The following is a 144,179-nucleotide window of genomic DNA, read 5'->3' on the forward strand; positions in this document are numbered from 1 at the left end:
TTTGACTTTAAGCATTATTAAAATCACTGCTCCTGAAAAAACGTCCGTTTTTAAAACTTTTTTTTGCATTGATCCATGTCCCCTGGGGCAGGACCCAGGTCCCCAAACACTTTTTATGACAATAACTTGCATATAAGCCTTTAAAATTAGCACTTTTGATTATTCATGTTCGTGTCCCATAGACGTTAACGGTGTTCGTGTGTTTGAATGAACTTTTTTCCTGTTCGCATGTTCTGGTGCGAACCGAACAGGGGGGTTTTCGGCTCATCCCTATTGTTGATACCATATAGTTTTTACTGACCCTCTTTTCCACTTACAGAGCTAGTTTACTGTTTTCCTTTGAAATAAATATTCAAAAACATTATTGGTATCTATTTTTATTTTTGAAATTTACCGGTAGCAGCTGCATTTCCCACCCTAGGCTTATACTTGAGTCAAAAAGTTTTTCCATTTTTTTGTGGTAAAATTAGGTGCCTCGGCTTATATTCAGGTCAACCTATACTCGAGTATATACGGTACTGGGTTTAGTAACACTTTAAAGCACAGGTGATGTTGCAGAAATAGATATGTAGTAAGACAGACTTTGTACTAACAACTCCAAGTTTTGTTAATCTTATCTCAACTTTCCCGCTATAACAGATGTACAGGGTGTCCAAATATGACTGTGCAGTCCGAAAGGCACCAGAGTTAAACTCAGTGAACTTATTCATCAGCACTTAAAGTGGTAGTAAACACTGTATCTTAACTTGTACCTATAGGTAAGCTTACAATCAGGCTTACCTGTAGGTACAATGAATACCTCTTAAATGTGAACTGTTTGGGAGATATTCACATAATAACAATAATGGTAATAACCAATTAAGTCACCCACACATGCGCAGTTATGCTCTGCACAGTATGCTGTGGAATGCACAGTGCTGTACCGCAGCTCACGTGCGCATGCGTGGGAGTGACGTCTTTGCGGTTCCTGCCAGTCAAGCAGCCGGAGCCCGCAAACCCAGAAAGAAGACCGGGTGAAGATGGAAGCCACAACAGCAGTAACAGCACGGTGCTGGAGGGCTTTGTTTAAAAGGTAAGTATGTCATAATGTGCTAGTACGCCATGTATACTAGCACAATATGTCATAAACCTGCAGAAGACCAGCCAAAATGTTTCAACAAGCCTGTGTATGAAAATTCAACTAATAGATCAACTTCTCATGAATGGGAATGGCAATACATGGTTCAATAGGTACTGGTCAAATTCTGATCCATGTATGGCCAGCATTAGCAAAGGATTTCATCTGACACACCCCCTCCCCTTCTCTGCAACAAAAGTTTATGTGAGTACACTTGTGATGCATGGTATGGCTGTTTTTTTTGAGAACAGCATTTTCACTGGCAGAAAGGGGTATGTAAATGCATTTAGAAGCAACAAATCATAACATATAGGGTACAGTACTAAAAGGAAAATAGCAGGTGTGAAACTTCACACGTCCATATTACCTCTCTATACAATGCTTTCACCATCTTTTCTCTTCAGAATGGAAAAACATATTTTTGAGTATTATGCAGAATCAGTACCTACTTCCTTGTTTGAGATACTGGCTCTTAGATGAAACCTACTCCTTTGCGGTTCTTGGCTGTGTTTCAAATGTCTGACACAGATCAACCCCTGCTGCTCACCTTGTGACTTGCTACAGATTTATTATGTTGCAGTGTGATCACCTTGCATAGAGAAGATTTGGCTGAAGCTCAAGGCTGTTCTTTAATTATAAGAGATACAACTTGTTTTAAAAATTATGTTGTCACTGTATTGTGTCAGGCATTAATTTATTCAGACTTGTACAGTTTCTGAAAAATCCACTTTGAATATCTGTAGCTGTATAGGCAGCACTGAAGAATGTGTTCATACTCCTCTCCTGGTGCCAAACTCCCTTTGTAAAAAACAAGGCACAACCTTAGGACATTTGAGACCCAGTTAATTGTGTAGTTTAATGATAGGTAGGTAAAACCTTTTATACATTGAGGTTGAAGAAACTGGGTATTACATCAATGCTGCTCTGAATTCCTTACACTGATTTTACTGTTACTGGGATGTTTTTATGGTAATATGCGCAGTGGGGACCATTTCCCATGTTTGAATGTTGTGGCAGGGTGGGCCTGTGCCACTGTGTGATAGGGCCATTTAGGCCAGATTCTGTAGGAAGCAGGCACACTAATGAATAATGCAGGTGTGTGCTGCATTCATCTTTGAGCCAAAGTTAGAGCTCAGAGCTCCACCATCCCAAAGGGGTCAGTGTGTGAAAGGAGCAATAAGAGGTGCTTGATTGCAGGACAGGACAGATCAAGGCCTGAGCCTGAGAAAGTGTCCATGAGGGACAGAGCAGCTGGAAAGCTGCAAGGAAAGACACAGATCTGAGGTACAGTGTCTGTGCATGAACACTGGGACGTGTTTGATGGTCAGGAGCAGGGCTGCTGATAGAAATCGTGGGGCCCTGTACAGACTACCTGACAGGGCCCACCCCAAGAAAATATTAAAGCTACATTTCGCTAAAAGTACAATAAAACTATTAGCAGACACAAATACAATATAACTCACAGAATTCCTGTTAAATCTAATAGATAAAACTGAGTTTAATAAATAAAAATGAAGATGAGATGAAAAAAATATACAGGCTCCAGGATCAGAGGGACAGAGAGAGAGAAAAAAGTTAGTCTCTATGCACACCGGGCTTAAAAAAATTCCAGTTCACTTGGCAGAAAAAAATGCTCATAAAGAACTTTTTTTGTACAAAGTTTAGGACACGTTTAGGAGAGTTTTACATTTTTTCTGCCAGTAAGCTCCAATCAGACACACAAACCCGAAGGGTTTTTCACTCCTGACTCTAAACATTGAGCTCAAAAAATGCGTGTAATCATCCTAATGTGCATGGACACATAGGATAACATTGTGTAGCTTCTGCTGGCAGAACACAAAACTCCTGTAGAAGCAGCGATTTTTAAGCCAATGTGCATGGAGTCTAAGTTAGAGAGATAAACTCAGGGGCAGGGCTAACCTTAGAGCCAGTGCTGAAAGGGGGGGGGCACACAGGGAGGGGGATTACTGAGAGATGACTGTCTCTTTCTTAGCAGATAAAAGCTGGAAGCAGGGAGAGGAGAGAAGAGTAGGATGAGCAGAACACCATTCTCGCATGTTCGCATGTTCACATGTTCGCACCAGAACATGTGAAGAGGCAAAAAATTTGTACGAACCAGCGAACACCATTAAAGTCTATGGGACACAAACATAAAAAATCAAAAATGCTAATTTTAAAGGCTTATATGCAAGTTATTGCCATAAAAAGTTTGGGGACCTGGGTCCTGCCCCACGGGATATGTATCAATGAAAAAAAGTTTTTAAAACGGCGGTTTATTTCAGGAGCAGTGATTTAAATAATGCTTAAAGTGAAACAATAAAAATGAAATTATACTTTAAATATCATGCCTGGGGGTTGTCCTTAGTATGCCTGTAAAGTAGCGCATTTTTCCCGTGTTTAGAACAATACCACAGCAAAATAAAATTTCTAAAGGACAAAAAGTATTTTAAAACTGATCGCGGCTGTAATGTATTGTCGGATCCCGGCAATATAGAAAAAATTCATTGAAAAAAACGGCATGGGTAAAGGCTTATATACGTATGGGGACCTGGGTCCTGCCCAAGGGGACATGTATCAGTGCAGGTCCCCTGGGGAAGGGCCACCCGGTGATGTAAACGGGTGACCCCGCCCCCCTCTGATGCCACAAGATGTCAGAGGAAGGCAGGGTCACCCGTTTACGTCAGTGGGTGGCCCCGCCCTCAGCTATATAACAGCTGACATCAGGAAGAAGCGTCAGTCAGCGGGAGCCTCCCATGGAGGCGGAGTTGTTGTGTTTTTTCCTTTTTTCGGTCTGTCGGGCGCTGTCATCAAAGATAAGTTTACATTGTGGGACATTTTTATTTTTTAATAAAGCACTTGTCCCAAAGTGTCTCCTGTCATTTTTACAATTTTTTACACTTTTTTTTGCTGAATAGGGGGTCTGTGATCTGGGGGTTTCCTCGTTAAAGGTGGCTTCCAGATCCTGATAAGCTCCCCACCTGCAGACCCCCACAACCATCGGGCAAGGGTTGTGGGGATGAGGCCCTTGTCCCCATCAACACAGGGACAAGATGTTTTGGGGGACCCCAAAACATCCTCCCCATGTTGCGAGCATGTGGCCTGGTACGGTTCAGGATGGGGGATGCTCTCTCATCCCCCCTCTTTTCCTGTGGTCTGCCAGGTTGTGTGCTCGGATAAGGGTCTGGTATGGATTTTGGGGGGGACCCCCTACACCATATAACAGCTGTCATCAGGAAGAAGCGTCAGTCAGTGGGAGCCTCCCATGGAGGCGGAGTTGTGTTTTTTTTTCTTTTTTCGGTCTGTCAGGCGCTGTCATCAAAGATAAGTTTACATTGTGGGACATTTTTATTTTTTAATAAAGCACTTGTCCCAAAGTGTCTCCTGTCATTTTGACAATTTTTTACACTTTTTTTGCTGAACAGGGGGGTCCGTGATCTGGGGGTTCCCTCGTTAAAGGTGGATTCCAGATCCTGATAAGCTCCCCACCTGCAGACCCCCACAACCACCGGGCAAGGGTTGTGGGGATGGGGCCCTTGTCCCCATCAACATGGGGACAAGATGTTTTGGGGGACTCCAAAACATCCTCCCCATGCTGAGGGCATGTGGCCTGGTATGGTTCAAGATGGGGGATGCTCTCTCATCCCCCCTCTTTTCCTGTGGTCTGCCAGGTTACGTGCTCGGATAAGGGTCTGGTATGGATTTTGGGGGGGACCCCTACACCATTTTTTTAAAAATTTTGGTGCAGGGTTCCCTTTAAAATCCATACCAGACCTGAAGGGCAGGCCTGGTATGGATTTTGGGGGGGACCCCAACACATTTTTTTTTTTTTTTTAATTTTTATTACTTTTTTTACTTTAGAAATGTTATTTTGCTGTGGTATTTTTATTGCTTCACTTTAAGCATTATTAAAATCACAGCTCCTGAAAAAAACGGCAATTTTAGAAACTTTTTTTGCATTGATACATATCCCCTGGGGCAGGACCCAGGTCCCATACACTTTTTATGGCAATATCTTGCATATAAGCCTTTAAAATGAGCACTTTTGGTTTTTCATGTTAGTGTCCCATAGACTTTAGCAGGGTTCCGCAGCTTTTCAAATTTGCCGTGAACACAACATATTGTTCGCTGTTTGGCGAACAGGCGAACGCCCAATGTTCGAGTCGAACTTACGTTCGACTCGAACATCGCACCCATCCCTAGAGAAGAGCAGCTTTTAGCTGCTGGAGAAAAAGAGACACAATTGTCATCTGTCACTAATCCCCCTCCCTGTGTGGGCCCCCCTGTGTGCTTGGCCCCATACAAGAGGATCGATGGTCTCCACCTATCAGCAGCCCTGGTCAGAAGGACCAAAGGGTTCTATTGGTCAGGATGACCCAGAGGTACTAATTGGAGCAGTAAAGCTGCCAAGCGAGCCAGGAGGCTGAATGGTATGTTTGGTTCGTATTAAGGGTGAGAACCCCCTGCATGGGAAGACATACCTGTATAAACTTTTGACGTTCTTTTAAATAAAAGTGGGCAGGAAAGCCCTGAAAACTATTTCTGGTGTGGAGTAAACTCATTATTTTGGAACTACCACTGAGCTACAAAACTCCAACTTGTCACAATGTGTAAGCAAGCAAGCACAAAAGCTTCCAAGTGATGTTTTAGGCATCACAAGTGTCTGACTTCCTATGACCTATTTTCATTATGTTGCCATACCCACTTATTTTTTTTCTTTACCCTATGCAGCACCAAACTTTTTTGCTGATGTCCAGGGCGGGTACGGATGGTGGCTGCTGCTGTCCCTCGGGATGGGGGTGGCTGGCAACTGCTGGCTGTTCCACTGGGCAGGTATGGCTGGCAACTGCTGGCTGTCCCCCAGGGTGGGTATGGCTGGTGGCTGCTGCTGACTGTCGCCCAGAGTTGGTATGGCTGGCAGCTGCTGCTGACTGTCCCCCAGGGTGGGTATGGCTGGTGGGTGCTGCTGGCTGTCCCCTAGGGTGGGTATCAAATGTTTTTTTTACATTTTACCAGCATGGGAATGAGTATTTATTGCACAATAGTCTGTAACCTGAGTTTTCATTGCTTTCAGTAAATCAGGATGAGTATGTGCAGTCAGGAATTCAACAGGTCAGCAACTTCAGATGACCTCTGGCACTCAAAAACCTCAACAATAGCAGCTCCTATATTTTATCTAGACAGTTTTTTTTTTTAAAGCAGAGTTTAGGCATTAAATGAAATAATATATATATACTGTAGTTGGAGCATTACATGAAATAATATATCTCTAAATTAAATTGTTGGTGCCCCAGAAACCTCCTAAATTAATTACAATATTTACACATTTCCCACAATAGTCTAATTATTTAATTTGAAATATAAAGTTTACCTATTGTAGTAAGATAATAAAAATATAAAAATATATACAGTATGTATCACACTTTGTGAATAAACTACTCTCACTTATATTATATCAGATAAACACAACATTGCCTAAAAACATAAATATTTATGGGTATGATAATTATAATGTTTTAAATACCATCCAAACTAGTATAAAAGAACAGTGGTGTTGTAAGTAACAGATCAAAATGTTTCTATGACACATACCCATGTTTATATCTTTGCTACATATCTAGTGTACTGTGATCAGTTTAAAAAAGTCATGTTGGAAACAGCCACAAAAATCTGAGGAATCAAAGATTACAAGAATTATTATGTTTTCTTATTTCACTTTGATTATAAAATGAACATTTAACTAATACATGTAATTAATACTTAATGATAAAATAAAACAGAGGGCTCAATTACCTGATGCTTTATAAAATATTTAGTACAACAACAAATATTTGCACTTTCAAGAGGTTGTTGTGATTTTGAAACATTGTAGAGTTATCTAACATTGACATGATAAAGTGTTTAATCTATTCATATTGTATATAATGAGTACTTAGGATTCCATAACTCCCTTGTAGCTGAGGGAATGGAGTAAATTTACCATTGCAATACAGAAGATGTTGCAGCCCAATGAGACCTCTTTTATGCCACACTGAAAATACAAAGGAATCCTTACCTTGGGGGAAGATAGCTGGGGATTCTAAGAGGGTCAGAGGGGATAGTACTCCTGGAGCTTTTTATAGTGTATGAGTTTCTCTCCATGTTATTAGTATATCCCTCGAAAACTAGTTTTGTTTAAGATGAGGAGGTCACAAGCAGAGTGGGACATGCAAGATTGTGTTTAATTCACTATCTGTGAATTAAACATAGTATTAGGGCTCTTATTAAAAAAAAAATAGCCTTCATGGGGACTCATGAGCATAGATTATATTTTATGGAATTGGAAGGCTATGCTTCCCAGTTTAGCTTCTCAACCTCCCTAAAGTTTGATAACTGCAAAGTTCAAATGTTGTACGGGTGGGGGGGGGGGGGGACAGGGTGAAGCCATGCATGCGAGGGTGCTCCACGATCAACCTTCATTTCAACAGTCTGAGGACAGCCGATGATGCATCAAAAGGAACAGTCAAACAGTGAAAAAACTAGAGCTAACAATAAAAAGAAAACAGTAGAAGGTAATCTTCAAAATTTGCAAAGCCTTTTCCCTTTTTTCTGATGGGTAAGCATGCCACTTGAAAATCAAGTGCTGAACAGTTGCAAAGCTTTTGCTGACAATAGTCTAACAACACCCCGAGTATGAAAGGAGTTAAAGTTGTTTAAGACATTCCATTTCCGATCACAAAGGCAGCCAACGAACACTTCAATCAGCCGAACAAGGAACCCATACAAATAATTCTCCCCCAAATACGAGACAAGGCTCTGTCTTGAGGTTCAAGCAGGCATGAATCTTTTTTCAAACACATGTTATACAGATCCCACTTCAAAATGCTTCCCTCCACCCTTGGAAAACAGGGCAGGTTAAACTGTCCAATGACAATGGACACACAGGTCAGGTGTGTTTAACTTCTCATCAGTAAACAGGGGGCTGCTGGAGAAATCCCCTTTCCCTCCATAGAGATAAACACCCCATAATCCAAGGCAGACAGACACAATAGAACATTGGAATAAAGCCACACCCCAAACTAGCACAGCAAATAGTACACAACATGATGAGACAGCACACATTATATATACATATATACAGCATTGAGTCTGACTAGCACAGATCATAGTGGGGTTCTCATTCACCTTGTGCCCCTATTAGTGACTCTCGTCACAATGGCATATCCAGGGTCCCCAGAGTCTTTGTGTCTTGGGGGACATGGACCTGAATCTAAAGTAACACCACCTCCAGGGTCCCCAGGCATACAGCTCACCTACATCGAGCACCGTTCCCCCAAATGCCAGGGCCCATAATTGGTGAGCAAGAGGCCAGCACTCAGTCCCCTCCAAAAGCCTCCGCTGCGGCTAGGTCCATCACAAATAGCATCATAGGTGCCAGACAATTTGTCCTGTGGTCTTCTGTCCCACCCGTGTGTACTTCCCTGAGGCCTGCAGAGTGTTAAAAATATATACACAAAAACGTAGATTAAAAGCATTAACTAAAACAATTTCCAGCCTGAGAAAAGTTTGAATCAAACAACTACCGAGTGCAGTGATCCATAGATATCGAGTAAGAAGCAACCAGGGCACCAAGTAGTCCTTATAGTGCAAAGAACTGTTGCCTCACTGCCTAATATCAGCTAGGCAGATAGTATCTTGGAGAAAATGTCAGTGCCTGCTCAGGGGATGTAAAGGTATTCACTGCTCCATCAAATTTTATGTACTTATGTGTATTAATCATTAACAGACTTCATTGATAGCTTTTCTGCACTTCTTCAGCTCCATTGAGTAATCATAACATAACACCTCATGGCTTACCACCACCAGATTGTATTGTATCCTATATATCCTCAATATTTGCATTCTGTCTGCAAAGTTTAAAAATGAACTATGACAGGGCATGGAGAGGTGGAATTTTGGCGTGGGGGCCCTAAACCATGGGCTCATCCCACTGCATGTATGCCAAAAGTCTTGTGGGATCATGGTACAGAACTTGTGAAACTTGGGGGGGGTAGTCTGACTTAGTGGGACAGTAAAACACAGCTGGGACGTAGTAGAAGTTTTCCCATGTGTTCTTCATCTTCCGTGTCTCAAACCAGCACTACACCATTATCAATATATATATATATATATCTGTTCACTGTGTCCATCTATATCAGTTTGCAGAGTGCTCAGTTCATGTTTATTGGCTTCAGATAAAATGGCAGGCAGGTCAGCTTTAATATGAGAAGACAGCTCAGCTGCCAGTTCTTTATAATTTATAGCCATCCCAGAAAAGGGAGACTTGCCCTCCAAATTGTCCTTAGCAGTGTAAGCAAAGACATTAGCTTCCTCAATTTGGATGGTGGTTTTCTCTGATCTTTGCTGCTGATGGAATTCTCTTGGCTGACAATGGTTTGTAACAAATTTGTAAATGGCAGTACTTGTTGTCAGTGTAGATATTTGGGAAGCCTGGTTGAGAAGATAAGTGCCTGGAGGAGGGTATTAGGTTATCAGTAGGACAGAGTCCTTTGGGTGCTAGAACTGAAAGTCCCCAAATACTCTTTTTCTATTAAACACTTTATTCTACACAAATGTGGAGGCAATCCATATTTTCAAGTTTTATTTTGAAAAAATGCTATGCATGTCTGGATTGACTAAACATAACTTAAAAGGAAGTGCTTAAAGCGGAGTTCCACCCACCCCTTTGAAAAATTAAAAGTCAGCAGCTACACATACTGTAGCTGCTGACTTTTAACATTAGGACACTTACCTGTTATGGAGTCCAGCGATGTTGGCACTGCAGCCTGTACCGAAAGGTGCCAAATGTAACATCTGAGGGGGGATGAATCAGATAAGCAGAAGTTCCAATTTTGGGTGGAAATCTGCTTTAACAATAGGCCAAATATAAATATTGTTTCCTGCATACATTTTAGCAGTCATGTGATACATAACTGCAAATACCTTTTTTGACCCTTCTCTATGCAGTCACTTGACTGCAAAGCAGAGCTGGTAGATGCAGAAACCTTGTTGGCAGAATGATTGCAGTTATAAAAATGTAGCGTATACATTAGGCATCCGGTGTCTGTCCAAAAAAACAAACAAACAAAAAACAATGTTAAGCAGACTAAGCATTTAAAGAAAAACTCTCATAAAACATTTTTTTACATTTTTTGCTTTATTTCCCCCGGGGACCAAGTGCATACAGCACTTGGTCCCATTCTGATCGGTGGCCGTGTTGTCCCCCAAACACATTTTCTAATGCTGGCTGTTGCTCCACCCTATTTTGAAGCCCAAATTATGGGCATTCCTGTGGGAAGAGATACAGCCAGCACAAATCCCCTTTCTAAGTGATCTGTAACTTATGAATGAACAATCAGGTCTGCTTGTTAATTTATAATAGTAAAAGATCACTCAGAGCTGCAGCTCTGTGTAATGCATCTGTGATTTCCCAGTATATGTACAAGAAGCCACAGGCAGATCACACAGAGCCACAGTTCTGATTGATCTTTTACTATGAATGACTAGACAACAATCATTGTTCATTTATAATAGTGACAGTCACTCAGCTCTGTGGCTCTGTGTGTATATCTGCTGGCTAATTAAAACATACATGGCCTCAGGTGACGGATCACACAGTGCCACAACAGGCTGTCTGACCAAGCTGCTTAGTAACAATGGAAAGGATTTAATCGGGACAAGTGCTATATGCACTTGATTCCCTGGGGGAATAATTAATATTTAAATGCTGTAATGAGACTGCTTCTTTAAAGAACAAAAACTAGCACCTCTGCCACTTTGTTTTTCTATCTATTAATTTATTAAGATGGATTAGCTCAGCAGCAGAATGTGCTTGACTCCCAGCATAAGTTGATAATACTTTTATCAGTAGTTCTTGGAAAAGCACATGCAATTTATTTACAAAGACTGCATTCGTAATGTACAGGAAAAAATGGTAAAACAAAGTAAACATCAAAATAAATCCTTGCCACTAGCATAGCTCCCAACTGTCCCTGATTTGGAGGGACTGTGCCTCATTTGGAACAAAGTCCCTCTGTCCCTCTTTCCTCCTAATTTTCCCTCATTTCAGTCTGATCTATGTAGTTGTATATAAATTGCACTACTTATCTATCAAAAAGTGTTTCCCAGTGCTAAACATTTCAAAAGCCAGTATAAAGGAAAAGAACTTGTGGGTCTAACAAATCTTTCATTTTGTATACTTCTCCTTTAAGGGGCCATGGTAGGGGGTGTGTTCAAGGTCTACGTACTTTTGCAAACAGGTGTCCCTCGTTTCCATCAAAAAAGTTGGGAGGTTTGCACTAGGTGGTTTATAGGGATGAGCTTTGAAATCGAGTCGAGTGTGAGTTCGACTCGAACATCGCCTGTTCGATCGTTCGTTGAAGATCGAACATTATGGTCTGTTCGCGCCAAATTCGAGCGGTGCGTCACGGCCCATAATGCACTGCGTCATCGCAGTGGTTTGCTGGCTGATGATTGGCCAAGCATGCACTATGACCCGCAAGCTTTGGCCAATCACAGCACCATAAGCAAACAAATCCATAATTGGCCAAAGGCAGGGTGCCTTTGGCCAATTATGGCTCAGGGGGTTAAGTACATGCCCCACACTATATAAGGCCACCTGCACGTCGGCCCTGTGTAGTGTGTTGCTGGCGTTATAGAGAGATAGATAGAGAGAGAGAGTGTGTCATTTCATTTACTTTGAGCAGGTAGTTTATTCAGTTAGGTAGATCTCACTGCAGACTGTTCATGCTGTACTGTTTCTAATCTACTACAGGCAGGCAGTCGATCCAGTTTAGCTAGATCTCACTGCAGTCCTTTCCTGCTGTACTATTTCTAATCTACTTCAGGCAGGCATTTGATCCAGTTTAACTAGATCTCACTGCAGACCATTCATGCTGTACTGTTTCTAATCTACTTCAGGCAGGCAGTTGATCCAGTTTAGCTAGATCTCACTGCAGACTGTTCCTGCTGTACTATTTCTAATCTACTTCAGGCAGGCATTTGATCCAGTTTAGTTAGATCTCACTGCAGACCGTTCATGCTGTACTGTTTCTAATCTACTTCGGGCAGGCAGTTGATCCAGTTTAGCTAGATCTCACTGCAGACCATTCCTGCTGTACTATTTGTAATCTACTTCAGGCAGGCAGTTGATCCAGTTTAGCTAGATCTCACTGCAGACCATTCCTGTTGTTCTGTTTCTAATATACTACAGGCAGGCAGTTAATTTAGTTAGCTGTAGTATATTCAGTACTGTATCATGTGCAGCTAGATCTCGCTGCAGACCATTCCTGTTATTCTGTTCCTAATATACTACAGGCAGGCAGTTCATTCAGTTAGCTGCAGTATATTTAGTACTGTATCCTGTGCAGCTAGATCTCGCTGCAGACCGTTCCTGTTGTTCTGTTCCTAATATACTACAGGCCGGCAGTTCATTCAGTTAGCTGCAGTATATATTGAGTACTGTATCCTGTGCAGCTAGATCTCACTGCCGACCATTCCTGTTGTTCTGTTCCTAATATGCTACAGGCAGGCAGTTCATTCAGTTAGCTGCAGTATATTCAGCACTTTATCCTGTGCAGCTAGATCTCGCTGCCGACCGTTCCTGTTGTTTTGTTCCTAATATACTACAGGCAGGCAGTTCAATCAGTTAGCTGCAGTATATTCAGTATACTGTATACAGTTTAGCTAGATCTCGCTGCAGACTGTTCCTGTTGTTCTATTCCTAATATACTACAGGCAGGCAGTTCATTCAGTTAGCTGCAGTATATTCAGTACTGTATCCTGTGCAGCTAGATCTCTCTGCAGACCATTCCTGTTGTTCTGTTTCTAATATACTACAGGCAGGCAGTTAATTTAGTTAGCTGTAGTATATTCAGTACTGTATCATGTGCAGCTAGATCTCGCTGCAGACCGTTCCTGTTGTTCTGTTTCTAATATACTACAGGACGGCAATTCATTCAGTTAGCTGCAGTATATTTAGTACTGTATCCTGTGCAGCTAGATCTCGCTGCAGACCGTTCCTGTTGTTCTGTTCCTAATATACTACAGACAGGCAGTTCATTCAGTTAGCTGCAGTATATTCAGTACTTTATCCTGTGCAGCTAGATCTCGCTGCCGACCGTTCCTGTTGTTTTGTTCCTAATATACTACAGGCAGGCAGTTCAATCAGTTAGCTGCAGTATATTCAGTATACTGTATACAGTTTAGCTAGATCTCGCTGCAGACTGTTCCTGTTGTTCTATTCCTAATATACTACAGGCAGGCAGTTCATTCAGTTAGCTGCAGTATATTCAGTACTGTATCCTGTGCAGCTAGATCTCGCTGCAGACCATTCCTGTTGTTCTGTTCCTAATATACTACAGGCAGGCAGTTCATTCAGTTAGCTGCAGTATATTCAGTACTGTATCCTGTGCAGCTAGATCTCGCTGCAGACCGTTCCTGTTGTTCTGTTCCTAATATACTACAGGCAGTTCATTCAGTTAGCTGCAGTATATTCAGTACTGTATCCTGTGCAGCTAGATCTCGCTGCAGACTGTTCCTGTTGTTCTGTTCCTAATATACTACAGGCAGGCAGTTCATTCAGTTAGCTGTAGTATATTCAGTACTGTATCCTGTGCAGCTAGATTTCGCTGCAGACCATTCCTGTTGTTCTGTTTCTAATATACTACAGGCAGGCAGTTAATTTAGTTAGCTGTAATATATTCAGTACTGTATCATGTGCAGCTAGATCTCGCTGCAGACCGTTCCTGTTGTTCTGTTTCTAATATACTACAGGCAGGCAATTCATTCAGTTAGCTGCAGTATATTTAGTACTGTATCCTGTGCAGCTAGATCTCGCTGCAGACCGTTCCTGTTGTTCTGTTCCTAATATACTACAGGCAGGCAGTTAATTCAGTTAGCTGCAGTATATTCAGAATCAATATATATACATCCCAGCTTTGTGCAGCTACATCTCACTGCAGGCCATTCCTGGTGTACCTTTTCAAATACATTACAAATAAATCAACAAGGAGAGGCAGATGCTCACAGGCCACAAAAAGAGGGCAAGCAGGCTAATACACTACAGGCAGGCAGTTCATTCAGTTAGCCGTAGTATATATTGAGTACTGTATCCTGTGCAGCTAGATCTCACTGCACACCGTTCCTGTTGTTCTGTTCCTAATATACTACAGGCAGGCTGTTCATTCAGTTAGCTGCAGTATATTTAGGACTGTATCCTGTGCAGCTAGATCTCGCTGCAGACCATTCCTGTTGTTCTGTTCCTAATATACTACAGGCAGGCAGTTCATTCAGTTAGCTGCAGTATATTCAGTATACTGTATCCAGTTTAGTTAGATCTCGCTGCAGACCGTTCCTGTTGTTCTGTTCCTAATATACTTCAGGCAGGCAGTTCATTCATTTAGTTGTAGTATATTCAGTACTGTATCCTGTGCAGCTAGATCTCACTGCAGACCGTTCCTGTTGTTCTGTTCCTAATATACTACAGGCAGGCAGTTCATTCAGTTAGCTGCAGTATATTCAGTATACTGTATCCAGTTTAGCTAGATCTCACTGCAGACCGTTCCTGTTGTTCTGTTCCTAATATACTACAGGCAGGCAGTTCATTCAGTTAGATGCAGTTTATTCAGTACTGTATCCTGTGCAGCTAGATCTCGCTGCAGATCGCGCGTGTTGTTCTGTTCCTAATATACTACAAGCAGGCAGTTCATTCAGTTAGCTGCAGTATATTTAGTACTGTATCCTGTGCAGCTAGATCTCGCAGCAGACCATTCCTGTTGTTCTGTTCCTAATATACTACATTCAGGCAGTTCATTCAGTTAGCTGTAGTATATTCAGTACTGTATAATGTGCAGCTAGATCTCTCTGCAGACCGTTCCTGTTGTTCTGTTCCTAATATACTCCAGGCAGGCAGTTCAATCAGTTAGCTGCAGTATATTCAGTATACTGTATCCAGTTTAGTTAGATCTCGCTGCAGACCGTTCCTGTTGTTCTGTTCCTAATATACTACAGGCAGGCAGTTCATTCAGTTAGTTGTAGTATATTCAGTACTGTATCCTGTGCAGCTATATCTCACTGCAGACCGTTCCTGTTGTTCTGTTCCTAATATACTACAGGCAGGCAGTTCATTCAGTTAGCTGCAGTATATTCAGTATACTGTATCCAGTTTAGCTAGATCTCACTGCAGACCGTTCCTGTTGTTCTGTTCCTAATATACTACAGGCAGGCAGTTCATTCAGTTAGATGCAGTATATTCAGTACTGTATCCTGTGCAGCTAGATCTTGCTGCAGACCGTTCCTGTTGTTCTGTTCCTAATATACTACAGACAGGCAGTTGATTCAGTTAGCTGCAGTATACTCAGAATCAGTATATATACATCCCAGCTTTGTGCAGCTACATCTCACTGCAGGCCATTCCTGGTGTACCTATTCAAATACATTACAAATAAATCAAATACAGTATGTTTGGAAGGCCAACAAGGAGAGGCAGATGCAAATAGGCCACTAAAAGAGGGCAAGCAGGCTCTGTGTCTGCAGCCAACATTGCTGGTCATGGACACGGTGCATCCTCAGCACGTGGCCATGGGGCACGCTTGTCCTTTTTTTGGCAGCTGGCCGTGTTGCGCCACAACATGCAGAAGGGTTGGTAGAGTGGATGACCAAGACGTCCTCATCCTCCTCATCCTCTGTCACCCAGGCTCAGAGTACTTTGGCTGGCGATTCCAGATCTCTACCGGCATGTGGAAGGCAATGTCTTGGCCTCGCTGAACAGGGCGGTCAGCGGTAAGGTGCATATTACTGCTGACTCATGGTCCAGCAGGCATGGACAGGGACATTACCTATCTTTCACGGTGCAATGGGTAACCCTGCTGGCAGCTGGGAAGGATGCAGGACAGGGTGTAGTATTGTTGGAGCTTGTTCCTCCACCATGCCTCCAAAATGCTACTAGTGGTGATTCTGACACACCTCTCTCCTCCACCCCCTCCTCTTCTTCTTCCTCCATGGCCTCTTCCTCAATAGATTTGTCCTCGGAACCAGCGGTGCTCCGTAGGTGTTCAAGGGGCTACGCAAGCACTCAGGCAAATAGATGCCATGCGGTGCTTGAGCTAGTGTGCTTATGGGACAGGAGCCACACTGGGGCAGAGATTCTGTCAGCTCTGAAGGGGCAGGCGCAGAGGTGATTGATGCCACACCAGCTTCAGGCAGGAATGGTGGTTTGCGACAATGGCACCAACCTCCTCTCCGCCCTCCGACAGGGACACTTCACCCATGTTCCCTGTTTAGCTCATGTCCTTAATTTGGTGGTGCAATGGTACTTGTGCAGGTACCCGGGCTTACAGGATCTCCTGAGGCAGGCTAGGAAAGTCTGTGCGCATTTCTGCTGGTCATATAATGCCAGTGCTCGGCTGGCTGACCTCCAAAAGGAATACAACCTGCCCAAGAACCGCCTAATTTGTGACATGCCCACCAGATGGACCTCAACGTTGGCCATGCTGCAGCGGCTGCACACGCACCAGAGGGCCATCAATGAGTACCTGTGTGACTATGGCACCAGGACAGGGTCAGGGGAGCTTGGCTTTTTTTCGCCACGCCAGACAACAGGAGGTGAGAGGAAATCTACCCCTAGGAAGGGAAATTCTCTCCTGTAAGAGTTAGTATGGGAAAAAGGTGTCTCCTCCACTGATGCTTTATCACCAATCCTTGTTTCCCTAAAAACCCCAAATTTTCAAAATCCAATTGTCATTGGGACAGAAAGTGAGGTGAAATCTTCTGAATAGGGGCACAGACAGCAAAACAAATGTTACAGGGGTGATGATAACCCTTCCCTCTGTTTTCCAAAAAGCTTAAAAATAGATTTTTTGGCTGGAGCTGTACACTTACAAAATGTACCTGTTCCAAATTACAAACAGATTCAACTTAAGAACAAACCTACAGTCCCTGTCTTTCTTGGGACCGCCTGTATACTGCTGTTCAGAGTATATAGAGCTTTCTTTTTTTAATTTGGGTGTGAGGTTCCCCTTAATATCCATACAAGACCCAAACGGCCTGGTAATGGACTGGGGGGTTACTCATGCTGTTTTTCTCAATAATTTTCATCCATATTGCCGGGACCCGACATTACATTACAGCCGCAAGCAGTTTTAAATGACTTTTTTTCCTTTAGAAATGTCGTTTTGTGCAGGGATTGTTCTAAACACGGGAAACACGCGCCACTTTACAGGCATACTAGAGACACCCCCCAGGTATGATATTTAAAGGAATATTTCACTTTTATTTTTTTCACTTTAAGCATCATTAAAATCACTGCTCCTGAAAAAACTGACATTTTTAAAACTTTTTTTTGCATTGAGACATGTCCCCTGGGGCAGGACCCAGGTCCCCAAACCCTTTTCAGGACAATAACTTGCATATTAGCCTTAAAAATTTTCACTTTTGATTTCTCACGTTCGAGTCCCATAGACTTTAACGGTGTTCGAAAGTCTGTTCGCATGTTCTGGACGCGAACCGAACCGGGGAGTGTTTGGCTCATCCCTAGTGACTTACCAACACACAGGGTCCCCAGCTAACAGGCCTGGAGAAACCTACCGCTTTTCAAATGCCTAATTTTGACACATTTGCTCTGTCTCACCAAACATAAGCTGTATTTCAGTGCATAGGTAATTTAGTGTCCCCTAGGCTAACATGCACACAACTTTCCAGCATGGTGTGAAATCACTAAGCAGGGAATTTTAAAGAACCCAGAAAAACGAGATTGGTTTCAAGCTTGACATGTTATCTAATCAGCCAGCCCAACAACCACAGCTTTCTCACTTAATCAAAGAAAATATTTTTTTTAGTAAATTATATGAATCTGGGACAGATATACTTGCTTCCTGGATACGAATAGAGATGGGAAGGACGTTTTTTCCATTATTTTCAAAGCTGTTTTTTGTTTTTTTTCCCCAAAAAATTAGAAAAAAAAGAAGTGTGGAATATGTTTTACAATGATAAATAATATATCTGTGACATTGTTGTCAAACTATATACCATGAAGACCTTAAAGTTATTGTAAAGTGTCTTTTTTTTTCAATAAAAATAACAAGCATGTCATACTTACCTGGACAGAGCAACCTGGATACTCCTCTTCTTGGGTCCCTCTTCTGTCCTCCTGGCCCCTCCCACCTGTCAAGTGCCCCCATAGCAAGCAGCTTGCCTCTACACCGGTCATATGATTGCACAATTGACCTTCAACCTGGTGCCATACCCCCTCGTGACCGGGTTTACCCTTTGTCTGTCTCGGAGGACAATGCCATGGAGGAATATGTTGCATACTCACTTTCTCAACGATTCATCCGCAAATCCTCATCTCCTGCTGGCGCTGGCTTCTTCTTTGTGAAGAAGAATAGTGGTGAACTGAGACCTTGTATCGATTATAGGGGTCTCAATCATTTCACGATTAAGAATGCTTATCCGATTCCTACAGATTTACTTGACCGCCTCAAGGGAGCAATGGTTTTCACTAAGCTTGATTTGAGAGGGGCACACAATCTTGTGAGGATCAAGGAGGGTGACAAATGGAAAACTGCGTTTAATACCAGAACAGGGGATTACGAGTACCTCGTAATGCCGTTTGGCCTTTGCAACGCTCTGGCAGTTTTTCAGGAATTTATCAACAATGTCCTCTGAGATTTTTTGCAGCTATGTGTGGCGGTATATCTCAATGATATCCTCATATTTTCCAATTCCCTAGAAAGCCACCACACAGATGTCTGTCGTGTGCTTCAGAACAGAGAACATCCTCTATTGTAAACTGGAGAAGTGCGATTTCCATCGTGAACAGGTTAAATTCCTGGGTTATGTAATTTCCACTGCTGGTTTTTCGATGGACCCAGAGATACTTTCAGCAGTTCTACAGTGGCCCCGACCCATGGGTTTAGTCCTCTGCAGCATTTCCTGGGATTTTCCAACTATTATCGGAAGTTTGATTCATAACTTCTCGTATCTGGTCAAGCCCCTGACTGATATGACCAGAAAGGACGGTAACCCACAGAATTGGTCTCTGGATTCCATTAATGCCTTTGAGAGTCTCAAGACTGCCTTTGTTTCTGCTCGGTGGGCCTCCTACAACCCATACCCAATGGAGAAGCCCTGGACCCACCTGTCTATGGATTTCATTGTGCAGTTACCCAACTCCCAGGGCAATGCAGTTATCCTTATGGTGGTTGACCGGTTCTCAAAGATGTGTCATTGTATTCCACTTAAGAAGTTGCCCACTTCTAAGCAACTGGCTTCCATTTTTGCTCGGGAGATCTTTCACTTACATGGGCTACCCAAGGTAATTGTCTCAGACAGGGGTAGTCAGTTTGTGTCCTAGGTCTGGCGAGCCTTTTGTGTACAGTTGGGAATTCAGCTTGCTTTCTCCTCTGCGTGTCACCCGCAGTCTAATGGGGCCGCAGAATGAGCCAATCGGTCCTTGGAGCAATTCCTACTGGTCAGACTTATTACCGTAGGTCGAGTTTGCTCACAATAGTGCCATTAATTCCACCGCCTGATTGTCCCCATTTATGGCGAATTATGGTTTCCAACCAACCATGTTGCCTGACTTATTTGTTCTTCTGAGCATTCCTGCGCTAGAGGAGCATCTCTGTGGTCTTTGTTCCACTTGGGTACAGGTCCAAAAGTCCTTGCGACATGCCAATGATAAGTACAGTCTCCATGCTGATCGCAGACGCCTACCTGCGCCTTCCTACCAGGTTGGGGAGAGGGTCTGGCTGTCATCTCGCAACCTCTGACCGTGTTCTCTCACTGAAATTGGCACCTCGGTTTATTGGGCCTTATTCTCCACAGGATTAATCCAGTGGCTTACACTTTAGACCTTCCTTCTAATATGCGTATCTCTAATGTATTCCATGTCTCCTAATTAAAATCTTTGGCGTGCAACTGCTTCACCACCTCGGTGCCACGTCCTCACCCAGTACAGGTTGAGAACCATGAGGAGTATGAATTACAATTCATCATTGACTCCTGTACGTTTTGTGGGCGCACACAGTACCTGGTTCAATGGAAAGGGTACAGTCTGGAGGAGCGCTGATCTTCAGACGTGCATGTCCCTGTCCTCCTCCATGGTTTCCATAGACATTTTCCCCTTAAACCTGGTGGCCCTCCGAGGGGGAGGGGTCATTGAGGAGAGGGTACTGTCAGGGCTGGGCTCAGCCCTCCCCTCTCAGAGCTCAGGGTGCTCAGCTGTCGGTTAATTGCCAGTACTCATCATTCCAGTGTGACTCACCTAGTGATCATATCCTGCTCGTTAACAAACCCTGCTGGCTATTTAAGCTGCCTGGATTAGATCTCCTGTGTCTTCACCTTGGTCAACATATCTAGAGATTCTCTGCTGTGTTCCTCTTGAAGTCTTGCCTGGCTGACGTCCCTTCTGGTTCCTGATCCTGTCTGCTGCTCTAACTCTGGCTCCCTGATTTCCTGGTTGGTTCTGACTACCCGATTTGGTTACCGAACCCTGGCTATGTTTTGACTACGTTTACTATTTGTACCATTTTTACCACTATATTAAATGGTGTGATTTTTACTGCATTTTCTGTCTTCGTCTGATTCATGGTTCCTGACACTCTCCTGATTGGCTGACTGACTTTGATTGACAGCAGTGGGAGCCAATGGTGCTACTGCTGTGTATCAGCCATTTAGGAGGGAGAGTCTTGGATGGCTGAGACACTCGTGGAAATCTCTGAACAGAGATAGGGCTCAGGTAAGTATTGGGGGGGGGTGAGGGGGGCTGCTGCACACAGAAGGCTTTTGATCTTAATGCATAGAATGCATTAAGATTGTTGAGATACAGTAGATGAAATTTTCTGTCCTCTCAGGCCTTAATTGACAGGTAAGAGAGTTGATTTGTCTAACAAATTAGTATATCTTTAAAACCTTTAAATGATTTATATTAATGCCCTTCACATCACAGCATAATGTTTACTTATAGTCTGGTCAGTAAATTTATTTTTCTTTTCCTCCTCTAGAGTTTAGGAAACATTTCCACAGTGCAATTTCTGCTGAGAGCAAAAGCTGCAATTAGCAAATATTGTGAGAAGAAATGTTCTTTTCCAAATGATACAAGGATAACAAAATACATCCTGGCATGCCAGAGATGCCCTAAAAAAACTTGAAAAAACAAGTCTGATCCATGTAGGCCCCACTTCGCATCTTACAGGACTTAAAGGATCTGTTATTGATGACTTGGTGCCAGATAATTCAGAGGTCTAGTGACATCCATGCCGTGATGGGTCAGGGCAGTTTTGATAACAAAAGGGGCTGTTTTGGTGGCAACAAGGAGACTTATGCAATATTGGGTGGGTCATCATTAGTGTCATGGTGGATGGGTGTATCTAGTATATTCTGTATATCGGGTTTTTTGCTATACAGAAACCTGGGATTTACCTATTCTTTTGAATTCAAGGACAGCTCCTTTAAAGTGTCAATCCAGCCAAAACATTTTTCAACAACTTACTGTTTGGGTGACAATGCTTTAACCAGACAGAAAGTAAGGGGAAACAAACAACAGCAACACAAATGGGGAGTTTAAGTTTTTTTATAATAAAGTAGGGGAAACCCCTGTCAGATTTTTCTTCTGTCTGTGCCACTGTTTCAAGTATTCCCTCACTTTGTGTCTGGTGAAACGGTGGACACCATGTTTCACCATGCTTCAGTACGTGAAGAGAAATTTATCTAACAGAGCCTTGAATAGTAAAAAACAGACAGGTGTTCTAATCCTTCCCTACTCTATTCAAAACTTAAAAAAAAGAAAGTTTTAGCTGGAAGTACTCTTTAAACTAAACTTAAAGTTTTTGTTGATAAATGTATTTAAACATTCAAATGATGTATGCTTTTTACAAACTTTATAAGTTTAATCAAATGCTCCATGTTGACTAAATTGTTTTGAATGTATGTAGTTGTAGTTAATAATATATTATTGTAGATTCTAAATGAGAAAAAAAAAGATTCAGTGCAGAACTTAAAAGATCAAGTAGTTAATTCTCAGACTGAGATTTGGGTTTCTAACAGCAGCCAGTTGAATGATCTATATTAGAGACAAGGACTAGAGACATTTGTAGACAGCAGGACACCAAGACAAATACTGAGCAATAAACATGTCTAACTTCTTTGTTTTCCTCATATTGTATAAACCTTTAAATAAGGCATACAGCACATAGTTTATTATCCCTTCCTAAGCTGCTTCAAGTGAAACATTAAAATGTGCTGTATAACATTCTCTGAGGGTACATTAATATTTCTGAACTCGTCAACACAGTTTAAAATGCTCCAAGCAAGACTTTTTCAGTTCAGTGCAAAACATAATAAAATCTTTTCCGTTGGTAATAAAAATCATGTTGCAGCCTAAATGGTACAACTTGTAGAAACAAGGTTATGTAAGTGCTGTGATCCTTTATATGTAACTAGGGGAAAATATAGACTATTACTGAACATTTTTAGCTACAGCATATAGTTGGTCACGCATGTTGTCATGCATCAACAATCTAAATAAGGTGAAAAGCTTTATATAATACAAATTGAATACAAAGAATGGACTACAAAATGATCACCACACATTCATCCTATATACCTTTATTTATTCTGAGGCTACTAACCTTATTTATACATTGCACTAGGACAGTAGAACTCTGCTAATGGTACAGACTTTAATCCAAATTATTAAAGGCTTGTTTCTTTCTTTAAAGCTACCCATTCCATTGTTTTTCTTATCATATCTAACTCTAGAGTGCACAGAGGCTTTCAGGCAAGTGCAGTCTACTTTTTCCACTACAGGTGGCTCTCTCCCACAGTGGCACTGCAGTTGGAGAGGAAGTCAAGAGGAACATGGTTCTTTTATGGTTACCTGGGTCACTGGGGAAGTTATCCTATTAGATGCTGCTGCCCCATGTGACTCTAGCAGCCATCTTGGATCAGGCAGAGCTTTTTTAAGGCCCTAGCTCCCAGGATTAGTGCACCGAGCCAGGCTGTGTGCATTCATAGACCCTCACTCTCTCCTCACTGGATTTGACTGACAGCAGCAGGGGCCAATGATTCCCACTGCTATTAGAGCCTCCAAAGAATATAGGAAGAGGAGAGAAGAGCTGAAAGAGACAGGTACAGTGCTGAATTGAGAATGGACTCAGGTAAGTATAAGGAGGAAGGGCTGGGGGTAGCTGCTATTGAAGGATTTTTTTACCTTATAGGCTAAGTACAACTAAAGGTACCTGGACGACAAACTAAACAAATCTCAAATCCACGTACTGTGTGTTATGAAAGCCAAGTTCCCAGTCTTTCAAGTATACTGTACATTATATGGACATCTCCCCTTGCAGAAACAAAGATCCCTTGTAATGGGAGGTTAACACAAGTGTAAGAACACTCAAAAACACCTATTGTTCTGGGAATGTTTCTTGCACAAGCTTATAAGTCTAGTAAATTAGTACAGATAGAAAAGTACATCCAAAAATGTGCAACACGTTTACGCTACAATAATATAACCAATAAAATCAACACATTGTATATTTTTCAGAAAGGAAACCCTTATGCCGCGTACACACGAGCGGACTTTCCGGCAAACTTGGTCCGGCGGACTGGACTCCGTCGGATCGGACTCCGTCGGACAATTCGATCGTGTGCGGGCTCCAGCGGACTTTTTTTTCCCAAAAATCCGACGGACTTACAAATAAAACATGTTTCAAATCTTTCCGATGGACTCAAGTCTGGTTGAAAAATTCGCTCGTCTGTATGCTAGTCCGACGGACTAAAACCGACGCTAGGGCAGCTTTGGGTACTGGCTATCAACTATTTTATTTTAGTCCGGTCGTACGTCATCACTTACGAATCCGTCAGACTTTGGTGTGATCATGTGTAGGCAAGTCCGTTCGTTAGGAAAGTCCGCCGAAAGTCCGTCGGATAGAGCGTCGGACCAGTCCGGTCGAAAAGTCCGCTTGTGTGTACACGGCATAAATCTTAATTCCGAGCAGATGTCCAAATAGGTGTGGAATATCAAAAGCTTGATAAGAATTTAAATATCCAAAAATAGTAGAGGGGAGGTTAAAATGTATTTAGGCAGCATAGTATGCATCCAGAAATGTTTGGCAAGTGGATGCTTTGCACAAAATGACAAATAGAGTTTATCTTAAAAAAGGGTAAAACTCTTGCATAGGCCATTATGATTTTGATTTCCCATTGCATAAAATTATTATCCCTCATTAAGTTCATTTCCTGTACTTTACCTGCAAGGATTTTGTACTCATTCATTAAACTGAAGAGCCATTTTGCTTTACCTGTAGTTCTCAAAAGGAACCATTGAAAACAAAAGGTTAGATCCAAACTGGTGTCACATAAACTAAGTCCCTGAACAAAGAGGCATCCAATACGAAGACAGAACATATTGCGCTCACAAGTTTACATAGCATGCTGTTTTCCAAGGTAGGCAGGTGCAGGCAGAATGGAGCTCATTCATACTCCCCATAGAAGGCAAAATCATAAAGATCAGCTGCACACTGATGCATACATTTTTTTTTCCAGATGTACACACTGGAAGCCCCTTTGGGACCTCTAGTCTCTGAAGTGTCTCACCCTAGAGGCAGGCTTAGCCATAGAGATTGGCATCCAACTTTGGCAGCAGGAGTAGTCCTCAAAAATTTGTTTTAGGGCTTTAACTGCATTATTGACATCATGGCTCTATCTCTCACTCACAGGAAACCTTTACAATAATCTGTTTCAATCTTCTCTTTTCATCGGGGAGATGATGGTCTGGAAGCTTGACTGTGCTTATCTTGGAGACTAGAGATGAGCCGAACACCCCCCTGTTCGATTCGCACCAGAACATGCGAACAGGCTAAAAAATTTGTTTGAACGCGCGAACACCGTTAAAGTCTACGGGACACGAACATGAATAATCAAAAGTGCTAATTTTAAAGGCTTATATGCAAGTTATTGTCATAAAAAGTGTTTGGGGACCTGGGTCCTGCCCCAGGGGACATGTATCAATGCAAAAAAAAGTTTTAAAAACGGCAGTTTTTTCGGGAGCAGTGATTTTAATAATGCTTAAAGTGAAACAATAAAAGTGTAATATCCCTTTAAATTTCATACGTGGGGGGTGTCTATAGTATGCCTGTAAAGGGGCGCATGTTTCCCGTGTTTAGAACAGTCTGACAGCAAAATGACATTTCAAAGGAAAAAAAGTAATTTAAAACTACTCTCGGCTATTAATGCATTGCTGGTCCGACAATACACATAGAAGTTCATTGATAAAAACGGCATGGGAATTCCCCACAGGGGAACCCCGAACCAAAATTTTTAAAAAAATGACGTGGGGGTCCCCCTAATTTCCATACCAGGCCCTTCAGGTCTGGTATGGATATTAAGGGGAACCCCGGCCAAAATTTAAAAAAAAATGACGTGGGGGGTGCCCCAAATTCCATACCAGGTCCTTCAGGTCTGGTATGGATATTAGGGGAACCCCTGCCAAAATTTTTTAAAAAATGGCGTGGGGTCCCCCTCAAAATCTATACCAGATCCTTCAGGTATCCCCTTTGACCCGGTTGTTTTTATCACGGACCGGAAGTCTCGTACTAGGTGACGGCGGTATGGTCACTTTCCTTGCATTACCCTGTACAATGCTTTTCTTTTATTTTATTTTAATAAACTCTATTTATCTACTACACTATTGGAGGCCCTTCTCTTTCCCGTTTTTTCTATTTGTTATGGCCATCTGGATCCTGATGTAAGCTTGATGCGGCTCCACTTCACACATCTATCCACCTGATGTTACCCACTGCCATCCAACAGCATCTACTACAGCCATCCTGATCGCCATCCAGCATTTTCTACTACTAAGGCCTTTATCCAAGTCCTTTGAGGTAAGGGCATTGTGAGCACATTTCTACACTAGGACCATCCACGTTTGCCCTCTTCAACCACTTCAGCCATTTAAGAATATTTATGAACAATATCCACCAGTGGCGCGAACTCACTGATGTTAAATTGATTCCCTTTTAATGAACTTTTGTTGTTTGTTATTTGTATACACTCACTACACATGTTATTTTCATTCTCATCTGTATTTTATTATATATTTTTTTACTATTCCCTTGGGATCACCTGGACCCCTCATCTAGATTCTCACACTAGTGACCTAGTGTATATTTTGCACATGTTATTACTGTGAAGTGGTATTGCTCTTAGTGCTCTGTGCGAAATCACTTTATTGTCACACAGCGGGAGCCTCCCTTCATGCCATCATGGATGCGGAGTGGCCCGAGGAGAAGAAGGGAAGAAGACGCCGATGCCGCGGAGGAGATGCTGGACGAGAACACCGGAGGAAGAACCAGAAGAACCAGAAGAAGAGGATGGAGGAAGAAACCGAAGGAAGATAGAAGAAAGAAGAAAGAAGAAAGAAGAAAGAAGAAAGAAGAAGGAAGAAAGAATAAAGAAGAAGCATTTAAATAAAGGAGTTATCAAAAACGCTCTTGTCATTTTTAACATTTTTGACAGTTTTTTAGTGAAATGGTAGGGGTACTTTTGTACCCCCTTACCATTTCACTCACGGGGAGGGCCGGGCTCTGGGGGTCCCCTTGTTAAAGGGGGCTTCCAGATTCCGATAAGCCCGCCGCCCGCAGACCCCCACAACCACTGGCCAGGGTTGTGGGGATGAGGCCCTTGTCCTCATCAACATGGGGACAAAGTGTTTTGGGGGGCTACCCCAAAGCACCCTCCCAATGTTGAGGGCATGTGGCCTGTTACGGTTCAGGAGGGGGGGCGCTCTCTTGTCCCTCCTTCTTTTCCTGCGGCCTGCCAGGTTGCGTGCTCGGATAAGGGTCTGATATGGATTTTGGGGGGACCCCACGCTGTTTTTTTTTTAAATTTTGGTGCGGGGTTCCCCTTAAAATCCATACCAGACCTGAAGGGCCTGGTATGGAATTTAGGGGGACCCCCCACGTCATTTTTTTTTTTATTTTGGCTGGGGTTCCCCTTAATATCCATACCAGACCAGAAGGGCCTGGTATGGAATTTAGGGGGACCTCCACATCATTTTTTTAAAATTTTGGTTCGGGGTTACCCTGTGGGGAATTCCCATGCCGTTTTTATCAATGAACTTCTATGTGTATTGTCGAACCGGCAATGCATTAATAGCCGCGAGTAGTTTTAAATGACTTTTTTTCCTTTAAAATGTAATTTTGCTGTCAGACTGTTCTAAACACGGGAAACATGCGCCCCTTTACAGACATACTATAGACACCCCCCAGGTATGACATTTAAAGGGATATTACACATTTATTGTTTCACTTTAAGCATTATTAAAATCACTGCTCCCGAAAAAATGTCCGTTTTTAAAACTTTTTTTTGCATTCATCCATGTCCCCTGGGGCAGGACCCAGGTCCCCAAACACTTTTTATGACAATACCATGAATATAAGCCTTTAAAATTAGCACTTTTGATTTCTCCCATAGACTTTTAAAGGGTGTTCTGCGGCATTCGAACTTGCGAACAGCCGATGTTCGAGTCGAACATGAGTTCGACTCGAACTCGAAGCTCATCCCTATTGGAGACCATCTGCAGCTTTTAAGATTTTAATTTCAATAATTTTTATTGGTATGAGAACAATAAGGAAGTTACATACACCTTTATCATGTAGACAATGTATACATATATTAATATGTCATAGGTACAGTATGCACGTGTTACAATCAGCTGAGTTTGTGCATTTGGTGCGCAACTTAATGTAACTATTTCTAGGACAGGCTGTCCCGCTATTGAGTATTTTTACCTTATTTAAATAACAAGAAAATAATATAGAAACTGTGAGCTAAAGAAACTAAGCTCTAAAATAAATAATCAATAATCAAATAAAGAGGTAAGGATATTAAAAATAAAAAGTGTAACATAGTGTGCAGCAGTTTTACATCTTGTATTATCCAGCATGTGTATAATTAAGGAATCGGTTTCCTGCTTTTATATTCATATGAGTACCATGCAATCCACTTGTGCCACCTTACGTTTACTTTGTGATAATTACCTTGAGCTGCAGCAAACATCAGCTCATAGGTAGCATGTGTGTTGGTCATTTCAACTATTTCTTTAAATGAGGGAGGTGATGCGTCTTTTCATTTCTTTAATATTGTCAATCTCATACTCATTAATATGTGGGTGACTATGGATCTAGTATTGATTGGAATATTTTCTATCCCTATTGATAAGACTGCTAAAGCTGCATCTGGAGTTACTACTGAGCATGTGAGATCTGATATTAGGTTAAATACTTTTTTCCAAATTGCATGTAGAACCTGGCATTCCCATAGTATGTGATGTAATGTACCTCTACTTCCACAGTTTCTCCAGCACAGAGGAGAAGCCTGCTTCGCAAATTTGGATATCCGATGTGGGGTTAGGTACCATCGGAGTGTTATTTTATGTGTTGTCTCCCATAGTTTGACGCATTTAGTTGCAATAAAAGTATTACGGAGTGCTTTTTGCCATTGCTCATCTGTAAATGATATGCCCAGATCTCTTTCCCACGCCACTATGTTATTAGTTTTTTTGAACTCTTGTTTGTTGTTAAGTATGTTGTAAAAAAGTGAGATACCTTTTATGTTGGTATGAGGGTTGGTGAGATAAAGATACACCCTCCACGGAACCTTTATTGATGTTACTGGAATTCTATGAAGATAATGCTTTATTTGAAGGTATCTATAGTGGTCAGTGTCATCCAAACCATATTGCACTTGTAAAGTCTCAAATGACTTGAATGAGGAACCAACTCTGAGGTCTTCTAGTGTTAAAATACCTTTGGTTATCCAGTGTGATATATTTAAGTGTGGAATGTTTAGTTGGAGGCTAGATGTGGCGATCGGTATGGACTTAGTCGTCTGACTAGAAAAGTCTGATGTTGAGAAGGACCTCCATATTGTTAGTGTAGCTATCATTGTGGGAGACAGATGTGAGTGTACGTATGGTCGGGCACTATAGGTCAGTAGGGTGTCAGCTAGGTTGCCTCTTGGGATCTGTGCTTCTTCCAATTCTACCCATCTGTGGGACTGGTCTGGGTTTAACCAAAATTTTGCTTGTGATAAAATTGTTGCCGTATGGTAATCTTTTAATATGACATGACCAATTCCTCCCGCGTCTCTGGCACTAGTTAGTTTCTTAAAGGCACATCTGGCCCTTTTCCCTTGCCACAGATACCTATTTATCATATTTTGGGCTTTAGAGAAAAAAGTGTTGGGAACAGGGACTGGCAACGTCCTGAATAGATAGAGAAGCTGTGGCAGGATGATCATCTTAAACGCTGCCAGTCTACCTGTCCACGAAAGTTCCATTTTGTCTATATCTAGAAGTTTTTTATTCAATGATCCCAGGAATGTAGTGTAGTTGGCTGCTACTAAGTCACTTGTCAATGCTGTGAGTGTTATCCCTAGATATTTTATCCCTTCATTTTTCCATGTGTATGGAAATCTTTCACTCAATTTCTTTTGAAGGGATACGTCAATGCCTATTCCCATGATATAGGATTTGCTCTCATTCACTTTATAGTAGGATAGCTTATGAAACATGTCTAATGCCTTATGTACCGAAGCCAGGGAAGATTCCACATTGGTTAAAATCATGATTATGTCGTCAGCAAATAGGCTGATCTTGTGTACTGAGTTATTTATACGGAAACCGGTAATATTAGGGTTCGATCGAATGTATATAGCTAAGGGCTCCATTAGTAGGTTGAAGATTAGAGGGGATAAAGGACACCCCTGTCTAGTTCCGTTCGTGATGCTGAATGGTTTAGACAATGTTCCAGATGTGAGCACTTGAGCAGAAGGTTTAGAATATAATGCAAGTATTGCAGAGAGTATAGTACCAGAAAAACCAAACCTTCTCAACACTTGGGCGAGGTATTGCCAGTGGATGCGGTCAAAGGCCTTCTCTGCGTCCAGAGCCAGAAGCAGAGAAGGCCTTTTATGTTCTCTCGCCAAGTGTATAATATTTGTCAGTCTACGGGTAGCGTCGGATGTCTGACGTCCCTTGGTAAATCCTGTTTGATCAGGGTGAATGAGAAGTGGGAGGATATTTAATAATCGGGATGCTATCATTTTTGCGTAAATTTTCAGATCTATGTTGAGGAGTGAGATCGGTCTGAAGTTAGGGGGTATGTTGGGTTCCTTCCCTGGCTTAGGCAGTGTTACTATTATTGCATTTAACATTTCTGGAGGAAAAGAGGCGGAGGCAGCAGCAGCATCAAAAGTGCGTTGTAGATATGGGCTTAGTATATGTTTGAAGGTTTTATAATAGTCTCCTGAAAATCCATCAGGACCTGGAGATTTGTTACTTGGTAGGGAGTCGATAGCAGTATGTATTTCTTCTATGCTAAATGTTTGGTTTAGAGTTTGAAGTTGTTCTTGTGACAATGAAGGAATGTCTAGTTGTTGTAGAAATGCATTAATTTCATCAGTAGTGGGTTGGGGGGTGTCAATGTCATCTTTCAGATTGTATAGGTTACTGTAATATTTACTGAAGGTGTCTGCTATATCCTGTGGATGGTATAATTTGTGTTTGGAGAGAGGGTGTAGAATGTATGGAATTTTTGTTTTGTATCTAATGCCCTTAATCCTATAAGCTAAGATTTTACCTGCTTTGTTACCTGTGGCGTAGTATGTCATTTTAAGCTTTTTTGAGGTCTTTTCAAAATTTTCTAGTAATAACAATCTCAATTCATATCTTAGTTGTGTAAGTTGCTGTGAGGTTGAGTAGGAGGTATTTTGTTTGTTGCTGGATTCTAGCAGGGAAATTTTATCTGTCAACTCTTTTATGTGCCGCTGCCTCTGCCTTTTAACCCTCGCTCCCAGTTGAATAAGGACACCTCTTACATATGCCTTATGAGCATTCCACAAGGTAAAATGGTTTTGCACGGAAGGTGTATTGATGCTAAAGTACTCTTTCATCTGATCTTCTATATTTTTCCTGAAGTCCGGTTGTTGTATTAGGTAGGAGTTTGATCTCCACAAGTAGGATGCAGTACATGCGACATCTTCTTTTATATATATAGTGATGGACGCATGGTCTGACCAAGTAATGGTATTGATATCTGTGGATATTACATGGGCTAGTGTACTTTGATCAACCAGAAAAAGGTCAATACGGGAGTAGGAGTTGTGAGGGGAAGAGAAGAAGGTATAGTCCCTCTCTCCTGCATGCATGCACCTCCATACGTCAAAAAGTTCCTGTTTATGAAGAATATGCATGAGGGATGGGTTTGAACGTCTTGTTCCGGAAGATGAGTCCAGATGTGGGATTGGGGTTGCGTTAAAGTCTCCACATATGATCAATCTCCCCCTCTGGTGGGTCTTCACTTTTTGGAGCGTTTTGTTAAGGAATCTTATTTGGTGTTTGTTGGGGGCATAAATGTTAGCGATGGTATAAGTGATAGAATTAATGTCACATATTAATAGAAGGTACCTTCCTTTTGGGTCTTTGATTTCTTTGTGAAGCGTGAAAGCCACAGAGTCTCTTATTGCTGTTAGTACCCCTTTGGTTTTGTTATGGGAGTTAGCAGAAAAAATGAAAGGAAAGCTCCTATGGGTACAAGAGGGTGCTGCTGTGACAGAAAAGTGTGTTTCCTGCACACAGACCACATCTGACTTGTGGGTGATTGCCTCTGACCACATAGATTTCCTTTTGGCAGGATGATTCAAGCCTTTGGCATTAATTGAAATAATTTTTATACCCATGGTTGTAGGGAAAGTATGTTAGAGCATTTGGAGACGAGGGGATATTTTTGAGGTCTTGCTGCCCTCATGTGGTGCTTTCTGGTATAGCAGAGAAAAGCTTCCTTCATGAAATAAGACAGAAGTACTCACGTATGCTGCTGAGGTAGTTTTCATTTTGGAGTGACAGGAAGGTTGTGCTGTTCCGGCTGCGTCTTTGTGTGTCCAACTGCTGCAACTTCAAAAACGTTGAAGAGAAAACATAAAAAACAAAATGAACTGTTAACATTGCAGAATCTTATTTTAACAAACAGTGAACTGGTATACAGCAGTCTGCTGTTTGAGGTTAGGTGGGGAAGAAAGTTCGGGCTTATGAGCTCCTGATCAGTGCACTGAGACTAGAAAAAGTAAGAAAAGTAAAAAAAAAGAAGATGTACCATCTGGGTTTAATTATGCGATTTAGCATTTTTTGTGGTGACTGTTTTCCACATTGGATCCACAGGTTTTGGGGATTTATCACTTGCTGGATCTTGAGCAGGTAAGATATTCCACTCTTCCAAAAGAGAAAGGCCTTTCTCTAGGGAGTTCACCACGTGGGTGCGTCCCTCTCTTGTGACGGACAGTTTGGTGGGATATCCCCATCTATAAGTGATATTGTGGTTTCTCAATACTTTGGTGATGGTGTTCAAATTTTTTCTTTTTTGTAGTGTGTATTGAGAGAGATCTGCATAAAACTGCAGGTGCTGGTATTGAGCAGGAATGTGTTCCTTCTTTCGCATGATCATCATTAGTTGTTCCTTAGCTTGATAAAAATGTAATCTCAGGATTACATCTCTGGGGATATGTTCTGATAAGTAAGAGGGTTTTGGAAGGCGGTGAATCCTGTCAATCGTAATCTCCAGGTCAGAGAGATCAGGAAGGAGAGATTTAAATAAAGAGGAGACATAGGTACACAGGTCCGCTTGTTGTACAGTTTCAGGGATCCCCCTTATCTTTAAATTGTTTCTCCTGTTTCTGTCTTCGATGTCTGCGATTTTCTCCTTAATCCATTCAGTATCTCCCTCTCTTTCCTCATGTGAATCTACCAGATCATTGATAGTGGTAGCATATTCCCCCATTTTTTGCTCTATGTGCTCAACCCTGGTCTCAACAGCCTGCAGATTGTTGTTAAATTTATGCATGCATTTCATTAAGTCAGATTGCAGCGAGCTCCTTAGGGATAATAACATGTCTTTTAAGACAGTATCGATCACAGGCTGGTGTGAGGTAGGAAAAGTTTCTATGGAGTCAGGTAATTCCCGTGTATCATCCCCTGAATCACTCACGTGGCTAGCTGTGTCAGTGAATCCCCCGCCATCCATCCTGGGTTTTGCCTTGACTGGGCTGCCTGAGGGTGGGGAGGGAGAGTATTGCTGTGGGCTTTTATGGATGCCTGTATGGTGGTTGTGTCTGCTTGCCATAGGGAGGATGTTAGTGGATTTGTTTGCTGGGGTGGATGATGACCCAGCGCCATCTTGCCTACCGTCATGCTGCTTCTTTTCATAGAAGTCCGTCAGGCACTGAGGCTTCCTCTGTTCTTTTCGTTTTCTGGACATGATTTCAGATCCTTCCCTGAGGTATTCTGCCTCTGCGGGTGTAGAAAACGGGACCCGATGGGATGTTTTGTGCCGCTATTTCTTAGATCAGTACCGGAGCTCCGGAATTATGCTGCCATTCAGATTGCTCGCAAGCCACGCCCCCAGCTTTTAAGATTTTAATGGTTGACTGGTAATGTACTTTAGACATATAGATGCAACAATTATGGAATTCTGGCAACCACAAAATTTCTATACACATTTAAAATTAAAATAAAGCATATAGGTATATATAGTGCATATATAGTATTATTACTATTATTATATTATTATTATACAGGATTTATATAGCTCCAACAGTTTGTGCAGCGCTTTACAATGTAGGGAGATGCTACACCAACAGTACAATTCAAAATAAGAGAGTTGGAGGAGCCCTGCTCCTGCGAGCTTACAATCTAAGAGGGAAGGGCTGGTGAAACAAAAGGTAGGGACTGTGAGGGATAAACTGATAAGGGGAGTAGAAGATTTGGTTGTTAGCTGTGTCAGTGAAATTTGGCTGTACACAGAGCACACAGCCAAATCTTCTGTTTCTAATAATAATAACATTTTTGTCTAATTATATAAATGCATCTTACCTAAAATCTCACGCATCCGGGTAATCAGACATCACCACCATTTCTCACCTTACCAGCTCAGCCTCGGTCAGCATCTCGGACCTCTCCCTAGCTGGCAGGCTCTTTTATTAACACAAAAGTTTTCACAAACAGGAAGTGATGGTTCCAAAAGCCAATCACTTCTTACATGGCAAGTGACATCACAGGATATGACCATATAAGGATTTAACAACACAGGAAAATGCAACAACCAATGAACAATGACTACAGGAGTCTTATGGGTGTGTCTGAGCAGAAACAGGGTGCATGCATGTTTTTAGAAGCCATATGGCTTTCAAACATTGACTCTGTCTTCAACCAGAACAACCCAAAAGACTCCCGTATTTTCGTTGATAGAAATCCCTATTATACATTGTTCCAGAGAACAATGTATACCTGGATTATTCTACTGTCTTTGTGGATGAGAGATTATCGGCAGGCGTACACTCATTGGGCCACAAATTTGTTGATCAGGCACACAGGGGCAACATGAGCGCACACTCATTAAACCGACAATGTCTTTGCAGAGCGAACACACCCCCACCAGATGACCGTTCTGTGCCCTTAGCTGGCGAACATGTCCCCACTCCACAAACATTTCTCTACATCCCCAAAGAGCTTTTCACTACCAAACGGATCTCAACCAGTGTCAGTCTGCCCCAGTCAGCTCTTTAGAATGCGAGAGAACGAACACTGGGAGACTTATGACAATACTTTAAAATACATCTTCATAAAATTTTCCACAACAGTCCCTCCTCTTGTCATATGATCCCATGTGTCCCTTGATAAATCCTGATCTTCTTCTTAGTACTCTGTTCTTCAGGAGAGACAACATGGCGAGCTGTAGTAGTCGCCGGTCGGTTTGGGATCCTCTGTGTCTTGTACATGGGTTGGGCTTCAGGGCATCTCATCAGGGAAGATGTGGTCATCTGCTCAGGCTCTGGTCACGCGTCCAATCAGGCAACAGGAGCACCTCATCACGGCATATAGAAGGAATAGAAACAAAAACAACATGAGTATATATACCCCTACTTCCTTCAACTACGATCCGCTGCAAAATAAAAAAAAATAAATCCCCAATGATTCCCAATCCCTTAAAAGGATTCCAACCTTAACTAGTTATAGCTCTGGCTTTGCTTTGTAGGGATCTAGGCCTTATCCATATGGGCCTGAACTTTGTCTCTACTATCCCCGATTCAGATATAACAATCTTTACTTATGAATTCCCAGAAGCCCCCCTTGGACTGTGGGAACGTCTTTGTAGCTTCAACAGGTACATGAAAACATCCCATTCTCAATGGATGAGAAATTGTTCAATCATTTCATAAGCTTAAGCCCCCACAGTTTACAAGCAATTCCCTTCCAGCTGTCCCTGCCATTCTTACCTTCTCCCGCACCATCAGATCCTCACAATCGGCCACGACATAAGATGCTGGGACGAGTTTCACCAGCACACATGAACCTCTTGCCTTAGGGGAATTACCTTATAAGCTGTAGATCCGCATTAATACAAAACTACAGTTGAAGCACACTTGTGGGCTACCTAGTTATCCTGATACCACAGCTGGCAAGAACCAGAGCTATTGTTAAAATTATAACTAAGTTTACCCTCTAGAAATGTTTTGTTAAGTTCTATTGACAAGTGTCTGTTTGGATTTTACTAGTTTGGCAAAACTCCTTACACCAATATGAACTTCACATATAGCATGTACCGCCGTCATCGCTGGGGCACAAGTAGACCCAACTATGTGTCCTGTTCTCTTTTTTAGCTAGTTGGGATGCTTTTCATTGTTACCCTTGCTAAAATGTACTAAACAAAAAAATATAAATAAACGAAGATACTCCTCTATTCTTAGTGGTTGAGCCGCTTCTTGCAGTGGCTGGCAAGGTCTCATCCCTCAAGCTTCTTTACAATGACAGTCAACTGGTTGGAAAGAATGTAAACTGATTATTGTGTCAGGGTCCAGGAGGGACTTGTGAACCCTGTAGTGGACCTTTTGAAGTTCATGTTACAGTGATTGCACTTACCCCATCAGCTGAGAATGTAGGTGATAGCTAATGAGGAAAGTACAACTCTGTTTTTGGTTGACATCCAAACAAACCTCATATGACAATAACCCAGACCTCGGGACTGTGGTCACTGCATAACCTGTGCGTGGCTTACCATCTGGGGTGTAATACGTGGAACCATTGACAAAAAAAGGTTCTTAGCATCTGGGATGGGAGCCTACTTCACCAGACTGCTGCTTGCTGATTCAAATTTCATCAAAGAAAGACAGTCTTGGCACAAACTTGGTTAGGATTAGAGTGGTTAGTATTATTGTTTTGAAAATGTGTCATTCTCACCACTCTCATCCCCCCTTTTCTTCCTCCTCATTACAAACTGGAGGAAAACATGCAGGGTTTAGAAGGGTGCAGAAAAAAAAACTGTGAAGCCTATGACACTTTTACTCCTGCTTTCTATGTACATAAACTCCTTGGACCTGAAAAGATACTTATAAACAAAGGTTAATACTCTATCCTTCAAAGAAAAGTAAACAATACAACATTCGTGTACATTAGTAAATTGTCAATGACATTCCACAAAACCGATAATAACTAAACCCTCTGTAACTCTTCACGTTCTTACTAAAATACAACACACGCGACACGTAAGAGGGCTGTCGCGGTAGGTTCAAACATCTTGTTACCACATACAAATATGAGACAAACATTTAGATACAAATGTGGGGGAGATATTTTATAGTTCCCAAAAATGAAAATGAAAAAAATAAAAACGACCAGATGGAATGCTGCCTTCATTCTTTTAGCGATAGAAAAAAGAATACAATTTGAAAAGCACGAGAGCATCTCGAAATCTTTGCATAGACCAGCCACACAAAGTTCAAAAACAGGCCTGTATATTTTTAATCACACAAACAAACGTGAACTACGCATACATCAACTCACTCAACATTACAGATTTCTGAAGCTGCAGTCGCGCTATATCAACTCCAGAGGGATACCCAAAAGAGTATCCTTGGACCACCTATGTCAATCTTTCTGGGGTTTAATGGCCTTTTCCTCAGAACTAGACTCCATGCTCTGTGCATCCGTCTGACTGTGGGAAGCTTCGCTTTCCTTCCCTTGCACGGACTGCCATTGCCCATGGTGATTCAAATCGGCTTATCGTCTTACCCCTGCATACAGAGAAACCCTTGCACCCATTTCGGAGAGCACCGCCCAGTGTCTTCTTTCATGGTGGATTGACGGACTACAACCACTATTAGTCCCCCAACTAGAAACTCTAAAACGAGGCATCAACTCTATGGCTTGTTGTCCCAACACTTCAACAACCAACTATTAACTATGTCAAATGATTCGCCAACAACCACAGATCAACCCCTGAATTATGTCTCTACCCCTCACAGTGTATGCATACACAAACGCATTGCACTGTACTACCATACACTGCGTCACCAGACGAATCTACACAGAGCATTTATGCCCGCTTTCTTTTACAAAACACTGCGGCTTCTCTCTGTACCTCGATATTACAACACTAACTTGGATGCCTCCTGTTTGCTCTCTACCCAAAACTGTATTACAATATAAAACTAAAAAGACAACTGGAATTAAATTTAAAACACTTTCAAACGCCAGTATTTTCCCATTGTCCTTTCGAGCACAAATCTCATTTGCTTGTGTCCTAGGACCCCAAGCTCCCCCCACCAACTTCCTGTGGATACATAAAATGCTGAGAAGAACTTCCTGTTGCATGCCCAGCTCTAAAAACCCCTCAAACTGGTTTATTTACATATCAATGTACAGGAAAAGGGAGGGGAGGGTAATCCTAGCTTCATATACTGCAGGCTATACAAAAAAGTACAAAAACTCACAGTTAAAGCTAGTCTTGTTATCCATTGAAATTCAGTGCAAAGTAGAGGATTCACACAAAACCAATATTCAATACAGAAAATGCAATAGCCTCCTTGAAAAGTATGTAAAAATTACAAAAATAGGATTCAATTAAAAGGAAATGGTGCCTAGAGAGAAGGTGGCAGCCCAAACCACATGGCTACACACACACAAAGGAAATTGGAGCAGCTTCCCCTGTAGGATGACCCACAGGACCTCAAAATAGCCGCCGATCATGGCCACATGGTGACTACAACAAAAGCCAGACCACAACAAAATGGTGCATTTTCCCACCAAAACTGAAATCCAATACAAAGATGGCCACTCTTCTACTGCAAAGTTAACAAAAAGTACAAACACAGCTCACCTAAAATATCTTACATTCGCTTAAAAGAAAACAGAAATGATGCCTAGAAACAAGATGGTGGCTCATGTCACATGGTTTTACACACAAAGGAATTGAAAATGGCTGAATGTAGCCACATGGCAGACAACAACAAAAGAAAATGGCGCATTTTCCCGCCAAAACCAAAATTTCTCCCCACAAAATTACACATTTGAGATACTAAATGAACACTTACAAACATTTAAAAGTGTTAGAAGTTACGAAAAAGCACAACTTAAAACAAAATGGTAGATGAAATCTGGACCACAGCAAGATGGTCGATGACAAAAAGACCACACTAAAACACAAGCACATGAAATGCAATTGTTGAACACTTAAAGCATAATACATACACTTTAGGAACAGTTCTACTGAAAAGCATGTAATCTCACCGCACAATTGAGAATGCACACTTAAGAACACATGCTATCCAATGAAACAACAAAGCCTCATAAAACACAATCACACGGCTGAAACATACCCTCTTTTCTCAAACAAAGTTCACATCAGCTTTCACAGGAACAGGACATTGAGAAATACAGACAGTGAATGCTTGCATGTCTGCTCAGAACATTAAAGCTCCCTTCCCACAGGGCGTAGCCCTTTCAACACAAAAACAACAATGCCTGCCTCTCCACCAGTAAAACTCATGGCATCTTTACAAACAGATTCAGCTACTTACAAAACTGTTCAGAACACACACACATCCCATGTTGCAAATAATCCCATATCATACATTTCTATTTCTCATATACTTATTACACAACATACAGTTACCTACACATACACACACACACGCAGGCACACACAGGCGCACACACACACACACACCAGACATACGATCAAACATCCAGCATTATTTCAAAAAGATGAAAAATCAGCTCTTTCGCAGAGCAGAGGCTCCCCAACACATCAGAAAGATGTCCTGGACTGGGATCCGTTCTCCCCCCTTTCTTGCCAGTGTGGAGGGGGATCTGTCTGCTCCATAAGGACCTGGCTCGCCATCTGTCAGCGAAATTTGGCTGTACGCAGAGCACACAGCCAAATCTCCTGTTTCTAATAATAATAACATTTTCGTCTAATGATATAAATGCATCTTACCTAAAATCTCAGGGGCAACATGAGCACACACTCGTTAAACTGACAATGTCTTTGCAGAGCGAACACACCCCCACCAGACGACCGTTCTGTGCCCTTAGCTGGCGAACATGTCCCCACTCCACAAACATTTCTCTACATCTCCAAAGAGCTTTTCACTACCAAACGGATCTCAACCAGTGTCAGTCTGCCCCAGTCAGCTCTTTAGAGAGAACGAACACTGGGAGACTTATAACAATACTTTAAAATACGTCTTCATAAAATTTTCCACAACAGCTGGAGGCAGGATAGGCCTCCCTGAAGAGATGAGTTTTCAGGGATCACCTAAAAGTGGACAGAGTAGGAGATAACTAGACAGATTGGGGTAGTATCCTCCAGAGGATGGGAGAGGCTCTCGAGAAGTCCTGGAGAAGAGCATGGGAGGAGGAGACTAGGAAGCTAGAGAACAGAAGGTCTTGGGAGTAGCAGAGAGGACGGTTTGGGTGATATTTGGAGATAAGATTGGTGATGTAGTTCAGGGCAGAATTGTGAATGGCTTCGTATGTTATTTAGTAGGTGTATGGGGTAAATCCACGCAATGAATTGAATGTTTTAGTTATGGATATGGCTGCTGCCTCTACACATACAATACCACCTAAGTGGAAAGTATTAGAAAATGGTAAAAAAGCAGGAGTAGTATGGTGCTGCCCTTATGGAGACAAAAATGTTTTTTCTTCTTTGTAGTGAATGTATTGCCTAGTGTCCTTATAGAATTGCTTCTAAAACCTGTATGTGTTCAAAAGTTGAATAAAACTGTGACTGGTGGTGAATATTGCTATTAAAAATGAAAATACAACAACTGGTGCTCCAATTGTTCAACAAAGATGTGTAGTGTCCTTTAAATTAGGTAATAAAGTAGTTGTGGATATGGATACAATATCATCTAGGTGGAAAGTGTTAAAAACAATACAATACCACCTAAGTGGAAAGTATTAGAAAATGGTAAAAAAGCAGGAGTAGTATGGCGCTGCCCTTATGGAGACAAAAAGATATTTTCTTCTTTGTAGTGAATGTATTGCCTAGTGTCCTTATAGAATTGCTTCTAAAACCTGTATGTGTTCAAAAATTGAATAAAACTGTGACTGGTGGCGAATATTGGTGCTCCAATTGTTCAACAAAGGTGCATTGTGCCCTTTAAATTAGGTAATAAAGTAGTTATGGATATGGATACAATATCATCTAGGTGGAAAGTGTTAAAAAGAAAAAAAGAAAAAAGAAAAAAAGAAAAAAAGGAAAAAGGAAAAAAATGAAAAAAAAGGAAAACAAGAATAATATGGCGCTGCCCTTATGGAGACAAAAAAAAAACAAAAAAAAAACTCTCTTTATAATGACTTTATAATTCCTAAAGTGTGTGTGCCAAAAATGAATAAATATGTGACTGATGCCAAGTCCTTACTGTTAAAAGTACAATTGCAACCTAAGGTGCTTCAATTATTCAACAAAAGTGCATAGTGCAGCATCACTAAAGTGACCAGTGTTAAATCATACAAATCCATACAACATTGTGCAAATTATCCATCATAAATAGTGACTCTTGTTCTGTGACCAGTATTAGTTGGATAGGAAAAGTTCAGTTTATGAAAAAACAAGTTATTTTTGGAGTATTTTGTAGTGTTCAATCTTTGAGGGTCAAATATCTGTAGGAAAGCTTCTTATCCAGGTGCTGGTTTCTTTAATTAGTGCCTTGTCTGCATGCTCTGACAATGCTTGCACTCACCGGATTCTCCTTTCCCCTGCAGGGGTATGGATGGTCACAGTGTCTGCCACTGTGTAGCAATCAAGGATATCCCCCAAACTTTACTTGCGTATTGTGGTGTAGTAATTACATGTAAAGGAAAGAAGGTATGCCCATCGCGTAAAACCATAGGAGAACTTTTATTAAAACTTAATAGACAAATGTACTCACATTTCAAATGAACAAATCAAGCATGGCAAAAGTTAGCGAATTCCCTTTGTTAGAGGTGCTGCAAGACGTTCGTAACCCGCCCTACGCACGTTTCGTCGTCAGACTTCTACTGGGGCGCGCCTTTGTTGAACAATTGGAGCACCAGTTGTTTGTATTTTCATTTTTAATAGAAATTATCACCACCAGTCACAGTTTTGTTCAACTTTTGAACACATACAGGTTTTAGAAGCAATTCTATAAGGACACTAGGAAATACATTCACTACAAAGAAGAAAAAAATTTTTTGTCTCCATAAGGGCAGCACCATACTACGCCTGCTTTTTTACCATTTGAGTATGTTATTGTTAGTGTTTTGAATTTTATTCATTGGGCAATGGGTATCCAGTGGGGGGGTTGGCAGAGAGGAGTGGCGGATACTGAACAGTTGGTAAGGTGGATGAGTCTGGCAGCGGCATTCATGATAGACTGAAGAGGAGATTGCTTGCGGAGAGGTAGGCCAATAAGGAGGGAGTTACAATAGTCAAGGCGAGAGATAACGAGGGAGTGAATAAGTTGCTTAGTGGTCTCAATGGTTATAAAGGGGCATATTTTGGAGATGTTTCGGAGGCAAAGTCTGGACAATTTGGATAGTGATAGTTCCTGAGAACTGAGTGAGAAGGGTGTTGTATTGTATTTGAGCAGAGGAGAAGAGATATTGTCATTGTGTGTGTTAATAGATTCAATAAACAAACGACTTTCCAAACTACGAATAATTATTACGAATCAATATACATAAATATCGAATTTCAACTAATATGAAAGAAATTATAGTGGATATAACAAATGAATTTGACATGATTCGGTAATTCGTTAAAGATCTAATGAAACAAAAGATTAACTCAAAGTAAATCTTACAGTCCAATCAGCTGATTAATTTTGTGCTGGAGGTTGGATTACTGGCAAAGTGCATTCCTGAGAACTGAGTGAGAAGGGTGTTGTATTGTATTTGAGCAGAGGAGGAGATATTGTCATTGTGTGTTAATAGATTCAATAAACAAACGACTTTCCAAACTACGAATCATTATCACGAATATATATACATACATAAATATCGAATTTCAACTAATACGAAAGAAATTATAGCGAATATGATGAATGAATTCGACATGAGATTCAGTATAATGAATATGGACACTCTACGAATAATAACGAATTATCCGAAAACAAATTAACTTAACATAACGAATATAACAGAACGAAATTATGTATTTTACAAATGACAATGAACCGAAACTAAACAAAATTTCCTGTTGTGCACAAGTCTAGCAAACAGAATATTGGCATGCGTTAAAAAGGGGATTAACTCCAAAGATAAAACAATCATTCTCCCACTCTACAAGACTTTGGTCCGTCCTCACCTAGAGTATGCTGTCCAGTTCTGGGCACCAGTCCTCAGGAAGGATGTAATGGAAATGGAGCGAGTACAAAGTAGGGCAATAAAGCTAATAAAGGGTCTGGAGGATATTAGTTATGAAGAAAGGTTGCGAGCACTGAACTTAATCTCTCTGGAGAAGAGACGCTTGAGAGGATGATATGATTTCAATTTACAAATACCATACTGGTGACCCCACAATATGGATAAAACTTTTTTGTGGAAGGGAGTTTTATAAGACACGTGGCCACTCATTAAAATTAGAAGAAAAGAGGTTTAACCTTAAACTATGTAGAGGGTTCTTTACTGTAAGAGCTGCAAGGATGTGGAATTCCCTTCTACAGGAGGTGGTATCAGCGGGGGGCATCGATAGTTTAAAAAAACTATTAGATAAGTAACTAAATGACCGCAACATACAGGGATATACAATTAAATACTGACATATAATCACACACATAGGTTGGACTTAATGGACTTGTGTCTTTTTTCAACCTCACCTACTATGTAACTATGTAACCATGTAACATCAATAGTTATATTTTTCATCAAGGAATATCTCAGCAATTTTCCATTAAACCCAATCTCCTTCCTAACTATGGCACTCAGAACCGCCACTCATACTTTTGCGTCACCCAAGACCCAAGGAAGGGTATGCATTTTCACAAAGTAGGATCTAGATCTGCTCTTAGGGGGGTTAATTAACCTCTCCTATGACACTCATTTGGATTACAGTGGGCTTCAAAGAAACAATTAAGGACCCTCAGTTCAAGGTTAATTCTGAGGTGGTCCCAGGTAAAAACTTCATAAGTTCCCATTCTCTAAGAATTAATGACGATATCCAAACAAACTCTCCCACCAAGAAACCTCTGCACCCTCCCCAAGAGTATGTGATATCTGTAGATAGGGATTACTTTGACCATGAGTAAGGCATGTAGTTGCTTGTTTTTCAGTAGCTTTTAATGTATTTAAAATCTTATCCTTACCAGTCTAATAACCAGATTATTCACCTAAAGGACCTATGGGAATATTCTGAAAACATACAGGGGTATTAGACTTGATTTCTACCCTTTTTTCTGGAGTGACAGGGGTGCACCCCTACATTTCAGTAGACATGTGCACACTGAAATATTTAGTTTCGGAATTTTGTTTTCGTCCAAAAAATAAATTTATTTAGTTACTCCCGAAATTTGTTTTTATTTATTTTGGTTTTCGTTAAAAATTGCATTCGTCCTAAAATCCAAATTAAGGTCAAATCTGTCATTGAAGGCTTATGGTGTCTGTCGAATGTTCAAAGAAGATTCAACGGAGCAGCTAAACTGTACGACGCCGTATAGTTTACCTGCTCCTTCAAATCTTCTTAGAACTTTCAACAGACACCATAAGCCAAAGTACGTGTGTACTTAGTTCTAGCTATTTTACTGCTCCTCCTCTTTGGTTACAATCAGCCAATAACATTTATCATCATCATTATTTTTATTTATCTTTTCTCCCCTACGTCGAATCTTTTCTCCCCTACGTCAAATCTTTTCTCTCTATGTCAAATCTTTTCTCTTTATGTAGAATAATCTTGGACTAATAGAGTTAAGGTTAGGCACATTCGACCACAGGTTTGATGGACACAGATTGTTATTGTCATCATCATGTCGAATCTCCTATCTATATCAAACTGTTGTAACAACGAAAATGAAAATAAAGCATTTGTTTATGTCAGATCTTTCGTTTTTCGGATTCTGCACTTTCGTTATCGTTTGTTAAAACAATAACGAAAATACCTGAAATTCGAACGAAAATGCATTCGGACGAAAACAAATGCGCATGTTTACATTTCAGCTACATCCATAAGGTGAGAGTTAAGACACAATAAACCCTACAAGGTAAAGTACCCTTTTAAATACTATTGAAGTCATACACAAAGAATGTTGTGTCATTGGTCCCCTAATACCAACAACAAAAACCTTGTCCAATATATTTGAAACAGTTTGATGGTAAATCATGTGTATCCATCAAACATGAGTCTGCATTATTCCAGCACTGCTCTCTTATGATTTTGCCTTGTGTGTAAACTAGGGATGAGCTTCGAGTTCGAGTCGAACTCATGTTCGACTCGAACATTGGCTGTTCGCAAGTTCACCGAACAGCGAACAATTTGGGGTGTTCGCGGCAAATTCGAATGCCGCGGAACACCCTTTAAAAGTCTATGGGAGAAATCAAAAGTGCTAATTTTAAAGGCTAATATGCAAGTTATTGTCATAAAAAGTGTTTGGGGACCTGGGTCCTGCCCCAGGGGACATGGATCAATGCAAAAAAAAGTTTTAAAAACGGCCGTTTTTTCAGGAGCAGTGATTTTAATAATGCTTAAAGTCAATCAATAAAAGTGTAATATCCCTTTAAATTTCGTACCTGGGGGGTGTCTATAGTGTGCCTGTAAAGGGGCGCATGTTTCCTGTGTTTAGAACAGTCTGACAGCAAAATGACATTTTGAAGGAAAAAAACTCATTTAAAACTACTCGCGGCTATTGCATTGCCGACAATACACATAGAAGTTCATTGATAAAAACGGCATGGGAATTCCCCAAAGGGGAACCCCGAACCAAAATTAAAAAAAAAAAATGACGTGGGAGTCCCCCTAAATTCCATACCAGGCCCTTCAGGTCTGGTATGGATATTAAGGGGAACCCCGGCCAAAATTTAAAAAAAAAAATGACGTGGGGTTCCCCCTAAATTCCATACCAGACCCTTCAGGTCTGGTATGGATTTTAAGGGGAACCCCGCGCCAAAAAAAAAAAAAAAAACGGCGTGGGGTCCCCCCAAAAATCCATACCAGACCCTTATTCGAGCACGCAACCTGGCAGGCCGCAGGAAAGAAGAGGGGGGGGCGAGAGTGCGGCCCCCCCTCCCTCCTGAACCGTACCAGGCCACATGCCCTCAACATTGGGAGGGTGCTTTGGGGTAGCCCCCCAAAACACCTTGTCCCCATGTTGATGAGGACAAGGGCCTCATCCCCACAACCCTGGCCGGTGGTTGTAGGGGGTCTGCGGGCGGAGGGCTTATCGGAATCTGGAAGCCCCTTTAACAAGGTGACCCCCAGATCCCGGCCCCCCCCTGTGTGAAATGGTAAGGGGGTACATAAGTACCCCTACCATTTCACGAAAAAAGTGTCAAAAATGTTAAAAATGACAAGAGACAGTTTTTGACAATTCCTTTATTTAAATGCTTCTTCTTTCTTCTATCTTCCTTCATCTTCTGGTTCTTCTGGCTCTTCTGGTTCTTCCTCCGGCGTTCTCGTCCAGCATCTCCTCCGCGGCGTCTTCTATCTTCTTCTCCTCGGGCCGCTCCGCACCCATGGCATGGGGGGGGAGGCTCCCGCTCTTGTCTTCTTCTTTTCTTCTCTTCTTCTCTTCTTCTTTTCTTCTTTTCTTCTCCGGGCCACTCCGCAATCCATGCTGGCATGGAGGGAGGCTCCCGCTGTGTGACGGCGCTCCTCGTCTGACAGTTCTTAAATAACGGGGGGGCGGGGCCACCCGGTGACCCCGCCCCCCTTCTGACGCACGGTGACTTGACGGGACTTCCCTGTGACGTCACGGGGAATGCCACAGGGAAGTCCCGTCAAGTCACCGTGCGTCAGAGGGAGGCGTGGTCACCGGGTGGCCCCGCCCCCCCCGTTATTTAAGAACTGTCAGACGAGGAGCGCCGTCACACAGCGGGAGCCTCCCTCCATGCCAGCATGGATTGCGGAGCGGCCCGGAGAAGAAAATGAAGAAGAGAAGAAGAGAAGAAAAGAAGAAGAGAAGAGCGGGAGCCTCCCCCCATGCCATGGGTGCGGAGCGGCCCGAGGAGAAGAAGACAGAAGACGCCGCGGAGGAGATGCTGGACGAGAACGCCGGAGGAAGAACCAGAAGAGCCAGAAGAACCAGAAGAACCAGAAGATGAAGGAAGATAGAAGAAAGAAGAAGCATTTAAATAAAGGAATTGTCAAAAACTGTCTCTTGTCATTTTTAACATTTTTGACACTTTCTTCGTGAAATGGTAGGGGTACTTATGTACCCCCTTACCATTTCACACGGGGGGGGGCCGGGATCTGGGGGTCACCTTGTTAAAGGGGGCTTCCAGATTCCGATAAGCCCCCCGCCCGCAGACCCCCAAAACCACCGGCCAGGGTTGTGGGGATGAGGCCCTTGTCCTCATCAACATGGGGACAAGGTGTTTTGGGGGGCTACCCCAAAGCACCCTCCCAATGTTGAGGGCATGTGGCCTGGTACAGTTCAGGAGGGAGGGGGGCCGCACTCTCGTCCCCCCCTCTTTTCCTGCGGCCTGCCAGGTTGCGTGCGCGGATAAGGGTCTGGTATGGATTTTTGGGGGGACCCCACGCCTTTTTTTTTTTTTTTTTTTTTGGCGCGGGGTTCCCCTTAAAATCCATACCAGACCTGAAGGGCCTGTTATGGAATTTAGGAGGACTCCCACGTCATTTTTTTTTTTTAATTTTGGTTCGGGGTTCCCCTTTGGGGAATTCCCATGCCGTTTTTATCAATGAACTTCTATGTGTATTGTCGGCAATGCAATAGCCGCGAGTAGTTTTAAATGAGTTTTTTCCTTCAAAATGTAATTTTGCTGTCAGACTGTTCTAAACACAGGAAACGTGCGCCCCTTTACAGGCATACTATAGACACCCCCCAGGTACGAAATTTAAAGGGATATTACACTTTTATTGTTTGACTTTAAGCATTATTAAAATCACTGCTCCTGAAAAAACGGCCGTTTTTAAAACTTTTTTTTGCATTGATCCATGTCCCCTGGGGCAGGACCCAGGTCCCCAAACACTTTTTATGAAAATAACTTTCATATAAGCCTTTAAAATTAGCACTTTTGATTATTCATGTTCGTGTCCCATAGACTTTAACGGTGTTCGCATGTTCGAACGAACTTTTTTCCTGTTCGCATGTTCTGGTGCGAACCGAACAGGGGGGTGTTCGGCTCATCCCTAGTGTAAACTGCTCAAGGTGATCCATACACTCAAGCTGTAAGTTATCCTGTTCCATTCCAGGGGTGCTAGTTGGCTCCCCAGCCATATTATCACACAAACTTCAGACGGAAAAGCTGCACTCTCCTTAGGTTTGTTGCACAATGTTGAATAAAAACATAATCACAAAGTGGGGATCAGCAAAGCAAGAAGATTAATGTGTTTCACGCTATGCCAGTGCTTAGTTGACTAAGCGCTGGCATAGTAGAAACATGTTAATTTGCCTGCCTTGCTGATCCCCACTATGTGATGTGTTTATTCAACATTATGCAATAGACCTAAGGAAGGTGACGTTTTTCCGTCTAAAATTTGTATGGTTTTGTCTTGTTTTCCTTGACATATCAAAGCACTTTTCCTTCTCCAGTACTTATTAGAATCTAACATCTGAGACTGTTCTGAGTCATAAACACTTAATGTAGCAGAAATCAGATACAATGGATCCGCGCAGAAATTTTTAAGTAAAACTGTCAAAACCAGTCAAACATCATGCTTACAATTATTAGAGGGTCAGTGGTTCAGTCCAAAGGCCCCACGCATAGATTCTCTGCTCTCCATGGCCTTCAGCAGAGCTTGAAGAGCAGGCATGGAGAGCTGTCAAAAGTCTGATAGAGGGAGTGTGATAATGTTGGAAGGGGTACTGCCAATGGGAGTAGTTCTCAGCATGCATGCTTCAGTTGAGCTAAGAGAGAGTTAATTTTGGGTAATGGAGTGTTGTGTGTAGCAGTTAGGCAACGTGTGCCTTCTTTGACAAGTGATGTTTTGACAAAGGTGTCACACTCTAAAATGTATTGCCTAGGAACTACACATGCCATACAGTTACCTGGAAGGTTGTCTCCTAATGCAAGGATGCTGAGACTTAGTAGCCATCAGCAGTACGTGTGATGTCTGACCGGTTATGACAGTCCCATCTAAATACTTTCTGCACTGATCCATTGCACCATGTTTCTGCTACATTTTGTGTTTGTGTCATAAGGAGACTTATGCTGTTCTTCTTCTAAGCCCTTGGCTCCAGGGTTAGTATTTCTCCTTGATCTCCTTTTTAACCTCTTCATAGCTTGAAGCTCGAAAGTGTACTGTTTCTTTTTGTTCTGTCAGGGTGGAAGCTTGGATGTAACACGACATTGTGTGACAATATGGAACTTACATTGATTGCAGAGTAGGAACTATGTTCAATCCCTGAGACAGGAACTAAAAAAGAAACTGTACAAGTTAAATTGGAGCAGTCATGAAACTATATTGACCACCATTTTACATGACTCATAACAAACCTTGGCACCACCTTGCTGGCCTGTTTCTTCAGCTTAGGTGGGAATTGTCCTGCACAAAGGGATGTAATCATTATAGTATTTTACTAGATTTGTTAGCTGTGGCTTGGTATTGCATGCTATAGCCAAGTCTGTGATCTACAAGCACCCCCAGATCTTTTTCCATCACATAAAATCCATTTTGCATGAGTATTTTGGCACCCTAGAACATAACTTTACATTTCTAAATATTCAACCCCATCTGCCATGTAATGATGATATATCCTGTGTCAAAATGATTCCCTTGCATAATTTAGTATAATCAGTTAGCACTGAAATTGAGCTCTTAATTACAATAACTATATCAATATTATAAATTTGAACAGCATTGGACCCAGGACAAAACTAGAGCACAACACTCACAACTTGAGACCATGCAGAGAATGAGTCATTTATGCTGCTCTCTGGACCCATTCATGTAAACAGTTTTTTATCTCTTTTTGATGGTTTTGGGGGTTTTGCTCAATGGTAGTGCTTGGCAGTGAGTTGAGTCTACTCCAGAAGTGCTGTTTAAGTGCTTGTTGGCTCACTTTTATTAATAAAACAGAAAAGTTCACACAGAAAATCAGTTTCTCGTGCAGGGGTTTCCACCATTAACACAAACATAAACAACTTCAGCCTCTTGGCTATTTCTAAAAGCGCTGCTCTGCTGCTCAGGCCTGTTGCCTTGGTCTTTTAGACCATCAAATACAGCACCTCAGTGGTCCTGTACACCCTCTGTATCTCAGTTCTCTTCCAGCTCCTTGCTGCTCTGTACTGTCTGCTCCGGCACTGTGCAGACATACACACTCTAACTGTCCTGAGCAGCCTTTCTGACTCCTAGGGAAGGATTGAGGTCCTCCTGACCCAAACACAGAGATGTTTTGTCTCTTGAGTGCAGCCCTGAGCTATTGTCTGGTCCTAGACTATTAAGGCTGTGAACAACTTCACACTCAGCCTGGTGGTCACTGGCAAGTCCCAGACACTGGGTTGTAGACCTCTCCCAAAGTCCTCTCCGAGCTCCAGCCCAAAACCAGGAGAAAGATCAGAAACCACCTTTCTCCACTGAAAACTGACATTCTAGAGCCCTGCACCCTGCATATGTTTGAACCATGTGTCACTTTCTCCTACATTTTCACAGTGGCAGGGCCTTGCACTGCCACACCATATACATACATATTCAACAACTCCAACAATATTTTATAAGTAAAATGTTTATGAAGTGTAGTCGGGTACTCGGTTAGATGAGACTATGTGGTGGAGCACTGGAACTCCCGTGTATTCTGTGTGGATGCAGGTTTTTCTCATCTGCCGTCCCCCCACCCAGAGTTGTCTGCAGTGGATGACTAGATGATGCAGCTGCATGGAACCCTGAGAAATGTAGTTCACGAGGAGAGCTGCAATGTGGAGGTGAATAAAACTGAACCACAAGAGACAGAAAACTCAGCAAAAAGGAGGAGGAGGAGGAAAGAGTGGTTTCCTAGGCTCTGAGAGAAAGGAAGGGGGTCTTGCTGTGTGGGGATCAGAGCTGGAAAGACCTGTGTGCTGTGCATGCAAATACCAGAGACAGCCGCTGAGGACTGGAGTGCTGGGACTGAGCTTTTGAAGTACAAAAACTCATCTACTGAGGATTGGGTTTCTGAGATCCAGAGACAGATGAGTGTCTAGGACAAGGTTTTCTGGGTGCCAGGACTGGTGAGCAATTGCAGCTGTGCTCAATTTACTACTGTTTGGCAGCTGAGGACAGCAGGGGAAAGCCTGTTTGCCTAGTAGCCCCAAAATCAAATCACTGCATGCAGATTTAAGGGAATGGTAATAAAGTGCACCACCGTGCAGATGTGGTCCCACTGTTAGCCAGTTGAATTTTCCCAGGAGTACCCCTTTCAGGAAATATATACATATCTACACTGACTGAGGGGGATGTTCATAGAGTGCACTCTGAGAAACCCGTTGGTCATCTATTGCAGAGGAGTTACCGTGAGACTTTTTATTACTGTTTATACTGTTCACAGTTTATATGGTTCACTGATCATACAGTTTATTACTAGTTCTGCTGTTACTAGGTTAAACTTCCTTAATACCACAATAATCTATATTAACTGCTATGTTATAGCCTAGCATTTACATCAGTTATCTTACTGCATGCAAACAGATACTTTTGCCTGTTCATTATTGTTTGATTATTTCCATTTATTGTGCCTTATGACAATATATTTAATTTTTACTATTAAGTTGTCGAGTGCCTATTTCCTGTATGCTAATATATTTGTGGGTAGTAAACAAATACTTGAGCTAATAGGCATATGCAGCATCTCATTACCTAACCAGGTGTGTCAAAGGGGAAGAATCAGTTCTCAGGGTTGTGGCAAAGAACAGAGAAACTGTCATAACCAAGCGGTTCCTCCTAGGGTAAGTGCTGCAAAGGTACAGTATCAAATGCTTTATCAAAGCCAGGGTAAACTGGACTTCCACCATCCAAATTCTTGCTTAGGCTAGGTTCACATCTATGTATGTGCCGTTGATACGTTTTTGAGGCCTGTGTTTTCAGGCATGTTTTGATGTATTTGAATGCATTTTGCATTTTTTGGATGTGTTAATATTGCTAGGGGGAGGTATCTGTTGTCATGCAGGAAAATGTACCAAAAATGCATGTACATACATTTTTCATGCATTTTTGATACAATTCCATTGAAATCTATGGAGCCAAAAACCAATAGGTGTGAACCTAGTCTTGAATTTTGGTATAGTAGATAACTGCGCCAACTCCAAATTAGTATTTGTGACAATATACACTGTGTGCTACCATCAGTGACATGTCATGCATTGAATTAACACATGAAGTGAACAACAATGGATAAATATATAAAAATGTATAAAGGAAAAAAGTCCCAGTGCTGCACCTTTTCACAGGTAATTTAACCCTTGTGCTCAAAAATACGTGCTTGTATATTCCACCAATTCGTGATTCACCACCAGCTTCCAAAGTTTGCACTCACCAGAAAGCAATGATCAAAACACCTCAATAATATGCCTGGATTGATTTTCCTTTCGTAGGAATTTACCACATATTTCCCAGCAGTTATCACAATGTTCCTTCCATGTATTTCCACCTTTCAGTGATCTCCAAATCTTATGGAAAACAAACGGCCATCATTGAGCAACATTTCTTACTTTATTGTATATTTAAAAGCATACATTAATGTACACTCACATGGTATTGTGCCTATGAGACAGGCACAAGTCTATCCAGCGTTCCGAGTGGAGCTTGCCGTTCCGTCTCCAGGAACAGGTGTGCGGTGCAAGCCTCATTTTCGTGTGGGTCAGGGACAGGAAGGAAGCTGGTGGCGCCATTTTACTTTAAGTATTTATGCCCTTTTTTCATTTTGTTTAACCAATCTGGTTACCAGAGGTCTGCTGTCTGCCATTTTGGTTACTGGTACTAGTTGCCCATATTCTGCATGTTAACCTCCTATTTTCTCCTTGCTTAATTTAATCCAAAAACCGAAGTACTGGTTCCCTTTGGTCATTGTTTATTCACTACCTTTTAAATGACATGTTCAGGCCAGAGGGAATGACTGGACATTCTTGGTAATTTAGACTTTATTTTAAACTCTGTTTAAAAACTTCTATGCAAAACCCCCCTTCACAATATGCTACCATTATATATATTAACTTGAAAATGTTGTCATAGCTGCAGAATACCCCAAAAAAAAGAAAAGTCAATACAAAATAGAAAAAATATATAAAAATGAAAAAAAAAATATATTGAATAGAGATTTTAAAAAAATAAAAATAAATACAATTAAAAGAATAATAAAGTTAATAATAGAATACAAATAAAAATAAAGATAAAAAATCTTCAGCACTATCCCATACTATTTCAACACTATGCCCTACTACCAAGTGGGAAACTTATAACTGCAGCAGATCCTACACTTACACACATTTTTTTGAGTTATATATATTGTTGATTTGCGCCAGGTACACCATTCACACAGTGAACCTAGTCTTACTGAACAATAACAGGTTGGTCTGACAAGAACAGTTTTACATAAATCCCTGCTGGTTGTCACTTATAAAACAATTATCGCAGGGAAATTTCTGTATAGAGTACCTTACTATTCCCTCCAATACCTTATATTATTGATGTTAGGCTGACTAGTTCTGTCATTTCCTGGTATACATCTCAGTCCTTTTTGGTACCTCATTTGCTCTATGCCACTCTGGTTCACTTTAAGTCAGTAAGGTGTCTTTAAAAATTAGAAATAGTGGCTTGAAAATAATTGCAATAAGTTCCCTAAGGAACTTAAGGAACTTAGGTGTACAGTATGTTTTGTGAATGTGGTGATGTGTTCACATTTAGTCTTTTTTGTACTCGGTTTTCAGTCAACCACAGAAGTTTGTTTGGTAAAACATCATGAATATCAGTGTTAAGTCTATATAGCATTTGTAACATGTTCACGATAACCATCATAGTTTATACCTGATTTAGCATGAACATGAACAAACCTATGAAAGAGCAAAACATATTGAGTGAGTAGCTCTCCCTACCTACATTCTATTGTATGGATCTGTGAAGGACTGCAACCTTCAGATTCATGAAAGGTGTGATACCAGGAAATCTTTCTCTCCAATTTTACTTCTTATAGGTGTGGTCAAAAACACCTGTATGGGACCATCAAACCCTCCTTTATTCCTTTATTTTTAAACTTCTTAACTACTACCCATTATTCTGGCTGTAGGAAGTATGATGCAGTCTCAGAATTGCAATCTGGAATAGAGGAGAAAACTTGAACATACAATTTAGTGGGCTGTTTTAAATTTTCAACTTCATTTCTTGTGAAAAGATCAGTCCCGTCAAAGGGGCTCTACCAAACAGTATCTCAAAGGGAAACAGTTTCTCTGGACCCTTGGTGGTGTGTCTAATAGACTTTAACACAAGGGGGAAGGGTCTGTACCCATGTGAGATGTGTCTGCTCACACGTTTAAGCTAAATATTTTTTCTTTGCCCCATTGCATCTTTCAGGCTGGGTTTACACCTCAGCATGGAGTGGCTCACAGCAGGGGTCCGCTGCTTCCCTGTTCACCGTTTCAGGTCCAATTTCAGCACAAATTTTTGGCTGAATTCAGACCTGAAATGGACCAGAAGACATACAGGACTCCTGTGCAATTTGCATCAAAGCCGCTCCGAAAATGTGTGAACTGGCTCCATAGAGAGCCGGTCACAATCTCCTGACAAGCAAATTGGATGCGGGAAAATCCGCATCCAATTCACAGTAGTGTAAACCCAACCTTAACCTTTCCTGAAGCTTGGTGATGATACAATATAGTGTGGAAACTTTTGTTCATTATAGATGCCTTCCATAACCCCAGTCATAGCTTAGCCCTTTTAATGACTCCAGCAGTCGGACACTAGTGATTCCAACAGGCCATACCTGCCGACAATTCCCTGCACCATTTTGTAGTGTTAACTGAAGCAGTGGCATTGGCAACAGGCCCAGCTTCTACGTGTCAAGAGAACATGTCTACACACATGGGAACAGATTGACATTGTTGGCATTTTGATAACTCAATGTAATCAATTTGTAACTTTTAAAAAGGATACAAGGCTTTAGGCAAATATCTGAAAGGAATTTCTTCCGGGGTTATGCACGTCACACCTCTGACAGAACTGTTCTGCAATAGTTGTGAACCTTGAGGCTACCCAGTGTGGGCTAAATGCTAAGAATATGGTGCTTTTTGGACAAATTATATAGGCCATGCGATGCATCAGCTAGAAATACATACAATGTGGGAGGAGCACAGAATCTACCATTACCCAAATTTCATTTTTTTTCTTGATTCCCTCCTTATTTCTGTTTTATTAGTTTACAATTGCAATTTCTTTAGGACTGAGTCTATATGATCAGGTTCATCAGGAGAGGAAATAGGCGCAAAGATTTCTGCAGGCTCCACACTGTTTATTGTAGCTAATTTAGCGTCAGCATCAACTTTCTAATTCCCAGTTGATATTTCATCAGTGTCTTTAGTATGGGCTTCACGTTTTTACCTGCTACTTCATTTGGAAGCCAAAGTGCCCCAAGGTGTTTCTAAAAAAGTGCACAATGCTTTATAGACCTTCTACTAGTTGTTATAAAGACTGTTGACTTCCACAATTGAACAAGTCTTTCTTTTTGCCTGTTATGCAAACCTGCATCAGAGGCATTAGCTCACTCATTAGCTTTCTGATTTCTAGTAGTGATGAGCCAAACATACCATTTGGTTCAAGCAGGATTCGGGCGAATATGAGCACAGTTCAGGTGCTAAATCTAAGCCCTATTGAAATTACTTGGGAGCCAAGTGATTGAAATTAGTTCTGCCCATTTTCTGGGCTAATAACCTGGGGGGATGCCTTGACCCTACCTTTGAATTCAAACACCAGTGCCTTGTATCTAAGCTACTACAACAACACTGACATTTGCAAAAAAAAAAGGGTGCTTAACTACTTCAGCCCCGGAAGGATTTGCCCCCTTCCTGACCAGGCCATTTTTTGCGATACTGCACTGTGTTGCTTTAACTGACAATTGCACGGTCGTGTGATGTTGTACCTAAACAAGATTGAGCTTTCTTTTGGTGGTATTTGATCACCTCTGCGGTTTTTATTTTTTGCGCTATAAGCAAAAAAAGAGCGACAATTTTGAAAAAAAGCACAATATTTTGTACTTGCTATAATAAATATTAAAAAAACAAATTTCTTCATCAGCTTAGGCCAATATGTATTCTTCTACATATTTTTGGTAAAAAAATCACAATAAGCGTATCTTGATTGGTTTGCGCAAAAGCTGTAGCATCTACAAAATAGGGGATAGATTTATGGCATTTTTATTATAATTTTTTTTTTTACTAGTAATGGCGGTGATCAGCGATTTTTATCATGACAGCGACATTGCAGCAGACAGATCGGACACTTTTGACACTTTTTTGGGACCAGTGAGGTTTATACAGCGATCAGAACTAAAAATAGCCACTGATTACTGTATAAATGTCATTGGCAGGGAAGGGGTTAACACTAGGGGGTGATAAAGGGGTTAACTGTGTTCCCTAGGTGTGTTCTAACTGTGGGGGGGTGAGACTGACTAGGGGAGGCGACCGATTGGTGCTCCTACTTAGTAAGAGCACGCGATCTGTCTCCTGTCCCCTGAGAGAACCAGAATGTGTGTGTTTACACACACAGATCCCGGTTCTCGCTCTGCCATGAGTGATCGTGGGTGCCTTGCGGTCATGGCGCCTGCAGGGCATGTTTATTGGCTCCAGGGACACGCTGCGGGCATGCGTGCCTGCTAAAGCGTCTTAAAGAGCCGTCATAAAGAGCCGACGTACAGCTACGATGGCTTGTGCAAGGGAGCCAACCTGCCGCAGTATAACTGCGGCGGCTGGTCGGGAAGGGGTTAAATTGCTGACAAAATTGCAGCTTCCAGCTGCTTCATTCTGTTTGTAAACAAAAGACCAGGGATTTGATTCTTTTATACCAGACCCTTATTGTAGATAAGTATGAAAAGAGAAAGGAAAGAGTTTGGGAATTTAAATGAGGTGTAGGATGTGTAAGTCCAATGCCTCCATCCCTATTGGTATGAAGAAACAAGGTTTTTTTGGGACTTTAGATGAAGCATGCAAAAAGGATGCAAATAAGCATTGTTTGTCTGTAGTGTTTATTCATATAACAATACAGATAGAGTACACACACACTTCAAGTCTAGAAATATAAATAAGTAAATACTGTAAATTCATGTATATACATAGGGTCACATGGCATAAAGATACAAACGGCATCATGCCCAATACTGGCATCTGTGTTCACATGATATAGAATCGTATTAGGTTGTACAATAGCAGCATTATCAGACATGATTAATAATGAGTAAATAGCATTCCGTGATGTAGTGTAGCTGTGGCATAAACAAAGGTCGACACGTTTCATAGATGTATCCACTCATCAGGAGCAGATACGACAGAAATTCAAACAAGGATAATGAGTGCAGCATGTGGTGGACACAAAGTGAGCATCATTTGTCATGGAAGCTGAGGTGGCAATATATCATAACGCAACACCGGACAGTGTTAAGAGATAAGTGAGTCTGGGAATGTAATCCCCATGTAACAAGCAGTGATGATGTGTGACTCATCAGTCATCAGTCAGGGACATCTGGGAACAAATAATGAATATGTGTATGAATATAACAATAATACATTGTATATCATTTGTAAATAATAATGGACCCAGTGTAACTCCTAAAAAAGTGATAAAGTGAAAGATGAAAAGGCGAAGTTGATAAGCCTCTATCTAAAAAGTAGTTAGAGAATCTAAATGTATGTATACACCAGAGTGATGAAAAAATATACTCTAAATAAAGAGGGAAATAATGTGGGTGATTAGGTTGAAACTAAACCACCGAAGTAGAAATGAATCCAGAAAAAAGCTTACCACAATGTTACATTCATGCAACACCAGCAAGACACAAGTCCAGCTAGTGTGCAGAAACCCCAGAAGGAATGAGCCATGTAAACAGCTCACTCCAACTGGGAGGTATATGTACCACCAACGCCACGCTAGTAAACCAATAGAGGGCAGGCGTCCACACCTGAGCGGTATAACCACTCAGTAGGCGGCGCCAAAACTCCCTCAAAGAGAACGCTGATGTACTACACTAAACGTCACCGCAATGATGTCAAGGCTGACATCACATTCATGGCATAGGGGGCGTGGCATCGATGTGCAGAGGGGTGTCTGCCCGAGCCTCCCAGACATCATTGGTGCGAGAGGAAGAGGGGGAGGACCAATGGTGCACATTGCAGCTCCCGTAACAAAGAAAGACCACAGCGCAGTCCACGTGACCAACCAAACCACACAGATATATAACCTTAACTAGGTAGTAAGTGTGTATTGTACAGGCAGATATAAATAGTAAAAAGCACTGGAACAGTGCCGGAAATGTTGTCTGTAAGTAATCACATGTCCAAACCTCATATTAACAAGTATAGAAAAAATAAGTATAGAAAAAACAGTCCTGACACATAGTATCGTGTATCAGTGTATGCTGACCATAGTTGCATTCTTCCATCCCTGGATTTGTATGAAAAGAGAAAGGAAAAAGTAAATAGATATAGCAGATAAGAGTCTGCTATAGATGTTTGTGTTATAGACACACACAAAAAGAGCAAAATTTCCCCTTTATCTGGGATTCCCGACCCTGCAAGTGAATAGGGGGCCAGTGGATATCACTGATTGTTAAGGACATTATGATGAACCCACCAGTGTCCTTAACAACCATGGACACTGGGAAGCTTTCATATATAATAGTGGAAGTAATGTTATATATCAGCCTTTCTCAACCAGTGTGCCGCGGCACAATGGTGTGCCACCAGAGGTCCTCAGGTGTGCCGTGGGATCATGGGAGAGAGTGACTGTCAGCTGAGTCAGATAGCCAGATCTCTCGATCCCCTGCCGAACTGTACATCGGAACTGTGAGGGAGCTTCTTTCAGCCTCAAAAATGAAAGTAAATAGAGGGGAAGCGTGCTGTGCTCTCTGCTCCTCCCTACAGTGCAGCACTCGGCTGAATGAGAAAAGGTACTGTGCCAGAAAGGGCTGTGTGTGTGTGCATGTGTGTATACATGTGTGTACGTGTGTGTGTGTACAAATGTCTGTGAGCATGTGTGTGTGTGTGTATAAGTGTGTGTGTGTGCATGTGTGTGCCTGTGTGTGTGCCTCTTCTTGCTATAGGCTGCCATTTTGCTGAAGCCCAAAGCCCCTGAATAGCAGTAAATCTTTAGGCTTTAAGCAGATCAGCCTTTGCAAATTTGGCACAGTGCCTAAAAATAGAAAGCAACTGAGCATGTGTAGAGCAGGGTCTGCCAGTGTGTTACTGGATTTTAATTATTAATAATAATAATAATAATAAACAACTTTATTTTATATAGTGCCTTTAAAGGTATCTTCTCAAAGCACTTTACAAAGAAAACACAAGAAAAACACAGGATAAAACAAAGGAAAAAAGGGGCAATTATGTGAAAGCCTGTCTAAAGAAAAACGTTTTTAGATTTGATTTGAAAGGAGTTTAGAGAAGAAGACTCCCTGATGTTCTTAAGCAGTGAATAGGGATGAGCTTCGAGTTCGAGTTGAGCATGAGTTCGACTCGAACATTGGCTGTTCACAAGTTCGCCGAACAGCGAACAATTTGGGGTGTTCGCGGCAAATTCGAATGCCGCGGAACACCCTTTAAAAGTCTATGGGAGAAATCAAAAGTGCTAATTTTAAAGGCTTATATGCAAGTTATTGTCATAAAAAGTGTTTGGGGACCTGGGTCCTGCCCCAGGGGACATGGATCAATGCAAAAAAAAGTTTTAAAAACGGCCGTTTTTTCAGGAGCAGTGATTTTAATAATGCTTAAAGTCAAACAATAAAAGTGTAATATCCCTTTAAATTTCGTAGCTGGGGGGGTGTCTATAGTATGCCTGTAAAGGGGCGCATGTTTCCCGTGTTTAGAACAGTCTGACAGCAAAATGACATTTCGAAGGAAAAAAGCCATTTAAAACTACTCGCGGCTATTGCATTGCCGGTCCGACAATACACAAAGTTCATTGATAAAAACGGCATGGGAATTCCCTACAGGGGAACCCCGAACCAAAGTTTTAAAAAAAATGACGTGGGGGTCCCCCTAAATTTCATACCAGGCCCTTCAGGTCTGGTATGGATATTAAGGGCAACCCCGGCCAAAATTTAAAAAAAAATGATGTGGGGGTCCCCCTAAATTCCATACAAGATCCTTCAGGTCTGGTATGGATTTTAAGGTGAACCCCGAACCAAAATTTAAAAAAAAAATGACGTGGGGGTCCCCCTAAATTCCATACCAGGCCCTTCAGGTCTGGTATGGATACTAAGGGCAACCCCAGCCAAAATTTTAAAAAAAACGGCGTGGGGTCCCCCCAAAAATCCATACCAGACCCTTATCCGAGCACGCAACCTGGCAGGCCGCAGGAAAAGAGGGGGGATGAGAGAGAGCCCCCCCTCCTGAACTGTACCAGGCCACATGCTCTCAACATTGGGAGGGTGCTTTGGGGTAGCCCCTCAAAACACCTTGTCCCCATGTTGATGAGGACAAGGGCCTCATCCCCACAACCCTGGCCGGTGGTTGTGGGGGTCTGCGGGCGGGGGGCTTATCGGAATCTGGAAGCCTCCTTTAACAAGGGGACCTCCAGATCCCGGCCCCCCTCCTGCGTGAAATTGTAAGGGGGTACAAAAGTACCCCTACCATTTCACGAAAAAACTGTCAAAAATGTTAAAAATGACAAGAGACAGTTTTTGACAATTCCTTTATTTAAATGCTTCTTCTTTCTTCTTTCTTCTATCTTCCTTCATCTTCTTCTTCTGGTTCTTCTGGCTTCCACCGTGTGTGCAGACACACAAACAGCACGCTAAGATACTCAAAGTGGCTTAAGAGTTTTGAGTTCACAGAGTTCCTCCTTAAATTAGAGGACAGGGATCACCCCTGGAGAATCAGAGGACAGGGATCACTGCTGAAGAATCAGAGGACAGGGATCACCCCTGGAGAATCAGAGGTCAGGGACCCCTGGCAAGTCATTTGGCAGAGCTCCTTTCCCATTCCAGCACTGTAAACAGCTCCCCCCCACAAAACACAGGGCTGAAATCACATTCCTTTACACACAGTCCATCAGCCTTCACAGGTTATATCTGGCTTTTATGTTGCCGTTCTGACCTGTGAAATTCTCTGGTAGGAACGGCAGTGTAGTTGCAGTAGGCAAATACACCCTATGCAGATCATGGCTGACTGGCTGTGTTGTAAAGAAATGTGATTTCAGCCCTGCAGAGGAGGAACAGTATAGAGTGCTGTACTGGGAAAGAAGCTCAGCAGCGGGCATGGCATCCAGGGTGGAGGTGGTGGTCAGGGGGCTTTGGGGGGGTGAAACTTAGATCTGGGGGGGGGAAGCCATTTGACATGAAATCTGTAGCCTGTAGCCCCTCAAGGGCCCCTTAGGAGGTGTTAAGGGATTTGTTTTAGCAATTTCTGAAGGTTTCTCTGTCAGTGTTAAGAGGTGTTGGGGGAAGGTCACCTCCAGGAGGTGTGTGTCTTTTCCGCAGTTTTCAGGAAAGTGGGGTAAGCAGACATCCCCGGGTGGCGGGGGGTACAGAGAATCCCAGCTAGTGACTAGAAGACACTGAGTGGTGTCTTACCTCACCAGTGACATTGGTCCCATCATGGCTACAGGATGGCACTCTTCTCCTCTTATCTCTCTGAGCTTGGTTACCATTCCATGTTGCCAGCACACAGCACAGACACTTCCCCATCCTGGGCTGTTCTCACCCCATACACCTCTCCATCCAGGAAATGGCTCACAGCTTCTCCCCAGCTGGTGAGAACAGAGGGGTGTGGACTGTGGAAGGCAAAGTGGAGGCCCAGTACTGGAGAGTGGCTGTGGGGCCCTAGAGCAGATCGGAGCTGGACTTTGTGGGGGATATCATAATATGACAGGGAGGCTGCAGGGGCCCCCTGGAGCTAGGGGCAGGGTTGCGACTGTGACCCCTGCAACCCCTTAGCTACACCTAAGGGCTGTGTGTTGAGTTATTTTGAGGGGACAGCAAATTTACACTATTATACAAGCTGTACACTCACTACTTTACATTGTAGCAAAGTGTCATTTCTTCAGTGTTGTCACATGAAAAGATATAATAAAATATTTACAAAAATGTAAGGGGTGTACTCACTTTTGTGAGATACTGTAGCTATACCTGCAAAAGGGGCCAACCTGAAGAAATCTTAATTTTCTGACTAAAGTTCCACTTAGTTAAGGGAAAAAAACACTCTTGTTTTCATTATTTTCTTAAACATACTGTTATGTAGAAGCTTTATTGAGACACTACTGTGTGTTTGTCCTGAAAAGGTCTATTTGGACAAATGGGCTATTTCAGGATATGAGTTAATAGATAAAATAGTTTTTCTTTATTTAGTTTTTATTGATAATGAGAAGAAATGTTACTTAATAATGTACTAAATAATGTGTGTAAGTGGGTAACTGTTGTTAGTAACCTCAGACATAATAATTGGTGTTTGATTTCTAAGGTAGACAAAAATAATTAAAAGGGCTAGAATAATAGAGTTAATAAGCAAAGCTAAGAAATCTGCTGCATACTTGCACAGATTTTACTTTCTGTTTACAAGTCTGTGTAAATATTCATAGTTACATAGTTAGTCAGATTGAAAAAAGACACAAGTTTATCTAGTTCAGCCAAAAGAAGGGAGAAACTTCCTTAAGGGAGTTTGAATAGAGTGATGTATGCCTAAAGCCATTTATTTATTTATTTATTTTTTAACACTTTAGATAGAGAAGGGAATTGTTAAAGCCATCTGTTTTCTAGTGGGGACAACACTAGACCATGCCTGCTTAATGTGGACTGAAACAAAAAGTGCCTAAACAAAGACTTTAATTGCTGGATCACCAAGTATTACTTATATTAAACCACAAGTTAAAAAATAAAATGAAAATTGCTTATGAAATTGTAGTTAACACTTTAACTAATACGGCAATAACTAATCTACCAAAATAGTAAATTCAGTTTGGGGTAAGCAGGCAAGCAACCTCCCTCCTGCATCATACCAGGCCACATTCCCTCAACATTGGGAGGGTACCTTTGCAAAGAAAGGGGCAGTGTATCTACACCACATGCAAGGCACATTATCATCATGTTGAGTGGAACAAGGGCCTTATCCCTGTATCCTGTGTATCAAATGGCATGTGGGGGTCTGGGGGTAGATTAGGAATTTGGAAGCCAAGATAACAACATTTTTCCAGCACACTTAGCAGCTAAAAAGCTAACAAATTATGGTGTCCAACAATTTGCTTTAAAAACAGATGTTTTATTTGTATCACATTTGCAAATATATGTGGAAACCACACTACCTTGTCAAGGCCCTCTGTGAGATGTAGTCCCTAGATCTACTCTACAAAAGACTCCATGTGGAACCATATATAGCAATGGATACATAAAAGGCAGGTATGCCTACAGATACCCAATTACTCCTATGTAGAAAAACAACAGAAGCTCAGTACAGCACAATGGCAGCTGAAGACATCCAATGAGTTGTACCAATTCTAGCAACTTAAACAGAGTTGAAAATCTCCCAATTTTATAACTAGCCTAGTAACTTTTTAGGTTTTTCATTTAAAAAAAAAAGCACTGTTTACCTATAGGTAACATACATGCATGTGAGTTTACTCCCACTTTCACCTGTGTAGTGCAATGCAGCATGCCTCATGTTGGAACACAAACATAAATTGTTGACATTAAAATGTGAAGGTTTAGCCCATTATAAACTGTGCGTACAGAGCAACAAATTATAATATGAAACTACAAGAGCTTTATACATCTAATGCAATTTAAAAACATAAGGTGCAAGTAGGAAGGTTTAAAATAATATTAATTTTAATAGGAGCTTTCTGAGGTTTTCAATCCTGCCCTAGAAGTATTTTGGTTGATTGTTTTTATTTATATGCTGTTGCTGTCCCTTGCCTTGACCAACCCTATCTCTAAGACTAAGCTCAATCAGGATAAAAACACGCCTTGGAGCTATAGCTACAGGTGGGGAAGCTGGATGGAATAAAACATTTTCACATGGAGTGATATGATCAGTGTGTGCCCTTTCTTGTATTATTACTGTCGTCCTTAACCACTTGACCACCCCCTTAATAACCAGACCAATTTTCAGCTTTTGGTGCTCTCACATTTTGAATGACAATTACTCAGTCATGCAACACTGTATCTATATCAAATTTTTGTCCTTTTTTCCACACAAATAGAGCTTTCTTTTGGTGGTATTTAATCACCGCTGGGTTCTTTATTTTTATTCTTATTTTTATTATAAAAGAAAAAAGACAGAAAAATCTGTAAAAAAATGCATTTTTCTTTGTTTCTGTTATAAAATTTAGAAAATTAGTAATTTTCTTCATATGTATTGGCCAAAATGTATACCGCTACATATCTTTGGTAAAAATAACCCAAATCGGTGGATATTATTTGGTCTTTGTGAAAGTTATAGAGTCCACAAGCTATGGTGCCAATATCTGAAAATTGATCACACCTGAAGTACTGACGGCCTATCTCATTTCTTGAGACCCTAACATGCCAGAAAAGTACAAATACCCCCAAATGACCCCTTTTTGGAAAGAAGACATTCCAAGGTATTTAGAAAGATGCATGGTGAGTTTTTTGAAGTTGTCATTTTTTCCCCACAATTCTTTGCAAAATCAAGTTTGTTTTTTTTCTTTTTTTTTTTTTCACAAAATTGTCATATTAGCAGGTTATTTCTCACACACCGCATATGCATACCACAAATTACACCCCAAAACACATTCTGCTATTACTCCCGAGTACGGCGATACCACATGTGTGAGACTTTTACACAGCATGGCCACATACAGAGGCCCAACATGCAGGGGAGCACCTTCACGCGTTCTGGAGCACCCAGGCCAATTCTGACATTTCTCTCCTACATGTAAAAATCATCATTTATTTGCTAGAAAATTACATAGAACCCCAAAACATTATATATGTTTTTTTAGCAAAGACCCTAGAGAATACAATAGCGGTCATTGCAACTTTTTATCTCGCACGATATTTGCGCAGCAATTTTTCAAACGCTTTTTTTGGAAAAAAAACAGTTTTGTGCTTAAAAAAAAACAAAACAGTAAGGTTAGCCCAATGTTTTTACATAATATGAAAGATGAAGTTACGCCGAGTAAATAGATACCTAACATGTCACCTTTCAAAATGGCGGCAAACTTCGCTACTTAAAAATCTCCATAGGCGACGCTTTAAAATTTTTTACTGGTTACAAATTTTGAGTTACAGAGGAGGTCTAGGGCCAAAATTATTGCTCTCGCTCTACCAATTGTAGCGATACCTCACATGTGTGTTTTGAACACCGTTTTCATATGTGGGCGGGACTTCGCTTCTGCATGCGAGCACACGGACAGGGGCGCTTTAAAAAATTTTTTTTTATTGTTCATTTTACTTTATTTATTTTAGTTTGACACTTTTTTCCAAAAAAAATTTTTTTTGATCACTTTTATTCCTATTACAAGGAATGTAAACATCCCTTGTAATAGGAATATGGCATGACAGGTCCTCTTTACAGTGAGATATGGGGTCAATAAGACCCCACATCTCACCTCTAAAAAAAAAAAAACGATCCTGGCTTCGATCGTAGCGGTGAGTCGGTAGAAGCACCGGAGGGCGGCGGGAGGGGGGGTGTCCACTCTCGCCACCCATAAGAACGATCAAGCAGTGTAACAGCCGCTATGATCATTCTTATGGTGTAGGGAATCGCCAGCTGAAAAAGCTGATATCTGAATGATGCCTGTAGCTGCACCCATCATTCAGATATCCCCACACAAATTCAAGGACGTCATATGACGGCAGGCGGGAAGTGGTTAAAACGCTTTTTTTTTTTTAACACAAAGTTGTCCGTTTATACAATATTTCTAACACATAGCATGTACATACCAAAAATGACACCCCAAAATAGATTCTCCTACTCCTCCTGAGTACGGCGATACCACATGTGTGAGACTTCCACAGCCTGGCCACATACAGAGACCGAGTATGGCTGAGCATGGCCGAGCATGGCTGAGCATGACCGAGTATGGCCGAGTATGGCTGAGCATGGCCGAGTATGGCTGAGTATGGCCGAGTATGGCTGAGCATGGCCGAGTATGGCCAAGTATGACTGAGCATGGCCGAGTATGGCTGAGCATGGCTGGGTATTGCAGAGTATCGCTGAGTATGACTGGGTATGGCAGAGTATGGCTGGGTATGGCAGAGTATGGCTGGGTATCACCGAGTATTGCAGAGTATGGCTGGGTATTGCGGGGTATTGCAGAGTATGGCTGGATATGGCAGAGTAATGTGGGTTATGGCAGAGTATTGCAGATTTTTGTGGGGTATTGCTGAGTATGGCTGGGCATGGCTGGTTATGGCAGAGTATGGCTGGGTATCACCGAGTATTGCAGAGTATGGCTGGGTATTGCGGGGTATTGCAGAGTATTGCGGGGTATTTTGGGGTATTGCAGGGTATGGCAGAGTATTGCGGGGTATTTCTGGGTATTGCAGGGTATGGCAAAGTATTTCGGCGTGTTGCAGAGTATTGCAGGGTATTGCGGGGTATTTCAGGGTATTGCAGGGTATGGCAGAGTATTGCGGGGTATTGCAGAGTATTTCGGGGTATTGCAGGGTATGGCAGAATATTGCGGGGTATTTCTGGGTATTGCAGGGTATGGCAAAGTATTGCGGGGTATTGCAGAGTATTGCGGGGTATTGCAGAGTATTGGGGGGTATTTCGGGGTATTGCGGGGTATGCAGGGCCGATCCTAGGGTCACAGACGCCTGGGTGCAGAAATATTTCTGGCGCCCCCATATGGGCGTGGTCATGTTACAAACTCCTCCCCTTTACACATGTTTCTATGGCAACGACTCAAACACAGAGATGCTCCCCTAAGAAGTCTTCTAGGATCCTCCCATGGTCTTCTAACAATAAAAAATACAGGACGAGCTTACACTAATGAGTCTCTCTGATGCACACAGAGAGGGCTTCTGTTAGAAAGAGCCCCCAGACATAGTACAGGAGACGGTCAGAGACTGCAGACATGATACAAGAGACGGTCAGAGACAGCAGACATACTACAGGAGATGGTCAGAGACTGCAGACATATTACCTGAGATGGTCAGAGACTGCAGACAGGAGGCGGTCAGAGAGTGCAGATATAATACAGGAGATGGTCAAAAGACTGCAGACATACTACAGGAGATAATGGCCGATCGGCCCTCTCACCTGACTCAGCAACAACGGTTCCTCTGATCAGGAGTCTGCTCACTCTGAATTGCCCTTGGCGACTCTGCTGGGTAGAGCCCAGATCTACATTCAGGCAATGACTCCATTCCTTTCTCCGCAGGGCAGCGGGGTTCTCTCTCTGATGGTGTTCCCTCAGCACTGTCCTCTCCCTCTGGAGTCCTGGGTGTACTTCCCTGAAAGCTTTCCCGGGCTCCTGGCTCTCTCTCTATCCCATTCAGCTGAGCATGCTGTGTGGGCTGCAGTTTCCATGTTACAGTGGGGCTGCCAGTCCTCAGGACTACATATCCCACAATCCTCTTCTCTGATTATATTTTTATTCTATTTCTTCCCTGGCCAATATGAAGGCTGGGGAAGAAACATAGTGGGGCAGCTGTGCTGGCAAGCGCTGCTCACTAGTACAGCAGCGCGAGGAGAGGGAGAGGGAGAGGGAGGGGAGGGGAGGGAGAGGAGGAGGGAGGGGGGAAAGAAGAGCCCACGGCTGCAGTGATGTCACTATGGTTGGTGTCATCCAGTGTGGAAAAACCTGGTGTCACCCCCCTCTCCACCAGCTATAGTCGCCCCTCAGTACAGACTCCCTCCATTAAGTATAGACCCCCTCCGTCAGTGCAGACGCCCCACTAAGTATAAACCCCTCCCTCAGTACAGACCCCCCTTCATTAGTACAGACCCCCGACAAACCACCCCCCTCCATTAGTACAGACCCCCCATAAACCACCCCCCATTTGTACAGACCCCCCTCAGGGCAAACTACCCCGCCTCCATTAGTACAGACCCCCCTCCATTAGTACAGACCCCCTTCAGGGCAAACTACCCCCCCTCCATTAGTACAGACCCCCCACAAACCACCCCCCATTAGTACAGACCCCCACACAAACCACACCCCTCCATTAGTACAGACTCCCCCCATAAACCACCCCCCTCCCTTAGTACAGACCACCCTCCATTAGTAAAGACCCCCCTCAGGACAAACTACCCCCCTCCATTAGTACAGACCCCCCACACAAACCACACCCCTCCATTAGTACAGACTCCCCCCATAAACCACCCCCCTCCCTTAGTACAGACCACCCCCCATTAGTACAGACCCCCCTCAGGACAAACTACCCCCCTCCATCAGTACAGACTCCCCACACAAACCACCCCCCCTCCATTAGTACAGACCCCCCCTCAGGACAAACCTCCCCCCTCCATTAGTACAGACCTCCCGACAAACCACCCCCCATTAGTACAGACCCCCCCTCAGGACAAACCTCCCCCCTCCATTAGTACAGAGTAGACCCCCCCACAAACCACCCCCCTCCATTAGTACAGATCCCCCCTCCATTAGTACAGACTCCCCCCCACAAACCCCCCCTCCATAAGTACAGACCCCCCTCAGGACAAACCCCCCTTCCATTAGTACAGACCCCCGATAAACTAACCCCCCCATTAGTACAGACCCCCTTCAGGACAAACTACCCCCCCTCCATTAGTACAGACTCCCCCCCACAAACCCCCCCACTCCATTAGTACAGACTCCCCCCCACAAACACCCCTCCCCTATTAGTACAGACTCCCGAATCCCCCCCTCAGGACAAACCCCACCCGGGCGGCAGCTGGAGAAGACAGTGTGCAGCGCGCCACCCGGGTGGAGAAGATCATGACCAAGAGGAGAAAAATAAATGACAGGCACTGTACGCCGCGCGACACAGACCGCCCCGCCCCCAAACGACGTCATTGTGCGGGTCGCTCTCCGAACAGAGACAGCCGCTCCGATCTCCTCTGACAGGAGGATGGAGCGGGCGGGGACGGACTTAGCAGGAAACACAGCGGCTGCGGAGAGAGCGGCCTGTGGACACCAACAAGGAGAGGAGGAGGAGGGAGGGGAGCACTCTGGCGCTTTAGCGCCCCCACCTCTGTGGTGCCTGGGTGAACTGCACCCCGTGCACCCTCCTAGGATCGGCCCTGGGGGTATGGCAGAGTATTGCGGGGTATTGCAGGGTATTGCGGGGTATTTCGGGGTATTGCAGGGTATGGCAGAGTATTGCGGGGTATTTCAGGGTATTGGAGAGTATTGTGGGGCATTGCAGAGTATTGTGGGGCATTGCAGAGTATTGTAGGGTATTGCAGAGTATTGTGGGGTATTGCAGAGTATTGTGGGGGTATTGCAGAGTATTGCGGGGCATTGCAGACAATTGCACAGCATTGCAGGGTATTGCAGAGTAGTGAGGGATGGCTGAGCATGGATGGATGGATGGCTGGATGTCACTGTGCAGTGCTGTGGGCACTACAGATGCAGCCCACAGCGCTGCTACCATCCATCAATCCCCCTCTCCGCTCACAGTGTACCGATCTGTACACAGGAGGGGAGGAGAGGAACCGGCGTCATGACATGATGCCGGTTTGTTTACATGTGATCGCTCCGTCATTTGACGGAGCGATCACATGGTAAACGGCCGCGATTAGCGACCATTTACTGAGATCCGTGATGCCCGGCGGTCACGGATGCTTTCGAGTGCGCACCCTAGGGGGCGCGCGAGAGCGGAATTCTGGGAGGACGTCCCTGGACGCAAATATATGTGAAAACCACACTGCCTAGCCAAACCCCTCTATGAAGTGTTGTCCTGGGGACACATTGGATGACTTCAGCTTTCATTGTGCTATGCTGGGCTTGTGATGTGTCCTTGTATCTTTAACTACTTATCCCTAGCCCACCGTAGTTGTACTTAAGCCGGGCGGCAGGCTTGGTGGCATACCTGTAAATCTTGCTTGAACACAGCAAGAGTTTGGCAGCTGATTTCAGCCAATGATTTTGGTTGAAACCTGATGTTCGGTTATGGCCAATCACACACAGAGTTCTGTGTTTACAAAAGCACAGAACTCTGTGTACAGGGAACAGTGATCTGACTATTTCTTCTCAGGGAGAAAAAACAGCCAGATAGAAAGTAAAAGCAGCACACATTCCACATTGTTCACCCCTTCATTGCCCCTAGATTTTAACCCCTTCCCAGCCAGTGTCATTAATATAGTGTCAGTGTACAATATTATCACTAATCATTATATTAGTGTCACTAACGATATCATTGTCAGTTAGTGACACTCCCAGATAGTGTCTCTTAACGTAGCGTCAGATTGCCCGCCACCCTATCACAGTCAGACTATAGGTTGCTGATCACCGCAATTACAGTATAGCATCTACAGCTGCGTAAATTCCAGTATAGATGCTTTAAGTTTCATACAAACCAATTAATATACACTTATTAAGACAAAGACATGTAGCAGAATACATTTTGGTCTAAATATGAAGACGTTTGATTTTTTTCATTTTTTTTTATTGGATATGTTTTACAGTGGGGACAGAAAGTATTCAGATCCCCTTAAATTTTTCACTCTTTGTTATATTGCAGCCATTTGCTAAAATCATTTACGTTAACACAGAATTGTTGACTTTTTTGCAGATTTATTAAAAAAAGAAAAACTGAAATATCACATGGTCCTAAGTATTCAGACCCTTTGCTCAGTATTTAGTAGAAGCACCCTTTTGATCTTATACAGCCATGAGTCATTTTGGGAAAGATGCAACAAGTTTTTCACACCTGGATTTGGGGATCCTCTGCCATTCCTCCTTGCAGATCCTCTCCAGTTCTGTCAGGTTGGATGGTAAATGTTGGTGGACAGCCATTTTTAGGTCTCTCCAGAGATGCTCAATTGGGTTTAAGTCAGGGCTCTGGCTGGGCCATTCAAGAACAGTCACAGAGTTGTTGTGAAGCCACTCCTTCGTTATTTTAGCTGTGTGCTTAGGGTCATTGTCTTGTTGGAAATTAAACCTTTGGCCCAGTTTGAGGCTCTGAGCACTCTGGAGAAGGTTTTTGTCCAGGATATCCCTGCACTTGGCCGCATTCATCTTTCCCTCGATTGCAACCAGTCATCCTGTCCCTGCAGCTGAATAACACCCCCACAGCATGATGCTGCCCCCACCATGCTTCACTGTTGGGACTGTATTGGACAGGTGATGAGCAGTGCCTGGTTTTCTCCACACATACCGCTTAGAATTAAGGTCAAAAAGTTCTATCTTGGTCTCATCAGACCAAAGAATCTTATTTCTCACCATCTTTGAGTCCTTCAGGTGTTTTTTAGCAAACTCCATGCGGGCTTTCATGTGTCTTGCACTGAGGAGAGGCTTCCGTCGGGCCACTCTCCCATAAAGCCCAGACTGGTGGAGGGCTGCAGTGATGGTCGACTTTATACAACTTTCTCCCATCTCCAGACTGCATCTCTGGAGCTCAGCCACAGTGATCTTTGGGTTCATCTTTACCTCTCTCACCAAGACTCTTCTCCCCTGATCAGTTTGGCCGGACGGCCAGCTCTAGGAAGGGTTCTGGTCGTCCCAAACGTCTTCCATTTAAGGATTATGGAGGCCAATGTGCTCTTAAGTGCAGCAGAATTTTTTTTGTAACCTTGGCCAGATCTGTGCCTTGCCACAATTCTGTCTCTGAGCTCTTCAGGCAGTTTCTTTGACCTCATGATTCTCATTTGCTCTGACATGCACTGTGAGCTGTAACCTCTATATAGACAGGTGTATGGCTTTCCTAATCAAGTCCAATCAGTATAATCAAACACAGCTGGACTCAAATGAAGGTGTAGAACCATGTCAAGGATGATCAGAAGAAATGGACAGCACCTGAGTTAAATATCTGAGTGTCACAGCAAAGGGTCTGAATACTTAGGACCATGTGATATTTCAGTTTTTCTTTTTTAATAAATCTGCAAAAATGTCAAAAATTCTGTGTTTTTCTGTCAATATGGGGTGCTGTGTGTACATTAATGAGAAAAAAAAATGAACCTAAATGATTTTAGCAAATAGCTGCAATATAACAAAGAGTGAAAAATGTAAGGGGGTCTGAATACTTTCCGGCCCCACTGTATATCAGAAAGTGGAAAACATATTGTAGTTTTTTTTTTTTTCAAATGCCACCAAAAGAAGACTCTATTTGTATAAAAATAAATATTACAAACTTATTTTGCGTACAGTGTTGCATGACTGCACAATTGGCAGTTAAAGCAGTGCAATGCTGAATATTAAAAAATGCTCTGGTCATGAAGGGGGTAAAACCTTCTAGAGGTCAAGTGGTTAAGGAGCAGTGGACTGCATCCTAGCATGCCTTTACCTTAAAATAAAACTACAGATAAAACTTGTTTTTTCACTTTGGATAGTGCAAGGCAAGGTTATAACCCTTGTCTTTTTTTCCCTCTATGTCCCATTGTAGAAATTTCCCTTTACTTCCATAGCTAGATGACAATCCCAGAAGACGACAGTTTTGTGGAAACGCGTCAGTTGAGCACACGTGCAAAGTCATTACAGCCGATTAGACGGGTGACACCGTGTCCAGTTTTGCTTCATGCTTGATTTCACTGCCTTCTCGTAAGTGTACATATGTTTATGGTTTAATAAATAGTTTTTATGGATTCACACTATAAGGTTTGGCCAAATGATGAGCTCATTCAATTTGATACATGCTGTGGATATTTGGGTGTATTGATAACAGCACCCAGGAGACTTGTTGCAGGCTTCCTTTGATCTCTGTAATCAGGATCAATACACTGTGGTAAAGAGGGGGGAAGGTTGGGACTTTGAATGAGGTGCGCATGATCCAGCCCAATCACACTCACAGAGGTGCAAACATATGTATGTTTATTAAGGACCAATGATCAACATGGCATAAAACCGCATTGCATACATTAAACATAAAAAAATTGCATATAGACAATAAATCTATGTATATACAACCATAGGACATGGGTAGGTACAATTATGCATCCTAATCCCCCAAGCAAGATAAAAGTCATGTGAAGTAAAAAACATCTGAAAATAGGTCAATGTGTGTTGGATGCAACAAAGGTAGGCCCGACGCTGCGTTTCATGGACTTCAATCCACTCTTCAGGAGCCAGATGCATCAAAATTCTATAAAAAATGTATGAAAAGCAATATAGTTTCAGGGTCTAACAAGATCAGCAGAAAAGGGGGAAATGTGGGCATAATGGGCCATGCCAAAATGGGTTACTCACATGATAGCCAAAACTGGGACCGTGCGACAAAACAAAGGCAGGGGTGAGCCATGGAGCCTGGCTCGGGAGCTGAGAGGGGGACCTCAACGAGGAACACCGGACTGTGCACACCAACACCCTGCAGTGGAGGGGACTTCTATAATGTAGGAAATATATAAAATGTATCTATGATGATACAAGTAAGTATCATCATAGTAAGTAAGTAAGTAAGTAAATACACTGTGGTAAGAGGCCATCCACTCCCAATTAGGAGCACCTCACAGCTGAGCACCTGTGGAGTTTTTGCATAGTGGAGCACAGAGCACTTTTCAATTGGTACTTTTCAGTGGACTATATAATATATACTGTATATTTTTTTTAATTTGTTTTTGTGCATGTTTTAAGTGCATGTTTTATACATCTTCATTTTTCACATTGATTTATTTTCCCTTAATAGTATGCACTTTGTTGTGGTATATTATTATATTATATTGACATTTTCAGTGGATTGTATACTTTTTTGTGCATTTTTCTTTTTATTTCATTCAGCTACATTTGCACTTTGTTATGATTCATACTAGCACTTATTGATACGTGCGCAGTTGAAAACTGCAGCATTCAAAGGAACATTTTGTTCACATATGGATTTAATATTTTATTCTATCACAAGATTTAAAGGAACAGCACACCATTTTTTGTACATAGAACTACAGACAAAACTTGTTTTTCCACTTTGGATAGTGTAAGGGAAGGTTATAATCCTTGTAAAAAAAAATTCCCTTTTGGAGAGATTTCCCTTCACTTCCATAGCTAAAACAGGAAGTGAGAGGAAATCCCTTTAAAGTGAGGAAATCCCTTGCTGTCTCCAGGATTACCAATATTACCAATAAGATTTCTCCTCTATTTCTGTTCTGGTCACAACTCAAAATTTGGGATTTCTTTTCACTGTCACTTTTGGTGATAATGGTAAACAGTGAAAATAGAGAGGATTATTCTATCTAACATGGGGCACAGACAGCAATAAAACATTTGTTTTTAGTTGAACTTTAATTTATCCAATCCTTAATGCTCCAACATGGAGGCTCCCATATGCCAGAGTTAGGGATCACATTTCAAAAACAGTCCTTGAATAATATTGTCCAGTGATGTACAGAAGGGGTCCCCAACCTGCAGTCCGGTCCGTGACCTGTTGGGGGCAGGGGGTGGAGGGGGGTGGAGCCCTGCTCCTGTCAATAAATGGCGACTGCTCTCCTCTTTCTGACGCCCCGGGGCAAAACAAACACATGGATGCAGGAGCCTGGTGATCTGAGGTGCTCGGTGAGCTCTGTGCAGTGATCCACTCCCCTTTAAACTTGGCCACACGATACCGGTCTCTGGCACGAAAAAGGTTAGGGACCACTGATGTACATTATATCTGCAGCAAACATGATAAGCAATGTCTAAAAATGTCTAAAATTGTAGACAACACCACTACTCCTGTGCACTGCTGAAATGCACATTGGGTGATGTCATTGACCAAATCTGGTAACAGTGGGGCAGCATCGTTGGGGCAGTGGGATGCAGTGGTGGTTGGTCTACACTGCTGGGTTTTGATCATCATAATCGATGTGGATCTTTTCATCTAGCCCATGGAATGACCAGGCTAACTTTTTTACTTCTCAGATTACTAAGACACATTACCAATTTTTAGTCATCTAAGAGATTGTTTATATATATTGCACATATTTAATGGTAATAACTCTACTGTAAGTGCAGTTATTGGCAATATTTAAGGAAAAAAACTTTATTTAAAAAAAGACCTTAAAAATAAAAGGAACAGGACAAACACTTTTTGCTTGATTATGCCTCAAATTCAAAGACACATGACAGGAGTTTATTATAGCTTTGCAGCCAAGACAAACTTACTAAGATAGTTTTTCAGTAACACTTTTAACCTAAACAGGCCTCCAACTGAGAGACAAAATTATATTGCAGTTGAGATACAGCTACTAGACAACATTTCCCAAAGACAGCACAGCACAATTGTAGCTTGAAAAGGCCTCAAATGTAATCAAAATGTTATCTTTGCAGCTGAGATGCAGCTACTAACTCCTGCAACAAGACCTGGGGAAAGGAAACCTGTTGAGTCTGCCTTATTTTCTCAGGTTCTTCTTCCACCAATCTCTCTGTTATCGAGTCATATGCTATTACATCACTTTAGTACCCGAGTGGATTTTAGGCTTTCTGTGAAACATGTGCTTTCAGCAAAGATTGCAGATCAAATTGCTAATGTTGGCAGCAAACTCAGTTAAAAGAGGCCTCACTGAAAATATGGCTGAACAGGTCTTAGGTTTAGCAATAGGGATGAGCTTCGAGTTCGAGTTGCCAGTTCGCCGAACAGTGAACAATTTGGGGTGTTCGCGGCAAATTCAAAAGCCGCGGAACACCCTTTAAAAGTCTATGGGAGAAATCAAAAGTGCTAATTTTAAAGGCTTATATGCATGGTATTGTCATAAAAAGTGTTTGGGGACCTGGATCCTGCCCCAGGGGACATTGATCAATGCAAAAAAAGTTTTAAAAAAGGCTGTTTTCTCGGGAGCAGTGATTTGAATAATGCTTAAAATGAAACAATAAAAGTGTAATATTCCTTTAAATTTCATACCTGGGGGGTGTCTATAGTATGCCTGTAAAGGGGCGCATGTTTCCCATGTTTAGAACAGTCTGACAGCAAACTGACATTTCAAAGGAAAAAATGTCATTTAAAACTACTCGCGGCTATTAATGAATTGCTGGTCCGACAATACACAAAAAAGTTAATTGATAAAAACGGCATGGGAATTCCCCACAGGGGAACCCCGAACCAAAATTAAAAAAAAAAATGACGTGGGCGTCCCTCTAAATTCAATACCAGGCCCTTCAGGTCTGGTATGGATTTTAAGGGGAACCCCGGCCAAAATTTTTTTTTAAATGGCGTGGGGTCCCCCTCAAAATCTATACCAGACCCTCCAGGTCTGGTATGGATTTTAAGGGGAACCCCGTACCAAAATTAAAAAAAAAATGGCATGGGTCCCCCCAAAAATCCATAATAGACCCTTATTCGAGCACGCAACCTGGCAGGCCGCAGGAAAAGGGGGGGACGAGAGAGCGCCCCCCCTCCTGAACCGTACCAGGCCACATGCCCTCAACATTGGGAGGGTGCTTTGGGGTAGCCCCCCAAAACACCTTGTCCTCATGTTGATGGGGACAAGGGCCTCATCCCCACAACCCTTGCCCGGTGGTTGTGGGGGTCTGCGGGAGGGGGCTTATCAGAATCTGGAACTTTAGACTTTAACGATGTTCGCGTTTTCAAACACATTTTTTGCCTGTTCGCATGTACTGGTGCGAACCGAACAGGGGAGTGTTCGGCTCATCCCTATTTAGCAGTAACATTTGCCTTTAGGGCAATGCTGCCAAAAGGATTTGGATAGTTGCAACATGTTTTTCTTGGCAAGGTGCCCCTGTCCCTTGACAATTTTCAGTTTTCTTCAACTTCTCAATTTAAGCATCTTTCTTCTTCCTCTCCTTATCCTTGGCACCCATGAGCACTTTGCTAGCTAATTCTCGACATCTTCTCATCTTCTCTCGCATCTTCTATACTAGGGACTAGTCCACATTGAGCTACAGCTAGTGTAAATTTGTTGTCTGTTGCTATTCCCTGCCTTCCTTTCCTTGATCCACTCTCTTCCTGTTTGTGGTCATCCCACAATCTTCAGAGTATATATCAGAAGATTATATGGCTTGCGCATTACTCAAGTCTTTTTCTTGCCCTGAGTCTGCTATTGTATGCTCAAATAATTATGCAGACTTCTCAGTTTGCAGGGCTATGGCAAGATTTGTGGAGAAGAGAGATGGAGGCACATTGATAATGCTGGAAGTTCTGTCTGGGATGATAATTGTGTTTAAGGTTTTGCACATAAGTCACCTATCTGCTGGTGTGCTTTATTGGTCAGTCACTTTCAGAAAAAAGGGTACACATGCCCTACCTCAGATCTGTGCAGTCATACCACATTTATGTCTTGCAGGACCCACTACTTCCACACTCGGCACTTCTGCCCCTCATTTTAGGCCCGATTCACATTACAGTATTTTTGGAAAGTGAATGGAATGTCTAGCTTTTACTGAAACTATTGCTTCAGAGGGTTGATGTGTGTTGCATCTGGTGTCCACTAGTTGCTGCACATCATGTGATGGTGTGCTGCATAAAAGGGGCAGCTCCAATAACTGTTTAGCACCAAGTGTATGCTGCATACCACAAACAGAAAAAGAGGTGCACAAGGGCATGTATCCAACCACACTGTAGTATAGTAGAGCATCTCTTCATACACAAATTTGTAAACTTCCCCTAACCAACACACACTTTTAGAGACCCCTCTGACTAGTGCCAAAGGTTATGCACTGTATTATGTGTTCAAGTGCAAATTTTCAGCCATATTATTAGAGATTCAGGAGATCTGCCTCAAACCCAAGATGGTTCCAAACCAGAACCTCATCTCTAGCAATGGTAGCTAATTAATGTAATCAATCCCCAGCTCAGCACACCCCTTGTTAAAGTTAACATTGCAGGTGGAGTATTAAAATATGCTTTGATTCAAAGTGTTAGAATTACCATTTGTACTACAATAGCTGACAAGTCATCTATTTAACAGTGTTAATATTTACTTACCTCAATCGTTATGCTCAGAGCTAAAAATATTTTTTTTTTAAATATTTACAAATTTTCCTAAGAAATGTAAAATATTGCACAAAAAAAAAAATTCCAGTTTACATATCCAACCATTAGGATGAGCTATAGGTATGCTTAGCTGTCTGTTTTTACAAAGGGGCCAGTACCTTCTTAAAGTGATTGTAAAGGATCATTTTTAATTTTTTTAAAATAACAAACATATCATACTTACCTCCACTGTGCAGCTCGTTTTGCACAGAGTGGCCCTGAACATCCTCTTCTGGGTCCCCCGGTGGCTCTCGCTGCTCCTCCCCATATCAGATAACCCCCTAAGAGAAGCGCTCTCCCAAGGGGGTTACCTTGCGGGCGCTCTCCTGAGTCCAGCATTTGCATCCACAGACATGAATGCTGGACTCAGCCCCGGTGCCCGCATCATTGGATTTGATTGACAGCAGTGGGAGCTATCAATCTATCCAATCAAGAGCTGGGACCCCATGGAGAGAGGGACAGCGCATCCTCGGGGAGGAGATGAAGGGGCTCAGGTAAGTAAAACGGGGGGGGCTGGGGGGGGCGGTGACTGCCAGGTGTTTTTTCACCTTAAGGCATAGGATGCATTACGGTGAAAAAACATGAGGGTTTACAACCTCTTTAACTCTTACACATTCCTATTGGCCAGTTGGAGCTGGCCATCATAGTGATGGGCCATAATCAAGCACAACCAATAACAGTGATAATAATAACTAACCCATCAGTGTGAAAAAGTGTTGATGAAACCAACATAAATTGTAACATAATCTAAATAAACATATTTCATTAGTCCATAATTAATTAACATTGTGTTCTCTTTAACGCCTTCTGAAACAACATATAATGAATTCAATCCAAATACATGAGAGTAGTCCCACAACCAGTGCTGCAACAAACTGACTCACCAAAAGGATGAACTCTGAGCATACAACCAGTTCATTAGTCATGGAAGAGAATGCAAATTGCATAATTCTGCAATGTTTTGTGATGTGCTATGAGGACTGCTCCAGGGCATGTTTCATTTTGGCATATGTAAATAGTTGAAACCACAAAACAAAACAGAGGGCGCACCAACCTAGTGCATTATCCTAAGAACATAGCTTTATTAATGTAAGAAGTGGTAGGTATTATACTCACAGAGTAACAATTGTATCAAAGCAAATCACAAAAACAGCACCATCCAGTCCATAGTATATCCTTATGTATGACAGGACAAATGAAGATCCAATACTGTAACGCGTTTCAGAGACTAGCCTCTTCCTCAGAGCCATTGATTCTGTTAATTTTCATGTTGGTAGTTTGACTTTCTGTTATTTTTTCAATTGGTGTTATTTATTTTATGTAGTATTTTAATAGGATGGTATGGTTGATTATTGTACGATATTTGTTTAGTTTTATGTGGGTTTAAGTGCTGTAATTAGTGATTTTATTATTGTTGTGCCTTGTCATTGTGATTTTTGTGTTGTCTTGTTGTGTTTTGTCTTGTTGTCTTGTTGAATGTAATTTTATTTTGATAATTTCCCTTTGGGATTGATAAAGTATTCTGAATCTGAATCCTAATCTGAATATTGTGAAGGATCGAGACCATTCATAAAACGCTTTGTCATGGTTAATAATGCTATATTACATTACTTGTCTTGGATTAACCAGCCCTTTAACAGAATCTTAATAGAAAGAAAAAAATATACTTACATTTCCCTTTAAATCGCTATGATTTGTTATTAAATCACAACATGGTATACAAATTCTCTATGCGTTCTCAGTATAGAGTCAAGCAAAATATTCTGCAAGTCTTCAGCAGATTTCACCCTAAATTTATAAGCTGTATTATTAAAGTTAGAGTTAGTTAATCTATTATGCTATATTATCATATAATTATGCAGTGTAAGTACAAACTAAGCACTAAACTGAGTATTTATTGAATTGCATGTTGAATTATTTTTTATTTTACAGGATGGCATTTTTTTTGTAGCAGCAAATACAAAGTCAGCAAAGGTCTGTGCGAGCTGATGGGAATTTTCCATTAAACTCATTGAGCCTAAGTACCATACACATTGCTTATATTGCTATTGCTTACATTCTGATTATGAACATCATGATGAAAGCTATCGCTATAGTTTGACAGCAGTGATGTGCCGGTTGTTAAGTTTCTTTTTCAATTAAAATCAGAAGCATTTGCTGCTATTTCAAGTGGCATTTAACAGAATATTGGCTTTCAGAAAAGGAATTGTAAAGGTGATTAAATCTGCCCCTGAATTTGAAATAATGTTCAATTACTTCAAAGCATAAAATGCATTAGTCAAATTGTCAGCTACATTTTGACCATCTACTGTAAATTTTCATTGATATTTATGTCAAAGTATCATTCTAAAACATTCAAAGACTCTATGAAATTCATGTTAAAACATAAATTTGTTTTTGTATCGATTGCAATAAACAGACTTTTTTAGCAACAAAATAAAATATGAAATTTGAGTGTCTTACACTCTGTAGGATGCATTGGTATCACAATGATGCCATTATGGAAAAAGATTAGAAACAGTTCTCATGTGTGTGGGTGGTATCTTACACACTGCTGGTGTAAAAATTACAAGGAAAGACACAATCAGTCAAACGCTCTGCATTAAAGGTAAGCCAATAGACTTTCAGGATATTGAGTAACCACGTACTACCAAGGTTTCAATATACAGCCAACCGCTTTGGATTTTTGATTACTGAATGTGAGCTGTGTAGAATGCCAATTGCCATATACATCTATAAATCATATGATTTTCATGAATCATCATTGCAACTGCTTACAAAAAGTAGTGATCTCTACATCTTACATGCCAAACCCAATTACTTCCTATGATGAGTAGGGATGAGCTTCGTGTTCGAGTCGAACCCATGTTCGACTCGAACATTGGCTGTTCGGTCATTCGCCGAATTCCGAACGTTATGGGCCGTTCGCGCCAAATTCGTGTGGCGCGTCACGGCCCATAGTTCACTGCGGCATCGCAGTGCATTGCTGGCTGATGATTGGCCAAGCATGCACTATGACCCGCATGCTTGGCCAATCACAGCGCCGTCGGTAGAGAGAGCTGTAATTGGCCAAAGCCAGGGTGACTTTGGCCAATTGTGGCTCAGGGGGTTTAGAACACGCCCCACACTATATAAGGCCGCCTGCACGGCGGCCCTGTGTAGTGTGTGTTCCGGCGTTGAAAGAGAGATAGATAGACAGAGAGACAGTGTCATTTCATTTGAGTTAGATAGATTAGGCAGGACAATCAGTGAGTTAGCTGCACTTACAGTGTATTGTGTATATATATGCATCCCAAGTGTTGCATATATATATATATATATATATATATATATATATATATACACTGTATTCAGTTTAGCTAGATCCGTTCCTGTTATCTTCTTACTGACAGGCAGGCTTGTCTTGTTACAGTATTTTCAGCTACCTGAAGAAAATTGCTGGTGTTCTTTTGATCCTATTAGTACCACAGTCAGGCAGCTAGACTATTTACAGTTAGTGCAGTGCGTCCTGCTCACAGTGTTCAGCTAAACCTACAAGTTAGTGTGGTGCGTTCTGCTCACAGTGTTTAGCTAAACCTACAAGTTAGTGCAGTGCGTCCTGCTCACAGTGTTCAGCTAAAACTACAAGTTAGTGTGGTGCGTTCTGCTCACAGTGTTCAGCTAAACCTACAAGTTAGTTTTTTGCGAGCTCTGCACAGTGTTCAGCTAAAGCTACAAGTTAGTGCAGTGCGTCCTCCTCACAGTGTTCAGCTAAAACTACAAGTTAGTGCAGTGCATCCTGCTCACAGTGTTCAGCTAAAACTACAAGTTAGTGTGGTGCGTCCTCCTCACAGTGTTCAGCTAAAACTACAAGTTAGTGCAGTGCGTCCTGCTCACAGTGTTCAGCTAAAACTACAAGTTAGTGTAGTGAGACCTCTGCACAGTGTTCATCTAAAGCTACAAGTTAGTGCAGTGCGTCCTGCTCACAGTGTTCAGCTAAAACTACAAGTTAGTGTAGTGAGACCTCTGCACAGTGTTCATCTAAAGCTACAAGTTAGTGCAGTGCGTCCTGCTCACAGTGTTCAGCTAAAACTACAAGTTAGTGTGGTGCGTCCTCCTCACAGTGTTCAGCTAAACCTACAAGTTATTTTTTTGCAAGCTCTGCACAGTGTTCATCTTAAGCTACAAGTTAGTGCAGTGCGTCCTCCTCACAGTGTTCGGCTAAAACTACAAGTTAGTGCAGTGCATCCTGCTCACAGTGTTCAGCTAAAACTACAAGTTAGTGTGGTGCGTCCTCCTCACAGTGTTCAGCTAAAACTACAAGTTAGTGCAGTGCGTCCTGCTCACAGTGTTCAGCTAAAACTACAAGTTAGTGTAGTGAGACCTCTGCACAGTGTTCATCTAAAGCTACAAGTTAGTGCAGTGCATCCTGCTCACAGTGTTCAGCTAAAACTACAAGTTAGTGTAGTGAGACCTCTGCACAGTGTTCATCTAAAGCTACAAGTTAGTGCAGTGCGTCCTGCTCACAGTGTTCAGCTAAAACTACAAGTTAGTGTGGTGCGTCCTCCTCACAGTGTTCAGCTAAACCTACAAGTTATTTTTTTGCGAGCTCTGCACAGTGTTCATCTAAAGCTACAAGTTAGTGCAGTGCGTCCTGCTCACAGTGTTCAGCTAAAACTACAAGTTAGTGTGGTGTGTCCTCCTCACAGTGTTCAGCTAAAACTACAAGTTAGTGTAGTGCGTCCTGCTCACAGTGTTCAGCTAAAACTACAAGCAAGTTAGTGTGGTGCGTCCTCCTCACAGTGTTCAGCTAAACCTACAAGTTATTTTTTTGTGAGCTCTGCACAGTGTTCAGCTAAAGCTACCTGTAGAAGGTTGGTGGTGTTTTCCTGATCCTATCACTACCGCAGGCAGCTAAAAAAGCTACAAGTTATTTTTTTGCGAGCTCTGCACAGTGTTCAGCTAAAGCTACCTGTAGAAGGTTGGTGGTGTTCTCATACTACAGGCAGGCAGTTGATTTTGCTAGCTGCAGTATCAGTACATATATATATATATATATATATATATATATATATATATATATATACATATCCCAGCTTAGTGCAGCTACAGGCCATTAGTATGTCTGGAAGGCCAAGAAGGAGAGGCAGACAGTCACAAGCCAATAAGAGAGGGCAAGCAGGCTCTGTGTCTAGTGCTGGTCGTGAAGACGGTGCATCCTCATCAGTACGTGGGCGTGGGACACGCTTGGCCTTTTTTTCGGCAGCTGGCCGTGTTGAGCCGCAACATGCGGAAGACTTGGTCGAGTGGATGACCAAGCCGTCCTCATCCTCCTCATCCTCTCTCACCCATGCTCAGGGTACTTTGTCTGGCAAAGCAGCGGCCTCTTCCCTCGGCTCAATGTCACCAGTGACTCCTTCCCTAGCCCTACCATGTCCGCCCGAGGAGTCCCTCGAACTGTTTGACCACAGTGTTGGGTACATGCTCCAGGAGGATGCCCAGCGTTTGGAAGGCTCTGATGATGATACTGAGCTTGATGAAGGCAGTAACATGAGCACGGACAGAGGGGGTGCCCAAGAAGGACAGCAATCTGGCAGTCATGCTTCCCCTGCTGCAGCATACTGCCAGGTTTGCTCCAGTGATGAGGAGGGAGGGGATGATGAGGTCACTGACTCAACGTGGGTGCCTGATAGGAGAGAGGAGGAGGAGGAGGAGGCGGCACATCACCAACGAGGCAGGATGCCCTCCAGGGGCCAGCCTAAGGGCAGCACATTGACTGCATCACACCCCAAAGCTCCACATGTGCAGGGCGCTGCAGTCTCTGCGCGTTATTCAAAAAGTTCTTTGGTGTGGGCCTTTTTTGAGACGAGTGCATCAGATCGCACCGCTGCTATTTGCAACATATGTCTCAAGCGTATCTCGCGTGGCCAAAACATCTCCCGCTTGGGTACCACATGCTTGACCAGACATATGTTGAACTGCCATGCAGTTCATTGGCAAGCGTATCTAAAAGACCCACACCAAAGAACAAAGAGGACCTCTCCTTGCTCCTCCTCAGCTGAGATCTCCAACCCCACTATACCTTCAGTGCTCTCTGAGACCTGCACTGAGAGGAATGAAGGTGTAGAATTAGGTGTGTCACAGCCAAGTACTTGTGGGCAATCTGCTTTCGGTACACCGACGTCAGATTGTACCAGGCAAATTTCCCTGCCCCAGCTGCTGCACCGCCGAAAGAAGTTAGCTCCCAGCCATCTACATGCCCAACGGTTGAATGCTAGCTTGGCAAAATTGCTAGCACTTCAACTGCTGCCTTTTCAGTTGGTAGACTCTGCCCCCTTCCGTGAGTTTGTGGAATGTGCGGTTCCTCAGTGGCAGGTACCCAAACGCCACTTTTTCTCACGGAAGGCGATTCCTGCTCTCTACCGGCATGTGGAAGGCAATGTCAATGCCTCGCTGGACAGGGAGGTCAGTGGTAAGGTGCATATTACCGCTGACTTATGGTCCAGCAGGCATGGACAGGGACGTTACCTAAGTTTCACCGCGCATTGGGTGACTCTGTTGGCAGCTGGGAAGGATGCAGGACAAGGTGCAGTAGTGTTGGAGGTTGTTCCGCCACCACGCCTCCAAAATGCCACTACTAATGATTGTGACACACCTCTCTCCTCCACCCCCTCCTCTTCTTCTTCCTCCATGGCCTCTTCCTGTGCTTTGTCCTTGGAACCAGCGGTGCTCCGTAGCAGTTCAAGGGGCTACGCAAGTACGCAGGCCAAAAGATGCCATGCGGTGCTTGAGCTGGTGTGCTTGGGGGACAGGAGCCACACTGGGGCAGAGGTTCTGTCAGCTCTGCAGGGGCAGGTTCAGAGGTGGTTGACGCCACGCCAACTTAAGGCAGTAATTGTGGTTTGCAACAATGGCACCAACCTCCTCTCTGCCCTCCGACAGGGACAAATGACCCATGTGCCCTGTTTGGCTCACGTCCTTAACTTGGTGGTTCAGCAGTTCTTGGGCAGGTACCCGGGCTTACAGGATGTCCTGAGGCAGGCCAGGAAAGTCTGTGTGCATTTCCGCCGGTCATATAATGCCAGTTCTCGGCTGGCGGACCTCCAAAAGGAGTTTAACCTGCCCAAGAACCGCCTAATTTGTGACATGCCCACCAGGTGGAACTCAACGTTGGCCATGCTGCAGCGGCTGCACACGCAGCAGAGGGCCATCAATGAGTACCTGTGCGACTATGGCACAGGACAGGGTCAGGGGAGCTTGTTTTTTTTTCCCCACGCCAGTGGGCCATGATCAGGGATGCATGCACTGTCCTGTCAACATTTGAGGAGGCCACGAGGATGGTGAGCAGTTACAGTGCATGCATCAGTGACACTGTTCCCCTTGTCCACCTGTTGGAGTACACGCTGAGTGGAATAATGGACAGGGCACTTGTGGCTGAACAGAGGCAGGAAGAGGAGGACTTCCTTAGCTCTCAAGGCCCCCTTTATCCAGACAGTGTTCCTGTGTGCCTGCCGATCACACAGGAAGAGGATGAGGAGGAGGAGGAAGATTGTGTCAGTATGGAAGTGGAGCCTGGCACTCAGCATCAGCAGCAGTCTTTAAGGGATCAGTCCCAAGAAACACATGGACTTGTACATGGCTGGGAGGAGGTGGCTGCGGACCATGTCGTCCTTAGTGACCCAAAGGACTCCGGACTGAATGCCTCAGCAAACCTACACTGCATGGCCTCCCTGATCCTGCAAAGCCTGCATAAGGATCCTCGTATTCGTGGTATCAAGGAGAAGGACCAATACTGGCTGGCAACCCTCCTTGATCCACGTTACAAGGGTAAGGTTGCGGACCTTATTTTGCCATCGCAGTGGGAGCAGAGGATGAAACATCTTTGGGAGGCCTTGCAGAAAGGTCTGTGCAACGCGTTCCCAGAGACTGGGAGGTTACAAACTCCTGTTTCTGGACAACGTGTTGCTGAGGCTTCGGTCAGTCAAAGAAGGAGCGGTGGAGAAGGTGGCCATCTGACCGATGCGTTCAGACAATTTTTTGGTCCGCAGCCCCAAGGTATGATCGGTTCCAGCAACCATCGCCAGCGTCTGTTTTACATGGTGCAGGAATACCTAGGGGCAAGATCTGACTTGGACACCTTTCCCACCGAAAATCCTCTGGGTTACTGGGTCTTGAGGATGGATCACTGGCCAGAGCTTGCACAGTATGCAATTGAGCTACTGGCCTGTCCTGCATCCAGCGTTCTTTCAGAAAACACATTCAGTGCTGCTGGAGGCTTTGTAACCGATCACAGGGTGCGTCTGTCCACCGACTCGGTCGATCGACTGACCTTCATAAAAATGAATCAGTCTTGGATCACCACCAGCTACCAAGCACCTGATGCTGATGTAACCAAATAATTTTTTTCAGATCCCTTCAAAGACTGCCTATGCTGATGCTGAGTGACTATCCCTGAGTAATTATCCTCTTCTTCCTCAATGATCACGCTGATAGCTTGTAAGAACATTTTTGGTTCTGGGCACCACCACCAGTGCCTAAGGCCCAATTTTTCAGCCCCTGTTTAACAGGAGCGTGTAATTACAATTTTTGATGCAATACTTTGCAGCAGGGCTCATTTCTGCGTTCCAACTAGAGTATCTGTGAGGGGTTGCAGTGTTGTGGCACCAGCACCAGTGCCTAAGGCCCAATTTTTCAGCCCCTGTTTAACAGGGGCGTGTAATTACAATTTTTGATGCAATACTTTGCAGCAGGGCTCGTTTCTGCGTTCCAATTAGAGTATCTGTGAGGGGTTGCAGTGTTGTGGCACCAGCACCAGTGCCTGAGGCCCAATTTTTCAGCCCCTGTTTAACAGGGGCATGTAATTACAATTTTTGATGCAATACTTTGCAGCGGGGCTTGTTTCTGCGTTCCAGATAGAGTATCTGTGAGGGGTTGCAGTGTTGTGGCACCAGCACCAGTGCCTAAGGCCCAATTTTTCAGCCCCTGTTTAACAGGGGCGTGTAATTACAATTTTTGATGCAATACTTTGCAGCAGGGCTCCTTTCTGCGTTCCAACTAGAGTATCTGTGAGGGGTTGCAGTGTTGTGGCACCAGCACCAGTGCCTAAGGCCCAATTTTTCAGCCCCTGTTTAACAGGGGTGTGTAATTACAATTTTTGATGCAATACTTTGCAGCAGGGCTTGTTCCTGCGTTCCAACTAGAGTGTCTGTGAGGACTTACAGTGTTGTGGCACCAGCACCACCACCACCACCAAAGGCCCAATTTTTCTGCCCTTGTTCAACAGGGGCATGTAATTACAATTCTTGATCTAATATTTCACAGCAGGGCCCATTTCTGTACCCACCAAGAGCGAGTGAGGACTTACAGTGTTGTGGCACCAGCACCACCACCACCACCAAAGGCCCAATTTTTCTGCCCTTGTTCAACAGGGGCATGTAATTACAATTCTTGATCTAATATTTAACAGCAGGGCCCATTTCTGCGCCCACCAAGAGCGAGTGAGGACTTACAGTGTTGTGGCACCAGCACCACCACCAGCACCAAAGGCCCAATTTTTCTGCCCCTGCTCAACAGGGGCATGTAATTACAATTCTTGATCTAATATTTCACAGCAGGGCCCTGTGAGGGCTTACAGTGTTGTGGCCACAACAACACCTAAGCCCCAAATTTCTGCTGAGTACAGTACCTGACCGCGAGATTGTGTTTCCAGCGCGATAGCATCGCGCTGGTTCTCGGCGACAGGGTACTGTGAATGTCGCACTGGCTCGCTCATCGGGAAAGGAAAACTTTGTTTTCCTTCCGCGATGAGTGACAGGCAGCGCTGACAGCTGCCTGGTATGAATCCTGAGGCGGGAACACCGCGCCAAATTTTAAATGAAAAAAACGGCGTGGGTTCCCCCCTCGGAGGCATACCAGGCCCTTAGGTCTGGCATGGATTGTAAGGGGAACCCCCTATGCCGAAAAATCGGCGTGGGGGTCCCCCCCCAGGTCCATACCAGACCCTTAGGTCTGGCATGGATTGTAAGGGGAACCCCCTATGCCGAAAAATCGTCGTGGGGGTCCCCCCCAAATCCATACCAGACCCTTATCCGAGCACGCAGCCCGGCCGGCCAGGAAAGGGGGTGGGGACGAGCGAGCGCCCCCCCTCCTGAGCCGTACCAGGCCGCATGCCCTCAACATGGGGGTGTGGGTGCCTTGGGGGAGGGGGGCGCCCTGTGGCCCCCCCACCCCAAAGCACCTTGTCCCCATGTTGATGAGGACAAGGGCCTCTTCCCGACAACCCTGGCCGTTGGTTGTCGGGGTCTGCGGGCGGGGGGCTTATCGGAATCCGGGAGCCCCCCTTAGTAAGGGGGCCCCCAGATGCCGGCCCCCCACCCTGTGTGAATGAGTTTGGGGTACATGGTACCCCTACCCATTCACCTAGGGAAAAGTGTCAATATAAAAAAAAACACACTACACAGGTTTTAAGAGTCATTTATTAGTCAGCTCCGGGGGTCTTCTTCCGACTTCGGGGGGTCTCCTTCCGACTTCTCCCGGTGTTCGGCCTCTTCTCCCGGGCCCCGCCGCTATCTTCTTCCAGCTCTATTGCCAGCGAGGGGCCCGGTCTGCTGCCGCTGTCTCGCCGCCGCTGTCTTGTCGCCGCTGTCTCTCCGCCACTGTCTCTCCGCTTCTTCTCTTCTTTTCTTCTTCCCCGATGTTGACACAACGCTCTCTCCGGCTCGAATGCTGTGTGCGAGCTGCGGAGCCATTTATATAGGCGGTAACCCCACCCCCTTGCGACGTCATGGTCCCAGCATGCGCAGGGACTCTGGCGTCATAAGGGGGCGTGGCCCCAGAGTCCCTGCGCATGCTGGGACCATGACGTCGTAAGGGGGTGGGGTTACCGCCTATATAAATGGCTCCGCAGCTCGCACACAGCATTCGAGCCGGAGAGAGCATCGTGTCAACATCGGGGAAGAAGAAAAGAAGAGAAGAAGCGGCGGAGAGACAGCGGCGGAGAGACAGCGGCGACAAGACAGCGGCGAAAGTTTTCCTTTCCCGATGAGTGAGCCATCTCGGCGCTGGCTCCTGCGACGGGGCTCGTAGGTGTCAAATCTCGCCGAGAAGTGCGGCCAGATTGACACAATATCGCGGTCACCTACTGTATATAGGGCGGGCCCCCACTTTCAAACATCTAACTTACAAACGACTCCTACTTGCAAATGGAAGGAGACAACAGGAAGTGAGATAAAATCTACCCCTAGGAAGGGAAATTCTCTCCTGTAAGAGTTAATATGGGAAAAACATTTATCCTTTCCACTGATGCTTTCCAATCCTTGTTCCACAAAAAAACCCAAATTTTCAAAAAACATTTTTCATTGGGACAAAAAGTGAGGTGAAATCTTCTGAAGAGGAGGACAGACAGCAAAACAAATGTCACAGGGGTGATAACCCTTCCCTATGTTTTCCAAAAAGCTTAAAAAAGATTTTTTGGCTGGAGCTAAACACGTTAAAAATGTACCCGTTCAAAATTACAAACAGATTCTACTTAACAACAAACCTACAGTCCCTGTCTTGTTTGCACCGCCTGTATACTGCTGCTCAGAGTATATATGGCCTGGTGGCCCCACACCTTTCCTTATTTTAATTTGGGTGCGGGGTTCCCCTTAATATCCATACAAGACCTAAAGGGCCTGGTAATGGACTGGGGGGTACCCATGCCGTTTGTCTCACTGATTTTCATCCATATTGCCAGGACCCGACATTACTTTAAACCCGCAAGCAGTTTTAAATGAGTTTTTTTCCTTTAAAAATGACATTTTGTCCAGGGACTGTTCTAAACACGGGAAACACGCGCCACTTTCAGGCATACTATAGACACACCCCAGGTACAATATTTAAAGGAATATTTCACTTTTTTTTTTTTTACTTTAAGCATCATTAAAATCACTGCTCCCGAAAAAAACGGCAGTTTTAAAAAGTTTTTTTTGCATTGATACATGTCCCCTGGGGCAGGACCGGGGTCCCCAAACCCTTTTTAGGACAATACCATGCAAATTAGCCTTTAAAATGAGCACTTTTGATTTCGAACGTTCCAGTCCCATAGATGGGGTTCTAACGTTCGTGCAAATTTTCGGTCCGTTCGCAGGTTCTAGTGCGAACCGAACCGGGGGGTGTTCGGCTCATCCCTAATGATGAGTTACAGGACAGTTAGAAAGGTACTTGGGTGTAGAGTAGTGTACTGGATAATTCCCACTTATGGGAAAATCTTTATGCCCACTACACACCGCAGGAATACAATTGGGATTAAGGGACAAAAAGTTTTCACCCTATAACAGGAAATGTCTGAACAAAGGTCTTCATGCCAGGATCACCAGGTATTATTTCAACCACTTGACCACCGGAAGGTTTAACCCCGTTCATGACCAGACCATTTTTTGCTATTCAGCATTGTGCTAACTGGCAATTGCGCAGTCATGCAACACTATACACAAATTACATTTCTATAATTTTTTTCTCATAAATAGATCTTTCTTGTGGTGGTATTTGATTATCTCTGGGTTTTTATGTTTTATTATATAAACAAAAAAGATACTGAACATTTTTGAGAAAAAAAATATTTTCTACTTTCTGTTAAAAAACATATCCAATAAAAAAAATATATATATATATATATTTCTTCATAAATTTGGTCCAAAATGTATTCTGCTACATGTCTTTGTTAACAAAATCCCAAAAAGTGTATATTAATTGGTTTGTGTTAAAGTTATAGGGTCTACAAACTATGGTGTATAGATACTGGAACTTATGCAGCTATACATGCTATACTATAATGGTGGTGATCAGTACTGTGACTGTGATAGTGTGGTGGGCACTAACTTACACTGGCTGTGAGGGTCACTAACCAACACTGATGTTGCTAGTGACACTAAAGCATTAATCGGTGATAATACTGTATGCTGTACACTGTGCTAATGACACTGTCTGGGAACGGGGTTAACATCTAGGGGCAATAAAGGGGTTAACTGTGTGCCTAACACATGTAATGTGTGTAAAGTGTGCTGCTTTTACTTCGAGTATTGATCTGTAAGAGTTCTGTGTGAGTGATTGGACAAAGCCGATCAGCAGGTTTCAGCCAAAATCATTGGCTGAAATTTGCTGCCAAACTCGTGCTGTGTCCAATCACAGCATGGGTCTACAGGGTGTCTGCGCATGCACTCCTCAAACCCAGAAGCAAGCCTACAAAGTACATGTACGTTGCTGAGCCGGCACCTGCTACCCACTCACACTATATTTACTGCAAGCGGTCAGCAGGTGGTTAAAAAAAGCTGAAGATTTAAAAAGTTTTAAAATGTCTTTTAAAATTGACAATACCCTGAGAATTGATTCACTACAGAACATTTAATCAGAGAACCACCGCAGAATAGGCATCCTCTTTCTAGACACCCCATTATAAAAACATGACAATTGACAGTTTATGATGGGCATAGTACAGCTAGATTATTTGTTACACACAGAATCTCATAGGCAGTGTTTATTTTCTTTCACTTTGTTTTTTATTAAAGCAAGATAATAAACAGCATTGATACATAACATACAGCTTGACGCAGAGCTGAAATCCACAGTTTTGTCCAGTCCCCCCCCCCAAAAAAACAAAAAAAACAAGAGCAATAAGCAACTTTTAATATTGCACTCATAAAACAAACTATAACTGAAGTTGTTCAGTTCGGTCAGTAGAATTAACACACACTGGGCAAAATCCACAGACAGAGTAAATAATTAAAGCAATAAAAAAGAAAAAAGTAGTAAAAAAAAGGGATAGGGGAGGGGAGGGATGGGAAGGGGTCAGGAGAGATAGGAAAACCATCCCCATCTCCCCTCACCTCCTGGAGGCTCAATGGGTAAACTTTAGGCTATCGATCAAATGTCCAAAAAGTGGGTCGTTATTGAAAACGCTGCAAAGTGATCCAACCAAAGCTACTAGGTACCTAAAAACTGGTCATGAGAGTCATTAAGAATCACAGTCAGCTTTTTATTTATCATTGTACATTGTACCCTGCTTTTGACCACTTCAAAACTGAGCACCGGGATTTTCCATGATCTTGCTATAATTGGTTTAGAGGCCATAATGGTATGCAAAATTAGTGTTCGCTCCCGACGTGTGATTCCTGGAATTGGTTGATGAAGAAGTGCTTCCCACAGATTTTTCCACAAGTTAGGAAAAGGATTGAATTGGCCAGCCCGTTCTATAGCCTCTTGACTTTTGGGCAAGTTCACCAAATGTGTTTCATATCTCCTTTGTCTGAGCATCCCCTGAAACAGGTGGGTGGGTACGTTGGAAGACATCAAGCGATCCTAGTGGGAGTGTAATACCACGGGTCAAAACCTTGTATGAATGCTCAATTGCCAGAATGTTACGAGAAGATTTGTGAAGTGCCTCCCAGATCTTGTTCCAATCCTCAGGAGGTTTGGCAGTCGCAAAATCTTGCTTCCACTTAGAACAATAGACTGGCATCAGAACGGTTGTATTACCCAATATGGAAGAATTTATTAAGGAAACCAGACCTTTAGTTGTCGGGTTAGTACGGCACCTAGATTCAAATACTGTCTGGAGAGTAGACCAGTCATAATTTTTGGGTAGGGACTTAGTGTCGGACCGACCCGGATATTGGAACCTCTCTGAGTCTGATATTGAATGGGATGCCTTAAGAGATTGGAACGATTGGATACCCCATGTGGTTAAGAGGGAACGAACAGCCGTAAAGTTATGCTGCTTCCACCACCAATAATCCTGTGGGTTTTTCTGTCCCAGATATAAAAGGGGGCAATTGAAAAGAGACAATAATGAGAGTTATGCAGAAATCAGCTCAGCCGAATATTTAACCGAGTCCCAGACCACCAGGGTATGTGACAGGACTGGAGTCCATTCAGGCGAAGCAAAGGGGTATACAATGAATAGCAGAGAGGGGAGTGGGTTCTATATCCATAATATCAAGGTAAGTCCACTGTGGAGTAACCCTCTCAGCACACAATTGAGCCAAAGGTGCAATTTGCGCTGCCTTATTATAAAATAAGGTATTGGGGACCCCCAGACCTCCTGCGAGTTTTGGCTTGTAAAGTAAATGTTTATTCAGGCAGGGTCTGGAAGGGCCCCAGATACATTTAAGTATTAGGTATTGCAGTTTACGAAGTACATGAGGTGGTGGGCAGTGTTTACTTACACCCAGTGTATGGTATGTGTTCAATGGTACTAAGTTGTAATCTGCTGTAGTCCTGTTTTCATTTTTTGACACATACATCTTTGGATGTATTAATACCAAGTCAAGATAAGTTTTAATACCATTCATTTTTTTAAAGAAAAAAAAACTAAAAAAAGCAGTGGCTTCTGGCAGTTAAAGGTTTAATGTCTATTGCCTAGTGTTCTTCCCATGCTGTGTCCTAATATGTCCATGATAATGAAGAAATCTGATGGAAATTGTGCTATATATAGAAAACAATCACAAGTGATTATAATACTTTAACTAATTTCCCACTGTGAGAATAATAATGAGATGATACAGCCACTACCACATTCAATCAGCTTTTACAGTTCCCATGAGAAAGATCAAAGGACAATTACATTAATTCACCTTCTAGTGAGCAAAGGGAGAGCAAGCGAAAGACTAAATAATTAATAAAAAAAAAAAAAAAAAAACAAAACAAAGAAAAACAACCAATACTATTAGTGTTTAAGTGGTAGTCTATAGTTCTGCTATGAAACTGAAAATTGATTAAACTATACAGTTTTGTTTAACAAAAAGTGACTTAATAATAAGTGATAAAATGTACAACAAAGAGACCAGAAAGCCTGCAATCACATTATATTTCATGAAGTAAATAAAGAAAACGATTAAGGCCCCTTTCACATGTCTGAATAGGGCTGGACAACCGATTAGTGCAGAGGTTCTCAACTCCTGTCCTCAGGACCCACTTTACAGGCCAGGTTTGCAAGATAACTGAAATACTTCTCAGGTGATATCATTTGCTGCTGAGTGATTGTAGTATTCTAGTCTGCATCTCCCCTAGGTAATACTTAAAATCTGGCCTGTTAGTGGGTCCTGAGGACAGGAGTTGAGAACCACTGGATTAGTGGATTACTGCAGCTGGAATCACAGATGTGTGCAAACAGCTATGGCTACCCAGCCTGTACAAAGCAATGACAAGCTTCATCCAGCAGTTACATATGACTAGAAACAGACGGCGCGCATGCAGGACCAGTCATCTGTCCCTAGCCTCAGGTAACCACTAGATGTTCCAATGAATGTGAACAGCTGTGGATAGCCACGGCTATCATCAGCCTTTTATTGCTCTCTAAAGGGTCCTTTCACACGGGACAGATCCGTGATGATCCGCCCCGTGAACATCCGCTTGCTCAGCGGGGATCGCTCCGTAGATCCCCGCTGAGCAGGAAAATGACAGGTCAGAGCGCCGCTCTCCCCTATAGGGGATCGGGTGATGATGGACCGTAGAGTCCGCCATCAACCGATCTTATCCGAAAACGGATGGAAAAGTAGGTATTTCCTCCGTTACACTTTTTCGGATCGGAGCGGGTCGGATGTCAGCTGTCACCGCTGACATCCGACGCTCCATAGAGGTCTATGGAGGGTCCATTTAGGTCCGCCTAAAAAACTGACAGGCGGACCTGAATGGATCGTTCATGTGAAAGAGGCCAAAGGCTGAGCAGCCACAGCTGTTCACATACACCTGTGATTGCTGCTCTTCTGGGCCCTATTCAGATGTGTGAATGAAGCATTGCTCTTTCTATTTCAAGCATGGTGTTGATTCAAACCAGGGCCGGCCCAAGACATTGTGCTGCCTGGGTCCAAGAATGAAATGCTGCCCCCCACCCAAAAAAAAAATCATGCCCATCAAAAGGCCCCCACATCCTTTTTTTATATCATGGTAATTAAAACAAAAATAGAATTTTAAACACTGCACTCCGAATGCAGGGATCAGGAGTGCATTGCACACAGAAAGCAGGTTCTTCTGTGATTTTCTGAGCCAATCAGCAGGTCTTGGCCATTTTTTCATTGTCCCAGGAACTTCTGATCAGCTTGTGCTGTAGCAAGGGGCGGTAGGCACATGCACGTGCCCCCTGCCTGGAAGCGCGGGTCACGTATCCATCACACATCCATCTTCTAATCATATGTCCAGAACAATGTATTTTGGAGTTACAAGTCCTGAGATAATAATCCGATTCTGTCGGTGAATGTATGGCAGATGGTGTCTCCTGATACTCAGATCTGAAGTCTGAGGAATACGAAATGAGAAGAGATGTGTGCCCTCCATCCAGAATAGAAATCATTCTTTTGGGTGGATATCCCCCCCTCCACATCTACATAAAGGTGACTGGGGTGTCTGACCTCTTCGTTTGGGGTGACTGGACACTTCTTCAGGCAGCCCCAGTTCATCAGGTTCCCAGTGTGTAGAATCATGAGGGCTGTACTGAGCAGGCTCCGGGCAGTGTCGGTGCCCATTTCTCCGCCTCCTCCTTCCCCTGCCTTGCATGATCTGCTGCTCACTGGCTCTCTGCCATCCGCTATAATAGCTGGGCCACGATGACTCCACACCAAAACTAAAAAGTGACTCAGCAGCAGCAGCCGGCCCCGCTCCCAATTACCCCCGGAACCGTGATATCTACGACACGCGTTTAATATACTCCGTTCGTATACACAACTTGTATTATTATTGAGAGCGGAGCAGCGCCCCCTGGTGTCTGGAATGTTACCTACATCTAGTGCTTGACCGAAGCAGGGCTAAATGAAGAAAAAAGCCCCTGCCAGGTGCCCCAAACTGCATGCCCGGGGTGTTGGGCGATATAATTTGCCGCCCCTCTCAAATTGCCACCCGGGTCCAATGGACCCATCGGGACCCATGGTAGGGTGGCCCTGATTCAAACCCTGCAAGCCATTATAGATTGCATTTAAAGAGTACCTAGCTGGGGCAAGCTGATGGATTTTAGAGTCAGACTATCTAGCGTGAGGGGCATTGTTTGCACCTGTATGTGAGTGGCTGGGAGTAGTTTATCAGAGTTCCTGCTCTGTGCTCTTAATTAAGGATCTTGCTGGTGGCTTACATGTTAATTTACCCACAGCTGCAGCTCTGTTTTCTGGTCCTGTGGAGCCTGGGTGCCTGACACTTTTGCTCCTTGTGCTGGGTGTCCTGTGCTGGCGTTGCTGCTTTTTTGCCAGTTCTCCAGGATTAGAGTTGCCAACTCATACCTTTAAAGTGGTTGTAAACCCTTTACAACCACTTTTTGTTACAGAAAAATTATGTGGACCCTCCCCCCAAAATCCATGCCAAAACCCTTATCTGAGCATGCAGTCCTGCAGGCCAGGAAAGGGGGTAACAAGCGATTGCCCCCCCAATCACACCAAGCCACATGCCCTTCACAAGAGTTGATTTGGGGGGTATGCTGGCTCAATGACATCACAGGGGGCAGTGGTCACCCAATGATGTCCCTGCCCCTTAGTTTATTTAGTGCAGTAAGGCAGTGGAGCTGTCATTTAGCAGGAGCCAAGTGTGGGGATGTGGATCATGATGAAACGCTGGATTTACTTTTTGGGGGGCTTTTTTAAATAAAGGACTTGTCAACAAACTGTCTCTTGATTTTTATTTATATAGCCAATTTTTTTGGTGAATGAGTACTGCTCATGAATTCTAATCATTCTAAAAAGCTGGAATTCGTTAGAAAATTAATAAAGGAAACAAATTTTAACTGAAATTAAACAAAACTAAATGAATTCCAAAACCAAACTAAATGTATTCCATAACGAAACAAAATTTGTAACATAACAAATCTATCCAAAACGAAACTCATTTTTCCATTCTGCACATAGTAAATACTTCTCTATGTCAGAAAAAAACGAAAAGAGGATGTCCTTATAAATTTGAAAGAACGTGGCTGGCTTGTTTAAATGTACCTCAGGTTGCCCCAATGGAATTTATTTGAGATTATTATGTTAATAGTTTTATATAATTATACTTATGCAGCGTACAGACAATCGGACATTCCCACAACAAAACCGTGGAATTTTTTCCTTCGGATGTTGGCTCAAACTTGTCTTGCATACACAATTGTTGTCGGAAATGCAGAACGTCAAGAACGCGGTGATGTACAACACGTACGACAAGCCAAGAAAAATGAGGTTCAATAGCCAGTGCGGCTCTTCTGCTTGATTCCGAGCATGTGTGGACTTTTGTGCGCCGGAATTGTGTACACACGATCGGAATTTCCGACAACAAGTCTTCTTGTGGGAAAATTTGAGAACCTGCTCCCAAACAGTTGTTGTCGGAAATTCCGACAGCAAATGTCCGATGGAGCATACACACGGTCAGAATTTCTGACAACAAGCTCACATTGAACATCTGTTGTCGGAAATTCAGATCGTCTGTATGCGGCATTAGAGTGCCTCAGCAGTGAGATATATCTACATGTAAGGTCTATGTTATGGCATAGATGTACAGTATTACTTGAATGAATGAACAATTTGGGTTTATTTTCTCCTTTTTTTGGGAGGGGGGTTATTTATAGTTGTACAGTATATTAACATTTTATAATATATTCCTCGTGGGCTCGTTTTGACAATGTCTGTGTCTGTATGTTTTTATTTTATTTAAATAAGCAAGTAGCTTGCTCAGCAAGACTCAACCTTCTTTAAAAAGTGTATCTTTGGGTAGACTGTAGAGTAAGGATGAGCTCCGGCGTGTTCGCATGCTGCACGTGCCGAGCCCACCAGGAAGTCGGCACTGCACAGCGCTAATCACAGGCAGTGAGACATTTCCCGATGTACGGCTTCAGAGATCAGGAAATGTCTCACTGCCTGTGATTAGAGCAGTGCATTGCTGACTTCCTGGCGGGCTCGGCATGTGCAGCATGCGAACACGCCGGAGCTCATCCTTACTGTAGAGTAAACAGTTGCCTCATTTTCTTCACCAATAAGGTGCACTGGCTACACTAATAGATCTGCTAACGTTTGATGTCATGTTTAGATTTTTTTTAGTATAGCCAAATAGGGGACCACAGGAACTGAGAAGATCACAAATGTTCCTACATGAACATTTTTCTTCCAATGTAAAGAATTGTATAGCAGGGTGTTTGATCACCGAGGAGACCATAAGTATCTTTCAGAGCAAAACATCAAGATGAGGATCACAAAAGTGGCAAAAGGTGAAATCAAATCAAGCTTCGGGCTGAATTACATTTTATTAGAAGAATCATTCACACAAAAGCAATAAGCCAATGCATTTCTGGGATGCAGAAACTCCTTCATCGTGGCTACAGATAAAATTAAATACAACAAAGGGGGTTCAGTTGTGCCATCAAATAAAGAAACAAGACTAATTGTGCTTGATAGTATTCTCCTGCTTAATGTTCCACCAAAAAGGTAAACACAGATTGCAATATTTTGTCGTTATTACTCTTCCTAAATATTGGTATGTTCTGGGTGTACTTTTGTGTGTATATTAACCACTTCTGCCCCAGAAGGTATTACCCCCTTCCTGACCAGGCCATTTTTTGTGATATGGCACTGCATTGATTTAATTGACAATTGCGCGGTTGTGCGACGCTGTACCCAAATAAAATTGATGTCCTTTTTTCCCCACAAATAGAGCTTTCTCTTGGTGGTATTTGATCACCTCTGTGGTTTTTATTTTTTCTGCTATAAAAGAAAAAAAGACCGTCAATTTTGAATAAAAAATAATATTTTTTACTTTCTGCTATAAAACATTCCCAATAATTTTTTTTTAAATCGAATGTCTTCATCAATTTAGGCCCATTTGTATTCTGCTACATATTGTTAGTAAAAAAAATTCCAATAAGGGTATTTTGATTGGTTTGCGCAAAAGTTATAGCGTCTACAAACTGTGGAATAGATTCATGGACTTTCTATTTTTTAAAATGTTTTTACTAGTAATGGCAGTGATCAGCGATTTTTAGCAGGACTGCGACATTGCGGCGGACAAATCTGACACTTAGTGACACTTTTTGGGAACCAGTGACACCAATACAGTGATCAGTGCTCAAAAAATGCACTGATCACTGTATAAATAACACTGGCAGGGAAGGGAGTTAACATCAGGGGTGATCAAAGGGTTAAATGTGTTTCCTGCAGGTGTTTTCTAATTGTGTGGGGGATGGATGCACTCGAGGAAGAGAGACATCTGTTTTCCCGATGAGCAGAAATCACGGATGTCTCTCTTCCTCACTGACAGAAGGATGGTTTGCCGTGTTTACATAGGCCGTTCACGAGGACCACGTACAGGTACATGACTTTTTTAGCTTAAGGGCTACCCTGCCGCAGTATATGTACGTGGGGTGGTCCTTAAGGCCCCTTTCACACTGGGGCGGGTGGTGCATCGGCGGTAAAGCGCCGCTATTATTAGTGCTTTACCGTCATTTTAGCGGCGGTATTCAGCCACTAGCGGGGCGGTTTTACCCCCCGCTAGTGGCCGAGAAAGGGTTAAAAACCACCGCAAAGCGCCTCTGCAGAGGCACTTTGCCGGCGGTATTGCTGCGCTGCCCCATTGATTTCAATGGGCAGGAGCAGTGAAGGAGTGGTGTATACACCGCTCCTTCACCGCACTGAAGATACTTCTAGCAGGACTTTTTTCCCATCCTGCTAGCGCACCACTCCAGTGTGAAAGCCCTCGGGGCTTTCACACTGGAGACACAGCAGTGGCTGTTTCGGGTCGGTTTGCAGGCGCTATTTTTAGCGCAGTAGCGACTGCAAACCGCCCCAGTGTGAAAGGGGTCTAAGTGGTTAAACATGCAGGTTATGTCCTTTGGAAAATGTCATACAAATTCCAATCTTTTTTGGAGGGGGTGGTTTAGCAAACATGTCATTTGTAGGGATGAGAGGAGTGATTGTGACTAAATTATTATTATCTGTGAAATTGACAAATTTTACTGTTGGTAAAATTTCACTTATTAATCTGCTTAGAGCTATCAATCTACTATTGTTTTTTTATTTAGGAGTTTTTGGAGGGTATATTTACAATGATTTAGTTAATTTCATTTACTCCCTCTAAACTCCCTTTACTAAAACTGATGCAAACATCATCTGGTGCAGCTTCTAACTTCAGCTTGCTCAGTTAGTGTCAGTTCACACTGAGGCAGCACGACTTGCAGTGCGACTGCCTCAGGCGACCTGGACATGACAGGAGCGGCGACTTGCAAAACGACTTCTGTATAGAAGTCAATGCAAGTCACCTCAAGTCACCCCCAAAGTCGTACAGGAACCTTTTTCTAAGTTGGAGCGACTTGCGTCACTCCGATTAGAACGGTTCCATTGTACAGAACGGGACGCTACTTGTCAGGCGGCTAAGTCGCCTGACAAGTCGTCCCAGTGTGAACCGACAGTTAAGCTTTGACAATATTACCTAGAAGGTGATTGGTTACTATGCACAGCTGCACCAGATTCTCTGTGCACCAGTTTTAGTAAATCCCCCCCCCCCCCAGGGTTCTTTGTGTTTGCCTTTTCCCTTTTTTATATTTTATAATTATTTGCACACTGTCACTCTATATTTTTATTTTACTTCTTAATGCTGATATTATTCTTTCTGTAAAAACAAAAAAACAAAAACAAATTAAATAATGAGGCTAAAAAGGAACATCTTGAATAGGAGCTTCTATAATTCTCAAGTGGCAATTAAAGCCCACTGTATCTTTAAAATGCACCTGTGCCTAGACTATGGCTATAGTAAAATGTCGCAAAAAACAAAAACAAAACAAACAAACAAACAGGAAAGTTGGTTATCCCATCTACACTCTACAGCTTGAGGCATGAGGCACAGTTCAGTTAAAGGATAATGATGAACTAGAAACTAAATTGAAGATCCTGCAGCTGTTTTAGTACAGCACAAGGGATGTTTGTACAAAAAAAAAAAAAATGTATTGATCTATGAACCTGGGATTTTGAGTGCAGGATAAATAGCCAGAGTCAGTGCTGTGCTGTATTCTCTCCTCAACTTCCAGATCAGTTGTCAAGCCGAATAGTTGTGATGGTCAAACCCATGCCAGCAATGTGCTTCAAGCCAGAGCCCACTCAGAGTCTGATGGGTGGGTGTCTCTTTCTAAGTTTTTAGTCACCAAGGCAATGCATTTTGGGTGTGTATTACAGCTCATTTAATAACCATGCTGGGGTGCATACAGGATCTTCCTAAATATCTTAAGATTATTGGAGTGGGATGGACTTTTTAATGCTTAAGGGGCAGATACATACATACATTTATATACAGTATATGAAAAAATACACAATATACAACAGCAATTTAAAGGTTAATTAAATAATGATTGTGTATGTTACAGTGCCTTGAAAAAGTATTCATACCCCTTGAAATTTCCCATTTGTCACGCTACAACCAAACACGTAAATGTATTTGATTGGGATTTTATGTGATAGACCAACACAAAGTGTCCCATAATTGTGAAGTGGAAATGATAAATGGTTTTCTAAATTTTTTACCAATAAATATCTGAAAAGTGTGGCATGCATTTTTATTCAGCCCCCCCCCCCCCCGAGTCAATACTTTGTAGAACCACCTTTTGCTGCAATTACAGTTGCAAGTCTTTTTGGGGATGTCTCTACCAGCTTTGCACATCTAGAGAGTGAAATTGTTGCCCATTCTTCTTTGCAAAATAGCTCAAGCTCTGTCAGATTGGATGGAGAAATTTTCAAGTCTTGCCACAGATTGGATTTAGGTCTGGACTTTGACTGGGCCATTCTAACACATGGATATGCTTTGATCTAAACCATTCCATTGTAGCTCTGGCTGTATGTTTGGGGTTGTTGTCCTGCTGGAAGTTGAACCTGTGCCCCAGTCTTAAAACTTTTGTAGACTCTAACAGGTTTTCTTCTTTTCTTCTAAGATTGCCTTGTGTTTGGCTCTATCCATCTTCCCATCAACTCTGACCAGCTTCCCTACTGAACAAAAGCATCCACACATCATGATGCTGCCACCACCATGTTTCACGGTGGGGATGGTGTGTTCAGGGTGATATGCAGTGTTAGTTTTCCGCCACACGTAGCATTTTGCTTTTAGGTCAAAAAGTTACATTTTGGTCTCATCTGACCAGAGCACCTTCTTCCACATGTTTGCTGTGTCCCCCACATGGCTTCTCGCAAACTGCAAATGGGACTTCTTATGACTTTCTTTCAACAATGGCTTTCTTCTTGCCACTTTTCCATAAAGGCCAGATTTGTGGCATACACGACTAATAGTTGTCCTGTGGACAGATTCTCCCACCTGAGCTGTGGATCTCTGCTCTGCAGCTCCACCAGAGTTACCACGGGCCTCATGGCTGCTTCTCTGATAAATGCTCTCTTTGCCCAGTCTGTCAGTTTAGGTGGATGGCCATGTCTTGGTAGGTTTGCAGTTGTGCCATACTCTTTCCATTTTCAGATGATGGAGTGACAGTGCTCTGTGAGATGTTCAAAGCTTGGAATATTTTTTTTATAACCTAACCCTGCTTTAAACTTTTCCACAACTTTATCCCTGACCTGTCTGGTGTGTTCCTTGGCCTTCATGATGCTGTTTATTTACTAAGGTTCTATAAAAAAACATCTGAGGGCTTCACAGAACAGCTGTATTTATACTGAGATTAAATTACACACAGGTGGAGTCTATTTACTAACTAGGTAACTTATGAAGGCAATTGGTTCCACTAGATTTTAGTTAGGGGTATCAGAATAAAGGGGGCTGAATACAAATGCATGCCACACTTTTCAAATATTTGTTTGAAAATAATTTTTTAAATCATTTATAATTTTCCTTCCACTTCACAATTATGTGCCACTTTGTGTTGGTCTATCACATAAAATCCCAGTAAAATACATTTACGTTTTTAGTTATAACATTGACAAAATGTAGAAAATTTCAAGGGGTATGAATACTTTTTTAAGGCACTGTATATTGCTATGCTATATTAGCAAACCAAAGAGGAAAAAGACAAAGCATAGCTTTCATGTGTATAGCAAATATTTTGCAAAACTGTATTGTGTACATTTATTCATGTGCTATATCCTAAACAATTATATATTAGCAAACAAAGGAGAAAAAAGACAAAAAAAAGAGGTATAAATGCTTATAATGCACAACCTTATACATGAACATTAACCATTTCGGACTGCCCGCTGCAGTTTTACGTCAGCTGTTTGAAGGAGGATATCGTTGTTATGGCAGCAGCTAGCTTCAGCGGGCGGTCCACTACTAGATAAAAGTGGTCTCTGCAGCAAATTCACCGCGAGATCACTTTTATCGGTGGCGGGAGAGGGCCCCCCTCCCTCCGCAATCCGGTGCCCTCCGTCGCTTACCGGAGCCGTCGGCAGCGGTGGAGGCGATCGCGTCCTGTCGTTAGCTGTGCATGGAGACGAATGAGGGTAAGATGGCCCCCACTGGTCTCCATACAATTGCTGGGCGGAAGCGACGTCAAAACGTCACTTCCGCCCACAGCTCTTAAAGGGCCATTTTTTTTTTTAATAATTAAATTTTTTTTTTTTTTTTATTGCATTTTAGTCTAAATATGAGATCTGACCCAGATCTCATATTTAAGAGGTCCTGTCATGCTTTTTTCTATTACAAGGGATGTTTACAATAGGGATAAAAGTGACAAATTTTAATTAAAAAAAAAAAAACAGTAGAAAAGTAAAAAATAAAAGGTAGAAATAAATAATAATATTAAAAAAAAATGTAAACGTGCCCAGTCCCGACGAGTTAGCATGCAGAAGCGAACGCACACGTGAGTAGCGCCCGCATATGAAAACTGTGTTCAAACCACACGTGTGAGGTATCATCGCGATCGGTAGAGATTCTAGCCCTAGACCTCCTCCATAACTTAAAACATGCAACCTGTAGAATTTTTTAAACGTCGCCTATGGAGATTTTTAAGGGTAAAACCATTTTTTTAAGGGTTTATCACCATTCCACGAGCGGGTGCAATTTTGAAGCATGACATGTTTGGTATCAATTTACTTGGCATAACATTATCTTTCACAATATAAAAAAAATTAGGCTAACTTTACTGTTGTCTTATTTTTTGATTCAAAAAAGTGTATTTTTTCCAAAAAAAGTGTGCTTATAAGACCGCTGCACAAATACGGTGTGACAGAAAGTATTGCAACGACCGCCATTTTATTCTCTAGGGTGTTAGAAAAAAAAAAGTATAATGTTTGGGGGTTCTAAGTAATTTTCTAGCAAAAAAAAAAAAACTGTTTTTGACTTGTAAACAACAAATCTCAGAAAGAGGCTCGGTCCTTAAGTGGTTAAAAACTAACCGATGAATGACTGTATGTAAATTCATTACAAAAATAATGTATAGACTCTATTCTTGGATATATAAAGTAGTTGTAAATTCCATGTGGAATAATATTGAAAATAATGTTGTGACAGGATTATAAGTTCTTTTTTTATATGGTTCTTGTATTAGATAGGGATCCACTAACACTAAATTGATAGAAAAGTTGAATGCCCTGTAGGTGAGGATATTATGTTTATAGCTGCGATGGTGGCAAGTTTGATGGTGTATGAGTTGCCAGCTGTGTGTTTCAAATGTGTTTTAGAAATTATGTTACCAGCAGCACCAAAATATAATGTCAAGTCCAGAAACACCAGGGATTGCAGGTCTGCTAATATAAGAAGCATATAATAGAAAACTTTGTTCTGTCACATCATTTTATTCAATATGGCTTATATACAGAATGTACTACATACCCAAGTCTATGTATTAATCCTCTAATGATTTTACATGCAATCGTTCATCCATTATGTATACTTTTTTAATGTTTATGCACAAGGTTGTGCATTATAAAAGTTTATACTTTAGGCTAAGTATTTTCTTTTATCTTTTTTCTCTTTTGTTGAAAATATATAGGGTTTTTCTTAACATACAGTTATTCAGCACATAAATAAACTGTTGCAATCCAGTATTGCAGAATATCTGCTATACACATGAAAGCTTTTCTTTAGCTTGAATATTTTCTCTTTTGTTGTATACCTATATATAAAATTTCTTATATATGATCTTTACCCTTTATGTAGCCCCCCCCCACCCCCGATAGAGGGGCTTACACAGATATCAATATGTAATATGATCAATATGGAAATAACAAACATAGATAGTATAATATTGTTGTATCTTAATATTGGTTTCTCTATGTGGGTGATTAAACACAGTACCTTTCATTGTGCAGTTACATTTCAAACATGGTATAAACCAGTATATGATGGGAATGGGCAGGAACAAACCTCAGGTAAATTTGGATATTTGTTCTTAAGAAAAGACAGTAGTTAACTCTCTATTTGAACTTGTACCTATAGGTTAGCTTACAATCAGGCCTTCCTGTAGGCACAATGAATATCTCCTACACCTGCACCGTTTACATCGCACTAGCAATAGCCAAATTTGTACATGTGCAGTGATGTTCTTCATTCAGGACACACAGTGTGCCATGGAATGCAGCTCCCGTACCCATGCACAGGGGTGACGCCGTTACGGCCCGGCCATTCAAATGGCCACAGCCCGCAAACCTGGAAGGAAGACTGGGTGAAGATAGAAGCCCCGGCAGTGGTGATAAAAAGCGCCATTTTTATCTCATCCAAGCAAGTCTCTCTATTTTCTGACTTACTAATTGTACAAGTCACTCTTACAAATTGACTTTTAAAGATGGATTCAAAGACACTAAAAAGATGAAAGGTACTGTAATGTGATAACTAATTATGATCTATGGGCTTGATTCAAACCCAGGAATTACACAATATAAATATTGATGGAAAATATCAAGTGACTTGCTCTTGTGCACCCCCCCACCTATTTGGATAAACAAATGCTATCTCATATCATATCCATAAAGGTATTTGCATATGGAGGGCAGCATGTTAGCCAATGAATGCACCCCTGGGCTATAGATAATGCTGTCCTTCAAAAAGGAGAACATCATTTTCCAATACAATCTTCAAAAGATCCAAGTTTCCTGTCACTTTAAATAGTTTGTTTGAACCAAGCTGGTCCAAACTAACTGTTTCCTTCACTAAATGCTGCATTTACTGTATGAACTGTATGTAGCTTCAATTACATACAGTACACAGTGCTGGGTTTCAGCTGTGAGACAGAGACTTCCCGCCCCACGCCCGGACCACAACACAAAGTCAGGCTGAGCAGTGGTCATCTACTCACAGGCATACAGCTAGACCGGTACCCACAGCGCCTCCATCCTCACACTTCACTGATCGAGGGTCCCGACATCATCAAGACCAGAGCAGGGACCATAGCAGCCTTGCACTGGACCTGAAGAAAGTGAGGGACAGTCCACTGTTGGATCATGGGGGGAGCGTCAAATGAGGTCAGGTCTAAGAAACTCCAGGCTCCAATCACTGAGGACCCCCAAGGTTTCACCCCCATTGTCGGCTGACAATACAAGCCTGTTTGACTCATAGAACGTATGTTCTCTTGAGTTCAAACTTTCTGGTAAGCCTGCATCTATCTTGGTGGTGGCTTCATCACATTGGTGTTCTTATTTTCCATCTACTAAATTGGTCTTTGAACTTTATCACTTATTTTATATTTGTTTTTGAATTCTTTTCACATATTCTTTTATCACATGAGTTATTTATATTTATGTATATAAGTTTACTGTGGTTTGTTTATTGATTTAATTCATGTTCATAATATAGCTGCGGTATCTTAGTTTGGCACTTCAGCGCTACACTTATGCACCTGTCATCTATTCATAGGTAGCTTTGTTGGCTGAGTCGGAGATCATGACATCATCAGCATGCCTGTCCACCTCAGCCAAGCAGAGGAAGCTTTGTATTTTTTCAAAGAAGGCAAAGCTTCCTCTGAATGGCTACATGTCGCTTATCCTGTCTCTGTTTTGTTCCAGGTGTGAGACGGAAAGTCACTGTCTCTTAGCTGGAACCCAGCACTGTGTACAGTTCATACAGCACTTAGAGCCAATGTAGCATTTAGTAAAGAAAATTGTTCATTTGGACTGCTTGGTCCATACAAACTATATGATGTGACAGGAAACCTAGAGATCAGCTTTAAAAAACACAGAAAAAGTAGCTGGCCCCGGCCAATATGTGGGTACAGGCCCGCCATAAGCAGGCAATCCTACATAGCAGCAGGCAGTCACAGCCATACAAGAGACAAATTGTTGGCACTACAAAAGATAGTGACCCAGAAAACTGGAAGGCTCCATGATGGTTCTGATATGCAGAGTGACCACACAGAAGGCTGTGCAGTGGGCTCTACAAAAGATGATTAAAGATGGCTGCCACAGAAAGAATTGAAGCATATCTGGCACTTTTTGAGTGGATTGCTGCTAGCAAAGAGCTGCCTGAGATGGACTGGGGTTGATTTACTAAAACTGGAGAGTGCAAAAATCTAGTACAGCTGTGCATGGTAGGGAATTAGCTTCTAACTTCAGCTTGTGAACAAGCTGAAGTTAAAAGCTAATTCCCTACTAAGCTTTGACAAAAAAAATTGGAAGCTGATTGGTTTCTATGCAGAGCTGCGCCAGATTGTGTATTCTTCAGTTTTAATTAATCCACCTCACTGTGTAGATATACTGGCCCTTTTTCTCATTGCAGATCCCCAGCAGACATACCTTGATTTGGCATCAGAATCAGCAGGGTACTATAAGCGGTTGAGGCTAGGTTTACACTAGTGAGAATTGAATGCAGGTTTCCCCACATCCAATTTGCATTACAGGAGGGTGAGCCCGGCTCTCAATGGAGCCGGTTCACACATTTCACATTTGGCAGCTACAGAGTAGCTTGCACTGTGCGCCTTTGGCTCTGTTTTTTTGCTAAATAAATGAAAAAAGACTGCACATTTTGAAAAAAAAAATCTTAATTTCAGTTATAAAATTTTGCAAATAAATAATCTTTCTTCATAAATTTAGGCCAAACTGTATTTTGCTACATTTCTTTGGTGAAATTAACCCAAATCAGTATTTATTATGTATGCTGTAGGAAAGTGCAGTACAGCATCATCATATAACTGGTGTGGTGGTGATCAGGGACATTGACTGGTTTGTAAAAAATATACAGTATATATTTGTTTTAAGTTTTTTCTTTTTTATTACATTGTTTTTCTTTCTTTCATTGGTTTTTTTTTTTTTACATTTTTTTAACACACTGTGATCAGAGCACTACAGTGTTATCATTGTACTACTCTGGTCAAGTGATCAGGATTTTCTTTTTTCTTTTTTTTACACATTAGCCACAGCTAATCACATGGTACAAATGGGCTGTAATTGGCCCTGTCTTTCCCAAGCAATCATTTTGGCCAATCACAGCTGGCAACACAATTGTAGACAAAAATGACATGAAAGGAAGCCATCAATTGTTTACAATGTCATGTGATCTGCTGTGATCAATCACAGTGATCACATGATACTGGCAGCTGCCAGTACAGTGATCTGTCATCGGCTATCTCCAGTGGACACAGCCGGTGACAGATTGCGCTGCAGCACATCCCATGGGGTGCACGCAAGGCGTGATCTGGGAGGATGTTGTATGATGTTCACCCAGAATGACCCATCTGGTCTATAGTCAAATGATCTGGTTATTGACTGGCTGCAACCTTATACGCTGACTCAAACTAAGATTGTGGAGCAGATTGCCCTGGGTCATTTTGTGCAATCACTTTAAAAAATGGTGGGTGGCTCAGTCTGAACCTCAATTAGTAGATTGAGCGCCTCCGATGACGTCCGTGTGACGAAACGCGTAAGGTGGGACTATCTTGGCACGCACAACGTCATTTCCTGAGATCATGGTTTCTGTTACCTGACCGGTGGAACGCAAGCGGTGGCTGTGAGCCGTGCTGCGTCCCGGGATCGGGAGGAGAGTTAGAGAGCTTGCATGCTCCCTCCTCTATTTTTTAAATTGGTAGGCGGGGAAAAAAGCCGCCTCCCAAATCCCTGGAAATAAAAAAAAACAATATGGGCGGTTGTGACGCTGGGACCCGGGGCACCCACCAGCAAATGTGGGGCATGTGCCCTGGGTGCCTAGCGCTAACACAGAAGCAGGTGGAGGAAGCGAGTGAAAAAACTCCTCTACCAGCTTCTGTGTGACAAGTTGAAAAGTGCAGGGCTGCCAGAGGTGGCAGAACGCTGTTCTGCCACATTCCAGCTGAAAAAAAGCCTTGTGTATATACAGTATCTCACAAAAGTGAGTACACCCCTCACATTTTTGTAAATATTTTATTCAAACTTTTCATGTGACAACACTGAAGAAATGACACTTTGCTACAATGTCAAATAGTGAGTGTACAACTTGTATAACAGTGTAAATTTGCTGTCCCCTCAAAATAACTCAGCACACAGCCATTAATGTCTAAACCACTGGCAACAATAGTGAGTACACCCCTAAGTGAAAATGTCCAAACTGGGCCCAATTAGCCATGTTCCCTCCCCAATGTCACATGACTTGTTAGTATTACAAGGTGTCAGGTGTGAATGGGGATCAGGTGTGTTAAATTTGGTGTTATCGCTCTCACTCTCTCATACTGGTCACTGGAAGTTCAACATGGCACCTCATGGCAAAGAACTCTCTGAGGATCTGAAAAAAAGAAATGTTGCTCTACATAAAGATTGCCTAGGCTATAAGAAGATTGCCAAGACCCTGAAAATGAGCTGCAGCACGGTGGCCAAGACCATACAGTGGTTTAACAGGACAGGTTCCACTCAGAACAGGCCTTGCCATGGTTGACCAAAGAAGCTGAGTGCATGTGCTCAGTGTCATATCCAGAGGTTGTCTTTGGAAAATAGACGAATGAGTACTGCCAGCATTGCTGCAGAGGTTAAAGAGGTGGGGGTCAGCCTGTCAGCGCTCAGACCATACGCCGCACACTGCATAAAATTGATCTGCATGGCTGTCGTCCCAGAAGGAATGCCCACAAACAGTTTGCTAAAGACAAGCAGACTAATGACATGGATTACTGGAACCATGTCCTGTGGTCTGATGAGACCAAGATTAACTTTTTTGGTTCAGATGGTGTCAAGCGTGGGTGGCGCCAACCAGGTGTGGAGTACAAAGACAAGTGTGTCTTGCCTACAGTCAAGCATGGTGGTGGGAGTGTCATGGTGTGGGGCTGCGTGAGTGCTGCTGGCACTGGGGAGCTACAGTTAATTGAGGGAACCATGAATGCCAACATGTACTGTGAAATACTGAAGCAGAACATGATCCCCTCCCTTCGGAGACTGGGCCACAAGGTAGTACTCCAACATGATAACGACCCCAAACACACCTCCAAGATGACCACTACCTTGCTAAAGAAGCTGAGGGTAAAGGTGATGGACTGGCTAAGCATGTCTCCAGACCTAAACCCTATTAATCATCTGCATCCTCAAACGGAAGGTGGAGGAGCGAAAGGTCTCTAACATCCACCAGCTCCGTGATGTCGTCATTGAGGAGTGGAAGAGGACTCCAGTGGTAACCTGTAAAGCTCTGGTGAACTTCATGCCCAAGAGGGTTAAGGCAGTGCTGGAAAATAATTGTGGCCGCACAAATTATTAACACTTTAGGCCCAATTTGGAAATTTTCACTTGGGGGTGTACTCACTTTTGTCACCAGTGGTTTAGACATTAATGGCTGTGTGAGGGGACAACAAATGTGCAGTTATTCAAGCTGTACCCTCACTACTTTACATTGTAGCAAAGTGTAATTTCTTCAGTGTTGTCACATGAAAAGATATCGTAAAATATTTACAAAAATGTGAGGGGTGTACTCACTTTTGTGAGATACTGTATTCGCATTATGTATATCTTTTAACATTTTTTCTGTTCATTTCAAATTTAAATGTAAATGCAGTATTTTAGTCCAGTTTGGGTGTTAGCTGCATTGTGCTACAATCATAGTCATAATCGATCATGCAATAATTCACCCTTATATTGCCGTCATGTACTATGTGTTTTTCATATACATTAAAAACAAATTTATTTATTGAAGATCCCATATGCCCCAGAGCAGGCTTAACAATGGTGGACACACCCCTGAAACATGTTTCTTTGCTGAGAACTAGGAGAGAGACACCCAACCAGCAGACTCACACAGCTTTGATTGTGAAGTGCTTTTCAGGCACAGAATCATCCATCACAGCCATTTAGTTTGACAGCTGCCCTGGAATATGTCACATTGCTAGCAGCTTTGCTGCTGACCACTACTCTGGTTCACATTTCTGACAACATGGCTGTTTATATTGGACACAAAACCCTTTGTTCAAGTGAGTGCCCTTAAATATTTTTTTATATTATTCTGCTCCTCATAGGACAAAGTACATAAAGTATATATACAAGCTGCAGTTAAAGTGATTGTAAACGATCACCTTGTAAAGCAACCCATTCAGTTTAAAATAGAAATGAAAGACAAAACATTTGTGTATAGATATAAAAAAAATATAAATACCTCTTTTCCCTTTTTTGTAAGTAATCACATTTCCTCTGTTCCCTATGTTCTCAGCTGCATAAGAGCTGGGGGGGGTCTTTCCAGTGAATGGCTGTACAGCGGGGGGGTGTCAGGACGACAAATGTCTACATTGGAGGAGAGTAACCTGGGTTCCCAGCATAGTTAGAGAACTGACCACGCTTTGTTTTCCTGCTTAGTGTTGTCAGTTTTTAATAGGAAAGCAGAGGGGTTGGCAGGAACACCAGGGATTTCACATAAAGAAAGCAATACAAAGAGAAAAGGATACTTTTTTCATCATGGTAAATCAGAAACAGGAATATGAAATGTTAGGGTAACAAACACTTTAAGATGGGTCTGTCTCCTTCCATGCTTGTCACATTTGCTGCATGGAGAGAGATGTGAAGTTGGGTTGTGAAGTAATATTGTGGCCACATTTCTTGATACTTCTTCTAAAGTAGGGGCTGACTGGCAGTTCCTGGTAGAGTGATATAAGCAGCATGCCCTCTGCCTCTCCTTCTTAGCTGTATGGAAAAGAAGATGCGGCTTCTCCTGAATGACTCCTGGGCTGGCTGTTATCCCTGCCTGCATTCTGGATGTCTGATTCTGGTGGTGGTAATCTATCAAACCTTTATGTATGCCTACCCAGACTGACAGTTTGTTTATACGTGGTTATGAGGGGGTCTTTGTTGCTGTTAGGGGGTCTAATTTATTGCTGTGCTGGGGGATTTTTTGTTGCTGTTGGAGCTCCCTTTTCTGCTTCTCTCTTATTGCTAGGGACAGTGAGTGTTATGCAAATATTGCTGCTTATGGTCCATTATTGTTGCATCACAACTGCTGCAGTAATGCGCTTAGTGCATTATAAACTCCTTTTTAACTCTCTGGACATGGTGGAGTAGTGCATACCACCGCATTACTTGGCTGTTGCATTTTGTCTAGACCAGCTGTTCAGAAATTGAAAGGTTGGCTGGGCAGTATTTAAATTAGAGTTGGGAAGGGGTTAGAAGCAGGAGATGATGCTGCGAAGTTGATAGGGGGCAGAGATAGGGCCGTCCTTGGCAAGGAAGAGGTGAGTGCAACAAAGAGAAAAAGCAGCACATCCAGAGATGAAGAAAAATTTGTTGGTTTATTGTAGAATCAAAGGTTAAAAAACATGACACACGAGGGATCCACACTGTTCAGCAGACGCGTTTTTCACACAAAGTGCTTAATCATTTTTGTGTGAAACGCGTCTGCTGAACAGTGTGGATCCCTCGTGTGTCATGTTTTTTAACCTTTGATTCTACAATAAACCAACAAATTTTTCTTCATCTCTGGACGTGCCGCTTTTTCTCTTTGTTGCATGGATTTCCCAGGTTACGGACCTTGGCACGCACCCAGTCTTGTTGCCACAGCAGTATCAAGAGATCTTTAATTTGCAGACAGCCTTGGAGCGGTGTATATTCTACTTCCCTTTTCCTAAGGAAGGGGTGAGTACCTGCACCTATTCTCTGAGAAAAAAGCCCTGATTTTACACATACGGGTTTGCTTGAATTTCTTTGTTTGTTACAAAATATATCTATCTGTATGTACACAGTAATACGTTTGTCACTTATTTTATTATACTTTGTGTTTTACAAGCACAACAAAATTAGCTCACAGAGAAACAAACAGGGAACTGTAGTATGAAGTCCCCAATTAAATTACACACCTTATTCTTCAGATTCCATCAACAAAACATCTCTCTTTCTAAGAAGACACTATGAATAAAGGCTTGCAGGCTAGCACTGTATAAATCATTGCTTATTTATAATAAATCAGTGACAGATGTAAAATTAGCAAATGCTGAATTGTAGACACCTTTAAACAAACAAAAAAAAAATCATAGTTTCATTAAAACACAATGAAAAGGAAGAAAATAACCATGGACATAAATAAGTATGTGTGATTAAAATTGATGATTTTAAATGCCGGAATGATATTTGATTTGAAATATAAGGGAACATATGGTGTACGCTGCATAATGAAGCATACAAAATTGATTCAGGCAAACAGCATGAATCATCAGGAGCTACAAATAATTTTCATTTGCCCATGTCTCTGAAAATATATCTTTTTGGCTGCCTTCAGCCTCTTCACAATCAAGTTGTATTTCTGGATCAGCATCTCCTGCAATTAATAAACATTATTCAAACATGAAATATTTGATTAGCAATACTAGTGCCACAACTTGAAATCACAGAAACAAATAAAATGCTGGCATGTGTTAACACCAGTAGCATTATACTCAGTTATGATGTTTGAATACCGTATATACTCGAGTATAAGTTGATCTGAAAATAAGCTGAGGCACCTACTTTTACCACAAAAAACTGGGAAAACTTATTGACTCGAGCATAAGCCGAGGGTGAGAAATGCAGCAGCTACTGTAAGTGGAAAAGAGGGTCAACAATGCCCATCTGCAGCTGCCTCCCTGTGTCCATTGCAGCCTCCCTGTGACAATTGCAGCCTCCCTGTGTCCATTCCATAACTCCCTGTGTCCATTGCATACATCCCTGTGACCATTGCATGCCTTCCCTGTGTCCATTGCAGCCTCCCTGTGTCCATTGCAGCCCTTCCCTGTGTCCATTGCAGCCCTTCCCTGTGTCCATTGCAGTCTCCCTGTGTCCATTGCAGCCCTTCCCTGTGTCCTTTGCAGCCCTTCCCTGTGTCCATTGCAGCCTCCCTGTGTCCATTGCAGCCTCCCTGTGTCCACTGCAGCCCTTCCCTGTGTCCATTGCAGCCTCACTGTGTCCATTTCAGTCTTTCCCTGTATGTCCATTGCAGCCCTTCCCTGTGTCCATTGCAGCCTCCCTGTGTCCATTGCAGCCCTTCCTTGTGTCCATTGCAGCCCTTCCCTGTGTCCATTGCAGCCTCCCTGTGTCCATTGCAGCCCTTCCCTGTGTCCATTGCAGTCTCCCTGTGTCTATTGCAGCCCTTCCCTGTGTCCATTGCAATCTCCCTGTGTCCATTGCAGCCCTTCCCTGTGTCCATTGCAGTCTCCCTGTGTCCATTGCAGTCTTCCTGTGTCCATTGCAGCCCTTCCCTGTGTCCATTGCAGCCTCCCTGTGTCCATTGCAGCCCTTCCCTGTGTCCATTACAGCCCTTACCTGTGTCCATTGCAGCCCTTCCCTGTGTCCATTGCAGCCTCAGTGTGCCGATCTGCCTACCTGATGAGCCCGTGTCATGCAGTGAGACGGCAGCCATTCCAGTGTCATCCAGCAGTCATTGTTCAGTGTTACGCCTATCACGGACATCCTCTCATCCTCGTCCGTGGCATGAGGACGAGAGAACGTCCGTGATAGGCGGAACACTGAACACTGACTCACTGCTGGGAAACTGAGTGTTCCCCTATCACGGACGAGGACGAGCAGGAGGCGCGGCTTTTGTACACTGGTTGGCTCCCGTCTGAGCATTACACATGGGCTAATCAGGTAGGCAGATGGCAGTGACTCGAGTATAAGCTGAGGGGGGCACTTTCAGCACAAAAAAAGTGCTGAAAAACTCGGCTTATACTCGAGTATATACGGTATGTGTTTCAAATAGTCTTTTTACAAAAAATATTTCAGAGAAGATTATTAGTCTGCAAGTTTTTTATTTAGGACTGTAATAGTTCTGGAGTTTTCAGAAATGGAGTGAACATCCAGTAAAAAGACAGAATGTATCCTATTGGTTCATTCTGGTTTCCCCACATCCAATTTGCATGACATGAGGCTCTCTATGGACACGGTTCACACATCTCCGGAGCGGCTTCCGTGCGAATTGCAGAGGTGTCCTGTGCATCCTCTGGTCCATTTCAGGTTCGAATTCAGCCACAAATTTGGGCTGAAATCAGACCTGAACCTGTGAAGACGCACCAGACCCCCTGCTATGAGCCGCTTCGTTCCTCAGTGTGAACCCAGCCTTAAGCAGTATTAAACCCAAAAGCAAATATGTATTATATTGCATCTTACCAATTCTTGGATGTGATGTCTGCATTAGTTTTCTTTTTTTAGACTTGCTTTCTGGTAATCAAGTCAGTAAGTCTGGTGTTTTTAAAAGAACAAGCTCTTTTTCAAACATAACCGTTTACAGCGCTGGGACTAACCATTCAACACTGAAACACTGACAGGGGTGCTTAAAATGATCAGCTTTTATTTATTTAAGTAAAACCTTAATCCCAAAAGGAAAAAAAAAAATGTAATGTAACTGATTATAAGGTGTGAGTTAGAGTTTGGCTTCAATTTTTTTAGTGTATTTAAATCTGCTAGTACATTTAACATTACCCTCCCCCTAGACTGACAATGCTACTGTCTGCTGTGTCCCTTAGCTCCTTCATCCAGGGTGGGGGGACTGTAATACAGGAGGTGTGTTACTGGCCAGAAAACTGCAAAATGCAGCCACAAAATCCAATGATTGCTAAGCTGCAATATATTACATTTTTGTTTTTGGGTTTAATACCATTTTAAAGGATAAGTTCCACTTTTTGAACATGTTACCCCCATATTTAGGAGGTAACATGTAACACTTTCAGCATCTGCCTGCTCTCTTCCTGATCCCCCTCTCCCTCTGACAACAAGCCAGGGATCTTCTTCCAGCACCCACTGCCACTATTTAAAAAGAGTGGGATTCCGCCCACATGGCCACGTCATTTATTCACAGAGTTCTGTAAATAAATGAACTACAAGCACCAATAGCCTTTGAGGCTAACAACTTGTTGTTCTCAATGAGCTACCAGGGCACCAAAGAGCACTCTAGGTAGATCTTTCTGTCACTCAATAACTGTGTGCCTGTATCGGCGGTATGGGCAGACAGCTACAGAGACAGTCTGCAGGAGCCTGGCATCACACCGGCAATCTGCTCGAAATGAGTGCAATGCTCTGAAGGCTCCTAAAAAAAATTAAAAAAATAATAAATAAACATTTGTTTCCCTGCAAAAGATGAACTTATTGTTTAAGCTTCATTTCAGATGTTTTCCCCACAGCACTTTTTCCATCACTAAATGTCCTCAATTTGAAGGTGAGAATTTTTCAATCCACTTTCTCTGAGTCCAGGTAATCTTGGATCTGCCCCAGCATGTTACTGGATAGTGAAAAGAGAAGAAGCACAATGGCGCTGTGCATATCTCTTTGTCACATTGCTTTTCTTTCCTATCAGAATGCTCCTTGTTACTTGTGTAGCGCTGGTAGATTTATGATCTACCATCTGATAGGTAAATTTAGTGAATTGCTCATTATAGGAAGTTAGATTTACCTCTGTTCCAGCTTGGCTGGCGTTGCGTGTGGTTCCACATTGTGCCGGTGGGTGTCGTTGTCACCATCGGCGGGTGTTGGAAAATCAACGTGTTAAAGCGGATGAGTGCTCCTCTGTCCCGGGGACAACTTGGTGGAGGTGGTCCTCCGAGTTGCATTCTGGTAGAGGGTATTTATGGGACAGACGCCATGTTTAGGGGTTTGTTTTCAGCCACCTGCTGGCCCTCCTGGCCGACAGGTATGTGTTAGAGTATCACCTCGTGGTCCACCGTTACGGAGGCCCGTGTCGCTGCGGCACGTGGGTGGGCCCAGAAGTCTGTCTGGGGCCTACCACAGCAGCCGAGGAATGGTCCTGAGCTGTCTATCCAGAGTGAAGACACTGGACAACCGAGAAGATCCCAGGGGAGGACCCATCATGGAAGGATCATGCAGAGTGCTGGTCTGGAGAGGGGCCTGGTGACTCGGTTGGAGGACGTATCCTGAAGTAGTCTTATTGCATGGTACTGCCGGGTTGGCTTAAAGGTCCAAGTACTGTGTCTGACATTCATCGCGAACCAATACATCCTGTGGCAGAGGATTGTACGGGTTTGTTTCAAGCAAGTCTGTGGCAGAGACTTTTGTTCGTGCTACATGCTGGCTGCTAGGCAAGTGAGAGAGGCCTATTCAGACGAGCAAAGATCGTGTCCCACAAAAGGGGATTGCATTCAATTACAGTATTCAACATTAAAGGATGTTCTAAAGAAGCCTAAAGAAAGGTATTTTAGCTTCCCTGCAGTTTTCCTCCTGCCTCTTTCCTGCTACTTCATTCGTTACTTGGTTCAATAAAGCATTGAAAACGTATTCAAGTGTTGGTGCTTATATCATCCAGAGGTAAACTCAACGGAACCCTAGACCCGGTGCCGGTGAAACAGAGGTATCGAGAGTGAAGGTAACAGCCCTCTTAAACCAGCAGCTCCACCGAGAGTTATTGCTACACTTGTTCACATAGAAATTTTCTCCTGAAAGTACTTGGACGGTGAATTTAATATTAAGCACATCCTATTAGAAGAATCCTGTCAGTTGTAGTTCTTCTGCTGAGAGGGCATTATATGTAACTCTAGTTAATCATAATGTTAACAACAGAAATAAATGTTCAAATTTATAATCACTTAGTCCTTGTGCATAATTTGTACAGAGGAAAGTCCTAGTACATTTGTTACCGTCACAGTGATTAATTCTATAGAGTCTTTTAATTCACAATTTTTTGCAGGATGTAATTGGATGCAAATTGGCTACTGTTAATCATTAGATATAACTAATTAAAAACAGAAGCTGTAGGTAATGATATGATTATTGAGAGAAATAATTGAAGCAGGTCAGGTAGTCTTTTACTTTTGGGACTCTTCACTTGTGCTAAAGCCTCATTAAATTGTAACATGTGAAGGTGCCCTGCTGCCATGCACTGCAGGAAAGATGTACTTAGTAGTAGCTTAAAAGTAATGTATGAGGTTAGTGTCTTAGACAAAACAAAATACAGTCAGTTGCTCAAGGACTAGGCCATTTAAAACATTTATCTTTGCACTCGGAAGAAAAATTGACAATTAGAATTACCTGCTATAATTAGAAAGGCATGCCTTAAAAATAATATTGGAGAAGGGACAAAGGCCAGTTAAATGTGTGAAAGCTGGCCATGTGTTTTCCTTATTCTGGTTCTTTGCTGCTAGGTAGCTCATGAGATTTGCCGAACTGATTTAAAGAAAACTAAACATAATTAGGCTTATGTAGCAATATAAAATTGTATTTATTAAATCTTAATAATCACACATTCTCTTAAGCCCCCCCCCCCCGCCACCCCCTGCATTATTCACCACCTACAATAAAGAAAAGCAACCTTCAGATTATTCACTTCAGGAGCTCTTTAAGAGCAGCATGTGTCTGCTGTGTTCACAAGTTGTTCCTTCGCTTATCACTGTCAAGACTACATTCTGGAGTTCTGGAGCTTTGGACATCACGTTAGCCAGCAGGATACCACTAGTAAAGTATACTTTTGATTTAAGGGAACATTTTGTGTTTTTCTTTTTTGTTCTCAGGCCTAATAAATTTTATTTTTAAAATTGTTGTCATTTTTTTTGTCACACAAACATAAGATATTGCATATGAATATTTCTTATTTGTATCCTATTTATCATTTATTTACAGCAATCAGAAGGAGCTCTAGGTCCCTTATTCTTAATTGATTAAATTAAAAGAAAAATTGTTGTACATAAAGCTCAATAGCTTAAGCTTAAATTGCACACATTGAATTTTAACTGAATGAAACAGAGAAGTGACCCATTTCCGATTCCTCTCCCTCTGTGCCTGCCTGCTCTGTCTAGAGAGGGTGGTATGGAGTTTCAATTACAAAGACAGTCTGCAATCAAACAACTACTGTTGTGTTCTCGCTTTAGAAAATCCATAATACCATTTTACATCAGTGCCACAGTTTCATTCTGTTTTGAAGGTTTATTTGAAAATTAAAGATTTTTGTATGAATAGTAAAAAATATCTGTGGCCAGTGGCGGAATTACCGGGGTCGCAACAGTCGCACTTGCGATGGGGCCCGGCATTCCGTCACTGTGGGGGGGGGCCCAGCGGGGTTGCTCTTCACAGCGCCCTGAGCATGTCTCTCATCTAACAGCAGCAGAGACACCGGCATTGTTTGTTTTATTTCCCTCTCCATGTGCCCTCTCTCACATGGCATGACAGAGGACACAGCTGATCTCCCCCCCCCTCCCTCTCCTGTGTGCTCCGCGGGAAATGTGAGCTCCTTAGCTTCACACTTGACTGCCCGCGGAGCACACAGGAGAGGGGAGGGGAGAGAAGATCAGCTGTGTGTCCTCTGTCATGCTGTGCGAGAGAGGACACACGGAGAGGGAAATAAACCAACAATGCCGGTGTCTCTGCTGCTGTTAGATAAGAGACACACAGGCGTACAGTGGAGCGGACCAAAGCCACCTCCCCCTCCTCTCTGTTTACGGAGGGGGAGGTGGAGGAGTCTGAGGGACACATGCCGCTGTGCCTATCCCGCGCTGCTCTGAGGTCTGTAAAGTTTGTATTCAAATAGACATGTGCTGGGGGGAACACTATGGGAGGGGGGTCTGCATTGATGGAGGGAGGGGGGACTGCACTGAGGGGGGTCTGCACTGAGGGGGGTCTGCATTGATGGAGGGAGGGGGGTCTGCACTGAGTGGGGTCTGCATTGATGGAGGGAGGGGAGTCTTCACTGAGGGGGGTCTGCATTGATGGAGGGAGGGGGGTCTGCACTGAGTGGGGTCTGCATTGATGGAGGGAGGGGGGTCTGCACTGAGTGGGGTCTGCATTGATGGAGGGAGGGGGGTCTGCACTGAGGGGGGTCTGCATTGATGGAGTGAGGGAGGTCTGCACTGAGTGGGGGTCTGCATTGATGGGGTGGGGCTCTGCACTGAGGGGGTCTGCATTGATGGGGTGGGGGTCTGCACTGAGGGGGGTCTGCATTGATGGGGTGGGGGTCTGCACTGAGGGGGGTCTGCATTGATGGAGGGAGGGGGGTCTGCACTGAGGGGGGTCTGCGATGATGGAGGGAGGGGGGTCTGCACTGAGTGGGGTCTGCATTTATGGAGGGAGGTGGGTCTGCACTGAGTGGGGACTGCATTGATGGAGGGAGGGGGGTCTGCACTGAGTGGGGTCTGCATTGATGGGGGGGTCTGCACTGCGGGGGGGTGTGCTGATGGAGGGGGATGGTCTGCAATGAGGGAGGGTCTGCACTGATGGAGGGGGGGTCGTCTGCATTGTGGGGGGGCCTGCACTGATGGAGGGGGGTATGTACTGAGGGGGGTGTGAACTGATGGAGGGGGTCTGCAATGAGGTAGGGGAGGTCTGCACTGATGGAGTGGGGGTCTGTACTGAGGGGGGGTGTGAACTGATGGAGGGGGGTCTGCAATGATGGAGGGGAGGTCTGCACTCATGGAGGGGGGTCTACACTGGGGTCTATAGTGATAGAGGGGGGTCTATACTGATAGATGAGGGTCTGCACTGAGGGGGGTCTATACTGATAGATGGGGGTCTGCACTAAGGGGGTCTACACTGATAGATGGGAGTCTATGCTGATAGAGGGGGGCTATACTAATAGATGGGGGGTCTGCAATGAGGGGGGCTATACTGATGGATGGGGTCTGTACTTAGTGAGGAGGATCTATACTGTGAGGGGGGGCTGTACTTAGTGGGGGTCTATACTGAGAGGGGGTCTGCAGTTAGTGGAGGGAGGTCTGTACTGAGGGGGGCTATAGTTGGTGGAGGGGGGTGACACCAATCTTTTCCTCACCGGGTGAAACCAACCCTAGTGCTGCCACTGGAGAGACACGCTCTCCGCTTAGAGCCGTGCTGTCCTGAGAAGACAGAGGACCCTGATAGAAGACTCTGATGGGCACTGATAGGGGCACTGATAAGATTTACTGATGAGCACTGAAGGGGAGGCACTGATAGGGGAAACCAATGGGAGGCGCTGATAGGGGACACCGATGGGAAGCACTGATAGGGGACACCAATGGGAGGCGCTGATAGGATTTACTGATGGGCACTGAAGGGAGGCACTGATAGGGGGCACTGATAGGGGGCACTGATAGGGGGCACTGGTGGGCAATGATAGGAGGCACTGATGGGGGGCACTGATAGGGAGCACCGATGGGAGGCACTGATAAGATTTACTGATGAGCACTGATAGGGGGCACCGATGGGAGGCACCAATGGGATTTACTGATGAGCACTGAAGGGAGGCACTGATAGGGGACACTGATAGGGGGCACTGATAGGGGCCACTGGTGGGCAATGATAGGAGGCACTGATGGGGGGCACTGATAGGGAGCACCGATGGGAGGCACTGATAGGATTTACTGATGAGCACTGATGGGGGCACCGATGGGAGGCACCAATGGGATTTACTGATGAGGACTGAAGGGAGGCACTGATAGGGGACACTGAGAAGGCACTAGGGGGCACTGATAGGGGGCACTAAGAAGGCACTGATAGGGGCACTGATAGGAGGCACTGATGAGCACTGAAAGGGGGCACTGATAGGCTGCACTGATAGGAGGCATTGATGGGCATTGATGAGCACTGATAGGCAGAACTCATAGGCTGCACAGATGGGCACTGAGGAACACTGATAGGCAGAACTAAGGCAGTATTGATGGGCACTAATGGGCAGTATTGAAGGGTACCGATAGGTGGCACGGATGGATGCTGCAATAATGAGCACTGATACGTGGTGCTGATAGGCAGATTTGATGGGCACTAATAGGCAGCATTAATGAGCACTGATAGGTAACACTTGTAGGCGGCATTGATGGGCACTGATAGGCGGCATTGATGGGCACTGATTATCAGTGTAAACAATTTACTGACATTCTTGACAGTTAATGGCAGTCCTTTCCTCACACAGACACAGCGCTGGAGGAAAGGGCTGCGGATAACCGGCAAGTCTGTTTACATGTGATCAGCTGACATCACATGGTAAAGGGCCACTGTGATTGCGCTGGATGCACGCAGGGGGGCATGCGGGAAGCACGGTTTTGGGAGGATGTCCATGGATACCCTCCCAAAATTGGAAGCCCAGCTCTGATGGAAGGGGGGGGGGCCATCATTGTTTCTTGCACCGGGGCCCTGAAGGTTCTAGTTACGCCTATGTCTGTGGCTATGGCTAACTGTTGGTATGTTGCCAAGTTAGCTCCAGCTGGCTCCCTGACTCTCTGCTGCACATTTGGCCTGATGAACCCATCACTGTGACCTACTGTGCCCATATAAGTTGCTAAGAGCAAGCATCAGCAGCAATCCACAGCTGGATTCCTGTCAGGATCACCATGGTAGAAAGAAACCGCAGACCATCATGCTCTAAAATTGAACTGCACTCAACTTTTGATTCTACAACTTCTGCCCTGGAGAAAGATGGATTGGACTAAACTAACATTGGCGAAGGTGAATGCATAGGTTCTAACTGCAATACCTCACTTACTGGGAAAATCCATGACCTTAAAACTGACATAGACCTGATCTGTTCTGATTTACAGCCCATGGAAATGGTTACTGACCCTGAGAACAGACTTTCTTCTCTGGGGATTTTTTTTTCTCTATCCTTTTCACATATCAGCAATAGAAAACAAGTGGACTTTTGAGTTGAGTTGATGATTTGGGGAACTTTCTCAAATTATATAATATTTGTATCATAGGGCTTCCTGAGAGAGCTGACGAGCAATCACCTGATTTGTTCCACATTCTTAGAAGGTTGGAATCCATATATTAATTAACACTTGGGGTCTTGTGTCGGTGACAACTTTTCCTAAAATAGATTTTCTGCTTTGCAGGCATCCACCTTAAATGGAAAATACACCATTTTTGGCTGAGCTGATAAGAGGTTTCTAATTATAACATTTTATTGGACACATTTAAAGCATTTAAAGGGGCTCCCTCAAATCTACTATCTAATTTGGGACTCTTACGTTTTAACATATTTAAAAATGATATAGAGCAGGGTTTTTCAACAACAGCCCAGTCTGAGCGATACCCTGTGTTAAGTCCCATGCACTGCAAGGAGAGACAGAGCACAGCCTGCACCTTCTCTTGGCTCTTGTCTCCTCCCTACAGCTATCTTAACTATTGCTAGCAAAACATAAAGCTGTGCTGGCTGTCTGCCCATGTCCTACCAACCAATGACTTCACCAGTAGCTAAGGACATGTCGGGCGGGACCACAGCTTTCAGTATTGCCGCCAATAGTTGAAATAGCTGCAGGGAGTAGGAAAGAGCCATGCAGGCTCTGCTCTCTCTCTGTGCTTGGAAATTAACACAGGGTCGGGCTCACATCCCAATGTGCAATGTTTGATTATTGCCCTATCTCCTCCTCACACTGCTCCTGTACAGGCAGCAGAAATTGTGGGTGGGGGCAGGTAATGGATCTGAGAGCAATCCATGTCAACTCCAGGGGGGAGAGGAGATGGGGGGTGGATGGAGAGTGTGGAGAGAGAACACAGCCCACACCTCCTCACAGCTCTCTCCGCTTGTCTGCTGCTGTCACTAGAAATGAGATAGACAGAATTTTTGCTAGGAGGGAGAATTTGGGAAGGGGGGTTGTGCTAGGAGGGCAGAGTTTGCGAGGTTTGTGCTGGGGGGTGGGGATTGTGCTAGGAAGGGGGATTTGTGCTAGGAGGGGGGATTTGGGTGGGGTGTGCTAAGAGGGGGAATTTGGGAGAGGGCTGGGAGCGGGGTTTGTTCTAGTAGTGGGGATTTGGGAGCAGGGGGTTTGTGCTAGGAGGGGGGATTTGGGGGGGTTGTGCTGGGAGGGGGGATTTGGAGGGAGCAGAATTACAACCTAAGATCAGTGAACTCTGCCTCACAGGTTTGTTCACACCATGTGCAAAATTTCACATTTTCCCATACTGCACAAAAATGTGCTGCCTTTTGCAGTTATGCATGGGCGTCATTAATTCTTAATGACACCCCACGCATTTAGCAAATGTGAATACGTTCATGCTAATTTAAAAATGTGATGTGTGTAAACGCGCACAAAAACGCACGCTCTGACGCATCTCCTAGTGTGAACAAGCCCTCAGACTGATGTGCCCTGGGACTGTGCACAGTTTTAAAGGGTGCCTTGCCTAAAAAAGGTTGAAAAACACTGATATAGAGCATGGAACTAAAAGTACCATTTTAGTTTTTGCAGATGACATCAAGCTATACAGTGGTATTACGTCTTTACAGGATGTCTCCAACTTACAAGCTGACCACCATGCTCTATTTAATTGGGCACCTACTGTGTGTGGCAAATATGGATAAGCCGAACGACCCCCGATTCGATTCGCACCAGAACCTGCGAATGGACCGAAAGTTTGTGCGAACTTTAGAACCCCATTAAAGTCTATGAGACTCGAACGTTCAAAATCAAAAGTGCTAATTTTAAAGGCTAATATGCAAGTTATTGTGTTTCCCGTGCTTAGAACAGTCCCTGCACTAAATTATATTTTTAAAGGAATAAAAGTAATTTATAACTGCTTGCAGCTTTAATGTAATGTCGGGACCCAGCAGTATGGATGAAAATCAGTGAGACAAACGGCATGGGTACCCCCCCAGTCCATTACCAGGCCCTTTGGGTGTTGTATGGATATTAAGGGGAACCCCGCACCCAAATTAAAAAAGGAAAGGCGTGGGGCCCCCAGGCCCTATATACTTTGAACAGCAGTATACAAGTGGTGCAAACAAGACAGGGACTGTAGGTTTGTTGTTAAGTAGAATCTGTTTGTAATTTTGAACTGGTACATTTTTAAAGTGTAGCTCCAGCCAAAAAATCTATTTTTAAGCTTTTTGGAAAACATAGGGAAGGGTTATCACCCCTGTAACATTTGTTTTGCTGTCTGTGCACCTCTTCAGAAGATTTCACCTCACTTTCTGTCCCAATGACAAATGTTTTTTGAAAATTTGGGGTTTTTAGTGAAACAAGGATTGGTGATAAAGCATCAGTGAAGAGGAGACACGTTTTTCCCATCTTAACTCTTACAGGAGAGAATTTCCCTTCCTAGGGGTAGATTTCAGCTCACTTCCTGTTGTCTCCTTCCGTTTGCAAGTAGGAGTCGTTTGTAAGTTGGATGTTTGAAAGTAGGGGCCTGCCCTATATACTCTACAGAAATTGGGGCCTTAGGTGTTGGTGTTGCCACAACACTGTAAGCCCTCACAGTTACTCTTGGTGGGTGCAGGAACGGGCCCTGCTATGAAATATTAGATCAAGAATTGTAATTACATGCCATTGTTGAACAGGGTGAGAAAAATTGGGCCTTTGGTGGTGGTGGTGGTGCTGGTGCCACAACACTGTAAGTCCTCACAGTTACTCTTGGTGGGCGCTGGAACGGGCCTTGCTGTGAAATATTATAACAAGAATTGTAATTACATGCACCTGTTGAACAGGGGCGGACAAATTGGGCCTTTGGTGGTGGTGGTGTTGCCACAACACTGTGAGCCCTCACAGTTACTCTTGGTGGGCGCAGGAATGGGCCCTGCTGTGAAATATTGGATCAAGAATTGTAATTACATGTCCCTGTTGAACAGGGGCAGAAAAATTGGGCCTTAGGCACTGGTGCCACAACACTGCAACCCCTCACAGATGCTATAGTTGAAACGCAGGAATGAGCCCTGCTGCAAATTATTGCATCAAAAATCGTAATTATACGCCCCTGTTAAACAGGGGCTGAAAATTTGAGCCTTGGGCACTGGTGCTGGTGCCACAACACTGCAACCCCTCACAGATACTCTAGTTGGAGCGCAGGAATGAGCCCTGCTGCAAATTATTGCATCAAAAATTGTAATTACACGCCCCTGTTAAACAGGGGCTGAAAAATTGGGCCTTGGGCACCGGTGCTGGTGCCACAACACTGCAACCCCTCACAGATACTCTAGTTGGAGCGCAGGAATGAGCACTTCTGCAAAGTATTGCATCAAAAATTGTAATTGTACGCCTCTGTTAAACAGGGGCTGAAAAATTGGGCCTTGGGCACTGGTGGCGGTGCCCAGAACCAAAAATGTTCTTACAAGCTATCAGCATGAAAATTGAGGAGGAAGAGGATTGTGACTCAGCATAACAGGATAGTCATTGCATCAGCATAGACAGTCTTAAAGGGATCTCACATAAAAAAAAATCAATCGGTTACATCAGTATCAGGTGCTTGGTAGCTGGTGATCCAAGACTGATTCATTTTTATGAAGGTCAGCCGATCGACCGATTCGGTGGACAGGCACACCCTGTGATTCAGTTACAAAGCCTCCAGCAGTACTGAATGTGCGTTCCGAAAAAAAGGTTGGATGCAGGACAGGCCAGTAACTTAATTGCATACTGTGCAAGCTATGGCCAGTGATCCATCCTCAAAACCCAGTAACCCAGAAGATTTTCGGTGGGAAAGGTGTCCAAGTCTGATCTTGCCCCCAGGTAATCCTGCACCATGTGAATCAGACACTGGCGATGGTTGCTGGAACCGATCAGACCTTGGGGCTGCAGACTAAAAAATTGTCTGAACACATCGGTCAGACGGCCACCTTCTCCACCGCTTCTTCTGTGACTGACCGAAGCCTCAGCAACACATTGTCCAGGAGGACCAGGAAATTGTAACCTCCCAGGCTCTTGAAATGCGTTGCACAAACCTTTCTGCAAGGCCTCCCAAAGATGTTTCATCCTCTGCTCCCTCTGCGCTGGCAAGATAAGGTCCGCAACCTTACCTTTGTAACGTGGATCAAGGAGGGTTGCCAGCCAGTAATCATCCCTCCCCTTGATACCACAAATACGAGGATCCTTCCGCAGGCTTTGCAGGATCAGGGAGGACATGCAGCAGGTTTGTTGTTATGTAGAATCTGTTTGTAATTTTGAACTGGTACATTTTTAAAGTGTAGCTCCAGCCAAAAAATCTATTTTTAAGCTTTTTGGGAAACATAGGGAAGGGTTATCACCCCTGTAACATTTGTTTTGCTGTCCGTGCACCTCTTCAGAAGATTTCACCTCACTTTCTGTCCCAATGACAAATGTTTTTTGAAAATTTGGGGTTTTTAGTGAAACAAGGATTGGTGATAAAGCATCAGTGAAGAGGAGACACGTTTTTCCCATCTTAACTCTTACAGGAGAGAATTTCCCTTCCTAGGGGTAGATTTCAGCTCACTTCCTGTTGTCTCCTATCCGTTTGCAAGTAGGAGTCATTTGTAAGTTGGATGTTTGAAAGTAGGGGCCTGCCCTATATACTGTACAGAAATTGGGGCCTTAGGTGTTGGTGTGGCCACAACACTGTAAGCCCTCACGGTTACTCTTGGTGGGTGCAGGAACGGGCCCTGCTATGAAATATTAGATCAAGAATTGTAATTACATGCCATTGTTGAACAGGGTGAGAAAAATTGGGCCTTTGGTGGTGGTGGTGCTGGTGCCACAACACTGTAAGTCCTCACAGTTACTCTTGGTGGGTGCTGGAATGGGCCTTGCTGTGAAATATTATATCAAGAATTGTAATTACATGCACCTGTTGAACAGGGGCAGAAAAACTGGGCCTTTGGTGGTGGTGGTGTTGCCACAACACTGTAAGCCCTCACAGTTACTCTTGGTGGGTGCAGGAATGGGCCCTGCTGTGAAATATTGGATCAAAAATTGTAATTACACGCCCCTTTTAAACAGGGGCTGAAAAATTGGGCCTTGGGCACCGGTGCTGGTGCCACAACACTGCAACCCCTCACAGATACTCTAGTTGGAGTACAGGAATGAGCACTTCTGCAAAGTATTGCATCAAAAATTGTAATTGTAAGCCTCTGTTAAACAGGGGCAGAAAAATTGGGCCTTGGGCACTGGTGGCGGTGCCCAGAACCAAAAATGTTCTTACAAGCTATCAGCATGAAAATTGAGGAGGAAGAGGATTGTGACTCAGCATAACAGGATAGTCATTGCATCAGCATAGACAGTCTTAAAGGGATCTCACATAAAAAAAATCAATCGGTTACATCAGTATCAGGTGCTTGGTAGCTGGTGATCCAAGACTGATTCATTTTTATGAAGGTCAGCCGATCGACCGATTCGGTGGACAGGCACACCCTGTGATCAGTTACAAAGCCTCCAGCAGTACTGAATGTGCGTTCCGAAAAAAAGGTTGGATGCAGGACAGGCCAGTAACTAAATTGCATACTGTGCAAGCTATGGCCAGTGATCCATCCTCAAAACCCAGTAACCCAGAAGATTTTCGGTGGGAAAGGTGTCCAAGTCTGATCTTGCCCCCAGGTAATCCTGCACCATTTGAATCAGACGCTGGCGATGGTTGCTGGAACCGATCAGACCTTGGGGCTGCAGACTAAAAAATTGTCTGAATGCATCGGTCAGACGGCCACCTTCTCCACCGCTTCTTCTGTGACTGACCGAAGCCTCAGCAACACATTGTCCAGGAGGACCAGGAAATTGTAACCTCCCAGGCTCTGGAAATGCGTTGCACAAACCTTTCTGCAAGGCCTCCCGAAGATGTTTCATCTTCTGCTCCCTCTGCGCTGGCAAGATAAGGTCCGCAACCTTACCCTTGTAACGTGGATCAAGGAGGGTTGCCAGCCAGTAATCATCCCTCCCCTTGATACCACGAATACGAGGATCCTTCCGCAGGCTTTGCAGGATCAGGGAGGGCATGCAGCGTAGGTTTGCTGAGGCATTTGGTCCAGAGTCCTCTGGGTCACTAAGGACGACATGATTCGCAGCCACCTCCTCCCAATCACGTACAAATTCATGGGTTTCTTCGGACTGTAAATTATCCCTTGAATGCTGCTGCTGATGCTGAGTGCCAGGCTCCACCTCCATGCTGACACAATCCTCCTCCTCTTCCTGTGTGATCAGCGGGCACAGTGTCACTTATGCATGCACTGTCACTGCTCACCATCTTCGTGGCCTCCTCAATTGGTGACAGGACAGTGTATGCATCCCTGATCATAGCCCACTGGCATTGGGAAAAAAAAACAAGCTCCCCTGACCCTGTCCTGGTGCCATAGTCGCATAGGTACTCATTGATGGCCCTCTGCTGCGTGTGCAGCCGCTGCAGCATGGCCAACGTTGAGTTCCACCTGGTGGGCATGTCACAGATTAGGCGGTTCTTGGGCAGGTTAAATTCCTTTTGGAGGTCAGTCAGCCGAGCACTGGCATTATATGACCTGCAGAAATGCACACAGACTTTCTTGGCCTGCCTCAGGACATCCTGTAAGCCTGGGTACCTGCCCAAGAACCGCTGCACCACCAAGTTAAGGACGTGAGTCAAACAGGGCACATGGGTCAGTTGTCCATGTCGGAGGGCGGAGAGGAGGTTGGTGCCATTGTCGCAAACCACCATACCTGCCTTAAGCTGGCATGGCGTCAACCACCTCTGAACCTGTCCCTGCAGAGCTGACAGAATCTCTGCCCCAGTGTGGCTCCTGTCCCCCAAGCACACCCGCTCAAGCACCGCATTGCATCTTTTTGCCTGCGTGCTTGTGTAGCCCCTTGAACGTCTACGGAGCACTGCTGGTTCCGAGGACAAATCAGCACAGGAAGAGGCCATGGAGGAAGAAGAAGAGGAGGGACTGGAGGAGAGAGGTGTGGCAGAATCACCACTAGTAGAATTTTGGAGGCATGTTGGTGGAACAACCACCAACACTACCACACCCTGTCCTGCATCCTTCCCAGCTGCCAGAAGAGTCACCCAGTACACGGTGAAAGATAGGTAACGTCCCTGTCCATGCATGCTGGACCATGAGTCAGCGGTAATATGCACCTTACCACTGACCGCCCTGTCCAGGGAGGCCAAGGCATTGCCTTCCACATGCCGGTAGAGAGACGGAATCGATTTGCGTGAAAAAAAGTGCAGTTTGGAAACCTGCCACTGAGGAACCGCGCATTCCACAAACTCACGGAAGGGGGCAGAGTCTACCAACTGAAAAGGCAGCAGTTGAAGTGCTAGCAATTTAGGCAAGCTAGCATTCAACCGCTGGGCATGTGGATGGCTGGGAGCGAACTTCTTTCGGCGGTGCACAGCTGGGGCAGGGAAATTTGCCTGGTACAATCTGACGTCGGTGTACCGATAGCAGATTACCCACAAGTACTTGGCTGTAACACACCTAATTCTACACCTTCATTCCTCTCAGTGCAGGTTTAAGAGAGGACTGACGGTATAGTGGGGTTGGAGATCCCAGCTGATGAGGAGCAAGGAGAGGTCCGCTTTGTTCTTTGGTGTGGGTCTTTCAGATACGCTTGCCAGGGAACTGCATGGCAGGTCGACATATGTCTGGTTAAGCATGTGGTGCCCAAGCGGGTGATGTTTTGGCCACGCGAGATATGAGACATATTTTGCAAATAACAGTGGTGCGTTCTGATGCACTCGTCTCAAAAAAGGCCCACACCAAAGAACTTTTGGAATAATGCGCAGAGACAGCAGTGCCCTGCACATGCGGAGCTTTGCGGTGTGATGCAGTCGGTGTGCTGCCCTTAAGCTGGCCCCTGGAGGGCATCCTGCCTCGTTGGAGATGTGCCTCCTCCTTTCTCCTATCAGGCACCCACGTGGAGTCAGTGACCTCATCATCCCCTCCCTCCTCATCACTGGAGCAAAGCTGGCAGTATGCTGCAGTTGGGGGAACATGAATGCTAGATTGCTGTCCTTCTTGGGCACCCCCTCTCTCTGGGCTCACGTTACTGCCTTCCTCTAGCTGGGTACCAACATCAGAGCCTTCAAAACGCTGGGCATCCTCCTGGAGCATGTACCCAACACTGTGGTCAAACAGTTCGGGGGACTCCTCAGGAGGACATGGTGGGGCTAGGGAAGGAATGACTGATGCCATTGAGCCGAGGGAAGAGGCCGCATTGGCAGCTGCTTTGCCAGACAAAGTACCCTGAGCCTGGGTGAGAGAGGATGAGGACAGCTTGGTCATCCACTCTACCAACTCTTCCGCATGTTGCGGCTCAACACGGCCAGCTGCTGAAAAAAAGGACAATCGTGTCCCACGGCCACGTGCTGATGAGGATGCACCGTCTCCACGACCAGCACTGTTGCCTCTAGACACAGAGCCTGCTTGTCCTCTTTTATTGGCTTGTGACTGTCTGCCTCTCCTTGTTGGCCTTCCAGACATACTAATGGCCTGCAGTGAGATGTAGCTGCATAAAGCTGGGATGTATATATATACTGATACTGCAGCTAGCAGAATCAACTGCCTGCCTGTAGTATTATTAGTATGGAAAAACACCAGCAATTGTCTTCAGGTAGCTTTAGGTGCACACTGTGCAGAGGACACAGTACACTAACTGTAAATACTGCAGCTGCCTGCCTGTGGTATTAATAGGATCAGAAGAACACCACCAATTTTCTTCAGGTAGCTTTAGGTGCACACTGTGCAGAGGATACAGTACACTAACTGCAAATACTGTAGCTGCCTGCCTGTGGTATTAATATGATCAGAACAACAGCAGTGGTCTTCAGGTAGCTTTAGGTGCACACTGTGCAGAGGACGCAGTAAACTAACTGTAAATACTGCAGCTGCCTGCCTGTGGTACTGATAGGATTAGAAGAACACCACCAATTTTCTTCAGGAAGCTTTAGGTGCACACTGTGCAGGTGACACATTACACTAACTGTAAATGCTGTAGCTGCCTGCCTGTGGTATTAATAGGATCAGAACAACAGCAATTGTCTTCAGGTAGCTTTAGGTGCACACTGTGCAGAGGACACAGTACACTAACTGTAAATACTGCAGCTGCCTGCCTGTGGTATTAATAGGATCAGAAGAACACCACCAATTTTCTTCAGGTAGCTTTAGGTGCACACTGTGCAGAGGATACAGTACACTAACTGCAAATACTGTAGCTGCCTGCCTGTGGTATTAATATGATCAGAACAACAGCAGTGGTCTTCAGGTAGCTTTAGGTGCACACTGTGCAGAGGACGCAGTAAACTAACTGTAAATACTGCAGCTGCCTGCCTGTGGTACTGATAGGATTAGAAGAACACCACCAATTTTCTTCAGGAAGCTTTAGGTGCACACTGTGCAGGTGACACATTACACTAACTGTAAATGCTGTAGCTGCCTGCCTGTGGTATTAATAGGATCAGAACAACAGCAATTGTCTTCAGGTAGCTTTAGGTGCACACTGTGCAGAGGACACAGTACACTAACTGTAAATACTGTAGCTGCCTGCCTGTGGTATTAATAGTATTAGAACAACAGCAATTGTCTTCAGGTAGCTTTCGGTGCACACTGTGCAGAGGACGCACTACAATAACTGTAAATACTGCAGCTGCCTGCCTGTGGTACCAATAGGATCAGAACACCACCAATTTTCTTCAGGTAGCTTTAGGTGCACACTGTGCAGAGGACACAGTACACTAACTGCAAATACTGTAGCTGCCTGCCTGTGGTATTAATATGATCAGAACAACAGCAGTGGTCTTCAGGTAGCTTTAGGTGCACACTGTGCAGAGGACGCATTAAACTAACTGTAAATACTGCAGCTGCCTGCCTGTGGTACTGATTGGTGGTGTTCTTCTAATCCTATTTTCTTCAGGAAGCTTTAGGTGCACACTGTGCAGATGATACATTACACTAACTGTAAATGCTGTAGCTGCCTGCCTGTGGTATTAATAGGATCAGAACAACAGCAATTGTCTTCAGGTAGCTTTAGGTGCACACTTTGCAGAGGACACAGTACACTAACTGTAAATACTGTAGCTGCCTGCCTGTGGTATTAATAGTATCAGAACAACAGCAATTGTCTTCAGGTGGCTTTAGGTGCACACTGTGCAGAGGACGCACTACACTAACTGTAAATACTGCAGCTGCCTGCCTGTGGTACCAATAGGATCAGAAGAACACCACCAATTTTCTTCAGGTAGCTTTAGGTGAACACTGTGCAGAGGACGCAGTACACTAACTGTAAATACTGCAGCTGCCTGCCTGTGGTACTAATAGGTTTAGAAGAACACCACCAATTGTCTTCAGGTAGCTTTAGGTGCACACTGGGCAGAGGACACAGTACACTAACTATACTGTAGCTGCCTGCCTGTGGTACTAATAGGATCAGAAGAACACCACCAATTTTCTTCAGGTAGCTTTAGGTGCACACTGTGCAGAGGACACAGTACACTAACTGTAAATACTGTAGCTTCCTGCCTGTGGTATTAATAGGATCAGAACAACAGCAATTGTCTTCAGGTAGCTTTAGGTGCACACTGTGCAGAGGACGCAGTACACTAACTGTAAATACTGTAGTTGCCTGCCTGTGGTATTAATAGTATCAGAACAACAGCAATTGTCTTCAGGTAGCTTTAGGTGCACTATGTGCAGAGGACGCACTACACTAACTGTAAATAATGCAGCTGCCTGCCTGTGGTAATAATAGGATCAGAAGAACACCACCAATTTTCTTCAGGTAGCTTTAGGTGAACACTGTGCAGAGGACGCAGTACACTAACTGTAAATACTGCAGCTGCCTGCCTGTGGTACTAATAGGATCAGAAGAACACCACCAATTGTCTTCAGGTAGCTTTAGGTGCACACTGTGCAGAGGGCACAGTGCACTAACTGAAAATACTGTAGCTGCCTGCCTGTGGTATTAATAGGATCAGAACAACAGCAATTGTCTTCAGGTAGCTTTAGGTGCACACTGTGCAGTGGACACGGTACACTAACTGAAAATACTGCAGCTGCCTGCCTGTGGTACCAATAGGATCAGAACACCACCAATTTTCTTCAGGTAGCTTTAGGTGCACACTGTGCAGAGGACACAGTACACTAACTGCAAATACTGTAGCTGCCTGCCTGTGGTATTAATATGATCAGAACAACAGCAGTGGTCTTCAGGTAGCTTTAGGTGCACACTGTGCAGAGGACGCATTAAACTAACTGTAAATACTGCAGCTGCCTGCCTGTGGTACTGATTGGTGGTGTTCTTCTAATCCTATTTTCTTCAGGAAGCTTTAGGTGCACACTGTGCAGATGATACATTACACTAACTGTAAATGCTGTAGCTGCCTGCCTGTGGTATTAATAGGATCAGAACAACAGCAATTGTCTTCAGGTAGCTTTAGGTGCACACTTTGCAGAGGACACAGTACACTAACTGTAAATACTGTAGCTGCCTGCCTGTGGTACTAATAGGTTTAGAAGAACACCACCAATTGTCTTCAGGTAGCTTTAGGTGCACACTGGGCAGAGGACACAGTACACTAACTATACTGTAGCTGCCTGCCTGTGGTACTAATAGGATCAGAAGAACACCACCACCAATTTTCTTCAGGTAGCTTTAGGTGCACACTGTGCAGAGGACACAGTACACTAACTGTAAATACTGTAGCTTCCTGCCTGTGGTATTAATAGGATCAGAACAACAGCAATTGTCTTCAGGTAGCTTTAGGTGCACACTGTGCAGAGGACACAGTACACTAACTGTAAATACTGTAGTTGCCTGCCTGTGGTATTAATAGTATCAGAACAACAGCAATTGTCTTCAGGTAGCTTTAGGTGCACTATGTGCAGAGGACGCACTACACTAACTGTAAATAATGCAGCTGCCTGCCTGTGGTACTAATAGGATCAGAAGAACACCACCAATTTTCTTCAGGTAGCTTTAGGTGAACACTGTGCAGAGGACGCAGTACACTAACTGTAAATACTGCAGCTGCCTGCCTGTGGTACTAATAGGATCAGAAGAACACCACCAATTGTCTTCTGGTAGCTTTAGGTGCACACTGTGCAGAGGGCACAGTGCACTAACTGAAAATACTGTAGCTGCCTGCCTGTGGTATTAATAGGATCAGAACAACAGCAATTGTCTTCAGGTAGCTTTAGGTGCACACTGTGCAGTGGACACGGTACACTAACTGAAAATACTGTAGCTGCCTGCCTGTGGTATTAATAGGATCAGAACATCAGCAATTGTCTTCAGGTAGCTTTAGGTGCACACTGTGCAGAGGACGCACTACACTAACTGTAAATACTGCAGCTGCCTGCAGTACTAATAGGATCAGAAGAACATCAGCAATTGTCTTCAGATAGCTTTAGGTGCACACTGTGCAGAGGACGCACTACACTAACTCGTAAATACTGCAGCTGCCTGTGGTACTAATAGGATCAGAAGAACACCACCGATTTTCTTCAGGTAGCTTTAGGTGCACACTGTGCAGAGGACGCACTACACTAACTTGTAAATACTGCAGCTGCCTGCGGTACTAATAGGATCAGAAGAAGCAAGTGTAGGCGCAATAACTCAGAAAATCCACGGGATCAGATCTACACAAATTATGTACCAAAAGTCATTCAATTAATGAAAAGGAAAAAATGACAATCCATATGGCAAGCACAAACCAATGGTCTATGTGTTGCTATAAAATGGGGTGGAGGGGTAAAAACGTCCAGAAGGAGCAAGCAGGGCGGCCATCATGATGAGAAAGAAACCATATTCTCGAGGCTGAAAGACAACAAGTGGAGAGGCGTCTCTGGGTGCAGACTACCCCTTCAGCCCTTACCGATCAGGCTTTCAAGCACTATTTAAAAGGCAAACCTCCTAAACCATCCCGGGACCCCGATCATCACACAGTACGGTTCACCACCACTTTCCATTATCAATTTAGAAAAATGGAAAAAATTCTAGCGGATCATTGGAATATTTTATTACAAGATCCACTGTTAAAACCATACCTTTCTGAAAAACCCTAGGTCACATATCGTAGAGCTCCCAACCTCAAGATGAAAATAGCCCCCAGTAAAACTCGGTCCAGACACTGCTCTCCCAACAAACCTGTACTTATCCCACTAGTTGGGATGTTTCAGTGTCATAAACCTTTGTGCAAAACCTGTAGGTTTGTTCACCATGGTCAGAAATCATTCACCACCAAAGGGGTCACCTACACGTTGAAAGATTTTTACAACTGCTCCTCCGACTTTGTGATCTATGGATTATCTTGCCCTTGTGGCCTACTGTATGTAGGTCGCACAATAAGAGCACTTAGGACTAGGTTCGGTGAACATCGGAGATCTATTGAGGGTGGGATTGATCCCCTGAAGGTTGCACACAGCGTGCCCAAACATTTTTTCCATGCCCACCAAAAATCCACCATAGAGCTCAAAGTGTGGGTTATTGAACAAATCCCTAACTCTTTAGCAGCTGCAGAATGTTTCAAGAAACTATGTGCCCGCGAAACGTTCTGGATTTACCAGTTAGATGTTCTTTCACCTGGGGGTATGAACGAAGGAATAGAAATTTCCACCATACTGTAATACTTGGTACCATTTCCTCTCCCAGTCTCATCATTGTTGAGAATAAAGTACATGAACTTCCAATAGTACAGGTATCCATTATCCACGGGTTCAGTGATTTATGGTCCTTCCTTTTCCTATTATTGTGTTAATGCCCATTCAGGCATCTATATTATTTGATATTCACTCATTTATCATACACTGTTATCTCCATATTTCCCACATTAATGTTATTTCCATTTTTATGTATACATGCAATTTTTCCATTTTCTATTATCATGGACTTCCAATAATATTGATATCTATTATCCATGGGTTCCGTTAATCACGGTCCTTCCTTTCCCTGTCCCCCCTTTTTCTACGCCTGTTAAGGCACCCATATTATTTGACATTCATTACTCTTTATATACTATAATTTTCATATTGTTCACACTAGTGCAATTTTTTGTATACATGAATTCTTTGTATACATGCATTCCTTTTATCTGATCATTATGTTGTGCATCTTCAGCTGTCATATAATGTCATGTAAGTTATTTTTAACTATTGGTTTTATTTATATATTTTAGTGTATTTCATAAGCATGTTGCACATATGTACACATTTGTGTGTATATATACTTTTTAGGATCCTTTAGGATATATTTAATTTTTTAGATTTTCATATAGGTACCGACCTCCCGACATGTGGTATAGACGTTTGATAGTCTTCACCCATTTCCCCCCCACCCCTTTTTTCCAAGCGCGCATGCCCAGGAAACGCGTCCACTGCTGATGACGTCATCCCCCTGTAGCCAGCGGTCTCGTGTGCTCCAAGCCTCGTTCTGAGGCCGCTCCTCTGTGTATGAAGCCGGCATACTATACCCGGAAGAGCTGTCTATACAACCACGGCAGAGACTGTCTACAGGCACAGGACTGGAAGCGCCATCCTTGACATATACTACCATGCTTGTTTTACCTACTACAATGTGAGTTTACCTATGTTTTATTAAAAGCATTTTTATCTATAAAAACGACTGCACCCAGAGGCGCCTCTCCACTTGTTGTCTAGGATCAGAAGATCACCACCAATTTTCTTCAGGTAGCTTTAGGTGCACACTGTTCAGAGGACGCACTACACTAACTGTAAATACTGTAGCTAATAGGACTAATAGGATCAGAAGAACACCAGCAATTTTCTTCAGGTAGCTGTAAATACTGTAAAAACACCTGCCTGTCAGTAGGAAGAGAATAACATGAAAGGATCTAGCTAAACTGAATACAGTGTGTATATATATATATATAATATATATAACACCTAGGATGCATCTATATATATACACAATACACTGTAAGTGCAGCTAACTGACTTGCCTGCCTACTCTATCTAACTTAAATCAAATGACACTGTCTCTCTCTCTCTCTATCTCTCTCAACGCCGGAACACTACACGGGGCCGACGTGCAGGCGGTCTTATATAGTGTGGGGCGTGCATTAAACCCCCTGAGCCATAATTGGCCAATTATGGCTCTCTGTAAAGACGGCGCTGTGATTGGCCAAGCATGCGGGTCATAGTGCATCAGCCAGCAATGCACTGCGATGCCGCAGTGAATTATGACCCGTGATGCGCCACTTGAATTCATGGGTTCGACTCGAAACTGATCCCTTGTGGCAAATGAGGTTTAATATTGATAAATATAAAGTTATGCACTTGGGGGCTAAAAACATGCATCCATGATACATTCTAGGAAGAGAACAGCTGGGGGAGTCAGTGGTGGAGAAGCACATGGTTGTCCTGGTAGATCAAAGGCTTAATAATAGCATGCAATGCCAAGCTGCAGTTTCCAAGGCCAACCAAATACCGTATTTATTGGTGTATAACACGCACTTTTTTCCCCTTAAAATCAGGGGGAAATCGCGGGTGCGTGTTATACACCGATCCCCTGCGATCCCCGCTGAATTAGCGGAGCGATCGCCTACCGCGATTTGAAAATGGCGCCGCCGGCGCTGAAATACACAGAGCCGGTCCTCGGCTCTTCTCGGCCACTTTCGGCTTCACTCGAGCGCCGCCCGAACCTAGCCGAGTGTACTCGGCTAGGTTCGGCTAGCTCCACTCACAGTCACGCCCATCCCGGGCGGGACTACGAGTGTGGCCGAAAGTGAACGAGAGCCGCCGAGAAGAGCCGAGGACCGGCTCTGTGTATTTCGGCGCCGGCGGCGCCATTTTCAAACTGCAGTGACACTGACATGTCACTGCAGTTTAACTGCAGCCTGGGCAAGGCTGCAAAAAGGACACAGACAAAGCTGCAGATCGGCACTGGCAAAGCTGCAAGGCTGCAAATGGACACTGATAAGGCTGCAAATGACACCAAGGCTGCTGACTGCAAGGCTGCAAATGACTGCAAGGCTGCAAATGACTGCAAGGCTGCAAATGACACTGGACAAGCATGCAGATGGACGCTGTGCAAGGCTGCATTGATGGGCATTTAAACTTTTTTTTCCTTAAAACATTTTTTTCCTTAAAATTCCCTCCTAAACTTGGGGTGCGTGTTATACGCCGATAAATACGGTATATTCTTGTATTAAAAAAATGTATGGATTCCAGTGAATGAGGCATCATTTTTCCCCTGTACAAATCATTAGTTATTATTATTATTATACAAGATATATATAGCGCAAACAGTTTGCGCAGCATTTTACAACATGAAGGCAGGCAGTACAGTTACAATACAATACAATACAGGAGGCATCAGAGAGCCTTGCTCTTTAAAGCTTACAATCTAAAAGGGGGGGTCAAGTGAAACAAAAGGTGATAACTGTGGGGGATGAACTGATGGAGAAAATTAAAATACAGTTGTTAGGTGTGGGTAGGATAGGCTTCTCTGAAGAGGAGGGTTTTCAGGGATCGTCTAAAAGCTAATAGAGTAGGAGATAATCGGACAGATTGGGATAAGGAGTTCTATAGGATTGGAAAGGCTTTGGAAAAGTCCTGGAGGCGAGCATGGGAGGAGGTGACGAGTTAGTGAGAGCAGGAGGTCTTGAGAGGAACAAAGAGAGTGATTAGGTTGGTAGTTTGAGACTAGGCTAGTGATATAGCTGGGGGCTAAATTGTGGATGACTTTGAAAGCTGTTGTTAGTATTAAGTAAGACCTCATCTGGAATATGCAGTTCAGTTTTGGGCACCAGGTCACAAAAAGAATATCAGACTACCGGAGAAGGTGCATAGAAGGGCAATTAAACTGATGAGAGGCATGAAGGAGCTCAGCTATGAAGAAAGATTGGCTGAACTGAATTTATTCTCTCTTGAGAAGAGGCGATTACCGTGGGTGATCAACATGTATAAATACATAAGTGGTCCATTTAGTGAACTTGTTGTAGAGCTATTCACTTCTGGTCATTACAGAGGACAAGGGGGTACTCTTTAAGTCTGGAGGAAAAGAGATTTAATGTTCACATTCAGAAAGGCTTCTTCACAGTAAGAGCTGTGAAAATGTGGGACAGACTCCCTCAAGAACTAGTTCTGGCCAGCTCAGTAGATTGTTTTAAAAAAGTGCTGGATGCATTCTTAAATGCACAAAAAAATTACTGGATACTAATTTTTAGAGGTAATAACGCCAGGAGTAGTTGATCCAGGGAATATCTGATGCCTCCTAGGAGATCAGGAAGGGATTTTTTTCCTCCATTGGAGTGAATTACACCATGCTTTATTGTTTTTTTTTTTTCCTTCCTCTGGACCAACTGTGGGTATAGGATTGTGTACAGTGGGGACGGAAAGTATTCAGACCCCCTTACATTTGTCAAGCTTTGTTATATTGCAGTCATTTGCTAAAATCATTTAAGTTACTTTTTTTCCTCATTAATGTACACACAGCACCCCATATTGACAGAAAAACACAGAATTGTTGACATTGTCAGCTGCAGGGACAGGACGACTGGTTGCAATCGAGGGAAAGATGAATGCGTCAAAGTACAGGGATATCCTGGACGAAAACCTTCTCCAGAGTGCTCAGGACCTCAGACTGAGCCGAAGGTTTACCTTCCAACAAGACAATGACCCTAAGCACACAGCTAAAAAACCAAAGGAGTGGCTTCACAACAACGTTGTGACTGTTCTTGAATGGCCCAGCCAGAGCCCTGACTTAAACCCAATTGAGCATCTCTGGAGAGACCTAAAAATGGCTGTCCACCAATGTTTACCATCCAACCTGACAGAACTGGAGAGGATCTGCAAGGAGGAATGGCAGAGGATCCCCAAATGCAGGTGTGAAAAACTTGTTGCATCTTTCCCAAAAAGACTCATGGCCGTATTAGATCAAAAGGATGCTTCTACTAAATACTGAGCAAAGGGTCTGAATACTTAGGACCATGTGATATTTCAGTTTTTCTTTTTTAATAAATCTGCAAAAATGTCAACAATTCTGGGGTGCTGTGTGTACATTAATGAGGACAAAAAATGAACTTAAAGCGGGGTTCCACCCAAATTTTGAACATTATCTCTATGCATTCTCTTCCTTGCCTAGATGCTGACATGCTGTGTAAAAAAATTTAAATCGCCGTAATTACCTTTTTTTTTCTAATCTTCTTAGCACTTCCTGGTTTTCCTCCCATGGGAGTAGGTGTGTTTCTAGCCTCTCCCAGACCTCCCACAGTCCCCTGGGAGCTAGTCTCAGGCTTCCCAGCATGCATTGTGCAACAGCGTCATCACAACATCTCGGTGAATGCTGGGAGCACAGCATTCACCGCATCCAGGAAATACATGCTTGTGGGCTTCAAATGCCCACAATGAAGATGGAAACCGCCTTCTGTGAATTTTATAAGTTATTCTTTACAACGAAATCGGACACAGGCGGACTTATTACACAGAACATGTGAGTAGATAATCATGAGAAGAAAAGTTTGTGAATGAACTCCAAAAAAAAAAAAGGATAGATAGGTGGACCCCCGCTTTAAATGATTTTAGCAAATGGCTGCAATATAACAAAGAGTGAAAAATTTAAGGGGGTCTGAATACTTTCAGTTCCCACTGTATATGGAGGTTTTATATTTGAGTGTATGTGTTTTTTTTAAATTGGTTGAACTAGATGGATTAATGTCTTTTTTCAACCTGACTAACTATGTAATTTATTTATCATACTTAGTGACAGGCAGATGAGAACCTAGCTAGGATTTGCAACCAGACACAATCTGAATATGCTTTATACCAAACAAACATATTTTGAATATGGAAATCGATCTAGCAAACGTTTAGCTTTTATTGCAAGGCAGCAGCAGTGGTGTAACAATAGCCATAACAGCTAATGCTGATGCTATGACAACAGGTAGTTCCATTAGTATATTTAAAGACTGAAATCAACCCTTATTGCCTAATGCAGTCAAAAATCCCACAATTTCTCTCTGCTAAAACCTTGTATCTATATAATCAGGGCTGTTAAGTATACACCTTCATACACTCAACTCGACATTCAGAGTAGGCTAAATAGAGCAATGCCAACCCTTAGTGGTATACAGCAAGTGTCGATGCACATATGGATTTACTTAATTAATATCTAAATACATTGACACATCAGTTTCAACCTGTAAATAATAAACTGGGCATATTAATGGCTGATGTGGCTGATATCCAGATATATTAACCTTTTTAGGGCCGCCTGCGGCTCCTAAAGGCATAGCAATGTACTTGTACGTTGCTGACCTCTTCCAGGTACAGGGCACGCAGGGAACTTATCCCCTTGATTACCCTGAGATGTTAATCCCTTCCCAGCCAGTGTCATTAGTACAGTGACAGTGCATAGTATTTTCACTGATCACTGTATTAGTGTCACTGTAGATGTTAGTGTCAGTTAGTCAGTTGCCACCTAGTGTAATTTAGTGTCAGATATTCTGCTGCATTATCACAGTCCCACTATAAGTCACTGATCACCTCCATCACTACTAAAAATGTTTTTAGAAAACCCAGTATATATCGAGTAGCATAGTTTGTAGATGCTATAACTTTCATACAAACCAATCAATATACCAAAACCAATCAATATACCAAACCACAATATATCTTGGCCTACATTTATGAAGACATTTTATATATTTTATATTTTTTTCATTTGATATGTTTAATAGCTAAAAGTAAAAAATATTGCTTTTTTTTTCCAACATTTTTTCCAACATTTTTGGATTTTTTTGTTTCTATAATAACAAATAAAAAACCCAGTGGTGATGAAATACCACCAAAAGAAAGCTCTATTTATGTGAAAAAATGACATAAATTTAATTTGGGTACAGCATTGCATTACCACACAATTACCAGTTAAAGTAGAGCTGTGCTAAATAGCAAAACATAGCCTTGTCATGAAGGGGGTATAACTTTCCAGAGTTCAAGCGGTTAATATATCAGTTTCAAACTGTAACTGTAAAAGGCAGACTGGTCAACGGGACAGCTAAAATGACCTGTATCCAGATACTGTATATAGCTATAGATGCCACCATTCCAAACCATATATAATAAAGAAAACTCACAGCACTCTGACCCAGGACTTCTAATCAGAATGTACAGCAGGTTGGCCCTGAAGCTATGACTCCTGAAAGCCTCAATATGAGTGGCTGCTGTCAGTTATCAGAAACTATAAAATCACCAAAAAAAAAATTTATATCACACTTTTAGTCTGTAGATTGCAGATCTCTGCTCCTGTGTGCTTGTGTCTCTCCTCTCAGGCTGCTTTCACACTTGTTGCACAAATGCGGTAAAAATTCCTATGCATTTTTGAATATATGAATGCTTCCAAAGCATTTTGCACCTGCGAAAAAAGGACACATGACTCAAAAATACAACCACAGGTGCGCTTTTGATGAATTTTACATTCAGTTTGTTGCGTTGCATTTTTACCACACCAAACATGCACCACAAAATGCAGCATGCAAGACTTTTAAAATCACAACTGACCCGCAAATGACTGGTCTGAAGAGTTCCGTAGGATTTAACAGTCATGCATTTGAAGGGAAAGAGACACTTCTAACTATTTTATTTCTAGTTTTAGGTAAATGTTCAGGCTAAGATTGCTTGCCCTTGGATGATACTCTCCCAAGGTATGTTATTTAAGTTTTAAGAAATGCATTACAATACTTTACGGCCACCCTCAATCCAGTATTTCAGCTAATGGTTCGGTCTCCTTTTTTTTCTTTTTTTTTTTTCAGTTTCACAGTGCAACGCTTGGGTGTCCCCTCTCTCTGATTTTATTCACCATGGCAATTGAAGCCCTTGTTTTCAAACTCAAGTAGTGGAAAGACTACCATGGTATGACTTAAAGGAAAAAAGTAATGTATAGAACTCCACATAGATTATTTAATCCTCTTTCCTCATGATGCAGGCTTCTCTCTAACATCTGCTATTCACACAATTGAGGAATTTGGTGAATATATTTAGGCATTAAAAGTCACCAGCAAAAAATGTTTCTCATGCCATTATGTCCTAGGCCTCCCATTGATATTTATTCCTCTTCTTCTTTAAAATTCTTCTAAAAACATTTGGTCTATTCTGCCTCATTTAGTAGCATGTAAAATAAATGTAATTAAGATGATTCTACTACCTAATTGTCTTTACATGCCTGTAACGGTTTTAAAATCTTTTTCTGAATAGCTGAACACTGTGTACTCAGCTTTTCTATGGGCACATAGACCAAAAGGTTAAATGAACTACCTTATAGGGGCCTAAAGAAGTAGCAGATATGACCCTCTTTGATGTATACCTGCATTACCTAGCAGGACAATAGAAAAATCTAACCTCCTGGGTTTTTTCTAATATCCCCTAAAATTTGAAGGCTCACTTAGCACGTGTATTGAAAACACAACATTTTTACATTTTTTTTGGAAAGATTATCATCTTCTTTTCTCATAAATTATATTTCCTGGACCTCCCCATGTCAGCCTACTTTGGGTCAGCTCCGCCTTCTCTGACCCCTCCAGGACCATCTCTTTCTTAGCCCATAAAGGGCTGTCTGCCCACACCAGTGTTCTTTTTTCGTCCTTGCTCCGAAAGCCTTTTAAAGATTATTATT

The sequence above is a fragment of the Aquarana catesbeiana genome, linkage group LG01, assembly GCF_042186555.1.
Source record: "Aquarana catesbeiana isolate 2022-GZ linkage group LG01, ASM4218655v1, whole genome shotgun sequence".
NCBI lineage: Eukaryota > Metazoa > Chordata > Amphibia > Anura > Ranidae > Aquarana > Aquarana catesbeiana.